Raw genomic sequence first — 144179 nt, forward strand, 5'->3', positions numbered from 1 at the left:
GGTTTGGAACACTGGTGGTGCAGTGATAGAGAGCTCAGCTGCTAACCAAAAGTTCAGCACTTCAAATCCACTAGCTGCTCTTTGGAAACTCTATGGGGCAGTTCTATTCTGTCCTATAAGGTCACTATAAGTCAGAATTGGCTAGAGGGGAACAGATTTTTTTTTTTAATCAGGATTAATAAATTAGTTCAAGAATATTGCAGGAACAATTACCAATATATAAAAATCAATTGTTTTTTTTAGTATACTAGCAAGGAACAATCTAAATGTGAAATGAATAAAACACTTCCATTTACAATGTCATCAAAAGGAATGCAAAATTTTGGAATATATTTAACAAGATATGTTCATTCTGCTCACTCTGAAAACTACAAACCATTGTTGAAAGAAGTTAATAAAAGACTTAAATAAATTAAAAGACATCCCATGTTGATGGATCAAATCTCTTAAAGACTCTAATTTTTCCTAAATTGATTTACAGATTCAACAAAATTCCTATCAAGATCTCAGCTGTCTTTTCTGTAAAAGTCTTAAAAAGTGATTCTAAAATTCATATGGAAATGCAAGGGATCCAGAACAGCTAAAACAATCTTGAAAAAGAAGAAAAGCTAGAGAACTTGAAATTTTTTTCAAAGCTAACTACAAAGTCACAGTAATCAAGACACTTTAATAGTGTTTTCTTCTTAATATTTAGATCTTCTTTAATTTATTTCAACCAAGCTTTGTAGAAACAGTATATAAGTCTTGCACTTCTTTTATTTATTTTTTTATATTTAATAGTTGTGATATTATTGTAAAAGAAATTATTTTTTTTAATATCATTTTGGTATTGTTCATTGTCACTGCATAGAGAAATACAATTATTGTTTTTTGTATATTGATATTTTGTCCTGCAATCTTGTGAATGTGTTTACAAGTTATAATTTTTTTTAGTGGATTTCTTTTGTTTATATACCAAACCAAACCAAACCCACTGCCGTCAAGTCTATTCTTACTCATAGCGACCCTATAGGACAGAGTAGAACTGCCCCCATAGAGTTTCCAAGGAGCGCCTGGTGGATTTGAACTGCCAACCTCTTGGTTAGCAGCTGTAGCTCTTAACCACTATGCCACCAGGGTTTCGTGTTTATATATACAAGATGATATTATCTGCAATAAAGATTGTTTTACTTCTTCCTTTACCTCTGGGTGTCTATTTATTTTCTTACCTAATTACCTGGCTAGATCCACCAATACAATTTTGCACAGAAGCAGTGAGACCAAAAATCCTTTTGTTATTCTAGATCTTGGGGGAAAGTTTTCAATCTTTCAACATATTCATAGAACAGCTGGAAATTACAGTCTGAAATGAAGATTCCCCAGCAATAAAAACATCTTAGTGTCTAGTCACCAATCGCAAGTGGTAACTACGACTAAAAATAAGAAGATGCAACCCTGTATGGCAAGGTACCCTAAGGTGGAAATGTGAGGGAAAGTAATGAATGACCAAAAAAATAAGCATGATAGCCTAGCAAAACAGACATATAAAAGTAACCATGACAGTACACCCCGATCAACTTGGCACCCAAACTCATCTCCTTAATCCATACTTAATCTCCAAATAAAGACAATAACAAAACGGAAGTACATTGAATTTATGTTAATGGTGGTAGAATATTTTGCAAAAGGATAGTGATAATGGTGGCACAACAAGGAAAATGTAATCGATGTCATTGAGTTGTAAATGTGGAAGTTGTTGTACTGCTGTTGTTATTGTTAGGTGCCCTGGAATTGGTTCCAACTCATAGCAACCCTATGTACAACAAAACGAAACACTGCCCGGTTATGCTCCATCCTCACAATCATTGCTAAGTTTGAGCCCATGGTTGCAGCCACTGTGTTATTCCATCTTGTTGAGGGTCTTCCTCTTTTTCACTGACCCGCTACTTTACCAAGCATGATGTCTTCCTCTAGGGAAGGGTCCCTCCTGATAACCTGTCCAAAGTATATGAGACAAAGTCTCACCATTCTTGCTTCTAAGAAGCACCCTGGTTGTACCTTTTCCAAAACAGATTTGTTCGTTCTTCTGGCAGTCTATGCTATAGTCAATATTCTTTGCCAATACCATAGTCAAAAGGTATCAATTCTCCTTTTGTCTTCCTTATTCATCGTCCAGCTGTTGTATGCACATGAGGTGATCGAAAGTATCATGGCTTGGGTTAGACTCACTTTAGTTCTCAAAGTGACATCTTTGATTTTCAACACTTTAAAGAGGTCTTTTGCAGAAGATTTGCCCAATGCAATATTTTGCTTGATTTCTTGACTACTGCTTCCACAAACTGCTGCATTGATTGTGGATCCAAGTAAAATCAAATTCTTGAGATCTTCATTCTTTTCTCCTTTTATCATGATATTGCTTACCGGTACAGTCGTGAGGATTTTTGGTTTATGTTGAGGTGTAATCCATACTAAAGTCTGTGGTCTTTGATCTTATTCCCTAAATGTTTCAAGTCCTCTTTACTTTCTGTAAGTAAGGTTGTGTCATCTCACATTGAAGGTTGTTAATGAGTTTTCCTCCAAGCCTAACACCACATTCTTCTTCATAAAGTCTGTCTTCTCAAATTATTTGCCCAGCATACAGATTGAGTTAGTATGGTGAAATGATATAGCCCTGACACACATCTTTCTGATTTTAAACCACATAGTATCCCCTTTTTTCTGTTCAAAAGACTGCCTCTTGATTGATGTACAGGTTCCGCATGAGCACAATTAAGTGTTCCAGAATTCCATTCTTCTCAATGTTGTATTAGTGTGCACATTTTCACCACAATAAATATGATATAAATATATAGTGTACAATCAAAACCATAATAACCCCTTTCCCAGAGAGGATGGTAAGTCCCTTAAAAAAAAAAAAGTCCTTAGGTGATGTTTACTCTTATCCTTGATACTCTTTAATTTAAATACTGTGATGTAAAGCCTATGTATCCTATGTTATATGATAAGTAAGGGAATATGAGAGGGAGGTGTCATGGGTTGAATTGCGTCCCCCCAAAAATGTGTGTATCAACGTGGTTAGGCCATGTGTGGTTGTCATCCATTCTGTCAGTTTAATTTTATGTTAAAAGGATTAGGGTGGGATTGTAACCCCAGCCTTACCCAGGTCACCTCCCTGATCCAAGGTAAAGGGACTTTCCCTGGGGTGTGGCCTGTGCCACCTTTTATCTTTCAAGAGATAAAAGGAAAGGGAAACAAGCAGAGAGTTGGGGACCTTATACCACCAAGAAAGCAGCACCAGGAGCAGAGTGTGTCCTTTGAATACAAGAATCTCCTCAACCATGGAAAGATTGAGAGCAAGGACCTTCTTCCAGAGCCAACAGAGAGAAAAAACTTCCCCCTGGAGCTGACACCTTGAATTTAGACTTTTAGCCTTCTTTACCTTGAGGAAATAAATTTCTCTTTGTTAAAGGCATCCAGTTGTGGTATTTCTGTTATGGCAGCACTAGGTGACCAAGATAGGGGGAAAACAAAGATATCTGATACACACACAAAGACATAAACATATAACAAAATAAGAAAGAAACATGCAAATACTCCTGACGATTAAAGTTCTTATTTCTTTAACTGGCCATGTGCTCATAGCTGGTATTTATAGCTGCCTTCTACTACCCATTCTATATTCTCGTTGCCTTCATCTAAGACCTCAGCTAGCGATGGTTCTTCGGCCGACGGAGTGACCCAAACCTTCGTTCCTAAAGACTCTGGAATATTAGTAGTATCTGTATTGCAAGGCACCTGCTTCAGCGAAGGCCATTGCAGATTCCTCAGGAAAATCTGGGTTAATCTCTGTAATAATCTTTCCATTAAATATAATGCACCATATTATGGTATATTCACACAATGGAATACTACACATCAATAAAGAACAGTGATGACTCAGTGAAACATTTCATAACATAGAGGAACCTGGAAGGCATTATGTTGAGTGAAATTAGTCAGTTGCAAAAGGACAAATATTGTATAAGATCATTATTATAAGATCTTGAGAAATAGTTTAAACTGAGAACACATTCTTTTGTGGTTATGAGGGGGAGGGGGAGAGAGGGTGGGAGAGGATTTTTACTGATTAGATAGTAGATAAGAAGTACTTTAGGTGAAGGGAAGGACAACACTCAATACAGGGGAGGTCAGCACAACTGGACTAAACCAAAAGCAAAGAAGTTTCCTGAATAAAATGAATGCTTCGAAGGTCAGCAAAGCAGGGGCAGGGGTTTGGGGACTATGGCTTCAGGGGACATCTAAGTCAATTGGAAAAATATATTAAGAAACCATTCTGCATCCCACTTTGGAGTGTGGCCTCTGGGGTCTTAAACGCTAACAAGTGGCCATCTAAGATGCATCAACGAGTCTCAATCCACCTGGGTCAAAGGACAATGAAGAACACCAAGCTCACAAGGTAATTATGAGCCCAAGTGACAGAAAGAGCTACATGAACTAGAGACTACATCATCCTGAGACCAGAACTAGATGGTGCCCGGCTACAACCAATGACTGCCCTGACAGGGAACACAACAGAGAACCCCTGAGGGAGCAGGAGAACAATGGGATACAGACCCCCAAATTCTCATAAAAAGACCAGACTTAACGGTCTGACTGAGTCTAGAAGGACCCCGGCGGTCATGGTCCCCAAACCTTCTGTTGGCCCAGGACAGCAACCATTCCCAAAGCCAACTTATCAGACATGGATTGGACTGGACAACGGGTTGGAGAGAGATGCTGATGAGGAATGAGCTACTTGCCTTAGATGGACACATGAGGCTATGTTGGCATCTCCTGTCTGGAGGGGAGATGGGAGGGTGGGGGGTTAGAAACTGGCAAAATGGTCACGAAAGGAGAGATTGGAAGGAGGGAGCGGGCTGACTCATTAGGGGGAGAGTAAATGTGAGTATGTAGTAAGGTGTGTATAAGTTTATATGTGAGAGACTGACGTGATTTGTAAACTTTCACTTAAAGCACAATAAAAATTATTTAAAAAAAATAATACACCGTATTAATATGGTAAGGGAAAAAAATAACACATGATCATCTCAATAGATGCAAAAAAAGCATTCTACAGAATCCAACTCCCTTTCTTGGTAAAGACACTCAAAAATCTAGGATGAGAAATGGTCTCCCTTAACCTGATAAAGAGCATCTGTGAAAAACCCACAAGCAAAGTTGTGTTTCTATTGAAAGTATGGAGATCAGATTTATTTGGGATAATGAGAAAAGGCATCTGGGAAGGAATGTTTTTTGAGATGGGATTCGACGGATAGTAAAAAGTGTGAAAGGTTATGATACTTTGCAGGTCAATGAAATGACATAATCAAAGATGTGAAAGCAGAAGGGTCAGTAAGGTGATAAGGAAACAATGTCAATCATTTTGATCAGTTTTAGGGTAAGAGTAGGATAAACAGGAAAGAAAATGATATGGATGAAGAAAGAAGTTTCTGATATTTAGCAGAAAGTTTGTATTTAACTGAATAATTCATGGCAGCCATCTAACCGTTTTTAACACAACAGACACAACAATGTGGCAGCAGTAAGTGGGAAGAATCAGAATAGAGAAGGACTTGGTGGGTAAACCCAGTTAAGGAGCCTCTGGTGGGATCAGATGGGAAGTATCAAAATGTTAAATAAGATGTCAACAGAAGAGATGCGACTAATGTACACTTATATTATTTTTGGAGAAAACATTAGAACCTATATAATTGTGTATATTTCCTAGATATAAGTATTGATAACTAAGAGAAAAAATTATTTTTATTTGGAGATGGCATAATCATCTGAGAGTGAAAGAAAGCAAGCAAGGGAGAGTAACACTGAGAGAGAAACAGTTAAAAAATTTTTGAAGCACTATATTTTTAAGAAAATATGGAATAAGGCATATATATGTCTTTCTCCAATCACTGAAATAAAATTATTTTAAAGATAATATAAAATATAATAAATAATCTGAAATCCTATCCCCCTGAGGAAATTACTTTCAATTTTGCAGGCATGAATTTTTATATTTCATTTTATTAAATAGATTGTATATATTAATTATAGAAAACACAGAAACCAAAATGAAACACAAAAAATGCATAATCTCAGCTATTGTAAAACTTGGAGCAATATGTGCAAAATTGAGGTTGTTGGGATGATTATCAACATCTCGTGCTAAGTTAAAACAATACTTCTTACACTGACCCTCTTCTACTGCTTTTTGCTGTTCCCTGCACACTTAGCCCTCCCCCACCCCAAAACACACATATTCATTCCACAAAGTTCTTTACCATTTCCAGAGAGAGTGAGGATTACAGGTATTGTTTACTGTCTTGATAGACAATAAGTGATACATCTCGATGATACTTAACTGATCTAGAGTTTTTCTTGTATCTTTGATGGGAAACAGAGTCTGGGTCATTGGCAATTAGAGTCCAGGAGAAAGGTACTGGATAGCTGAAGCAATAGGAAATAAGGGTCAGCGAAGACTCGTTTATGTTGCCAAGACCAGCACGTGAAGTCAACTCTTCAGAAAGTCAATCAAACCACAGGCAAATCATGCTGACTTCTCTTATTGTGATGCAGACTACGAAGAGGAATATAATTATTAGAATCGTCATGTGTTAATTAACTCATTTCAGTTTCCAGGGATTTTGACAAAAATAAAATTGTGACTGTTTCCATGACAGGAACAGTGCCTCTTTCATCTCTGTAATCTACCCCATCCCACCCTTACGTACACATAGCACATATCTAACACAAAGAAGACATTCAATAGGGTATAAAAGAATAAAAACATCACAGAGGTCTTCGCTTTCATTGCATCTCACCTGTACTCTGTTGCAGGTGTTATTAGCACCCTTTTATGGATAAAAAAAGTGAGAGTGAATGAAGTCCAGTAAATTGTCAGTATCATACAACCAATGGTTTCTAAAATATACTTTAATATTATCAAGGTTTACCTTGTGGTGTATTATTGACCAGGAGGACCATAATACACCATACAGATGCTAATGGTTTGAAAAATGAATCCATGAATTTAAATTTTACTTAGGGGATACTGATCATGAGAGAAAGAGAAAAGTCAATAAATTAGCTTTGAGAGAGAATAAACGTTGGAGGGTAGTAACGCTTACTGTCATACGCACCAACGTCACAAAAAAACTCTTAAGAGATGACAAAAGAAAAAAATAAGCCCTGCGTAAAGTTCAAAAAAAAAAAAAGAAGACATATACTCCTATAAAAGAAATCAATTTGTTAAGTCAAAATTAAAAAAAAAAAAAAGGGAATATATTTCAAATCTACCAGCTAAGCTGACTGGCATACAATGAAGGGTCCTGATCAAAGCTGAAATCCCAATATAGAAAAATTCCTTGTATTACAGAATAAGCCAACATCATGGAGGATGAATTGGGTAAAGAACACTCTCTCTGGGGCTTTGTAAAGCAGCATGGGAACCTCCTTAATATGTAGGTCCTTGGGCCACATGGCCTTGCAGGTGGTGGGAAAGATATATCATTCAGGAACTGGGATGAACCATGGTCAACAGGAAATATCTAATGTTAAATATAACCATGGGGATCTAAAGAAAGCTATGTGATAAAAAAGAAAAAAAAATTTTTACTAAGCTCGCTGAGATTTGTAATTTGGTCACAATCTGGATCATAAATGTAGGGTTTAAAATAATATCTGTTGAGTCTAGGTTACCTAAATATAGTAAAAGCATCGTGAGAAGGCCATCATAGTTTTCTGTTTCTATATATATTAAAATAAAAATTATATTTATGTATATGGCTTGAATAAATGATCTTCACACCAAGACCCTATGATATGACTCTAGTATTAAAGGAGAGATCTCATAAATTTGGGAGTATGGGTTAAAGCAAATATGCTCGTATCATGGGGGCCTGAAATTCATAGTTTATACCTAATTACTGTATGAACATAGAATATGTGCATAGAACGGGGGAAAGAGAGCCATGCCTGGATACAATCCTCCTCTGTTGTGCCAAAGTGATGCAATGACTCCAACACTGCTCTCTTCCAAACTTTGAATTTAGGCATCAGTGAGCGTGTGTTTTCAGCATCTTCATTTTGAAGAAAATATTTCTTTGCTCTATTTACAGGGTTATTAAAGTCTTCTGGTGTAAGATATAATTTTACAGTCTTCACCATTTCACTCTTCAGCAAAGCCAGTCCAATTTGGTCTGTATGAACCTTCCTTTCCTCCTCAAATCTCTGAGGGCCATAGTAATTCACAAAACCTTTAGTATTAACTTTTTCTATTGCCTCCAAAATTTTCTCTTTCAGATATGCAGAATCATTTTTTTTTTCTGACTATAGTATCAAAGTGATTTCCTTTGACCTAACCAAGTTTAAGGAATTCATCTACAGTTAGAATATTAAACATATTCATTCTTTTTAATTTCTTTTTCAAAAATTTTTAACCTCTCTGGGGTCACTTTTCTAACAACCATTGTTTGATAAGTGATGGCTTTCTTGTCTTTAAGGTCTACATAACTGAAATCTGAAAGAATCTGTTGATTCCTTTAGTTTGATAGCTAAAACACCAACTGCCTCAAACACTTCCAGATTCTCCTTTCAAAGGGTAAAAGTTGTATATGTAACTTTTCTTTCCTGGCATTCAAGAAGAGACCTTTTCTTTGTTTGTGTACTTTTCCTGAAACTGTACTGTTATCACTACATTTGGATTATTGGCACTGTAATTCAGTTCCGAAAAATATTTGGTTTCCAAAATTCTTGTTGACAAAATGATGGATGGATTTTCTGTGGCCTTTGTTTGCATCGGGTTTAAAGGTAAATTTGGAATTTTCTTTGTTTGCACCCAAATACTTAAAAAAGTCAAATGCTTCTTTTTCAGATTATTAATAATATCGTGAAGAATGGGAATTCCAGAATACTTAATCATGCTTATGAGGAACATGTACATAGATCAAGAGGCAGTCATCAGAACAGAACAAGGGGATACTGCGTGGTTTAAAGTCAGAGCATCAGGGTTGTATCCTTTTTCACCATATTGATTCAATCTGTATGCTGAGCAAATAATCTGAGAAGCTGGACTCTATCAAGAAGACTGGGGCATCAGTATTGTAGGGAGACTCACTAACAACCTATGTTATACAGATGACACAACCTTGCTTGCTGAAAGTGAAGAGAACTTGAAGCACTTAATAATGAAGACCAAAGACCACAGCCTTCAGTATAGATTTCACCTCAACATAAAGAAAATAAAAATCCTCACAACTGGACCAATAAGCAGCACCATGATAAATGGCAAAAAGATTAAAGACATCAAAGCTTTCATTTTACTTAGATCCACAATCAACACCCACGGAAGCAGGAGTCAAAAAATCAAATGATGCATTGCATTGGGTAAATCTGCTGCAAAAGACCTCTGTAAAGTGTTAAAAAGCAAAAATGTTACTTTGAAGACTAAGGTGCCCCTGATCCAAGTCATGGTATTTTCAATTGCCTCATATGCATGCAAAAACTGGACAAAGAATAAGGAAGAAGGAAGAAGAATTGACACCTTTGAGTTGTGGTGTTGGTGAAGAATATTAAATATACCATGGATGGCCAAAAAAACTAACAAATCTGTCTTGGGAGAAGTACAGCCAGAATGTTTCTTAGAAATGAGGATGGTGAGACTTTGTCTCACATACTTTGGACATGTTATCAGGACGGGTAAGTTCCTGAAGAAGGACATCATGCTTGATAAAGTGGAGGGTCAGAGAAAAAGGGGAAGACCTACAACGAGATGGATTGTCACAGTGGCTGCAACAATGGGCTAAAGCATAACGGCGATCACGGGGCGGCCAAGGACTGGGCAGTGTTTCGTTCTTTTGTATATATGGTCTCTATGAGCGGAAACCCTGGTGGCGTAGTGGTTAAGTGCTACAGCTGCTAACCAAAGGGCCGGCAGTTCAAATCCTCCAGGTGCTCCTTGGAAATTCTATGGGGCAGTTCTATTCTGTCCTATAGGGTCGCTATGAGTCGGAATTGACTTGACGGTACTGGGTTAGGTTTGGTTTGGTTATGAGTGGGAACCAACTCGAGGACACCTAACAACAACAAGAACAACCTAATTAACGATAACATAAGACAATATATTCAATATGAAATGTCATAGTCATTGTTGCGATTAAAATAAATATTAATCTCTCTTTGATGGAATGCCTTTGTAGCTGGAGAACAGCCATTTCGAGCCTATATGCAAATGATATAAATGATGTGCATATGTCTATCTTACCTCTGGGAGCCAGCGGTAAAATACAGAATCTGTCTTTCAGATTATGTATTCCTTTTCTTGTTTATTCATTCTATTGTAGAGTATTAGTAAGCTGATGCTTAAATATGTTAAAGTTACTTATCACCAGTAAGTGTGAAGAAGAGTCAAGACTCCAAGACCCTTGGTCTTAATGATTGTATGCTGCCTGACCATTTGAAAAACACTTTATGTTAGGTAATATTTGGAATGGGAACACTGGGTGTTGTCCATATTGGACATTAAGCAATTAATGGCCTAGGGGAAAATATCATAATGTTTCACACAGTAAATATTTCTTAAATACATTTGAGTGAATCATTAAGCATGAGGTAGGTTAAAATATCCTAAAGATCCATTACATGAGTAAAGATACAGGTAGAAAGAAAGAAGGTCATACTTGAGGATTACGAGAAAAAACACAGTAACAGAAACCAAAGTATTGAAAATTTAAACGGTTATTTCCACTCCATGAAGGTACAGCTCTTTCTTTGATTAATTTTTAAATATTGGAATCATATAGTCTGAGGATTTTTCAAAAGGTAATATATTTGGCTAATCATGGGTCTCTGAAATTAGTATCTCAAAAGTTGAGAAAATAACAAGATAACAGGATTTTTTTCAAAATCATTTGGGTGTCTCTCATCACTAGTAATATATAATGATGTCTTGATCCTTCTTCACATATGTCTAAAAGGAAGTAAAATCCCATAAAGTTTTAATTAACACTACTACACCTTCTCGAAGTCCTTGGATGAAAAGTATTAACAAGGTATGAAATACTATAATTAATATTCTTAGAACTGTAGATTTTAATTTGCCTTTCAAAAGTTAAGTAAGATTTGAGAATATGTGATAACACACATCCAGTGTGATGGTAATTACTAGACACAAAGATAAAGTCCTATTGGTTACATTAGCTCTGAATTTAATTACCAATGGCATTTATAAATAATTACAAAAATCACAGAATGTCTTTTGTTGTTGAATGTCTAACAAAATACCATTTATGTGTCTGTCTCAGGGCTCTTTTTAATTAATATTGAAATGAGAACAAGTAAATGTCCATTTGGAATCCTATTACATCCCCAACAAAGAAAAATTAAAAGAATGGCTGGAATGAATATATTATTAAATAATGAAATTTTGCCCAACTATTCTGAATGGCTATGCAACTATTCTGAATGGCTATGCAAAGGCAGAGCTTTATAGCTTTATATATTTTTGTTTCTTCATATTTAAATACTTATTGGAAGTTGCTAGAGAGCACTGTGCTGGATACTGAAAAAGGATCCCACCCACCTACTGCAATAGAGTGGGTTCTGACTCATAGTGACCACATAAGGTTTCTGAGGCTGTAAATCTCTACAGAAGCAGACTGCCACATTTTCTCCCAAAGAGCCTTTAGTGGTTTCAAACTGCCAACCTTTTGGTTAATAGCTGACCCTTTTAACCACTGAGCCACCAGGGCTTCTTGAAAGGGATACATATATTTAAATGAAACTGTCCTTATCTTACATTTTAGTGGTCTAGGGAGTTCATTATATAAAACCTATGGCAAATCCTAGTTAATAATTCAATGAATATATGACACACAATATTTCTATACCATAATTATAAATTCCTAAAATTTTATATATCCAAGATTCAATCTAGTCCCTTTAAACAGGAGAATATAAAAGCAGGCATTTCTCTGTCTAACATAGAAACGATCATTGCCATTTTTCCTAACGTAGTCAAAGAAGACTTGTTTGAGGGTTAGCTCATAATTTATAGAATTTGGAACCAGGTATCCCGATCTGGAATGCAAGCTTCAACACTTGGTTGGTCCTGTAACATTAAGATACTTAATTTCTTTTTTAATGTTCCCATTTGTAAAATGAGGATAATAATAGAGTATGCTGCATAAAGTTATTGTGGATATTAAATGAGTTTGATCATGAAAAACAATAGTGACTTTTGCAATGCAAGGGCCCAGCAAATAATTATATTAATTAATAATTATCTATTATTTTGAGTTTTTTTATGAAAAACATATTTTCTGTGATACTAGATGAAATACCTAAGTAGTCAGTGATACACCATTCTTAAAAGATATTTGAAAAAGAAACATAAACAATAAGGAATCTTCATGCAAAAGGAATTCAATTTTCAGCACAAAAGGGTTAGTTCATAAACATTAAAAAGAAAGGCAGACTTTAAAATGTAAAACTTGTGATGGTTCTCCCTCAGGCAACCAAGCTGGCACAGTACCAATTCCTGGACAATAAATTTGGTATTTGAAGAGAAGTATTCTCCATGAGAAGGGACTTATACTATGCTTGCTTTGAAGGGGGATATCATCCAAAAATAAATTCACATTGTTTTGGACACTCCAAACTGAGAGAATAAAATGAACTGAGACCCCTAATCAAGTGTGAAAGTCATTAGCTTGTAGTTAGGGATGGACTGGAAAGAGAGCAACTGGGATGAAAGTAGGAAATCAAAGACTAGAAGGGTTGGTTAAGGTTGGATTGTAAAGAGCCGTATTACACTTGATTTTATACTTGCTGAGGAGCTGATATTGCTTTCCAGTTTGAGGAATTATATGGTGTAGATTGGTGATTTAGAAAGTAGACAGCTGGCAGAGTAAATAGGGTAATTGTAGTTAAGCAAGAGATGGGGTGGAGGAGGAAGGCCAGGTCAGGTGCTGTGCCCTAGGCCAAATGATTGATGATACAGACATATTCTAAGATTATGACAATTGGAATGAAAGAGAAAAGTGTAAATTCAAGAGGCATGTATTATTGCCATGGGTTAGCAAACATTTCCCCCCCTCCAAGAAATCTTATTTCTTCCTAATTCTCCCAAGAATTCTAAGAAGTTCTAATTCTTTCAAGAAGCCCTATAACTTTTTATGTATTCTAGAGTATCAAAAAGAGAATGTTCATACATGTTTTTGAGGTAGGGATTTGGAGCATGCTATACTTAGATTTCTTTTTTTATATATATATACTTAGATTTCAGTGTGTTTAGTCTCTATTCATGAAAATCACTCTTGTTGAATAATGTCCTAGTAATCTGGTGCAAATTTGTCACTTTGAGGAGTAAGATGCACCCGACCCAAGCCTTGGTATTTTCTATCAACTGATATGCATATGAAAGCTGGACAATAAGTAAGGAAAACTGAAAAAGAATTGCTGACTTTGAATTATGGTGGTGGTGAAGAATATTGAATATACCATTGCCTTAGTTATCTAGTGCTGCTATAACAGAAATGCCACATGTAAATGGCTTTGACAAAAACAAACTTATTTTCTCACAATCTAGTAGGCTAGAAGTCTCAATTCAGGGTGTCAGCTCCAGGGAAAGTCTTTCTCGTTTGGCTCTGGAGAAAGGTCCTTGCCATCAGTTTTCCCCTGGACTAGGAACTTTTCTGCACAGGAACTCCAGGTCTAAAGGATGTGTTCTGCTCCTCACGCTGCTTTCTTGGTGGTATGAGGTCCCCAAGTCTCTGATCACTTCCCTTTCCTTTTATCTCTTGTATGATAAAAAGTGGTTCAGGGATGTGACCTGAGCAAGGGTGAAATATCCCACCCTAATCCTCTTTAATCTAACCTATTTTTTTTTTTTTTTTAATCTTGGCTCATGAACCACAGAGACAGATTAGGATTTACAACACAATACTGGGAATCAATGGCCTAACCAAGTCGACACATATTTTTGGTGAAGACAATTCAATCCATGACAACCATGAACTGCCAGAAGAACTAACAAACCTGTCTTAGGAGAAAAGAAGTGCAGACAGAATGTTCCTTAGAAGCAAGGATGACAAGACTTCATTTTCACATACTTTGGACATGTTATTAGAAGGCACCAATCTCTGGAGGAGGACATCATACCTGGTAAAGTAGAGGGTCAGAAAGAAAGAGGAAGACCTTTGATGAGATGGATTGACGCAGCGGCTGTAACAGTAGTTTCAAGCATAAAAAGAATTGTGAGGATGGTGCGAGAGTGGGCCATGTTTCATTCTGCTGTACCTAGGGTCACTATGAGTCAGAACTGACTCAATGGCACCTAACAACAAAAAGAAGTCTGGTGCCAAGAAGCTTTGGTGGTGCAGTTGTTCAGCACTTGGCTGCTCACTGAGAGGCTGGTGGTTTGAATCCACTAGCTGCTTGTGGGAGAAAGATGTGGCAGTCTGTTTATGTAAAGATTTACAGCCTTGGAAACCCTGTGGGGCAGTTCTACTGCGTTCTATAGGATCACTATGAGTCAGAATCAATGGTTTTAACTCTGAAGTCTGGTGGCAGATAAGAGATCCTTTCCCAGCATGTTACTGTAGTAACAGAAGCCTTCTTTTGGAGGGAAGTCCTAGCTGACTAGCAGATCACCTTGGAGATTTAGAAGCTCTCTAGCCCAAGGAAGCAAGAAATATATATATGTTGCAATTGTTTATTTTGTATTACAAAGATAAATACCTAACATGGGAAGATTTGTCATTACACTTTGCATATATGCGATGCCCATGGTGAGATCAGGTCTACATTATTTTAAGGTTTGTAGACAAGATACTTCTATTTTCTGAAAGAAGAGAGAATCTCTTCTCTCACTTGTTCTTTTTGCAATGCTGGCATCTCTGATTATTTATGGAGCTAGGTTATGTACTCTTCTGGTTTTCAGAAGCCTAACTGAAGGCCTAGAGAAATTGGGGTTGGGGTGGTATATAAAATGGAAGCTCATTTTTACAGTAATCATATTTGATATATGATATTTCTTCCTGAAACTTAAGTGCATTTCCTCTAAATTATCCTGTTGTTGTTGTTAGGTGCCATCAAGGCAGTTCGGACTCATAGTGACCCTATGTACAACAGAATGAAACACTGCCCAATCCTGTGCCATTCTCAGATTGTGGCTTTGCCTAAGCCCATTTTTGCAGCCACTGTATCAATCCATCTCATTGAGGGTCTTCCCTTTTTCACTGACCCTCTACTTTACCAAGCGTGATATCTGTTATGGATTGAATTGTGTTCCCCAAAAATGTGTATTAGTTTTGCTGGTCCATGATTCCAGTATTATGTGATTGTCTACCATTTTGTCATTTGACGTGATTTTCCTATGTGTTATAAATCCTACCTCTGTGATATTAATGAAGTGGTATTAGAGATAGTTACGTTAATGAGGCAGGACTCAATCTACAAGATTAGATTGTGTTTTAAACCAATCTCTTTTGAAATATAAAAGACAGAAGCAAGCAGAGAGACATGGAGACCTCATACCACAAAGAAACAAGAGCCAGGAGAATACCATGTCCTTTGGACCCAGGGTCCCTGTGCTGAGAAGCTTCTCTACCTGGGAAGATTAATGACAAGGACCTTCCCCCAGAGCCCACAGACAGAGAAAGCTTTCCCCTGGAGCTGGCACCCTGAATTCAGACTTGTAGCCTCCTAGACTGTGAGAGAATAAATTCTCTGTGTTAAAGCCATCTTCTTATGGTATTTCTGTTGCAGCAGCACTAGATAACTAAGACAATGTTCTTCTCCCAGGACTGGTTTCTCTTCATAATATGTCCAAAGTACATCGGATGAAGCCTTGTCATCCTTACTTACAAGGAGCACTCTAGCTGTACTTCTTTCAAGACAGATTTGTTCATCCTTCTGGCAGTCTATGGTATATTCAATATCATTTGTACATGCCGTAATTAAACCTGTGCCTACCTTGTTTCCTGTAAGCCTGTGCTTACTTTGCTTACTGGTTGATCCTCCCCTGGCTTTGAATATTGACCTTTTAGATTCTGATGTTTTACCTTTTCCATTTTCTACTTAACCACCATTTCTTCCTTTGCAGTTGTAAGTCCAGGTAACACTGATGCATTTGCTGCCATTGATTTTTTACTCATTCTGTTCCACTTCAGCAGTACATTGAGGAAAGAACTTGGAGTTGGTAGACAGATTTAAATGAAAATCTCACTTCTGCCACTTGCTATCTGCGTAATCTCTTGCAAGTATCTTAAATTCTCCGAGCTTTTGTTTCATTCACAGTACAATATACAACAGTATCTAGCTCATAGTATTTTTGAAAAAATTAAATGTGATATTTATGGAAAGAATCTATAGTTGTTCCCTAAACTAGTGGATACCCAAAATTAGTAATGCTTGTATTATATGAGTGGTGAAATGATTTCTGGAGAAAGACAAGATGATCTTCATAAAGATAAACCCATAAAACCTGTGGCCATCGAGTCAATTCCAACTCGTAGTGACCCTATGGAACAGAGTAGGACAACTCCATAGAGTTTCCAAAGAGTGGCTGATGGATTTGAACTGCCGACTGTTTGGTTAGCAGCCGTAGCTTGCTGTAGCTCTTGACCACTTCGCCACCAAGGCTCAGTTTTTAGGAAAAATCTGCTAAAAAGAAAATTTTGCTTTAGGAAATATCCAAAGCAATGACATGAGCTGTACATGAATTTGAATAGAGAAGTAATCTAATATGTAGCTGTATTCATAGTTTGTAATATTGTTGGAACAATATTATACTTCAAGACCAAATTTAAACATGTATAGAATTAAAAGTAAACATATTTTATTTGAGGATTATGTGCAACATAAAAATTACAGGTATTATATCAAGTGGTAGAACTTCTCAGACTTCCTTTTCAGTCATCATTTAGCAAGTATTTATTGAGCACCCCCCACTTGCTCAAACTTTTTTTGGAAGCTTGGGGCAACAATTAACAAAAAAAGACAAAGATCCTTGTCCTCAGTGAGTTTAAATTCTAGCTGACCAACTTAGTTGAATTTATGATCAGGGTTTATGTTGTGATTACATATAATCTCAAGGCAATAAAATACAAACAAAAATGGAAAGCTGACCTTAAGTGAAAGAAAGTGGAATCCCAGGTACTAATATGAAGAGAGACACAAAGCCACCTACAGAAACTCACGAGTTTGAGGGCAATTTGGATGGCCCGTTACTATCCATTCAGAGACAGAAACTGTGACCTTGAGACCAAAAGAGACATGGAGGAGGTCTTTGTGGGAAAAAGTCCCCTGAAAAATCTGGGACACACAGAGATGGTCCTTTTCACTGCACCTACTTCGTAAGCAAAGCTATAAATCCTTTTGTTTTTGACTGACAGAATAATGTACCCAACAAACCATAGCCTACTTACAATGCACCAGGGATAACTTAAAACACCCTCTATTGTGTCTTTTGTATAAATCTTCATTTAAATGGCCAGTTTCTTGTGGGTTGAAACCATGACATTGTTTTCTTCAAATCCACTGCATTTTATTTTCTATTCATATATGGTTTATGACAAAATTTATCTTTAAAACAAGATTGTCTATTTTAAAATAATTGTCCAAAAATTCTCACATTTTGTGATATGTGAAGAAGTAAAAAGCAGCTATAGTGGAAGTAGGTACCGTATTCATTAGGCAAATATTTACTTCTTACTGATTTTTCCTTGTCAAGTTGTCTAAGCACCTAAAAATACTGGGATGGTGGAAGATTGAATGGAGAGTGCTAAACTGAATGGATAGTACATATAAATCTATTGCTTTTCAAGTAATGACTTTGGGTATGTTTGTTATCTTTATAAAATTCTTTATTGCTAAAGAAAAAAAAAGTGTATATTAATTAATAAACATAAAAGTGCAAGTATATAAAATGTCCCTGTTTGTTCAACCCTGTATAACCAAAATAGCTGAGTTCCTGACATAATCGGCAGGTGGTTTTCTCAATGAATGACTCAATGCATACTACATAAATTTTTATTTCCTTGTACAGCACTGAAAGAATGTTATAAACTCTTCTGTTAGCAGAGAAACAGAAACAAGAAATAGATCAAATTACTGTTTCTGTAGGTACCACCTTGGCTGCCCTTTCCCTTCTCTGCCACAGCAGACCAGGAAATCATGCAATGCTGCGTCAGAAGTGAAATCAGCCAGCTGCCACTGAGCAATTTAAACATGGTCTGTTTTTTGCATGTCGCTATGGGATAATGGGGATAGAGTCAATGTGATGAATCAGACATGTCTTGGATAAGATTCAAATACTATGTGACTTTGAAATACAAACTTTAATAGCTAAAGTTATGCAGGAGGCAAGGATGGCTATTGTCTTCAGTCCAAGAACCACATATACTTTTTATTCATACATGGAGTCTTCTTAACACATCACATGTCAAAAATTTGGATCTGTAACAGCCTTAAGGTATATGTTGCTTTAATTGATCTATCTTAATTAAGCACTGATTATTAAAAAAATAATAATAATATAACATTGCACTCAGATGCTGCAACCAAACAGCATGTACTAATAAGGTTTGGCTTAACTGAATCCAAAGAGCAGTATCTTAATATTCATTGTATAATGTAATATAAATACATCTTCATTTTATACTGCTTGGTACAATGTGGGAGCCCTGGTTAAGCATTCAGCTGCTAACCAAAAAGTCAGCAGTTCAAATCCACCAGTTGCTTTTTGGAAACCCTATAGGGCAGTTCTACTCATAGTGTCACTATGAATCTGAATTGACTCAACCATGGGTTTTTGGTTTGGTACAATGTATTTTGAATCTACAGGCCATTGTTCACCATATAGTCCCCTAGAACCAAATGCCACTGAATGATGCACAATATACACTGGATCTTACTGGCTTTCTAACTTCAGGTCTTTGCACATTTCATTATAATATTTCATTCTGTCTTTTCGAGCTGCCCTTTGAAGTCTGTTCAGCTCCTTTATGCGATTACTTCTTTCTTTTGCTTTAGCTACTCTATGTCCAAGAGCAAGTTTCAGAGCCTTTTCTGATTCATTTTAGTCTTTATATATATATATAACTGCACATGTAATATATAAGTGTATGAGTATTATGTACGTCTATATGTATATCTCCATGTCTGTATCTATACCTATCTCTAACTATACACACAAAATAAAAACATGTAATGCATCCTTTGAATTAAAAATTTGCTTATATATATCAGTACCTATGTTAATGAAGGAAGAAGTCCAAGCTTCACTGAAGCTATTGGCAAAAAACAGGCTCCAGCAATTGACAGAATACTAACTGAGGTATTTCAACAAACAGAGGCAACCATGGAATTGCTCACTTATCTATGTCAAGAAATTTGGACAACAGCTACCTGGTCAAATGACTAGAAGAGATTCTTATTTGGGTCCATTCCAAAATAAGGTAATCCAACAGAATATGGAAGTTATCAAATAATATTAATATCACATGTGACTAAAATTTTGCTGAAGATAATTCAAAAACTCTTGCAGCAATATATCAACACCCAACTGCCAGAAATCCAAGCTGGACTCAGAAGAGGACTTGGAACAAAGGATGTCATTGCTGATGTCAGATGGACCTTGGCTGAAAGCAGAGAATACAAGATAAATGTTTACCTGTGTTTTATTAACTATGCAAAGGCATTCCTTTGTGTGCATCATAACACATTATGGATAACATTGCAAAGAATGGATATTACAGAACATTTAATTGTATTCATGTGGAACCTTTACCTAGATCAAGAGAGAGTTGCTCTAAAAGAATAAGGATATACTGAGTGATTTAAAATCAGAAAAGGTGTGTGTCAGGGTTGCACACTTTCACCAAGCTTATTCAATCTGTGTGCTGAGCAAATAATCCAAAAAGGTGGATTATATAAAGAAGAAGGGGGCTTCGGGTTTGAAGAAAAACCCAAGAACAACCTGCAATATGCAGAAGACACAACCTTGCTTGCTGAAAGCAAGAAGAACTTGATGCACTTACTGAGGAAGATCAAAGACTACAGCCTTCAGTATGGATTACATCTCAACATAAAGGAAAGCAAACAAACAAAAGCCCTCACAACTGGACCAATAAGCAACATCATGATAAATGAAGGAAAGCCTGAAGTTGTCAAGGATTTCGTTTTACTTGGCCCCACAATCAACACCCATGGAAGCAGCAGGCAAGAAATCAAAGGATATAATTGTAAAAAAAAAATTGAAAAAAGAAGTCAAAGGACAAATTGCATTGGCTAAACCTTCTGTAAAAGACTTTTTTAGTGTTTTAAAAGCCAGGATGTCACTTTAAGGGCTAAGGAGCACCTGACCCTAAACATGATATTTTCAATCACCCTGTATGCATCTGAAAGCTGGACAATGAGCGTAGAAGACTGAAGAAGAATCGATGCCTTTGAATTACGGTGATAGCAAAGAATAGTGAATATGCCATGGACTGCCAAAGAAAGAACAAATCTGCCTTGGAAGAAGTACAGCCAGAAAGCTTCTTAGAAGCAAGGATGATGAGATTTTGTCTCATGTTACTTTGGAAATGTTATCAGGAAGGACTAGCCTCTGGAGAAAGACCATGCTTGGAAAAGTAGAGGGCCTGCAAAAAACAGGAAGACCCTCAAGGAGATGGATTTGACACAATGTCTGTAACAATGAACTCAAACTTAGTAACAATTGTGAGGATGTTGCAGGACTGGGCAGTGTTTTGTTCTGTTATACATACGGTCACTGTAAGTGGGAACCAAATGGATGACACCTAACAACAACAACAGTTATATATATCTATACATATGTAGAGACCTATCTATCTATCTGTGTAAGTATCTTATAAGGTATTATTATGTGAACAATATTTGAAGATACACTGTGGAAGCTAAAAGAGAAATTTTAGGATGGTGGGAGATTTAGTCTGGGGAAGATGGCAGCTTATTTCCTTGTTGAATCCTTAGGGCAAAGAATACTATTTGGGGCCAATCATCCATATTCCTAATTCCTAGCTTTCCAACAAATGGAAATCAACACATGGCAAAATTTCTTTTTACTTTTATTTCTTTACATGAATGAAATGATGTTCCCACAAATACCTGGGTGAAATGTCAGTCACTGGCTTTGAAAAAGCTATGGGAAATGGAAATTTGAAGACTTTGAGTGACAGTATCTCTGCTATTAAAGTAGCCATATGGGTCCTAGCAAGTCACTTATCATAATTATTCTGTGCTTCTGGAAAATCTGTTAGATTCCTTCCAGATATAATTTAACACTAATTTATTAATTCATGTATTCATTTGTCTATCTTTTAAAAACATATTTTGTGTTAGGTACTGGCTGCTGTCTGTTACTTATCTATAACTTTCTAGTCCTGTGAGTCTGTGTAAATCGTCTCACTTCTTTACATCTTAGGTTCTTTAGCTATAAAGTGGATATATCAATGCATGCCTTCCCAGATAGACTTGGTATGAGGGTCAGAAGTGATATAATTTTCTAGAAAGTATAAAGTACCACAAAAATACAATGAATATTCACAGCTTGGATAGTAACCTTGGAGAGATTAGACTTCTGGCACAAAGTCATTTTTACTTTTGTAGTTCTCCAGGCAAGTGATAATTCATAAGGCTATTTACCTACTAAATAATCAAATATGAAAGAAACTGAAGGTTTATTTGATGATCTAGAGATTAAATTGCTAATATCAGGATAGTAAACTGAGACTTACTTCTTTAAACACATGTTGAGAACTATTCTGAAGTGTTATAATGCCCTTGTAATATTTTGAGTTATTTAAGATATTTGAAGATAATTGATGTCCAGATACAACATTTTTAGGAAGTATAAAATAGGGTAGACATGTCATGTAAATATGATGGAGAGAGGTGAACAGTTTTTTCCTAAACTGTAGTTTTTGTCCATTTTGAGATGAGCACAGTGTTCCTTTGTAGCTTTATGGTTGAATTTTATGGGCCTTACACATAACATATAAGAGGTTTCTTGGACTCAAACATTCCCTGGAATGGAAGCTCCTGAAGGCCAAAGGAATTGTTATCACAGATAGTCCCTATGATCTTGCTCATTAATAATAACTACTAAGTTTATTGCTTATTCATAGGGTTTTCACTAGCCAATTTTTTCAGAAGTAGACTGCCAGGTCATTCTTTCTAGTCTGTCTTAGTCTGGAAACTCAGCTGAAATCTGATTACAAGAGTGACACTGCTGATATTTGAATTACCGGTGGCAAAAAAAAAGCCAAACCCACTGCCGTCAAGTTGATTCTGACTCAGAGCAACCCTATAGGACAGAGTAGAACTGCCCCATAGAGTTAACAAGGAGCACCTGGCAGATTTGAACTGCTGACTTCTTGGTTAGCAGCCATAACACTTAACCACTAAGCTTCCAATATTGCAGCAACAAGCAAGCATCCACAGTATGACAAACTGACAGACACGTGGTGGACTATATGAAGAAGAATGTGATATGCAGATGACACAACCTTGCTTGCTGAAAGTAAAGAGGATTTGAAGCACTTATTGATGAAGATCAAAGACCACAGTCTTCAGTACGGATTACAATTCAACAAAAAGAAAACATATAAAAATCCTCACAACTGGACCAATAAGCAACATCATGATAAATGGAGAAAGGGTTGAAATTGTCAAGGATTTCGTTTTGCTTGGATCCACAATCAACACCCATGGAAACAGCAGTCAAGAAATGAAACGACCATTGCATTGGGCAAATCTGTTGTAAAAAATCTTTTCAAAGTGTTAAAAAGCAAAGGTGTCATTTTAAGGACTAAGGTGCACCTGGCCCAAGCCATGGTGTTTTCAGTTTCCTCATATGCATGTGGAAGCGGGACAATGAATAGGGAAGACAGAAGAAGAAGAATTGATGCCTTTGCATTATGGTGTTCGTGAAGAATATGGGACATGCCATAGACTTCCAGAAGAATGAACAAGTCCAAGTCTGTCTTGGAAGAAGTATAGCCAGAATGCTCCTTAGAAAAAAACATTTTTTTTAATCAATATAGGGATTTTTAAATTAATAAACTGTTAAAAACATGTGAGAAAATAAATGGAAACCTGAATCATGGCATATTCACATAATGATATACTACTCAGTAAGTAAAACAATGATCTACTTAAATATACAACAAAATGAATAGATCTCAGAAACAGCATGCTGAATGAAAGAAGTTAGACCCAAAAGAGTGTACACTGAATGAATGCATTAATATGAATATTCTAAGGTACATCTAAGATACAAAACTAAGATATATTAGTAGAATCATAAAAATGGTTATCTCTGAGGGACTGGCATGAACAAATGCACAATAACATGAGCAACTATGGAGAGCTTCGATTTGTCCAGTAGTTCAAGAAGCATATCACACACAGTACATATCAGTACCATGGCCCAAGAAGTGTATCACAAACTGTTTTCCCCCTAAAAATGACTAATTTACTTGAATACTTCTGAATACCAGTAATTCTACCTTCCCAATAACACAAAGGAAATAATAAACGTACTTACAAGACTTACCTCGCTGTACAGAAGCCAAAAGACAAAAAAGTTTCACAAAATCACTCCTCTGAGAAACATCCCGTCATAGTAATGGCTCTCAACACTCAAATGTGGCGCAGACCAACTTCCTTGTTTTTTAGGCGGTTGCAACTGTACCCACCATGACACCAGAATGTACTAAGCTGGCTCAAACACCTGCCAGTAAACCTCCAGGGGTGGAAATATAACTGGAAGGTATCCTTTCTCAAGTCTCGCCATGGATGTCTCTTGTTCTCTTTCTAAACTCACTGAAACTTTATGTTGAAAATATTTATTAGCTCTTCCACTATCTCATCTCCCTCACACCATCACCATAAACTCTACCAAGTTTTCCCACTCTTTACATTTCCAATTTATCTTAAGAATTTTACAGGTTTTCACATGTACGTGATTATCAAATTAGCTTATCAGTTTGTTTAAGGACCCAAAATGGAAACGGAAGTATTATAGTAAAAACTCCTTATGTATATAATTGAAATTAGAAAACTTTTAATCTATCATTTCCAGAAAAAATGTTATAAGCAGTTGATAAGAAAAATTTAATTTTTTAGATCTGTATCTCCAGCTAGCAATCAACTGCAATTAAGTTAATGAACTGAATTTGGTTTTTGTTCTCAATATCCATTTCTCTTTTTAATAAGTAGGCTTATGTGAAATCTTCATCTGGAAAAAATGTTGCTAATGGTAATATTTCAGAAAAGCTACAATGCCTTTAGTTTTTGGTAACCTAATGCATACTGGAAACCCTGGTGGAGTAGTGGTTAAGTGCTATGGCTGCTAACCAAAAGGTTGACAGTTCAAATCCACCAGGCACTTCTTGGAAACCTTGTGGGGCAGCTCTACTCTGTCCTATAGGGTCGCTATGAGCCGGAACGGACTTGATGGCAACTGGTTTGGTTTTTTTGGTTTTAATACATACTAGAGAACATGAGCTGGATCCTCTCTTGAGTGGGCTCAAGATTTTTTTCCCCTATAATGTTTAAACAAACAAAACAAAAGCTTTGTTTCAGATGAAGTGAATAAATTGCTCTCTTCCAGGCTACAAGAGCAGTTAAAGAGTGAGAGGAAAAAATTGGCCTGGAACATAGTTCCACGCATCTCAGAGACTGAAAAGTAAAGGGACCTGAGTTTGAAGGTGCAACATAGTTCTTGGAAGAAAGTTTTGAACTCTGAAAAAGTGGCCTGACAATTATTGAGAAATATCACATTTCTGAAAAATGGATAGAAATCCATTGATAATGGAGGAAATGAATTAAAATTATGTGGGATAATAAAATGTCTTGCATACGAATACTAAGATATCTTTGAAATGAATGTGCCTATATACTGTAATTGAGCCTGCAAAATAACTTTGAATAACATATATCAAGCACACCCTTTTACTGATAGGGACATTGATACACAGCAAGTTTAAGAGACTTATTTAATGTCACTGTTTCAAGTAATCAAAAGAGCTGAGATCAGCCCTAGATCACATAACCTCAAAAACTAGATCAATTTACATTTCTCCAAAAGGAAGGAATTGACACAATATTTCAGAAGAAAAATGCAGCAGATAAGTAATCACTTCTAAGTAGGTTAGTTGAGAAGACACCATATTTAAAACTGTAAAATAATTTTAATTAAAATTATTTTCTCTGTCCATTTCAGCATATACCATAGTTCTGGCCCCATAGTGCCATTTTTTAACTGTGATATATGGGTTACCTGGTTGAACGCAGGGAACACTGATATCACAAAAATCTTTAACAATATATAAAATGAGTTTTTACATATCACAAATACATCTATGACTACATCTGACTATTTTCAGGTTCAGTAAATTTCTTACTTCTAGTTGGTAATAAGACACACTCTCTTCATGGATGTGAGCTCATGTGGGCATCTACAAAATCAGTTTTCACCCGGAAAGATATAAGGACTGCCCAGCAAAGAAAACAAGGTAGGGAGAGAATAACATTTATTTATAAGCAGAGACATTTATTTATAAACAGAGATTAAAATGTCACCTGTCAGGATGCTGTTGAGGAAATCCCTATGCCTTACAAGTGGATGAACTAGAAAACCTTTCAAAGTCCTTCCAATTTGGAGATTCTAAGTTTCTTGAAACTTTTGGGTTAAAGAGTAGATACTGAGATACCAGATTCTCCCTGACTTTCCCTGACTCAGCTCTTTTCTATGACGTGAGAAATCTCTCTTCAAAGATATTTCCCTGTCATACTCCGGGTTAAAAAAAAAAAAAAAGAAAAAACAACTGGAGGTGTTGGCCAATAGTACAAGACTTCTGTACTGAATAATTAGATTTTGCTCTTGCTTTTCTGAATTTAAATTCCCTTTGATAAGCTATGGGTTTTGTGAAGAGTTGTTTCTTTTTAGTATTTGCTCTACTAACCAATGTCTTTTGTGGTAGCATTTTGTTTAATTCCTTTCAGAGGTAACTGGCATCTTTTTTTTTTTTTTTTCTTTTTACTAGTAGATTAGAGAACAATTATGTTAAGAAGTGAAATAAATCAAATAATCCCAGAAATATGAATTTAAAATGATAGATCGTCGAAATATTTTGCCAAAAGGGAAAAAAAAAATTCAAAGGAGAACAATAACTTGCTCTTTTATTCTGAAATTGCAGTAGGGCATGACTATTAAGATGAAGCATATTGAAAATAAAGCACTTTGAAAAAATTGTTTCGTGAGTGAGTATGCTTTTTTCACTGTCACTTCTTTTCATTTTATGTTCATAATAAAATTTAAGATTTAATATGCAAGTCCACACTGTAGCTTATCTATATTTTAACTAGGGATAAAAGGCTTTTTGTGATTGTAATGAATCCCCGAGTCAAATGTCCACAATTGCCAAATACAAATTAAAAAAAAGAAGTCATACTTTCTAACTTGAAAATTTAGAAGCTAGCATAGGTCTTAGTGTTGATGATTCATTTTGCTCAGAACTTTAAAAGATGCTTCAGGGGTTAAAAAAAAAAAAAGGTAATTGTAAAGTAGCATTTTTGTTCCAAAAGAAAAAATAAAAATAAATGTTTGCCAATTGATACCTGTGTACACGTGCCATAGATATAAACGTGCCATAGACAATTTTTGCAAGGAGGTGTTCTTTATCAAAGCTCCGATGACAGCTCCTCCTCAACTGCTCCAATCAAGGGCATTTTTTTAAGCCTATACATTAAATAAAAGCAATCCTGGTACTGCAGTGGTCAAGCGCTTGGCTGCTAATCCAAAGTTCCCAAAAACTCAGAGTTTGGAACCCACCAGCCTTTCCACAGGAGAAAAATGTGGCAGTCTGCTTCCCTAAAGATTTACAGCTTTGGAAACCCTGTAGTGCAGTTCTATCCAGTCCTATAAGGTCGCCATGAGACGAAATCAACTTGAAGGGAATGAGTTTGATTTTGCATATATTAAGTAAGGAGTCCTGGTGGTGCAACAGTTAAGTGCTCGGTTCTAATTGAAAGGCTGGTGGTTCCAACCCATCCAGCTGCTATGCAGGAGAAAGAACTGGACATGGGGTCACTACAGGTTGGAAACGGCACAAAGGCACCCAACAACAACAACAAATACATTAACTGTTAGACTGTGGAAACCCTGGTGGCGTAGTGGTTAAATCCTAGGGCTGCTAACCAAAGGGTTGGCCAGGCAGTCTTGGAAACTCTATGGGGCAGTTCTACTCTGTCCTACAGGGTCGCTATGAGTCGGAATCGACTCGAAGTCACTGGGTTTGGGTTTTGGTTTTTTGTTTTGGTTTGTTAGACTGTGTACCCTGTCTTAGCTACCTAGTTCTGCTATAACAACTACAACAAAATACCTCAAGTGGGTGGCTTTAAAAAATAGAAAATGATTTCTCTCAGTTCCGGAGGCTAGAAGTCTGAATTCAGGAAAACGATTTAGCGGAAGGTACTTCTATGTCCATTTCAGTTTGTAGTCACTGGCAATCCTTGTAGTTCTGTCTTCACATGACACCCTCCCTTCCCCCGCCTTTCCTGTGTGGCTCTGTGTCTATTCTGGTCTTTTATAATTCAGAAGTGATTAGGCTTAGGATCTACCTTACAGTAGTATGGCCTCATTAATGTACAAAAAGAAACCCCCTATATCCAAAGACATCACTGTAAGGACTAAGTTGTGCCTGACCCAAGCCATCGTATTTTCCATCACCTCATATGCATATGAGAGCTGGACAATGAATAAGAAAGACTGAAGGAACACTGATGCCTTTGAATTCCAGTGTTGGAAAAGAATACTGAATATATCATGGACTGCCAGAACAATGAACAAATCTGTCTTGGAAGAAGTACAGCCAGAATTCTCCTGAGAAGCAAAGATGGAGAGGTTTCGTCTTGTTTGTTTGGACATGTTACCAAGAGGGACTAGTCCCTGGAGAAGGATGTCATGCTTGGTAAAGTAGACGGTCAGCGAGAAAGAGGAAGACCCTCAACAAGATGGACTGACATAGAGTCTGCAACAATGGGCTCCAGCATAGAAAGGATTGTGAGGATGGCGCAGGACAGGACAGGGTTTCATTTTATTGTACATAGAGTTGCTATGAGTTATAACCAACTTGATGGCACCTAACAACAACAGTCTTTCTCTTTTCTGAATATTTAGAAAAATCCCAAAATTTATAGAGGAATATTAGTGTCTGTTTTAACTTTTATTATTTTAGAGAAGTTTTAGAATTACATAAAAATTGCGCAGATAATATGGAGTTCCCATATGACCCCCTCCCTTATGAATACTGTTTCTCCAAACATTAACATCTTGCATTTCTGTGGTACCTTTGTGACAGTTGATGAACTGAGAGTGATATATTATTATTAACTGTAATGTAAAACCATAGTTTACATTAGGGTTCACAATTTGTATTGTGTAATTCTGTGGGTTTTAACAAATGCATCATGTCATGTATTCACCATTACATCAGGCAGAATGGTTTCATTGCCCTAAAAATACCCTATGCTCCATTGATTAATCCCTCCTCTAAACACATGGTAAGCACAGATCTTTTTACTAGCTCTGTTGTTTTGCCTTTTCCAGAATGTCATATAGATGAAATTATATGTATGGCATATAGATTTTTTGGACTGACTTCTTTCACTTAGAAATATGCAGTTAAGTTTCCTCCATGTTTTTTTTTTTTTTTTTTTTGCGGCTTGATAGCTCATTTCTTTTTATCTCTGAAAAATACTCCCTTGTATGGATGTACCACGGTTGTTTGTTTATGCACTCATTTAGTGAAAGTCATATTGGTTGCTTATGATATTTTGGCAATTATGAATAAAGCTTCTATAAATATTCTCATGCAGGTTTTTATGTTGAAATATGTTTTTGACTTATCTGGATAAATATCTAGATGCACAGTTTCTAGATTGTATGGTAAGCTTATGTTTAGCTTTCTCAGACTATTCCAAAGTAGCTGTACCAGTTTGCATTCCCACCACCCATGAACGAGAGTTCCTGTTCCTCCACATTCACTTCAGCATTTGGTGTTGTCAGTGTTTTGGATTTTAGCCATTTTAATAGATATGTAGTGATATATATATTTTTTTCTTTTCCCAAATTTTATGTGGTATTATTCTATATGTTCATATGCCATCTGTATATCTTCTTAAGTTAGGTTTCTATTCATATCTCCCTAAATGATTATAATGAAATATACTGTGGCCAACTGGCGTCTCTTTGCTAAGGTCTATTACTTTTCCTCTGTTTCCTAACCACAAAATATACTCTGAATCTTGGGTATAGTTCTTTAAAAAGAAATACTGTTAATTACAAGTGTGTGTGAGAGAGAGAAAGAGAGAGATTAAGTTTGGATAACAGATTTTTCCCTCCAAATTCATATAGAAAGTATCATATAAGCACCGTATATTTATATGGAAAATAGGTACTAGTTACAAGTGGACATCATAGTTTTTTTTGTTTTTTTTTTTTTTATGTCTCACCACGTGTATATTTCCTACAATGTACATTTGGTAGTTATAACTTTGAGTGCATTTTCAAATTTATATATTGATGTTTGATACTATATAGATTCACCCATTGCTATGCAAAGTAGAAAATACACTAGGAAAGAATGTTATAGAATGGAGTCTAGAGTCTTAGAGTGAATAAAACTCTGTCACTGAACAATCCTATGATTTAGGAAATTTTTTTGACCTCTCTTGACCTTGTTTTTCTCATTCAGGAGACAGGGACAAAACTGCCTGCCCGACATGCCTAACAGGAATATTCTGAGGCTCAAATGATAAGAAAAAAAGAGAAATGTTTTGACAGCTTAAAAGCTTGTTTAAAATATAAAGAATTATATAAGGTAATTACATATAGAATTGTGTAAATCTTTTTTTGGAGGGTACCTACCCTTTGAAACAAGTTCATTTAACTGGAGACAAAATGAAAATAACAAATGACTAGAACACTAAAAACAGGTAAAACATGTGGATGTGCCAAGTATAAATTGATCAGAAGCAGATGTTCAAAATTAGATTAAATTACACCAGGGTTTAAAAATTAAGGGGCAATTGTTTGGCATCACTCCCTTTTACAAGGATCAAAGCATTTGGAAAATAACTTGACACCTTTTTGATCTCCATGCTAGGAAATGTCTGTGAGAATGAACCCTCTTTTAACAGCAGACAACAATGGGACACCATGTCAAACAGGCCTGAAATGGCTTCTAAATAATGGATGCAGTATTGCAATAGAAAAACCAATAGAATCGTGTGTCACTTTGGGGCCTGCCAGGTACAAACAAATCTGGTGTGTCTGGTTCTATCACCACGTATGCCACCATCATAGGATTAGCATTTAGACCCAATGGCACAGGTATATACTATAATACCTGTTAACAGGATAACTGTAGTTAAATCTACACACTTTTCTGACCCTTCCAGACATAACTTGAAAATTGTATTCCACCAAGATAATCTTTAAAAAACATAAATATCCCTACTGGGGTTTGCTACTCAGGTAGGTTGATTTTATAATTAAATAGTTCTGTGGCTCTGAGCAAGTATTTAAAAATTTAGGCTTTAATTTACCTACCAGTGGAGCCCTGGTGTCATAGTGGTTAAAGCACTCAACTGCTAATCAGTGGTTTGAACCGACCAGCCACTCCACGGGAGAAAGTAGGCTTAACAACATCTTCGCTGTTTAACTCGTAAAAAATTTTTGTTAAGGATCAAAAGACAAGGTACTAAAAAGTATTACAAAAGTATAACAAGCATTTCTTCACTTATCTATAGTTTGCAAATGCTTTGAGGGCAGGAATCTCACTTTATTCAGTATTCCATTTCAGGTGTTGCTGTTGTTGTTAGGTGCCCTCGAGTCAGTTCTCACTCATAGCAACCTTATGTACAACAGAGCAAAACACTCCTTGGTCCTGCATCATTCTCATGACTGTTGGTGTGCTTGAGGCCATTGTCGCAGCCACTGTGTCAATCCATCTCGTTGAAGGTCATCTTCTTTTTTGCTGACCCTTTGCTTTACCAAGCATGATGTCTACTCCAGGGACTGATCCCTCCTGATAACATGTTCAAAGTATATGAGACATAGTCTTGCCATTATTGCTTTGAAGGAGCATTCTGGTTGTGCTTCTTCCAAGACAGATTTGTTTACTATTTTGGTAGTCCATGGTATATTCAATATTCTTCCCCAACACCATAATTCAAAAGCGCCATTTCTTCTTCAGTCTTCCTTATTCATTGTCCAGCTTTCTCGTGCATATGAGGCAATTAAAACATCATGGCTTGGGTCAGGCACACCTTAGTCTTCAAGGTGACATCTTTGCTAATACAGTAAATGTCACATGTAGACCTTCAAAAATCTGGCTAAATGAAACTAGGAATAAATGATAGTAACTATGACATCATATAATTCAGATTAATTGAGTCATATTCCTATTGGAAAACAAACAAAATACGTCAGAATTAAATCTTTCTTTTTCTACTCCACTGCTAACCTCTGGATACAAGTAACCCAAAATGCCTTGTTGGCTGCCCCAGTATATTTTCAACAGTACACGTTGTATCCCCTGGTAAGAGTGTGACCCCTTTAGTGACCAGCACCTCAGACCTTGCAGACTAGGCCACCTACACAATTTTCAAGACCCAGTGCAAAATGAAAATGCAGAAGCCTTTTGTTCAAAAAGGCCTGATGACAATAGAAAAATTACAAACAGGTTTCAGTAATATTTAACGTGAGTATTCATCTCATGGAAACCTTGGTGGTGAAGTGTTGAAGTGCTACGGCTGTTAACCAAGAGCTTGGCGGTTTGAATCTGCCATGCGCTCCTTGGAAACTCTATGGGGCAGTTTTACTCTGTCCTACAGGGTCGCTATGAGTCAGAATCGACTCGACAGCAGTGGGTTTGGTTTTGGTTTTTTTCATCTCATTATGCTATATGAATTTAGATATACTAACCAAAACAAATAAACATGATTAAGCAAGCAGTGAAACATTTAAGCTATTAAAAGGGCAAATGTTTAAAGTTTGACAATAAAAGTCTTAAGAAGCCAAAAAAAAAAAAAAAAAAAAACCACTGCCCTGGAGTCGATTCCGACTCATAGGAACCCTAGAGGACAGAGTAGAACTGCCCCATAGAGTTTCCAAGGAGTGCCTGGCCGATTTGAACTACCGACCTCTTGGTTAGCAGCCATAGCACTTAACCACTACACCACCAGGGTTTCCAAAAGTCTTAAGAAGGACAGTTTAAAAACTATTCATTCCCTATTTCCCGTGCAAGGAGATTCAGCTCAGGGAATTATATTGATCCAAAGGTTAAATTTTCTATTCAAGAAGTTTTTGGCCCAAGACTTATCTGGGATACACATGTGAATAAAGTTCTTTCTGCTTTACTGGTATTAGAATTAGTGGCTCTGAATGCAGGGACGCTTACAACCACTTTAGCGTTAGCCTCTTTCCATCACGCCATTAGAAGAAGGCGAGTTTTGCTGGCACTAATTTGACTCAAGATCCAGAAGGATCCTGAACGAGCTCTACCAGCATGGTCAAAGTCTCTGATAGTCATGCCCCCATGTTAGTGACTTCTAGGACTCTGGGAAGATGTGGCGTGTTCTGCTGAATCAGCTTCTCTCTTTAGTGATTCCTGATATACACTGTATCACAACCAATTTTTATGCCCCTGAAGTTCTTTGGGAAGGAGGTAGCCTGATTTTAATGCATGTAGCCATAAGGTAGGGGTCTTTTGAAATGCCCGAAACTCAAAAATCCTCAGCTGGAGTCTCATATTTGTGTACATTGATCTTTGTCTTAGGTAAGGTCTCCTAGATGTTTGAATTTTCTAAATTTTGACTGGTTTGGTTTATTTCTGTGAGAAAAAAAACCCTCATTATGTTTCCCAGTTACTATGTTCTTGTGGCAACGTACTTATCATGTGAGAATAAGCTATTCATTTCAGTCATAGTGGGCCATTTTCTCCCTAATGCCATTCATTGTTTCCAGGTGTTAATGGTTCCCTGTTTTTCTAGCTTCTGAACAGTAAGTAATGTTTTTACAATAGGGAATAACGCATTGCAGTGGTACTTTTCCAGAGACTTGAACTCCTATAATTATTCTTACCCTGCATTCAATCTTAGAGCCCAATCACTGCCTCCAGTGTAGCAGGTAGAATGCGCTGCTGTGAGCAGTTCTGCAGTATTCCAGGGCAGCTCTTTCTGCTTCTTAGCCGTTAGTACTGCTTTTGTTACGATGAAGAATACAACGTAGTGGTAATTTTCCTGAGATATAAATTCCTTTACTTTTATTTATTTGGCCTGTCAGTACTGCTTTTGCAGTAACGAAGAATGCATTGTAGTGGTAATTTTCCTGAGAGAAAAAAATTCCTTGGCTGTATTTATTTGGGCTGTAAGTACTGCTTTTGCAGTAAGGAAGAATGCGTTGTTTTGAAAAGTTTCATGAAAACTAATAAAAATTTGTGAAGCGGGAGACTAGAATAAAATGTATGTGCAGTCGTTGTCAGGTGCCTTCATGTTTTACCTCATGTTTTATAAATTTTCAAGACATAAAATTTTTAAGAAAGGTTTTATCATTGGCTGATATCAGCAGGATTTACGGTGTTCAGGGTCTTCTGGGATATATGGGATCCCAGATAATGGATATCAAAATCTATAAATCATAACAAAAATTCTGAACTGGTCCCTTAATCAGCATGCTTTCTATTAGTGAAAACAGATGATATCAACCAAAAATTCAAAGGAGAAAATAATTGAGTCTGGTTTATACATGCTTTGGCCATCTCTATTTCATTAATTTCACTGTATTCATGGCCAAACAAGTCGAGTATTTAATATAATCTGAGAGAGAATGAGAAAAGTGAACATATGATTGTGTATGTGTGTGTGTGTTTGTCAGTGTGAATGCATGCACACACGCGCACACACACACATACACACACATTCAAATAAATATGTGATTTTCCCTGACCTTCCTTCCCTTACAGGATAGAAAGCAGGATAAAGAGCTGATTTCCAAATAAACTTACCAATGTCTCCTTTAGAAAAACACACTCACAAAGACAAACTCTGCCCAGATGCTCAATAGTGAAGTTGGTTAATTAATTAATTATTATACCAATGAGGGGTCCCGTGCAAGGTGTTTTGAAATGATTGGAACAAAGACTCAGGCAAAATATCTCAATTGCCAAGAAAATTTAAATATTTTTTTAAATATTCAAGCTTATTAAGATGATTTTTTACTAAATTAAATATAGGATTACATTTCGTATCTTCTCACATCAGTAAAACTTAAAAAAAAATTTCTTTCATTTATTTAAAGGGTTCTAAAGAGTCCTGATAAATCAGAATTTTTTTTTCTTACTTCACCTCATGGGAGAGTAGATGATTATAATTCTCTTGAAAATCAATGTCACACAAAGTATCAAAGACATTGAAGTGCCACACATATTTTTGTTTCCCCCACATATGACATTTAGTCATCTATCCAAGAACTAATCCAAAGTAAAATATTCTAAAACATGTAACTTGTAGAATTATAAGTTCCCAAATGACCAAGACTAATGAAGTTACCAATATGAAAAAAGAGAACATTATAAAGGCATTTCTATACTATATCTATAGAACATACAATGAAAAAACATTAAACAGAGCAAAATTTTAAAACAGAACATTATTCACACTCTGTAAAATTATGCATAGCTCATTAGCAATTAGAAGACAATATTTCAAAATGTTAAAAGTGTTTGCTATTGAGCGATGAGGTTACTAGCGTTTTTTTAAGATTTAAAATGTGCATGATGGAAATAAATAGAACCACAAAATGGAGGAAAGTCATCTAAGATGCATCAATTGGTCTCAACCCACCTGGAGCAAAGGAAAATGAAGAACACCAAGGTCACACGACAACTAAGAGCCCAAGAGACAGAAAGGGCCACATGAACTAGAGACTTACATCATCCTGAGACCAGAAGAACTAGATGGTGCCCGGCCACAATCGATGACTACCCTGACAGGGAGCACAACAGAGAACCCGTGAGGGAGCAGGAGATCAGTGGGATGCAGACCCCAAATTCTCATAAAAAGACCATACTTAATGGTCTGACTGAGACTAGAGGAATCCCGGCGGCCATGGTTCCCCAGACCTTCTGTCGGCACAGGACAGGAACCATCCCCGAAGACAACTCATCAGACATGAAAGGGACTGGTCAGCGGGGGGGAGAGAGATGCTGATGAAGAGTGAGCTAATTATATCAGGTGGACACTTGAGATTGTGTTGGCAACTCTTGTCTGGAGGGGGGATGGGAGGATAGAGAGAGAGGGAAGCTGGCAAAATTGTCAAGAAAGGAGAGACTGAAAGGGCTGACTCAAGAGGGGGAGAGCAGGTGGGAGTACGGAGTAAGATGTATGTAAACTTATATGTGACAGACTGATTGGATTTGTAAACGTTCACTTGAAGCTTAATAAAAGTTAATAAAAAAAAAAAAAAATGGAGGAAAGTCTTGCCGGGAACGCATCAACTCTGGTTGAAAAGAAGGATACAAAGTAACTCAGATTTGTGCAGCTAACAGTCACTATAAGCACACTTTGTTCTTCAGTTGTTGTTGTTAGTTGCTGTGGAGTTGATTCCAACTCATAGCGACCCTATGTGTGCAGAGTATAGCCCCTCTATAGGGTTTTCAAGGCTGTGACCTTTCGGAAGCAGATGACCAGGACTGTCTTCTGAGGCCCCTCTGGGTGGGTTAGAAACTTTTAGCTAGTAGTTGAGCACTTGCTATAGTTATTACAACTAGTAGACTTCCCCAAGCACACATTCATTGCTCAAGAGCATGATCAAAGAACAAAAACTTGTAGATGTTATTCTTCTCACCACAAAATTCAGACACTTCCGCACTAAGCTTTGTTCCTCCAAGCTACCTATACTGAAAAGAATCAGGTAAATAGAAAATTGAACATATCCAGAGGAAAAACAGCTTGAATTAGTGTCTTCCACTACTCATCTCAGATTGAGACTGCTGAAAATTCATACCAAAGATACCCTGTGGGCTCATTTCCAAAAGAATGTAGGCAACTTGTTGTGATCATATACCCTTTAATTCTACTTCATAAGACTTGCTAGCTACTGCCATGACAACATATATATTAATTAATATAATAAATGCCAGAATCTTAGATTAACACGGGTTATATGGGCTACGAAAATCAGATCTCTTCCTTTCAGTAACCATACATTTTAGCAGTTGCCTAGAATAGACGCTAGCCTTCCTGACAGCCATTCCCTTCACCGTAAAGGATAAGGAAGTAAAGTTTGTGGAGTCCCTGAGTGGTGCAAACGGTTAAGCGTTTGGCTGCTAACTGAAATCCAGAGATGTTTTGAAAGAAAGTCCTAAGAATCTGCTTCCAAAAAATCACAGCTGTGAAACTTCTCTGGAGAGGAGCTGTGCTCTGAAACATGGGGTGGCAGTGCTGATTCCTTGGTAATTGGTAAGCAATGTTCTGACTCGTTCATGGATATATGATCCAGTTTTATCAATGAAATGTAACAGAACCTCTGGAGGGCCAAATCCTTGCATAAAATTTTCTCCCTGACCCTTCCAAAAGAAAACCATATGTATATAAATTTATGTATATATATATGGTTTATATATACGGAAACACTGGTGGTGTAGTGGTTAAGAGCTACAGCCGCTAAGCAAAAGGCTGACAGTTTGAATCTACCAGGCACTCCTTGGAAACTCTATGGGGCAGTTCTACTCTGTCCTACAGGGTTGCTATGAGTCGGGGTCAACTTGACAGCAGTGGGTTTGAGACAGGGAAGAGATCGGGATGGCTGGATTAAATAAGGGCTACGTTTCAAGGCCCTGTGTGCTTGACCAGCTATAATTAAATAGCCTCTAACTCAGTATTTTTGGAATTTAAACCTAAGTGTAGACCACCACATAACTTTTACTGTTGGCGTCCCCAAAGACTACTTGTGATTAACAAGCTAGGTGCTTAGACAAGATAAGAGGCTACATTTCAAGGCCCTGTGTGCTTGATCAGCTATAAATTACTGATAATCCTCCTGAGTTGTTTTTCAAGGTCTCACCAGGTGCAGAGTCTGCACAGTAAAGATCAACGTGGCCTATGAATGACTTTCCATATGAGACAAACATGAGCAGGGACCCCCTTGCTGGGGCTCAAACCAAGATCCAGAGGCATCATGCATGCACAACATCCCAGAATAAGTCCTGTTTGACATCCTGGCAATCTTTGTGACAGACTCCATGTTAGTTCCAGTGACCTCTGCCAGGAAATCCATCTTGAATTCTAACTGCATTTGCATTTGATTTTCATAATCCCTCCCTTTCTCCTGGAAATCCCCACTTATCTAATGAATAAAGATAATGCCTTTTTCCCTCCTAAAAACTTTTATAAGCCCTAGGAAATCCTTTGTTCAGTGAGAGACTGGGGGCTAGCGTAGGTGGTAACCCCTCTCCCTCCCTCCCTCACGAGCCTTTTACTTTCTTTCTGTCTCTAATAAACCTTTGTGTGGAATCTCTGAGCCTCTCCTGGTTATTCTTGGTTAGGAGAAGGTAAGAACCTAGGCAGGGCTTAGTCCCGAGCTGGGAAGCTTTGCCCTACGACAAGTTTTTTTTTTAATGAGAGTATAATTTCCCATTGTTGTTGTTAGGTGCCACCCAGTCAGTTCCAACATATACCAACCCCACGTACAACAGAACAAAACATTGCCTGGTCCTGCACCATGTTCACAATCATTGTTATATTTGAGCCCATTGATTCAACGACTGTGTCAATCCATATCTTTGTGGGTCTTCTTCTTTTTCACTGACTCTGCTTTACCAGGCACGATGTCCTTCTCCAGGGACTGGTCCCTTCTAATGACACATCCAAAGTATGTGAGATGAATTCTAGCCATCTTTGCTTCCGAGGAGCACTCTGCCTGTGTATCTTCCAAGGCAGACTTGTTCATTCTTCTGGCTGTTCCTGGTGTATTCCATGCTCTTCACCAACATCATAAAGATGTCAATTCTTCTAAGGTCTTCCTTATTCATTGTCCAGCTTTTGCATGCATATGAGGTGACTGAAAATATCATGGCTTGGGTCAGGTGTCTGAATCTACCAACCTCTTTTTGGAAATCCTACAGGGCAGTTCTATTCTGTCCTATAGGGTCACTATGTAAGTTGGAATCAACTCAATGGCAATGGGTTTGGCTTTTGGTTTTGGTGTGGGTCAGGCACATTTTAGACCTCAAAGTCACATCTTTGCTTTTTAATACCTTAAAGAGGTCTTCTGAAGCAGATTTGCCCAATGCAATATGTTGTTTAAATTCCAGACTGCCGCTTCCACAGTAAAGCAGTAAAGCAAAATCCATGACAACTTCAATCTTTTCTGCATTTATCATGATGTTGTTTATTGATCCAGTTGTGAGGATTTTTCTTTTCTTTATGTTGAAGTATAATCCGTACTAAAGACTGTGGTCTTTGATCTTTGTCACTTAGTGCTTCAAGTCCCCTTTACTTTCAGCAAGCAAAGTTGTGTCATCGGCATATCATAGGTTGTTAATAAGTCTTCACCAATTGTGATGCCACATTCTTCTTCATATAATCCAGCTTCTTGGATTATTTGCTCAGCATACAGATTGAATAAGTATAGTGAAAGGATGCAACCCTGATGCACACCTTTCTTGATTTTAAACTACACAGGATCCCCTTGCTCTTTTTGAACAACTGTCTCTTGACTTACGCACAGATTCTGCATGAGCACAATTAAGTGTTCTGGAATTCCCATTTTTCACAATGTTAGTCATAATTTATTATGATCCACACAGTTGTATGCCTTTGCATAGTCAATAAAACACAGGTAAACATCTCTGGTATTTTCTGCTTTCAACTATGATCCATCTGGTATTAGCAATGATATCCCTAGTTCCATGTCCTCTTCTGAATCTGACTTGAATTTCTCACAGCTCCCTGTCAATATACTGCAATAATCACTTTTGAATGATATTCAGAAAATTTTACTTGTGTGTGATATTAATGACATTGTTTGATAATTTCTGCATTCTGTTGGATCACCTTTCTTCAAAATGGGCACAAATGTGTACCTCTTCCAGTCATCTGGCCAGGGAACTATCTTTCAAATTTCTTGGCATATATGAGTGACACTTCCAGGGCTGCATCCATTTGTTTAAGCATCTAAGTTGGTATTCTGTCAATTCCTGGAGGCTTCTTTTTCACCAATGTCTCCAGTGCAGCTTGGACTTCTTCCTTCGATGCCATTGATTTTTAATCATATGCTGCCTCCTGAAATGGTTGATCTTTGACCAATTCTTTCTGGTACAGTGACTCTGTGTATTCCTTCCACCTGCTTTTGATGCTTCCTGCATCATTCAATATTTTGCCCATGGAATGCTTCAAAATTGCAGGTCAAGGCTTGAGTTTTTTCTTTAGTTCTTCGGCTTGAGAAATGCTGACTGTGTTCTTCTCTTTTGGTTTTCTAACTTTGAGTCTTTGCATATTTCATTATAATACTTTCTTTTGTCTTCTTGAGCTACTCTTTGAAATCTTCTGTTCAGCTCTTTTCTTTCATCATTTCTTCCATTATTGGTTACAAATGTTTAATAGTCATATCAATAATAAGATAAACAAATATAAAAATAGGTAAAGAAAGTGTGGGTAATAAATAAGAATCTAGTGGGGCATGTTAGTAATAGAAAAAGTAAGTAAAGAGTATGTGTACTGAAGATTTTTAGGAAGAAATGGGTGGACAAATTAAGTACCACACCAAATATTCATGGGTCACTGGAGGCATCAAATAACTACTTACAAAGCACCCAATATTAATGAGGTTGCAACTATTCTGCTTTAGATTCGCACCCACTGGTGACACCTATTTTTCCCAGATATCCTCTGCTTGGGACACCTGCATATAAAAGTTGTAGGTAGAAGATTATTTTTTATGGGGTATAGGCCGGGCATACTTGCCCTTGTGTCTCTACTATAAAGAATGTGTTGTCTTCAGGTACCTTTTGTCTGCTGAATCCTTTATACAATCCCATCTTCTCTTACAACCTCATCTTATACAACCTTGCCATCACTGGAGATATCTGATACAACAGATATCTGAGTGGGGGATATGAATATTATAAAACATAAGATTCAGATAGCATGACCCTTCTATTCCACTTGTAATCTATCCAAACCAAAACCAAACCCATTGCCACTGAGTCAATTCTAACTCATACCAAGCCTATCCAGGCTGTGTTAAATTATACTGACTCACCATATGTTTTACTTTCAGCAAACTGTATGATTTGAGCATTTTATAATGTGCCATGAAACTAAAAGGCTTATATATAATGACTTGCTTTGAAAATCACAAAATCTTTCGATAGTCCTAATGTAGGTAATGGAACTTGATAAGTTACTAACCTGTATTTACCAACCAGTATATTTTAAAGAGATAAAGACTCCAGAATTATTTGATTTCCTAAAATCTTTCCCTAACTTGTCTTCTGTAAATATCTATTTTGAAGTTTTTCTTCCTAAGATTCAAAAACCTTAACTGATTCTCTGTCCATATAATGCTGTCCACATAACACCTAACACCTAGGAGATATGGATATCCTATAGGTAGTGTTTTCCTTAAAGGCATATTATAAATCACATTCCTAACCTCACTCAAGTTGAAATCCGTTACTGACGAGCTAGATACTGTATTGCAAATAAAATACTCCATTTATTTATCGCAATCATTACTTGAGAATCTAAAATCAGCTAGAATTAGGTTGAACATATGAGTGAAGATGCCCTGATTTCAAGAATTGCCTCATGTAATAGCAAATGTCTTCTGTTCCAGTTTCTTTTTTTATCACATATAGCAAATGGAACTGAGAAATAATTTCAATTTTCTTGGGGCAATATTTTTTGATAAAAAGATCTTAATGCAATTGAGGGTGCATGCTGATAATGAATAAAATAAATAAAAACAGTGTGTCCAGAATCACATTTTTCCTGGAGTAAGATTTCAGTAGGTATTATTTGAACAAAACAAGTGAACTGTCCCATCAAACCATGCAAAATGTAAAAGTGCTGCTTAGAAGAGATAAGTCATCCTCTACTCTTCCCATTGGGGAAGTTGTAGAATTTCCCATTCACTAAAGAAAATGTAGGTTTATGTCTCTTTTGGCCTACACATGCCAGTAATAAAATTTATCTACATTCCTATGATAGCAACATTATACTCAAATTTCTTTTGTTTCATAATTTATTAAACATTTCTATTTCTACTACATAAGGCTTAATGTGCCATGAGTCTTCTGTATCTTGTCAGTTTTTAACAGTACTCTCTGGTCACATTAAATGTACCTGTGTCTGGTCTTCCCTGCTTAAATTGGTGGGGATAGCCTAGGTTTTGACTGGGTTGCCTTGACTAAAAAAAAAAAAAAAAAAAAGAAGAAGAAGAAGAAATAAGAAAAACTACTTAACAATTTTATATGATGATACTCACTGATACAGATAATTATTTCATTATCTTGGAGCCCTGGTTAAGAGCTTGGCTGCTAAAGAAAAGGCCAGCAGTTCAAATCCACCAGCCCTTCCTTGGAAACCCTGTGGGGCAGTTCTACTCTGTCCTATAGGGTTGCTATGAGTTGGAATTGACTCCACGGCAAGGAGTGGTTTCCCTTCTCTGAGGATAATAATAACCAAGACAATGCCTAATTTTAACACCTCACTTAGAATATGCTTTTAATGTAAGCCCTTCATGAGTCAGTATTTCTCAGTATTATGTTAATATAATGAAAAGTTACAAGGGGGCTTAAAAACACTTTGAGATACGTGTGGCTTTAATTAGGATTATGCTTATAGTACTCTAAGCTATGACCAAACAAGACTTACACACATATTGTGAAAATCAATTCTACATCTTAACCTAGTTATGCAAAAAAGAGAATTAAGACATCACCAGTGTAGTGAAAACAGAGAATCTGCTGATATTAAATTTGAACTGAATAATATTTAATTAACTTAGATATTGGAGATTCAAGAAACATAGGGGAAGGAATAAAAACATTTACTTAAAATAGCAATCTTTCTTCTGGTGTTAAATCTACTTCTACCAGGCTTGGAATTTTTTTCTTTTTCATTTTTCTTTTAGCTGCAAGAGCAGACACATGGACTAGTTCCTTAAATCATTTGTATTTTCAAACATACAGATAAAATATTTTCTACCCACACAAAAGTATATTTGGCAGTCAGCAAAAGAAGAGCCAAACCAAACTGGAAGTGAAAGAGCCAACTTTTATTGCTGCTTTGGGAATTGGATACCATATATTCTTGGCAAGAATAGAATGCTAATACATTTTTAGAAGATGGGTATTGTTTAAAGGGCTTTTAAAGTATTCTATTTTTTTCTCAAGAAGTTTGGACCTTCTGGCATGGCAAATAATTCAATTTAAATACCAAATCTATCCCCGCTTTTATATTATGCCCTCATCACTAGTGGCACAGTGGTTAAGAGCTATGGCTGCTAACCAAAATGTAGGCAGTTTAAATCTACCAGCTGCTCCTTGGGAACCCTGTGAAGCAGTTCTATTCTGTCCTATAGGGTCTTTATGAGTTGGAATCTACTTGATGGCAATGGGTTTGGTTTTTTGTTTTGTTTTTATATTACACCCACATTTTCACTTATTGTTCCTCTCTTCTTCTGTTATTTTTTATTTTATTTCTATCTTAGCAAAAATACAGGTAAATTTTGAAATTTAAGATCAATTTAGAGTTTGACATATGTCCAAGGAGAAGGATGTAAGGGATTGTGAGGAGGTGAGGAAAGCTGTTAGAATATCATGTTGTTGATTTGCTGTTTGCCCATTAGTAGAACAGCATTTGTAAAGAAGGTCATCACAAATATAAAAAAATTAATAGAGATTTCCTAGTAAATAAAACTGATTGAAAACACTGATAATGCTACAAATGAACTACACGTGATAACCACATAATTCCAATTTTTTCAGGGCATTCCAGTTTCAAATATTATGACAAATGGACTTGAAAATGACTAACGTTTCCAGGATTTTACAGATTCTGATTCATCAAACTAGGAAGAACATATCACATAAATAGGTTGTGTTTAACATGTAAGAGAAAAAAAGTGGTGATTGAATACAATAACTGATCATATTGAGGAAATAAACACAAGCTACTCGTGTGATTTTTTTTTTACTCATGTGATTATAGACCTTTATCACCAGGTCTAAGTTGACCATGTACAGAAGAAAGTTCTCCTTGTATGAGATGTCTAACCTTCTCATTAAATATTATTATCAAGGGATGTGCTTGACCATCCCACTGTTTAGACAGTGAGTACACAGTGACCTAATCATACATTGTAATCAGAACATTTCTAACCATGTCACATAATATAGTTTGCAGAGTGTGAGGCATGGGCAGGAAAGTACTCTAATTTGTAAATTGTTGTCCAATGGGAGAGCAACCCTAATTAAATATGTGAAAATATTTAAAGTGAATCACCACTGTGTGATTTTAATGTTGAATAACTCCGTTCCTCAGATAAATCCCTATTATGACCATTTGCATTCCTATCTACTCTCTATTTCCCAGACTTGATAAGGGAGTCAGGGGATCAAAAAAAAGGAGACCGTGGCTATGGTTTTTCTGGAGGAAACAACTGAACTCTAGGATGATGATGCAGGAATTGCTGTTTTACAAACTAGTAACTGTTTGCCCTTTGCATAAACAGGACTCCACTTCTTTTGAATACGCTTAGTTAAAATGAAATACAGAATACAATGCCTAGAGCAACAAAGAAGCAACGTTGTGTTTTTGTGATGGGATGCTTGCAATCCCATGCTAAAAGATTTACACTTCTGCTAAGGAGTCTACTCTGATTCTTCTCTCAAAAAATAAAACAAATGCATCCAACCAACAAAAAACTGGGCCCAGAAATGGTACTCTACAGTGATTCAATAAAATGAGATTGAGAATCTCTGTCTTTTTAAATTATTTTAATCTCTGGGATGTTTCTTGGTTTACACGACTATTATTAAATTTGTGCTACCAGTGTCAGCACAAGGACCATTACTGTCCTGTTTCTCTAACTGTGTGATTTGATTTGCATTGCCTCCTTGCTCTACCAATCTGTTGTCTAGGACTCTTTGACAGTCAGGACAGTCTTGAAGATAAGAAATGAATTCCAGTTTTTTCAAACCATCTCTAAATTTTGTTGTTGTTTTGAATATACATAGCATGTTCATTGCTGTCAGTGGAGACTGGAGGATTATCAAACACATGTGAGCAAGCACGTGATATCATATCCTCCAACTCTACTTTTTGACACAGCATTGGATGCTACATGTTTTAACTGTTAAAAAAAAAATAAAAACCTTATTTAATCATCTTGTGTGGCGATATCTCTAAATGATTTCCTACATGTAATATCAAGAATACAATTTACTACTTTCCCCATAACTTGTATTTATTATTAAACAAATTAACTATTAAATCCCAATTAAGAGATACTTGAGCAGTACTTCTCAAAAGTGGCAAAGTTAACAAAAACAAGGCAAGTTTGAGACATTGTCATGATCAAGACGTACATAAAGAGACATGAAGACTAAAGTAATAAAATATCCTGGGTGGGGTAATGGAATAGAAAAAGGACATTAAGCAAAAACTATGGGAATATGAATAAAGAATGGACTTTAGTTAATAGCAATGTATTAATATTGGTTCATTAGTGTGACGTGTGCCATACAAATACGAGGTGTTAATAGTAGAGAAACTGGGTGTAAGATATATGGCAACTCTGCACTATCCTCATAATTTTTCCCTAAATCTCTAACTTTCAAAATAAAAGTTTATTTAACTTATGCAAAATAAAAAGGAATAGGCAAAAGTAAAATCAGATTTCATGTTTGAGAATTTGGAATGGTTTTTCTTATTTAAAACTTCTTTCAATGATAGAACGATATTTATACAGTAGATGCAAAAACATATTTTGGACAAAATAAATTACTGTATAATTCAGTCATTCATTAGAACAGATTATAGTATTTAGAATTCTAACATTAAGTGACCATGAACAGCTAGTTATCTTGAATACCTATGCCATATTTTTAAAACTTTTTTTTTTTTTTTTTTGCATTTCCCTTCGCTGTCACTCACCACTTCTCTATATTGTCTGAAAAGCATATTCCAGACTTCAACTTTTTTATTTGCTACTTCTAATCTTCGGTGCCCTGGTAACCAGATCTCATCTCAGTGTTTAGTAAGTTAATAAAGAGTAAACACATTCTGAGTAAAGGCTCTCTTTTTGTAAAGGGTATGGATTTAAACCCAACTGATATTTTGGCTGTTCCTTTAAGCTTCTTAGTAATATTTCGTATAAAGTCATAACCTGTGAATGACTAAGATATTACTATAGATGGCTTTTAAGGGATTGTAATGTTTTTTAGGTTACTATGTCTAAATGCAGTTGTAAAGATTGCTGCCTGACACTCACAAAGATTTCACCATTAAAAAGCAAAGATAATAGTAATAAAATACATAATAGAAATTCTCCATAAGCTAATTTATTCAGTTGTAAAGATTACTTCCTGACACTCACAAAGATTTCACCATTAAAAAGGAAAGATAGTAGTAATAAAATACATAATAGAAATTCTCCATAAGCTAATTTATTCCATTTAGGGCAGTTTTAGTCTAAAATTATCCTTACCTTTTGGTATTAAAATAACATTTATTTCATGAAATAATAGGGAGGATAACACTATGATTAGCTTCTGTTCCTTTTACTATTCTGCCATGGCAAATTAAAAAAATGGCAATCCCATGTTAATTAAAATGGAATTTTTTAATTTTATTTTTCATGAGTTATAAATGTAGGTCATTGATTTATATGACAAATCTTTGTAATTTTACCTCATACATAATTGTCTGATATTTAGAAGATATTACTAACTGTAATTAGTTGAATTGATGAATTGAGTTTATCACTGAATTCCTTTGAAGTGAAAGAGGAGCCCTTCTTCCCTGGAAATGTTAAACTTCAAAACCATTCTATAAGTAAATAGGTATATAAAGCAAATGATTCAGTTACAATGAGCATACTGTAGTGCATTTCAACATTATTCAGCAATAATATACTATTAAAAAAAGAAAAGAAAAACTTAGCCATCCAATGAATTCTGACTCATAGTGGCCCCATCGGGCAGAGTAGAACTGCTCCTTGGAGTTTCCAAGGAGCAGCTGGTTGATTTAAGCTGCTGACCTTCTTTCTGGTAAACAGCTGTAACTCTTAGCCACTGTACCACTTTTTTGTCTAGGCACTAATAAATAAAAATGCTGAGATAATAAATACATACACCAAGGTATTGTGAAAAAGAGAACACAGAAATCATTCCTAAAACAAGAGTCTAAAAAATGCAGGGAAAGCCACATTAATTCCTTTAAATGTAATGTTAGTTGCTATACTATCACTGAAAGAGCTGGAAGAGTTTCATTGTTATAAATGTGATCATGACAATAAATTAAAAAATAAATAAATAAGTATTCTATGGGGCAGTTCTACTCTGCCTTATAGGGTCGCCATGAGTTGGAATTGACTCGACGGCACTGGGTTTGGTTTGGTTTTTGGTTAATATTTTATATCTCACATTTGGAAAGTCTCATTTGTAAATGAAGCATAAAGGCTTAGTATTAAAATATGTATATATTTACCTTATGTCATGTAAGGAGTCCCTGGGTCATGCTAATAGTTTGTGCTAGGCTAGTATCCAAAAAAGAGGTTGGCAATTCTAACCTACCCAGCAGCTGCACTGTGGGAAAAAAGGCTTGGTGATCTACTTCCCCAAAGATTACAGCCAAGAAATCCTATGGAGCTCAGAACTCAGCTTTATTCTCTAACACATGAGGTAACCAAGATTCTGAATCAACCTGATGGCAATGGGTTTGGTTTTTGGTTTACCAGGGGAGAGAAATAAACTAGCAGGTGTGATTTTACAGGATGCATGAAGAATTAGTATCTATGAAAATAGTTAAGTTTGGGTTACTACTACTGTCATTTATATACTACAGAAAGATAATGAGCAGCCCAGGGTGAGTAACAGACAATTAAGAGCAAGGTGTGAGATCCAGAGGTCCTCTTTGGTAAACTCTCATTATCTACTGTAGGAGGAAGGGAAACATTGAAGAAGGAGCACAAGACTTAATTGTCAGAGCCCCAGGCAGGACTTCAAGGACAGTTAAGTCATGAACTAGGATAAAGGATAGATCTATTCTGACAAGGTCAGGACCCAGGTTGTGAAAACTGAAATCCACAGGCTGGAGACATCTGGGCGGATGCCTCTGAATATTTTTACTTCCCTGAACTGTCTGAACCTTCTGAACTGGAACACATGGCTCATCCCTCCCTAGTAAGTGGAAGCAACTACCTCCCCCATGATGGAAGGAAGTGCAGACTCCTCTCTCCACATGCAACATCTGCTGTCCTTTTTGCCCTCCTGTTTAATAAACCTATAACCAAGGGAAAGCCACAGCATAAGCCAGGCTGACTTATACGGGGCATGATGAGTGAGGAAAAAGAATAATACTCCAAAGAAGCTGAAAAACCTAACCAGCATGTATAACTTTCTATCTTCCACCAATACCCCACAATATTGACTGCCATACCTGTACAAACACATTTGCATTATCAGACAATTTAGAATGCTGAGATAAAAACAAATGGCTCTATAGTCTCAACATCTAAGTTGCTTATCACAATCACACTAGTTTATTTCTCACTCATGCTACACATCTACCAAGTGAGAGACGCCACTCTGCTTCATGAATTCTTTCCTGTGGAACTCAGACTTGGTTCTGTTTACAGAGAATATGGAGGGAGGATGAAGCAGTTCTTAAGGCTTCTTGGAAGCAACACACATCACTTTTGTTCACATTTCTTTGGTCTCATGGCCAAGTCTGCTATCCACCCTTTACCCATTGCTTTTGAGTCAATTGCGACCCATTGAGACCATATAGGACAGAGTAGAACCTGGGTTTCCAAAGCTGGAATCTTTACCAAAGCAGACTGCCACATGTTTCTCCTGTGGAGAACTGGTAGGTTCGAACCTCTGTCCTTTCGGTTAACAACCGAGTGCTTAACCACTGTGCCACCAGGGCTTCTCTTCGCATACACAGAACAGGTAAGTATTTTAGATGGGGCATGGAATATTTTGAACAGCAATACACTCTGCCACATCTACTTCTTTGTTCATGGTTGAATGGTATTCTATAGTACATATTTGCTTTAAATTGTTTACCAATTTTCACATTGATGGATATCTTTGTGGTCTATAATGTTTCACCATTACAAACAATGTTGGATTGAACGCATATCAACACATGTTCACACTTGTTCACATATTAATTTTTAGATTAGGTTTAACAAATACAACAAATATAGAATTATTGTTTCAGATCTGAAAATCTGATCAATCTGTTTATATCCCAGCTGCTTTCTTACATTGCCTCTTTCCTGTTTTTGTAAATTGCCTCACTCTTCAAAAAGGCCCCTGAGAGAATCTGTTCTAAAACATTCATTGTTGCGATGGTAAGCTAGAGTTCAGAGCCACGTTTACTTTTGGTTATTAAAAATTAAACATTTTCCTGTCAAGTAAGGGCTACTCTGCCGTGGGGAGAGGAAGAAGTGCTGTCATGTTCTGTCTGACACTGCTTTGTGTCTTTATGTCTTTTCTCCTTACAGACCCAATTTACGTAAGGCATCAATTCTTTATAAAATTGGCGACAACACTGGTTCTAATAGTCAAGTTCTAATCAACACTAGGGTATCTTCTATTTCCCCGTGTCCATCTCTGGTCCTGGAACACAGCTGATGTTCTCCTGCTCAAATAGAATAATGCCGTCTATTTCAGCTCATGGAAAAATAAATAAATAAATACAAATTTAGGTAACATTTTCTCAATACAGAAAATAGTTACATTTCTAGAAAGTTTATGTTAAGAAATCTTTGTATTTTAGCATGAATATTGTAAAAACTGTAACCCCAAAATATTATTTCTCTGCTTTCTTAATCTCCTTTAGTTCACCCTTAGTAGAGCAAGTAGTTTTGAAAACATTCCTTTGTTCGTGCTTTCTGGCAACTACTCTAAAAATACTGCTATCAGCTAAGAGGATAGGAGACATTTATCAGGGACAATCACTATGCCTATTTTCTTATTCTTTTAAAAATAAAGACCAGATAGCTATTGTGCACATAGAGACCAGTTAAATTTGGTAATTTCCTTACCTTTCTTTCTGCTACCCAAAATATTCCTTCTGTGCCTCTCTACAATCTTTTATTCTTCTGACAGTTCTACTAGAGAAATAACTTGAGAGAAAAAGCTTCCACTTACCCCAATTTTTTCTACTGGATTGTGTGGGTCCTTTTTATTTCATTTTATCATTTCTTTTTGATTCCTCGACACTTAATCCTTAGACAATATGCTAAGATGCAAAATTAGAACAGAAGCTATTTTGGGACTTAAAAAGTAATCTGTGAGTCACTCAGAGCACAATAAACCAATGGAGTACTAACAGGATAAAGAAAATTAGCTGGAGAACAGAGAAAAAATCCAGAGTCTAGGGAAACATACTGAATTCCAGATAAGGAAGCACAGTAATCCAGCTTTTACAGAGCACCTATTTTGTACCAGTTGCTGTCCTATATAATGAGGACACTTAATCAAACTGCGCATATCCAGACCTCTCAAAAAACAAAACTCTGAAAATGTTATTTAATTTTTAAAGTGCAGAAATTATGTATAATTTATATGTATATATAAAGAAATCTTTCTATATAAAGAAACATATATATATGTACTTTAATCACTGTGCAGCCCTCCGAGATAGGTTGTCTGCATTTGATACACGAGGAGACCAAGATTCAGGAAATTTTTTACCCCAGGTCAAACACCTGGCAAAAGGAAATATCAGGCTGTCTGCGTTGCACCCTAGTGCCTGTTCTAAGTCAGTTTGCAAGTATCTCGAAGGGTACAGAAGAAGTAGCATGGGACACAGATCTAGTATAGTGCACAGGAAGCCTAGCCTCCTTATTCCCCTCAAGTACAGTGCACAGCCAGGACATTTTCATGCAAGAAACTTACCTTTCAAAAATTAGAGCTTTGCAATGTACACTTGACAAATAAAAAATATGAACAGAAAATTATATTTATTGGGAAACTCAGTTTCAGACATAATTAAAAGAGAACAAACTTGGAAATCAGAAACGTCTGTGGTTAAATACCAGCTCAGCCCGTCATTAGCCAAACAATCTTGAGGAAGTCACTTATCCCCGCTGACCTTCAGTTTCCACATATATAAAACGGTGAGTCAATCAGTATGCCACGGGATTGTCTTGAAAACTGTAAGACAGTGTATGTAAATCCCTAAGTGTAACATTAGTTACAGTCCAAGTAATTACTCATGTAATAACTTCCTCTAAGGAGCCCACATTTCAGCTTGACAGCTCAGTACATGCTTTCCTTTTCGGCTTGAAATATATTCTTTCTTTTTCATCCTAAGCTTCCTTAGTGTTTTAAGATGAAGGCTTAAGTTTTTCTTACTCCCGATATTTTTTATCTTTGGGGAAAAAAAAAAAATCAAAGTAGGAACAGATAACCGAAACCAAACCCAGTGCCATCGAGTCGATTCCGACTCATAGCAACCCTATAGGACAGAGTAGAACTGCCCCATACAGTTTCCAAGGAGCACCTGGCCGGTTCGAACTGCCAACCCTGTGGTTAGCAGCTGTAGCACATAACAACTGCACCACCAGGGTTTCAGGAACAGATAGAGGTTTGGAATCTGAGGTCCTTTCAAGCTTTGTTGTTACTTATTCACTCATCTGTTAAACATTTAACAAGTATCTCCTATTTGAACTTGTACTATGCAATCCCAAACATTGTATTCAATGTGCATAGAAGAAATTGAATAAACGTAAGCTCTGAAATTCAGGAGATTATTGTCTAGTCGGGCAAGGGAATTACAATATAGGATCGTAATTATTTGACTTAGCAGTGAATCAGGTACTCTGAAAGAGTGGAGGCACTCATCCAAACAAGCACGCCAAGGGGAACCATGTAGAGGATAGGATATATCTATATTACGAAACACCTTGACACATGTGATAAGGGAAGGAAGAAGAAGAAAACTGAGGCACTTAAGGGTTAATATCTATAGATAGGTATTATGGGTTAACTTGTGTCCCCCCAAAATTATGTACTGTAAGTCTCCATCCTTATGCCTGTGGATGTAATCTCATTTGGGAATGCGGATTTTTTGTTTGTTTGTTATGTTGAAAAGGCCATGTTAGTGTAAACCATTCACTTTCTGAGATATAAAAGAACAGATCAGTCACAGACCAAAGCAAGGACAAACAGGGAGAGATTGATGCCATGTGGCAATCACCAAGGAACCAAGGGACAAAAGCTGAAAAGAGACAGGGACCTTCTCCTGGAGACTACAGAGAGAGAAAGCCTTGCCCTAAATCCAGTGCCCTGAATTCATTCTTCTAGCCTCCTAACTGTGAGAAAATAAATTTCTGCTTGCTAAACCTACCCACTTGTGGTAATTCTGTTGTAGCAGCACTAAGAAACTTAGAATTTGATATCAAGAAATGGGCGTACTGCTATAACAGATACCTAACATGTGGAAGTGGTTTTGCCATTGGATAATGGGTAGAATCTGGAGCAATTTCTATGTGCTTAACAGTAAGAACCTAGATTGCCTTGAAGAGACTTTTGGTAGACTCATGGATGTCCATGGCAATTCTGATGAGGGCCCAGAAGGAAGTGAGGAGATCTATAGAGAAACTCTCTATCATCTTAGAGAACACATATGGCACTATTAAAGGAATGTTATTAGAAATATAGATGTTAAATGTGCTTCTGGTGATGCTTTAAAAGGAAATGATAAATGTGATTGGACAGTGAAGGAAGGGTGATGCTTTTTATGCAGTGGCAAAGAACTTGTCTGAATGATGTTGAAATGTGGAACGTAGAATTTGTAAGTGATGAACTTGGATATTTGACTAAGGAGGTTTCTAAGCTAACTCGATGACAAATAACAATGACAAACCACCTCATTTCAATCACAGAAACTTTCATTTGTCTGTTTTATAGATCTGAATTCTGAGACAGATATTCTATCAACAGCATGATTTCAAGTTGGTGATATTTAGACAAAGTCTTTATGGAACATCCATGTGTTATTTCAGTATATTCACTTCCAAAAAATTATATAATTAATTATCTACACATACAAGTTCAGTTTTGTCAAAAATAAATAAAAATGTACCAGCAGACTTACCAAGGACCATTTGCCTCAGCCCTGTCTTTCGGGTGGTAAGTTGTTTCAGTACTGAATAATGTCAGTGAAAAATCAAACAGAGATACAGTATACAAGAAGCTCATTACCAACTATACAAGATTCTTGTACTGGAAGAGAGAGAATGAAATAGCATCCCTTGAAAGTTTTATCATGTAACTGTAGCATGTATAATGAGAGGGAGAAACAGGATTATGTTGTTTTGGGTAGATAATTGTTTTAAACAGGTTACACAGGGAGGATGATGGGGGTCTGTCTTTTTTTTTTTTTTTGGCAAGTTGGAGGGTCCTCTCCAGCTCAAAGGCAATCAAGAGGTTACTCAAATCCCAAGAAAATGGATTATACTTTCTCTCTAACATTAGTGTATATTTATAAACACAAAGGTATGAAACATAAAGGCAACCAAATAGGGAGCAGACAGATAAAGAAATTTCAAAAGCATTAAGATGGAAAGGGAAGTCATTCTTAGATTAATAAGCAAACAATTTGCAAAGAGGTCCACATTTGTGCCCATTCCTAAGAAAGGTGATCCAACAGAATGTGGAAATTCTGTTATGTGGAAAATCATTAATATCATACAAGTAAAATTTTTCTGAAGATCATTCAAAAGCAGTTGTAGCAGTACATTCACAGGGAACTGCCAGAAGTCAAGCCAGGCTCAGAACAGAACTTGGAACAAGGGATGTCATTGCTGATGTCAGATGGATTTTGCCTGAAAGCAAAGAATACCAGAAAGATGTTTACTTGTGTCAGTTTTATTGGCTATGTAAAGGCATTTGACAGTGTGGGTCATAAGAAATTATGGATAACATTACAAAGAATGGGAATTCCAGAAAGCTTAATTGTGCTCATGAGGAAACTGTACATAGAACAAGAAGCAATCCTTTGAACAGAACAAGGGGATACTGCGTGTTTTAAAGTCAGGAAAGGTGTGTGTCAGGGTTGTACCCTTTCACCTTACCTATTCAGTTTGTATGTTAAGCAAATAATCTGAGAAGCTGGACTATATGAAGGAGAATGAGGTATCAGGATTGGGGGAAGACTCATTGACAACCAGTGATATGCAGATGACACAAACTTGATTGCTGAAAGTGAAGAGGACTTGAAGCATCTAGTGATGAAGATCAAGGATCACAGCCTTCAGTATAGATTACACCTCAACATAAAGAGAAAACAAAAGTCCTCACAACTGGACCGATAACCAACATCAGGATAAAGGAAGAAAAGATTTTATTTTACTTGGATCCACAATCAACGTCCATGGAAGCAACAGTCAAGAAATGAGACAATGTATTTATTGCATTGGGGAAATCTGGGGCAAAAGGCCTCTTTAAAGTGTTGAAAAGCTAGGATATTATTTTGAGGATTAAGTCTGCTCCTGACCCAACCCATGGTATTTTAAATTGCCTCATTTGCATGGGAAAGCTGGACAATGAGTAAAGAAGACCATAGAAGAATTGGTGCCTTTGAATTATGGTGTTGGTGAAGAAAATTGAATATCCCATCGACTTAGCAGAAGAACAAACAAATATGTCTTGGAAGAAGTGCATCCAGAATGCTCCTTAGAAGCAAGGATGGCAAGACTTCATCTCAAGTACTTTGGACATGTTATCAGGAAGGACCAGTCCCTGGAGAAGGACATTATGCTTGGTAATGTGTAGGATAGTCGAAAAAGGGGAAGGCCAATGAGATGGGTTGATACATTGGCTGCAACAATGGGCTAAAGCATAACAAAGATTGTGAGGATGGCTCAGGGCCGGGCAGTGTTTTGCTCTGTTTTACACAGGGTCATTATGATTCAGAACTCGAGGACACCTAACAAGAACAGTTTGCAAAGCCTATCAGAGATAAAACTTCTTGAGCATGATAATTACATTTTGTTAATGTAGGAGAAAGGAATTTTTAGGAGACAGAGTCTAGAGTACCTGGTTTGCGGTGCTTGGTACCTGCAACTTATACCCAAATAGTTCAGCAAAAGAGAAAAAAAAAAATACAAGATACAAATTGTTAATATTGATGAACTTAGGTGAAGTGTTCATTGTAATGTTCTTTAACATTTCATTGTGTTTTAAATGTGTCAAAATAAGAAATTGGGAGCAAAATATAAGAATATTCCCCTTCAACACAAACTATAGGAATGGCTTTCGGACTTCTCAGTTCTTGACCAGTTCCTGATATTCCTTTGTTTGTCATTCATAAAGTGAGAGACAACATTTCTATGCAGTATTTCTCCAACCTGGCATACATTAGAATTGCCAGTAAAATCCGTTTAAATTCTCTAGTCCTGGGCTCCCACATCCTGAGGTTCTGATGCATTAGTGTCAGACCAGGGTTTAGTAGGGCACTTGGGAGAGGGTCAGGAAAGAGCTGCATTTGTAGTATGCAGCTGAGTATATATGCAGTATCCTCAGTCAGATTTCAAAGCTATTGATTTAAACTTTGAATACCTGGTGTTGCTCAAACCTGGCTGATCATAAACTCACCTGAGAAAGTTTTTTTCAAAACTATCGATTTTTCAGCAAAGACCTAGTCACTGAGACTCTCTGGAATGAGGCCCAGGGTTTGTATCTTCAAAATTCCAAAGAAACAACCAACCAGGCAAACAAAGTCAATCTCCATGGAGTTCTGATTTGGGACTCAATGATAGGTGAAAATACTTGTGTGCCCGTGAACATTCCTGGTAGCTCGCTGTCAAACAAAGAGTGCTATATTTTTCAGAACAGTTATATATCTCAAAGGGTAACATTAAAATGCATTTTCAGTCCAAAGTCAACTTTCATCTAGAAAAATTAGTGTGAATAGTTGCTTTAGGCAGTAACTTCAACTTCTCTTTCATAGCTACTGTATTTATCATTGCTGTGATTACTATGATAACATTCCTCTAAAGCTTTGAAAATGGAACAAACAAATATGAGGGACTTTACACTGGCAAGGTACATATAAATGGAGCAGATATTGTAATAAAAGAGAAAATTAGTTTTTTTCTTTCTAAAATAGTTGAAGAAAAAGAAAAAAAAACTTTTTCTAGGACCGCAGCTTCTAACTAGATAAGTATGCCACTTTTCAAAGTGAGAGTTCCATTAAGTTATACCAAACACTGACTCATAATTCATTTCCTTGAATTATGTCCTATATTCCATCTGTACCAGAACTTTCTGAGTATTTGTTAGAAGTGACGATCACTGCCTGGCAATGAGGTATGTATGAGAGGGAATATTGTTGTTGTTGCATGCTATCGAGTTGATTTTCTACTCAAAGTGACCCCGTGTGACACAGTAGAACTACCCATAGGTTTTCTAGGCTGTAATCTTTACAACAGCAGGCGGCCAGTTCTTTCTTCAGCCAAGTGGCTGGGTGGGTTTGGACTTCCAACCTTTTGGTTACCAGCCGAGTGCTTAACCATTACAGCACCTGGGCTCCTTCATGTGGAGGAATAATGTGCTAAATGACAGGGGTGGGAATTCACAGGGTTAATGGGAAGAACAGCAAATCCCTACCCTGTAAAGGGTGGGAGTAGCAGAAGATAGGACTAGATATTTAAATTGAGTCCAATCATATGGGATATGAATTGCCTGTATAACAAATTCTCATATTAATATGGAGGAGGGTAGATAAAAGGTTTTGAATGTTTTCAATCCAGCCACTCCTCATCACACTCTGAAGAAGAGGAGCTACACCCAGGAGAAGGATGTACTCCTGCTCTCTCTGTTCTCAAAGATGTGCATTCTAGCTACTCTCCAAAGACTAACACAGCTTTTACACCTCTTTCAACACTTTTGTTCAATTTCTCCTCTTTGCGTGTATCCCCCTTCGTCTGACCATCTGTCTGGAATCTCCTACCCACCCTCATGATCTACTTCAAAAACCACCTACTTTTTTGGTTTTCCCTGAAACTTCACCACTCTACATTTCTTCTAAACACATAATAGAAAGTTTATTCATCTCTGTCTTTGTAGGATTATATCCTTTCTTGACTTTCTTAACAACAGTTAAGAGCATGTAGCTGAAATTCCTCATTTGTAAAATGGAGTTTTTAATAGCACATTTGTCATACAAGTCTTGGGAGAATTAATTGAAATAACCTATATTAAGTGTATAAAGTGTCAGAACAGTGTGCGGTATGCAGCTTGTGTTCTGCAAATACTAGCTGTTTACTGAAACTAAATGGCACTTAGTGCCTTGAACTAAAGTCCCTGGTCCATCTATCTTGCTAACTAAACAGCAATTTTTTAAAGGAATGGTATATATCTGAGCGTGAATGGAGAAAGCACCTAGAGTAGTAATTTCTGTGCAGTTCTTACTCAGTAAATGCTAGGTTTGATGGAAATGTTGAAGTAAAAAATATAGAACAGTGTTTTGTAATCCAGTATAAATTAGTGATATGGGGAAATGGGCATGAAAACATAACCTTTTGTTTCATATTTCAAAAACATGCTTCATTAGAATGGATTGGAAATTTTAATAATTCACTCTTCGTATACTGTTGTATTTGAAAAAATACATCAACTCCCAAGGAGACTTTTTCCATGAACCAATGAAATTTCTAGGTTCTAAAAGTGCATGCTTTATCTTTTGATGTATTTTCTTCTGAGCCTTTATATTTTCATGGTAGCATTGAATCTGATATCTACTCTGATAAGAAGACTTAACATATAAATTGAAGGCCCAAGAAATTTAACAAATGAATGAGAATATTTATTTTCACAAACTGGCACTAATTTAATATAAATTCTGCTGAATGCCTGGGCCAAGGGGAATTTAAGTTGCTATCACATAAAGTGTATAGTTAAATTTAACTCCACTAGCAAAAATATTTCTTTAAATACATTTGGGTTTAAATAAGAGAAAGTACATTGAAAGTATGTGTATTAGCGAATCTTTATCCTGACGTTTTATGTTGCTAGAGGCACAACACATAACTGAAGAACATCAAACACGTGTATTGCAAGAGCTACAGATACTTTCAAGTGGATATGGATTTCAGTAGTCATATACTCATCAGCTTTGATAAGCCCCATCTATATGCAACCTTCCTCCCTCATTCCCTCCCTCCCTCCCTCCCTTTTTTCCTTCCTTTTTTCCTTCCTTCCTTTTTTCCTTCCTTCCTTTTTTCCTTCCTTCCTTCCTTCCTTCCTTCCTTCCTTCCTTCCTTCCTTCCTTCCTTCCTTCCTTCCTTCCTTCCTCCCTCCCTCCCTCCCTCCCTCCCTCCCTCCTCCCTCCCTTCTTCCCTCCCTCCCTTCCTTCCTTCCCTTCTTTCCTTCTTCCCTTCCTCCCCCACTTTCCTTCCTTTATTTTCTTGACTTCAATCACACCAACCTAAATGGTTCTCTGAAAACAGCTATACCATAGAGGGTGGCATTGATTTAGTAGATGTGAGCAGTGCTCAAACTATACTACGTTTGTTACATCTTTAGGCACAGCTTTTGCTAGATATATTGTGATTGTTCTTCTACCCCCTTTATAATATTCACAGGTGTAATCACAAGGATGAGAATTATAATCACTATATATTTAAGAATAAAATAAACATTTTTGAGTGTATATTATGTACTGTGTAATGTTTTAATCATTGTGTAATTAGTAGTCATTTCATCCTCATGCTAACCCAAACGGAGAGCATTATTATTATCCCCATTTTATGGATAAGGAACCTGAGATAGAGAGAGTTTATATAAATTGCCCAAATATACATGATTAGTAAGTGACAAAGCCAGAACTGGAACTCCTGAACCTGCTCACTTAACCACCAGATTGTACTAGGAATTCATTTTTTTTTATTTCAGTTACTCTTGGACTGATAATTCAACTATATTATAAATGTTTATCTAAAGGGAAAAGCTAATTCACTCTGAACAGTTTAACCAGTGGCAATTATGGGCACCCATCATTCATTCAATATATATTTAGTGAGCATGCTGGATTTGAGATTATAGACTTGAATGAGACAGACCAGGAGAACCGGTATCCGTTAGCTTAAGATGGGAGTGAGGGGAGGACAAAAAGGAAGAAACAAAAAGAGACAATGTTCTTTCCATGCTAGAAAGAGAGTAAAAGAAGTAATATGATAGAAAGCTCTTTGGCAGAAGTGTTGCCTTAAAGAGAGCAGTAGAAAGATATCTTCAAGAAGGTAACATTTGATTTGAGGCTTTGATTATAAAACTCTGTTTATGAGATGTTGTCTAGAGAAAGAACGCTCCAGGAGAAATAAAGGCAAGTAAAGGGTTTGCTTGGTTGATGTTTACAACCAGCATTGGAGACCTTGCACTACACCCAAGTCTCAGGATCATTTTCAGGAGATTTGGTTTAATTTGGAAACCCTGGTGGTGTAGTGGTTAAGTGCTATGATTGCTAACCAAAAAAAAGGTTGGCAGTCTGAATCCACCAGGAACTCCTTGGAAACTCTATGGGGCAGTTCTACTTTGTCCCATAGGGTTGCTATGAGTTAGAATCGACTTGACAGCAATAGGCTCGTTGTTTTGTTTTGTTTTTTTTCCAAGTTAGTCGTGCTTCTTCTCCCAATGCCATGAAACAACTCCTAACAAGCATAAATGGAAGGTCACCCTCTTATAATCCCATATTAATTAGAATCCAGATATTAAAAAGCTCTGTAATTTTTTTTTGTAATTGTATAAGGACCCCTAGTGGTGCAGTGGTTAACCACTTGGCTGCTAACCAAAAGTTAGGCAGCCCAAACCCACCAGCCACTCTGGAGGAAAAAGATGTGGCAGTCTGCTTTCAAAAGATTTACAGCCTTGGAAACTCTACGGGGCAGTACTGCCCTGTCTGAAAGGGTCACTATGAGTCAGAATTGACTCAAAGAAAGCGAGTTTTGGGTGGGTTATGAGTGTATATTTTTTTTTATGAGTGTATAGATCAAACTCTCCTTGAAAACCAACTTAGATGATTCCTAAGTAATCAATAAAAAAAAAAAATAAATAAATAAAGGGTATTTATTTATCTTTTTAATATTTGCTTTTTTTTTGCTTATAAAACAATGCTTTATCTATCATATGCAGTTACACAATCTATGCATATATAAATATTTAAAATCATTTTGCATTAAAAATACTGACATCTGCAATTTTAATATCACTTTCTCTGCTCTACATTTTTTTGTATTTATCAACTTCTAACATACAATATAATTTGTGTATTTTTGTCAATATTGATTATGGATTTCTTCTTTAGAACATAAACTTCACAAATGCAGAGACTGTTATATTTTGCTTATTGAAGTAGAATCCTGAGAGATGCCTGGTACATTAAAAAAAAAAAAAAAAAACCAGCAAAAAAACCAAACCTATTGCCATCGAGTAGATTCCAACTCCTAGCAACCCTATAGGACAGAGTAGAACTGCCCCATAGGGTTTCCAAGTAGCGGCTGGTGGATTCGACCTGCCAAAATTTTGGTTAGCAGCTGTAGCAATTAGCCACTACACCACCAGGTTTTCTGCCTGGCACAGTAGGTATTTGATAAATATTGAATAAATTAATGTGTTAATAAATTAATGAATTTAAAGAGGTTTAAATTTTATTTATCTACTGCAAATTTGAAATAAAATATTTAAAAAAAGATATTACGTATATAAATTTGTAAAGATTAAACTAAAGTGGAAAAAAAAGTTTTTTGTTTTTTTTTTAACTAAAGCAGGATTAATTTGGAAATGTATCTGGGTTGTTAATATCATTATTCAGACTCAGAGAAAGGTTGTTAATTCATTTCTATGACCCCAGACAAGCCCCTCAGCTCTCTGTATTTGAGGTTCTTCATCTACAAAAAAAGACTATTTGGCCAGAATCTTCTCTAAGAGCAGTGAACAAACGGATTCTTTTCCAAACCAAGGAAGTTTTCAGGGCTCCCAGTTCTTAGGCCAGATATTAAAACTGAATAAAAGGGAGAAAAATACATTATATTATTTAATAAAATAACTTTTATAAATATTTATAAATTTACAAATATTTAATAAAATATGTATGCCGTTACTGTCGTTAACTGCCGTCAAGTCAGCTCCAACTCATAGCAACCCTATGTACAGTAGAATGAAACACTGCCCAGTCCTGTGCCGTCCTCACAATCATTGTTATGCTTGAGCCCATTGTTGCAGCCACTGTGTCAATTCACCTTGTTCAGGGTCTTCTTTTTCGCTGACCCTCTACTTTACCAAGCATAGTGCCCTTCTCCAGGAACTAATCCCTCCTGATAACATGTCCAAAGTATGTGAGACATAGTCTCACCATTCTTGCTTCTAAGGAGCCTTCCAGCTGCCCTTCTTCCAAGACAGATTTGTTCGTTCTTTTGACAGTTCATGGTATAGTCTGTATTCTTCGCCAACACCATAATTTGAAGGTGCCAGTTCTTCTTCAGTGTTCCTTATGTATTGTCCAGCTTTATCATTACCACAAATTCAATTTCCTGTGATAGCTGAGGAACCTTGAAAAGAGGACATATAAAAAGAACTATGTGTCCCGACATTAGAGACAGGTGTTTGTATCTGAAGGGAAGTCACAGAGATTGTGAAACTGCCCTAATTACCAAATTGACTCCACTAATAAAAACACAAGCTGGGATTTTGAAGGACAAGCTCTTGGAATTATGCTATTTTACACTAACGAGAATATGTGGTATGGCAAAGCATGTTTTGGCCTATTCAGAAAAGTCGATCCTCAAATACAAACAACTCAGCATTATGTGAGGCTTTATTTTTCTTTCTGCCTCTATAAAATTGAATGCTTATTACTCAAGAAGTCATTACTTTGTGAAATATTTGTGTCAGAATTGAAAATGCCATCCCCTAAAGATGATGCAGTAAGTGTTATGCAGAAAGAAAGTGTCCACGGCCAAGGTAAATTTGGTGAAAGTGACATTGGGCAACATTTTTCCTTTATTGAAAAGCTTCTCAGAGCTTTTCACACATGCATGGCAATTAATATGCAGTGTGCCTGGAAGTTCTGTGAGTAAGAAATGTCTTCTCACAGATGAGTTTGCACTGTGGAAAATGTGAGGAGAGTAAAAAGCCACAGGACTTGGAATCTGACAGATGTGGGTTGAAATTCTGTTTCTGTCCTCTACAACCTTGTGTGAAGTATTTAACTTCTCTGTGCCTTCATTTTCTTACCTATAAATAAAAGATATGAATATGTATCTTGCAGTCCTTTGTCATCATTTTTTTAATCTCACATACAGATGCCTCAACAATAAAAATATTGTTAATATTCTGAATCAACTTCAAAAAGAGACTTTTTAAACTTTACTAAAAAGCTGTGCCTGGTTATGCAGCCTAAGATGAACTTATTTAATTTAACCAAATTTTTTCCTCTCTCTGCCCTTCTTGACTTTTGTCACAGTATAGGCCCAAAATCGATGGCCTCCATTTTCATCAAATCATTATCACTTCTCTGAAGAAGACTCAGAAATCCACACCTGGAACTTTATCAAGTCACAAGGACAAGTGTCATATTTCTAGCAGCCTATACTTCTTCCTGGCTGTATTGCAGAGCAAGGCTTCCCAGCTTGGGACCAAGTCCTTTTTAGGTTCTTGCCTTCCTTGACCAAGAGTGACCAGGAGAGGCTCAGAGGTTCCACACGAACAAAGGATTATTAGTGACAGGAAAAAAAAGCAAAGGCTCACGAGGGAGGGACGGAGAGGGACTTCTGCCCACACTAGCCTCCAGTCTCTGAATGGATGTTTCCCTGGAGTTTGTAAAGGGGTTTTAGACAGGAACATGTTTTATTCATTGCTTTGGGGGAGAAAAAGTGGGACTGAGAAACAGAGGGGTTAAGAAATTAGGTGCGTGCAAAACATCTGGAATCCAAGGTGGAGTCAGTTTGGACAATGTCACATCACCACTGCACAGTCTTGGTGACCACTTGACAAGACTGTAAGGTTGTACCCATTCTCACAGCACATGCCCGGGGATCAGCTGATTCTGGTCACCTTTGGAAAACAGCTTGTAGGAAAGATATGTAGAACTTCATGTGTCAGAGTCCAGGAAGTGGATTATCTGGTAACACCACTGCCTAGGGTAAAAAAAAAAAGAGTCCTGAAAAACAATTTACGAGAGAGATTCGTAGGTTGCCACTCCTATGGTGGGGTCCTGAAAAACAACTTGAGAGAGATATGTAAGACTTTGTGTGTCACAGGCTGCATGTGTGGGTTGTCTTGTAACATCACCCATGGGGTAGATTTCCAGATCAATGGGCCAGTTATTCTGATCTGAAGGCTGTCCAGCCTTCTGTCCCTGTCTCAGTTGTTTAGCTAATGTCTCTAAATCATTGAAACTTTTTTATTTGTAGTATATTTCAGAAACTACTATACATTGCAGTTATCTGGAATAACATAACTCTCCTGCTATTCATTAATTTATTTAACAAATATTTAATGAGCATTGTGTTCATCTCTGAGAACTGTTGTTTATACATGCACGTGTATTTTATTCTTACCAGAATCTTGGAAGCACATCACAAAACTAGCTCAACTTTTAAAAAGTTTATTTCTTGATCTACACACATATCCTACCAACCTGTCTACCTTCAGTTACTGATACATAAGGAAGGACTGAGAGGATAAGAAACTATGGTTTCCCATATCTTTCCTTTCTTTCTGTGTCATCAGTGTAAACGGATGACTAATAAGAGATAAGTAAAGTAAGAAAGGAAGTGATCAGTTTCCTCAGTCATTTGTGTTTCTTGGAAGTCATTGCCTCCTTTCTGCATAGGAAACAAGTCTGGTTCAGAAGAAAAGTGTCAGCATCACCTCTGGGAGCTGTCAGACCTCTTTCCTTCCTGCTCACTCAATCATAAATATAGCATGCTTACCTTGTACACCCTTTGAGTCTCTCTGAGCTTCCACACATATGGTGGGTCCCACACCTGGTTCATTGTCTCCTCAGACTTCACTTACAAAACTCAAGACAAAGATAAAATTATTATGAGTTTATTTACAGTGAAAGTAGAGAGTTAAACTAAATATGAGCTCTTCTAAGTGTAAAGCTCTGTGCAACTAACTGTGCAGCTCCCATACCCCTAAAGTGAATCTTGCTCTCATCCTTACCTTGTATGGTCTATTCTCCTCAGTACAGTGTGAATGAATCCTTTAAAATTTAAGCAGATCATGGGGTAACCTTTAATGGCCTTCCAAAATTCTAAGAATATTTTATCTGCCTTTTTTTTTTTTTTAAAGCACTAACACATGTAAGAATGGCTGGCTGGTATTAAAGATTTAATATACTCAACCACTGCACTACCAGGGCTCCTAAATAAATATTTTATGGGTGACTATTTAAGAGAAGAAGCCCTGGTGGTGCAGTGGTTAAGAGCTCGGCTGCTAATCTAAAGGTTGGCAGTTTGGCAGTTCAAATCCACCAGCCACTCCTTGGAAAACCTGTGCTACAGTTCTACTCTGTCCTACAGGGTCGCTCTGAGTCAGAATACGACTCTGCAGCAGTGGTTTTTTTGTTTGTTTTTTCTTTTTTTATTTAAGAAAATTATAAATCCAGGTTAACATAACAGATAAGGTTAAATGTATCATACTAGCTGGGTTTATTTAGCTTCTGTATTGGTCAGAATTTGTGAATGCAAATGATAGAATCCCAATTTAAATTGTCTTAAGGAAATAATAAAATTGTTCGTCCATGTCACTATAAAGTCCTGGACTAATTATCGCCAATATTAGTTAGTTTAAAGGACTCAAATGATATAACTAGAATACTGTCTCTTTCTCTTGACTCTGTTCTTTTATGCTGGCTTACTTATCAGGCAAGCTTTACCCAAAGAACGCCCATGTTGGTTGTGGGTACATCTAAATTTTCCTCCTACCACCTTTTCGTTCTGTTAACTGAGTGCTTTTCTGTCTCAATATTTTGAGCAGAACTACCAGACTTAACTCTCATTGGCCCTAATTAAATCACATGCCCATACCTGAACAAATAACTTAGACTCTGTAGACCAGGCCTAGATATGGTTCTAATCTCTTGTTACCACTATCCATTCATCAGTTTGTCCCTGTAGTGTTTTGCATGCTGCCATGATTCTGGAAGCTATGCCACTGACATGTTAAATATAAGTAGGGTTACTCATGGTGAACAGGTTTCAGTAGAGCTTCCAGACTTAGACAGACTAGGAAGAAAGATTGGAGATCTACTTCTGAAATTAGGCATTAAAAACATTACGGTACAAGACAGAACACTGTTCAACTCACTTGATTTGGGTAGGTCAAGAGGAGGAATCAACTGCTGGAGTAGGATGTCCCATTTGGTGCAGTAGAGGACCAAAGAGGTTGTGGGGGATATTTGGTGAGATGGACTGGCACAATTATCTGTAACATTAGACTCAAACATGCTGGTGATTTTAAGTATGACTTAGGACCAGGCAATGTTTTGTTCTGTTCTACTTAAGACCACCATGAGTTGGAGTCAAACAACAAAAGTCTTTTGTTAGAAATGGCCAGCTATATTTAGCCCACCATAAATAGTAAAGTTTTCCTAAAAGAGAAATTTGGGTGCTTTTACCGGAAGTGTGGTGGATGTTAGGCAGAGAACATCTTCCAGCATATTAAGTGAAGCCAAATTGTTGTTTATGTTGCTTATATAGCATAACACATACTAAATTAAATTGGAAAAATTGTTGAACAAAGTTTTTATGAATACATTTCTGTAAATAACCTTGTTGATGTTGTTGTTGTTAGGTGCCGTCAAGCCAGTTCTGACTCACAGCAACCTTACGTACAACAGAACAAAACACTTTCCAGTCCTGTTCCATCCTCACAATCATTGTTATACTTGAACCCATTATTGCCGCCACTATGTCAATCCATCTCATTGAGGCACTTCCTCTTTTTCACTGACCCTCTACTTTACCAAGCATGATGTACTTCTCCAGGGACTCACCCCTCCTTAGAAATGTATAATTTTTATAGAATTATTACATTCCTATGGTAGAAAAAATAGTAATCTCCTTGAATTTGAGATACCTACAATTCAGGGAGATAGGCCAACCATACCTCTAGGTTACAAAGCATCTCTCCATAAATACTGTGGGAGGGCTAAGATAAGTAGATACTCAGTAAGCAAGAACATGTGGCCTATTTCTCTAGATTTTTCCACTGGATGAATCTGGGTTTATTAAAGAGTTGACAATCAGTGCAGTACAGAACAGGAAGTTAAAGCCCTATTACTACAAAAGATCCATCACCTCATTAGTCCTGAAAAACTGTGCTAAATATATTGGACTTTGAGTTTGGCAAGTAATATTTATTATATATTTTCAATGAATCCAGCCATAGTTCATTCATTTAATCTTCATAACTAAGAATTAACTATAGTTATCAACAACAATTTACAGTTGAAAAGCCCATATTTTAGAGAGGTTAATGCAAGTAACCCAACCCATCCAAAGTAAGGTCAAATAAAGATCATTGCAAAGGTGAATACATGGGTTTTTTCTTTGCTTCCAGGATTATGACAAAGGTTTCCCTAATCCTATTCCATCATTGCTGTCTTGAATCAGACAGGCTTCCTGGTTTGCAAGAGCATCAGTGGCAGAAACTTCAACAGTCTGCTCCTCTATTGAAAGATCAATGACAGGTTATCTTATTTCCCCCTTAGGACTTTCCTGGGTCAACATTTAAAGTTAGGATAAAACTTTTTTTTTTCTATTTTTTTTGTTGTTGTTGAGAATATATACAACTATACATACACCAATTCAACCATTTATGCATGTTCATTTCAGTGACATTGATTACATCCTTCAAATTGTAAAACCATTCTCACCCCCCTTTTTCTGAGTTGTTCTTCCTCTATTGATATAAACTCACTGCCCAGTAAAGTTCCTATCTAATCTTTCAAGTTGCTCTTGTCACTTTGATTCCATATAGATAGTTCTTTAAAAAAGTGTAATGCTCAAGGTAGACATTTTTTAATAGTTAAGGTAAACTATTGTTTGGTTTTGAGAAGACTTCAGTGGATAGTTTCAGTTTAAGTTTTAAAGATTACCTCAGGGCAATACTTTCAACGGTTCATTCCGCCAGTCTCCATGGATCCAGAAAGTCTGGAATCCATGAGTGCTTGAAATTCTGTTCTGCATTTTACCCCTTTTGATTAAGATTCTTCTATAGAATCATTGATCAAATGTTTAGTAATGGTAGCCAGGCACCATCCAATTCTTCTGATCTCATGGCAAAGAAGGCAGTTGTTCATGGAGGCAATTAGTGACACATTTCATATCCTCCTCCTATTCCTGACTCTCCTTTCTCTGTTGCTCCAGGCAATTGGAGTTTAATTATTGTGCCTTGGCTTAAAAAATTTTAAGATCTCAGACACTATGCAAAGAACTAGGATGTAGAACAAGAAGCACTAACACGTTATTAGGCCAATTAACTAGCATGTCCCATGAAACCATAACCCTAAACCTTCAAATCAAGGAACCAAATCCCATGAGGTTTTTGATTGTACATAAACAGCTTCAGCTACACTTTTTCTTATGTTTTTGTTGTAAATATATCACATAAGTTCTGCCAATTCAACTTTTTACAGGTGCACAAATTACTGACAGCAATTACAATAATTAGCTGTGCAATTCTACCTTTAGCCCTATGTGATTTTTCCATCACCATTAGGATAAATTTTTACTGGGGGTTAATATCTTATTCTTGTGCTTCTTTTAGATTTTTTTTTCTTTTTCCATTACAGATGCCTAGTGTGACCATGATGATCCACTCTACGACTCTTTCCCCATATACTCAAGGAAAAATGTAGACAACGTGGCATTAATATTTTCTACTATGTGTTTAAAAATAGATATTATTCTAATTGAAAGGAAAAATTGCTAACGGTAGATTTATTGTTGTTGTTATTAGATGCTATTGAGTTTGTTCTGACTCATAGCAACCCTATATACAACAAAATGTAACACTGCCCAGTACTATGCTATCCTCAACATCATTGTTATGCTTGAGTCCATTGATACAGCCGCTGTGTCAAACCATCTTGTTGAGGGTCTTCCTCTTTTTGGCTGACACTCTACCAATCATGATGTTATTCTCCAGGGACTGATCCCTCCTGATAAAATGTCCAAAGTATGTGAGAGGTAGTATCACCACCCTTGCTTCTAAGGAGGATTCTGGTTGTACTTCTTCTAAGACAGATTTGTTCATTCTTCTTACAGTCCATGGTATAGTCAATATTCTTTGTCAACACCACAATTCAAAGGCATCAATTCTTCTTCAGTCTTCCTTATTCATTGTCCAGCTTTCCCATGCATATGAGGGGACTGAAAACACCATGGTTTTGGTCAGCTGCTCCCTAGTCTTCAAGGTGACATCTGCTTTTCAACACTTTAAAGAGGTCTTTTGCAGGAGATTTGCCCAATGCAATGTGTCATCTGATTTCTTGACTGCTGCTTTCCTGGGCGTTGATTGTGGATTAAAATAAAATGAAATCTTTGACAATGTCAATCTTTTCTCCTTTTATTATGATGTTGCTTATTGCTACAGTTGTGGATTTTTGTTTTCTTTATGCTGAAGTGTAATCCATACTTAAGGCTGTGGCCTTTGATCTTCATCAGTAAGTGTTTGAAGTCCTCTTCACTTTCAGCAATCAAAGTTATGTCTGTCATCTGCATAACACAGGTTGTTAACACATTTTCCTCCAATCTTGATGTTCTGTTTTCCTTCATAGACTCCAGCTTCTTACAGATGACATTGTGAAGAATGGGAATTCCAGAACACTTAACTGTGTTCATGAGGAACGTGTACACAGATCAAGAGGCGGTTGTTCCAACGGAACAAGGGGATATTGTGTGGTTTAGTTAGGAAAATTGTGCACCAGGGTTGTATCTTTTCACCATACCTTTTGTTGTAGTAGAATTGGGAATCATAAAAAAAGTCAGTAGAGAAGTTATGTGGATGATATTAGGCCACATCTAATATAAGAATCCTGATGAGCCTGCTCAGTGGTACTTAGTGTGGTCGATAGTTTTTAAGCAGAGAAAGGTTTTTCTGCTAAAAATGCTTCCATCTACCATAATGCCTTATATAGTAAATCTACTTCAAAATTGCAGCTCAAGCCATATTGCAACTCACATGGTTGCATTTTACCCAAGTAAATACCATCCAGTGACTTGAGACTTTAGTTCTTATGAGACTTTAGGTTAGTGAATCTTACTCCATGGAACATTATCTGTACAGCTCTTCAAGCAATGATCTTGAGTCTTAAGCATTCATATACCTGATATTTTAACTCAAAACAAGTGTTAGAGTTGAGCTTTATAGTTAGAAGTTTTGCATTCCAGGCCCAGGTGGCATGGTGATTAAGAGCTATGGCTGCTAACCAGAAGGTTGGCAGTTTGATTCTGCCAGCCACTCCTTCAAAACCCTAGGGGTTAGTTCAACTCTGACCTATATGGGTTTGGTTGTTTGGTTAGTGGAAAAAAAAAAGAAGCCATTGCAGTGAGTTGATTCCAATTCATAGCAACTGTATAGGACAGAGTAGAACTGCGCTCTAGGGTTTCCAAGGAGCAGCTGGTCGATTCAAACTGCTGACTTTTTGGTTAGCCACCAAGCTCTTAACCACTGTGCCACCGTGGCTCCCTTTCTAGTGGAATCATTTGTAAATCACATAGTCTCCCTGAATCTGTTTTTTGGTCTGAAAAATAAGGATCATTATCACAACAATCCCTTAGGATTGTTACAAATTATTGTTAAGAATATGTGAATGTGCTGTGAATACTCTAAAGACCTGCAAAAATATTAGATGCATTTTCCTAAATAGGGATTACATAGTCTTAACAAAATCATATATCTCAGTTTTTGAGTACAGAGTTTGGTATTGTGATTTAGGGGTCCTCTAGGATCTGGAGTAAAACTGCTTTAATAAGGTCTAGTAACATTTACAGCTTGACAGTGAGTAAGCTTCTATTTATTTTATAAAGGAAAATAATAATAACCCAGCACACACAGGCTTATTGTGTGGATCAGGTGAAACAATATGTATAGAACACTTAGCAAACTGCCTGGAAATAGTAAACAGTTCATGAATATTAGATGACGATGATGATGGTAATGATGATGATGCTGTGTAATAATGACTACAATAATGATGACATAATTCTTTCCTTCCTCCTAGTTTACTGAGGGGCACTTATCCAAGTTCTGTGATTAACAATTATTATTCTGTTTATTATACGGCACTACAACTGGCAGTCATAATCCATTAAAACCCAAAAATTCCATTGCCATTGAGTCAATTCCAACTCATAATGACCATATAGGACAGAGTAGAAATGCCCCATACTGTTTTCAAAAAGCAGCTGGTAGATCCGAACTGCCGACTTTTGGTTACTAGTCAAGCTCTTAACCACTGTGCCATCACGTCTCCGTACAACCATTAGCTACATGCAAATATAATTGAGATGAGAAAAACTTTCTTAAGATTCTGCCAGCTTTTATCTTTGAGTCATAATTAATTAACCCAATCAAGATATTAATAGGTACCCCTTCTTTGCTAAGCCAAAATACAAACTGCAAAGTCTCAGACTTATAACAAGGACTAAGTATCTGTGAACTCAATAGTTTAGGATGCATTGAGTCTGAATTAATAAAGTGACAATTAAGTATTCATCAGCCAAGACTTTATCTGTGTTGAACCAAGATATATAATTAGATTTTTATGAGACTACGCTTTGTTTTTACACAATTAGGTCACTTCTCCTTCCTTCAAGACTGACTTACCAGCAGAGCTGACCTAAATTTCATTTCCTAATTAGTAAGTTTAGAGAATTAAATTTATATTAAAAGGTTCACTACTTTATTCACAGAAGACAAATAGGTTTCAATTCATTACTCAAACACAAATAGGACTGGCGGTTAGTATTACCGTACTGAAATAAGTTTTAAGTCTCAGAGAAACAGAGTGCCATGATGGAAGAGTGATGTCTACCAAGGAAAGTGAAAATTACAAGTGGAACCATGTAATCAAAGATCTGTCATCACTGATTTTACAGCACTGAATGAATAAATGAAAGTTTAGAGCATCTCATAAAATATGGGAGAAATAACTTCTTGATATCATCCATAGACATTATTAACAAATAGGTTTTATTTCACAGTTTTTATCAACATTAAATTTATTTCCTGAAGAAGAACAGAAAGATGTAGCGGTATTCATTTGACTTTGTTTGGCAAATGGTACTATCATAGAGAAATTCTAGCAGTGATCTTTACTTCGGGAAAGTTATTTAAAAAAAAAAGCTTCTAAATTCAGGAAGATGCCTAAAAAAAGAAAAAATATCAGAGATTAAAATACAAAGAATATATCAGGCAGTAATATAATCTTCTGCAATTCATATTTGAGATATTATGGTTCAATGTAGCAGCTACAGATTGCTGCTCAGCCTAATTTCTTCTTAGCAAAACAGTGCACCCATCTTCCAGCTACTGTGAATGTAGGCTACTAACATTTGTGACTCTTCCCTGTTTCAGAAAATTGCCCACTTCTAAAAGGAAATTGTCGATACCTGTGTTATGAATTTAATTGTGTCCCCCAGAATTTATGTTGGAATCTTAACCTGTATATCTGTGGATATAATCCCTTTTGGGAATAGGGCTATATTTTTATGTTAATTAGGTCATATCAGTGTAGGGTGGGTCCTAAAACTAATCACTTCTGAGTTATAAAAGGAGCAGATTAGACATAGAAGAAAGCACATACTGGGGAAGAAAGATGCTGAGTGAATATCTCTCTACAAGCCAAAGAACTAATGAACTCCCAGTCTACAGTCAAGGAAGAAATTGACATGGCTGAGACCCTGATTTGTACTCTTTGCCTCCAGAACTATGAGAAAATAAATTTCTGTTCTTTAAAGCCACTCACTTGTTGTATTCGTGTTACAGCAGTGTGGCTAATAAAGGCACTCAGAAAGCAGCCAAGAGTCAATAACTGACTGAAAGAAAAAGAGGTAGAACACTTCACTTGAAGATTGGACTATATTTTTTGTGAAATTCAAGCTAAAGAACTCACCATGGGATCAGACGGGACCAGATTCTAGATGAGATATTTGCTTAACTTTGTCCCTTTTTTTTTTTTTCTGCTTCCCTTATTCTTTTTTCTCCAGACAGCACTCTTTCAAAAAAATCACCTTCGCCCAAATCACTGATTCAAATGCTGATATAGAAGACCTGACCAAAGATATTGCCTATTTTTAAAATAAAGTGAAGATGAAAAATACTATATTCTAGGTTAGGCATCATAGAATCTGGGAAAATGAATTTAGCAAAGAAATACATGAAAATTGAAAAAATGTTTATGAGACTATAATCATTAGTCCTCGCCTCTGTCTGTAATGCAAAGAAAACAAAATCGAATACAATTGTAAATGTTCGAAAACAAAGTGTTGCGGGGAAAGACTTTTAGTGCCATTTTATGGATTAATGCATATGAATACAAAAATAACCCAGGCAAAAAAGAGCTTCGGAAGTCAGTAGGTCAAAAGGATGAGAAATGAGTCCAGGATTCATGATGGTGGTAAAATTGGAATTCCTTAGCTTAAACCATTCAATTAAAAAAATATATATATTGCTGTTGAGTCTATTCCGACTCCTAGTGACCCTACAGGACAGGGTACAACTGCCCCATAGAATTTCCAGGGAGTGCCTGATGGATTCAAACTGCTGACTCTTTGGTTAGCAGCCATAGCACTTAACCACTACTCCACCAGGGTTTCCAATAGCTCTTACTAAAAAAAAGAAAAAAAGAAAATCCAGCCTTAAGGCCCCTAATGATTTGTCCTTTCCTACCTCTCCAGATTCCTCTCTTGTAATTCTTCTACATGCAGCCTATGAAAAGATAAGGGGAATTATTTATTTTCTGTGCCCTGTACACACCACCTTTATTTGTATTCTTGTGCCTTATTTATCACATGCTTCTCCTCCTGTGAATACCTTGTCATTTTCTCTGCAGGATAGAGTGAAAAAGATTATAAATAATGATTAGAACCTAGGGACCTGTGAGACAATATCAAAATTTCTAACATATATGTCATTGGAGTTCAAGAAGAAGAAATGAGAGAGAATGGGGAAATAATATATGTGCAAAAACATTGTGGCTCAGAATTTCCCAAATATGGAGAAAGGTATAGATTTACAGATGCTGGAAAACTAGCAAACTCTACAAAGAATAATTACAAAGCAAACCACGCCTAAATAAATCATAGACAAACTGTTGAAAACCAAAGATGATAAAAATAATCTTGAAAAGCAACAGAAAATAATGATGCAATACATAGAGGGTACAACAATTCACATGATTGTGGACCTCTTTGGGACAAATGGAGGGCAGGAGACTGCAGAATGATACTTTTAAAGTGTTGAAAATAACACTAAACCTAGAATTCTCTACCAAGTGAAAATGTTCTTTAAGAAGCAAGGTGAAATAAAGGAATTTGCATATTAGAGGAAACTAAGACAATTCATTGACTATGGTTCTGCTTTACTAATGTGTTCATTATGATGTGTTTCCAAAGTGATGCTTTTCTTTTAATATGTATGATCTCATTTAACTTCTCAACAAATCTATATAGTGAGCACTTATACTTCCTAGACGACAAAAAAAAAAAAAAATTAAAAAAAAGTGAAGTTTAGAGAAGAGGAAGTTCACATAGAGTGATTTGCAGCGCTCAGGTATGAATCCAGGTCTGTCTGGCTCCAAAGGAAGGATATTTTCTTAACAGTGAGGCAGAAGAACATTAAGAAGGAGAGAGAGAATCCATGGAGCCCTTCAGAAAGTATTTTGATTTCTTTTCAGAAGGAGCTGAGTGACTGGTTCCTTAAATGAGAAGGTCCAGCCCAATTAAACAACATAAAATGAGATTGTATACCTCCTTGGTGAGTCTCTCATTGGCTTCTCACTTTAGAATTTGTTCCTAGAGATTTCATTAAATGTGGAGAAGTAGTTTCCAGCATTTAAACTTTGTGACTTGGCCTCAGTAAACAGATCACTAGCTTGGAGACTTACTCAACAATATAAATGGTAACTATATACGTGGACCTTGCCAGAAGCAGTACACAGGAATCAAATCAACTACGTTTGTGGAAAGAGACTATGGAAAACCTCGATATCATCAATCCAAACAAGGCCAGGGACACACTGTGGAGCAGACCATCAATTGCTCATATGCAAGTTCAAGACGAAGTTGAAGAAAATTAGAACAAGTCCACAAGAGCCAAAGTATGACCTTGAATATATCCCCACCTGAATTTGAAGACCATCTCAAGAATAGATTTGATGCATTGAACACTAATAACTTTTAAGACCAGACGAGTTGTGGAATGACATCAAGGATATCATGCATGAAGAAAGCAATAGAACATTAAGAAGGCAAGAAAGAAAGAAAAGACCAAAATGAGTGTCAGAAGAGATTCTAAAAGTTGCTCTTAAACACAGAGTAGCTAAAATGAAAGGAAGAAATTATGAAGTAAAAGAGCTGAACAGAAGATTTCAAAGGGCAGCTCCAAAAGACAAAGTAAAATATTATAATGAAATGTGCAAAGACCTGGAGATTGAAAACCAAAATGGAAGAACACGCTTGGCATTTCTCAAGCTGCTGAAAGAACTGAAGAGAAAATTCAAACCTGTAGTTTCAGTGTGGGAGGATTCTATGGGGAAAAATACCAAAAGACTCAGCATCAAAAGAAGATGGAAGGAATACACAAAGTCAATGTACCAAAAAGAATCGGTTGGTGTTCAACCACTTCAGTAGGTAGCACATGATCAAGAATCTATGGTACTGAAGGATGAGGTCCAAGCTGCGCTGAAGCCATTGGTGAAAAACAAGTCTTCAGGAAATGATGGAATACCAATTGAGATGTTTCAACAAATGGATGTGGTGCTGGAAGTGCTTGCTCCTCTATGCTAAGAAATTTGGAAGACAGCTACCAGGCAAACCAACTGAAAGAGATTCATATTTGTAACCATTCCAAAGAAAGATCATCCAACAATATGTGGAAATTATTTAACAATATCATTAATATCCCACACAAGTAAAATTTTGCTGAAGTTCATTCAAAAATGGTTGCAGCAGTATATCAACACAGAACTGCCAGAAATTCAAGACAGATTCAGTAGAGGACATGGGACAAAGGATATCATTGCTGATATCAGATGGATCCTGGCTGAAAGCAGATAATACCAGAAAGATGCGTTTTATTGACTATGCAAAGCATTCAACTGTGTAGATCGTAAAAAATTATGAATAGCATTGCAAAGAATGATGGGAATTTCAAAACACTTAATTGTGCTCATAAGGAACCTGACATAGACAAAGAGGCAGTCGTTTGAATAAAACAAGAGAATACTGCATGGTTTAAAGTCAGGAAAGGTGCGTGTCAGGGTTATATCTTTTCACCATACATATTCAGTCTGTATGCTCAGCAAATAATCCTAGAAGCTAGACTATATGAAGAAGAATGGGACATCAGGATTAGAGGAAGACTCATTAAGAAACTGCAATATGCAGATGGCACAACTTTGCTTGCTGAAAGTGAAGAGTCCTTGAAGCACTTGATGAAGCCTTCAGTATGTATTACACCTCAACCTAAAGAAAACAGAATTTTCACAACTGGACCAATAAGCCACATCATGATAAATGGAGAAAATATTGAAATTGTAAAGAATTTCATTTTACTTGATTCTAATGTCAACACTTATGTAAGCAGCAGTCAAGAAATCAAAAGACCCAAAGCACTGGGAAAATCTTACGCAAAAGATGTCTTTAAAGTGTTAAAAAGCAAAGATGTCACTTTGAGGACTAAGGTGCACCTGACTCAAGCCAGGAAACCCTGTGGCATAGTGGTTAAGAGCTATGTCTGCTAACCAAAATGTCAGCAGTTTGAATCCACCAGGCACTCCTTGGAAACTCTATGAGGCAGTTCTACTCTGTCCTATAGAGTTGCTGTGAGTCAGCATAGACTTCATGGCAATGGGTTTGCTTTTCTTGGACTCAAGCCATGGTGTTTTCAATCACTTTATATGCATGTGAAAGCTGGACAATAAATAAGGAAGACTGAAGGTTTGATGCCTTGGAATCATGGTGTTGGCAAAGAATATTGAATATACCATGGATTACCAGAAGAAAGAACAAATCTGTCTTAAAAAAAGTACAGCCAGAATGCTCATTAGAAGCAAGGACGGTGAGACTTCGTCTCACATACTTTGGACATGTTATCAGAGAGACCAGTCCTCGGAGAAAGACATCATGACTGATAAAGTAGAGAGTCTGTGAAAAAGGGTAAGACTCTCAAAAAGATGGGTTTACACAGTGGCTGCAACAATGGGCTGAAGCATAACGGCAATTGTGAGGATGACACAGGACCAGGCAGTGTTTCATTCTGTTGTATACAGTATTCCTGTGAGTCGAAACCAGCTTGCTGGCACCTAAAAACGAGGATATCTCTGATCTGGCCTCAGTAAACAGATTACTGAGGTGGAAAGGACACTAGCTTGGAGACAAAGGATTGGCTATGGACACAAATCCTAAAAGTAAATAAGACTAAGTTTTAAAACAGCATTAAGATATCACCACACAGATATTAAAACAAACAAACAAAAAAAACCCATTGCCATGGAATAAATTTTGATTCACAGCAACTTTAACAGGATAGAGTAGAACTGCCCCACAGGATCTCCAAGGAGCACCTGGTGGATTCAAACTGCTGACCTTTTGGTTAACAGCCGTAGCACTTAACCACTACACCACCAGGGTTTCCATACACTTGTATTAGGAAAGCTAAAATTTAAAACACTGGCAACAATAAATATTGGTAAGGTTATGGAGTAACAAGAGCTCTTTTTCATTGCTGGTGGGAATGCTAAATGGTACAGCTACTTAGACAACGTGGCAGTTTCTTACAAAGTTAAATATAGTCTTACCATAAAATATTGCACTGCTACGTACTTACTCAATTGAGTTCAAAACTCATGTCCGCGCCAAATCCTGCACACATATGTTTACAGCTGCTTTATTCATGATTTCCACATCCCTACCTAATGCTAATATTTTGAATACTCAAAATTGTAAGTTTTGCTCTTTTTTTTTTAGCACTTTATTCTGAAAAGAAAGAAGTCTTCAGTGTGGTAAAAGATAAGATTTTGTATAAAACTCATATAACTTTCAATCTACCTGTTAGTAGAAGTTTTCAAGGGGAAATTATCCAGAAGGAATGTAGAAAATGGGAGAATGCATTCCACCAGAAACTTTAGACACATGGGAAGCATGTCTCTATTTAAAAGAGTGGCCTAACATTCTTTAATATGATCACGTAGCTGATAGCAGCCAGTTAGTGATGAATTAGTTTTCTCTAAGGTTCAACTAACAGTCTATTCAAAGCAATCTAGGTTTTTTTCTGTCATGATCTGCAAAATTCTTCTAGCCTCTGCCCATTGCCCAATTTCAAGGTCATTTCCACATTTTTAGGTATTTGTTATAGCAACACCTCTCTCTTGTTATCAAAACCCACATTAATTTTCTACTGCTGCTGTAGCAAATTATCACAATCTTAATGGCTTAGAAAACAGATCCATTACCTTACAATTCTGTAGGTTAGAAGTCTAACGTGGCTTTCACTAGGCTAAAACCAAGGTTTTGGCAGGGCTGTGTTCCTTTCTGGAAGCTCTAAGGGAAAAGCCATTGCCTTGTCTTTTTCTCCTACTACAGACTGTCCATACCCCTTGGCTTATGACCCTCTTCCTCCATCCTCAAAAGTTCAAGCATTTTGCACATCAAATCATTTCAACCTCCTGTGCTTCCTCCCTCTTCCACTTTCAAGGACCATTTTGATTACATTGCAAATGTCCAGATTATCCAAGATGTTGTTGTTGGGTGACATAGAGTCGATTTGGACTCATGCTGATCTCATGTAACAGAATAGAACTGCCTTAATGAGGTTTCCAAGGCTGTAATCATCATAGGAGCAGACCACCAAGTCTTTCTCTCACAGAGCAGCTAGGTGATAATTGGGATGTGGACATCTTTTGGGATACATTTTTCTTCCTAACATAAATGTACAAGGTGGGGCAATAGGTTTTGGCCATTTCTGCCCAAGGCATGCTTTATACTAGAACTCCCCACTGAGTTGGCTGTAATTTTCTCTGAATCGCACTTTGACATGAGGATTGTGTTGTCTGATCTTTGCTCCTTCCGCCTATACTTTCACAGCTGTCAGACCGGGATCACTTTAAGAAGTCTTTTCCTGCCCACTCCTCTCTTCCCTATCTTTCAAGGTGTTTCCACCAATAAATCCTCTGTACTTCTAAATCTATGCTAGTATCTACTTCATGAAGGACTCAGATTGGCCCAGAGTCTTGAAAAGATACAAAAAAAAAAAAAAAAAAAAACCATGGGGGAGTTTAAAGATATTAGTCCATGGCTTAAGTAATGCTTGGTAAATTTACTTATTTAAACTTATTTATTTATATATTAGCAGTCATCACTTTATAAGAAGGATTTATGCACTAAAATACTTGTATAACTTGATCAGCCTTTATCAAGTTAAAGAGTAAGTAGTAACTGATAGAAAGAGCTTTGGTGTAACGGTTGTTGAGTGCTTCAACTGCTAACTGAAAGGTCAGAGTTTGAACCCACCAGTGTGACCCTGTAGGAGAAAGATGTGGCAGTCTGCTTCCATAAAGATTACAGCCTTAGAAACTCTATGGGGTAGTTCTACTCTGTCCTATAAGGTCGCTATGAGTCCACATCTACCCCATGGCACATGATAAGAATAACAAGTAACTGACAGGTCCTACTAGTAACAAACAGAATGGATTTGTCTCAAAGACACACGATGGAGTAAAAATGAATGTACTTTTCCTAAAATCCATCATTCTTATTACTAGAGGCAATATGTTAACTAATTACACAACCTCATAAACAACCAGATCTGACTAATCTGTATTGTTTCTTCCATCTGACGTTGAAAAGGATCAAGAAATAATAATCAGAAACTAAAAAATGTATTTATTTCCAAGAATCACCAAGGAATTTTTCAAAAAGACAGATTTAGCTTTCCTGATTTTGAAAAAGAAATAAATTTGACCATCGTACACCACTTCAAGTTGGCTACTGACCCAACTGACCATCTCCAGGTACACTCTCTGCTTTTGGATTATGTTTGGTTCTGTTTTCGTTTGTCTGGTGAGCAGAGTCATGTTCCTTCTTTCTCTGCCTAACTAGCAAGCTATTTATAATAAAGTGGCACCAGGATGAGACCCTATTAAAATTGCATGCACTTGGGAGCTTAGAGTTTGAGAAGCACAGCGCAATGGCTGCACTTAAAGAGTGTTTATTCCCTGGTGACTTTGCCCTTTCTCTTTTCAAGTGTGTAGGAGTCTGACTGTCACTAATGGGACAAGGTCAAGTAGGTTAGGAGCACCTTTACAAACAGTATCTATTTGGTGATAAGAAACTCCTGAAATGGTCAGTTAAATTGATGGAGTTTTTTTTTTTTTTTAAGTTTGGACTCCTTTAGGAGACTTTTTGGCTCAAATTCATTCAGCCTGAGAAGAACTGCAAAGCTATTTTCTAATCATAGACATTTCACACGTGAACTTCAAGCATTGTCTGACCTTGTCAAGAATATAACAACTAGAGTATAAAATGTGAAAAGAATCTGCTGATGCCACTACAATCAAATTTGTTCTCCTGTTAGCATAAAACAGTGCCAAAAATCTATGTATTAAATTACTTAACTTTGTGTCACCTGTTAAGAAACACCTGATAAGACTAGTTATGTTAATACTTCTATAATTACTACTGCTAAGAATAAACCGCTATGTGTGACTAGTACTTCACAGTGTATAAAACAAATTCTAATCAATTAATGAACACAGTATCCTTTTGGGTCACAATATTCTCATGGTACATTTAAAAATTTAGCTGTCCCCATGAGTTAGCTTTCTTGAAAGAGGTCACATAGCTTTTAAGAGCAGAGTCAGCACTGGAACCTGGCTGTCCCAAATCTAAGGTCAGTAGCCTTTAAACTACACAGACATCTTCCTGGTTTAATTACTAACAGAACTATGAGGAAAATTACAAATAAAGATGTAGATCAAGCTGGAATGAGATCAAGAGACCCAAATCCCATTAGCCACTCATTTTCTCACCTTCCCAATATAAACCACAATCTAAGGTACCCTTGTATTGGCAAAGGGAACTCTTACAGGAAAATATATGTATATATTTTTAAAAAAAGATTACAGGATATTATATGGGGTCTAACACATTTTAGACAGTATGAAAACAAAATCTAGTGAAGTGAAAAGTGAAGAAATGGAATCAAAGTTACTTTTGACCATTCCGTTCTAGCTGTTAGGGCTCCTGTCTGATTATGGTGCTGTTGCCGGATTCTGCCAAAGTAAGCTAACACTATTTATCTTAATCTCTTTCTTATGAATTACTGGACAGTGCACTTGTATGCATACAGAACACCATAAGTATTTTATCAATACATTAAACAAGATTTACTGATGGTTTCTTAGTTTTTTATATTTTATTAACCGTGCCTCAATTTGTTCAGTATGCTTTGGTTCTTTTCTCTGTAATTTAAGTACCTCCACATTGGCTCGTTGTGAAGGTTAAGTGAGCTGTAACTATAACTTACACAGAATAATTGCTTAAAAATATTTATTAGTATTATGCCTGCACATAATGATGAGAAACTTAGTTATGATAATTGGAAGGGAATTTTATTTGTTAATCCTGGGTGCTTCATTGAGGTACGTGGATTCTAGTTAACATATTAACATTTAGTTTAGAATTAAAAAAAAAAAAAAGCCTACTATTTCTAAACAACATAAATTAAGCCATAGTTAAGAAATTGTTATGAGCTTTCTAGGACCTTTCTTTATTTCTCAAGAGTCATAAGTAAGAGCTTTTATGATTAGACTAATATAGGTTATAAAAAAACAGGAAAAAGAAATCCCCAGTAATGTGGGGAGTGATTTATTTCTTAGCCATTCACACTTTTAGAACTAAACTATATATGTGCACATAGTCAAACAAAATACTCCTTTTCTGTATGGTTTTTCAACTACTCAACATCTAGCTTAAGGTTTTACTACGTGCAATGCTCCAAAATGCCAAAACCATAGCACAGCTCTTCCTTAAAGGAAAATAAATTACTTGCTAACCTGGAGCTAGATAGTTGTGATAGAAAATAGTCTTATTAGTTTGTCCTTGTACACATTTCTCTTCACAATCTCTGAAACAGATTTGTAGCAGAAATATAAAAAGTATTTTCATTTTTCCAAAGATATTTATGCTGATGTACTTTATGCATACCCTAGGCTTTTTCTTTGGGAACATTTGTTCATATTAAAGCAAAAACTAAATTTTCCTCTTACCACCAAAACAGAGAAACAAATTTGAATAATATTTTTTATAAAATAGCAAAAATGGAGATCAAAAAGAGAATAAAAGTGCTTACTTGGGAACATAGACCAAGTGAGATACTAAGAAATTGCTTTAGGTTGGTACTACAAAACATTATCCCAGTGGCTCCAGCCCCATTCTTTTAGCACACAGGTCCATCTCCATGGTACATGATGGGCCTTCGTCCTGAGTCCCCCTCACTTGAAGCCTTCCTTACTTAGTACCTGATAGACAAAGCACAGACAAAAGAATAAGTAAGGTTATAGAATGTTTGGGGAAAATTATTAATATACTTGATCTAATGAAATATAAATATAAAAAAATAACTATAGAAATTCCAAATTTGACATTAGAGAATATGTGTTTTAATTATTCATAGAATTGCTATATACCCTGACCATCTACTAAGTTAAAGAAATTTGGACCCACTTCAAAGCATTGTTATCACACAATGCCAATTTTCTGAACTCAGTAAATTTAGCAGAAAAAAATAACAAAAAGAATTAGATAAATAAATGTGATTAAAATTTAAAAATGTTCTAGCAACTTATGATTCAGTAAATCACAGTAGAAATAAAATCTCAATGATATGAGAAATACTAAATAGCTGTTTACTTATCTATATTATCTTTTCTCAGAAATAAAAGGGAGACTTTGAATCTCTGGATTGTGTAATTTTATTTTATTATTTATTTATTTTATTTTATTCAATATTTGTTTATTTCAGAAAAGTCCTCTATTTTATTTTTAAATTTTTGTGTTTTATATAGACTTTTTGTTTCAATCATTTTGCCCTTTTCTTAAAGGATATTAATTATGGCAATTTATGTTATTGAATATTTATAATTTGATAAATATATTTCTTAAATATGTTCTCCACTCAGTTTCGTTAAGACTATCCTCAGTGTCCCTGACTAGGTAGTAGTATTGTCTGTTCAATGCTGGCTCCTCCAACATGACTTTTATTTCCATTATGGCTTTGTTTATCTATTTTACCTCTTTTCTAATCTCTGCAAACTCATTTTTCTTCTATCTCATGAGCAAGCATGCTTGTGCATATTTTCTTGTTTTATAGATTTTTCCACATTCTTACAGAATTGCATGTCATAATTTTCAACAATTGTTGTGACACAATTATTTGTATGCAGTTGCTGCATATTGTTTCTTTATCTTTTGGTTGTCTCTCATAGTCTACTTTTTTTTTTCCCCAGTAGAGTCTTGATAGAGAAAATATTACTGCTCCCATCTGGTTATTAGTTGTTATTATTTATTAAAGGATATTTTTAGTTATGTGACACGGAAGTGACCCAGCTCAGAATTTTTATCTTTACTTTTGAACCAGTTCTCACCAGCATTTTGCTTTAGAGTTATGCATTCACTCTGGACCTCAAAACATCCCTTTTGTTCACTTGGCTTTCCTTCTGGTTTCCTCCCTTGATGAAGCATGATTTTCACAACACTGGGGAAACTCTTCTTTCCAGATTATGGTTGGGGATCACACCTGTTTTCCAGTTCCATCTAAAATGGTTTATTTTGTGTGCGTGTATGTGTGTTTTCTATTGTTATCATAGAGAAGTTCAGAGCTGAAATGGCTTTGCATATCATCTTGAATGATATCCCAAACTCTTACATTGCACTTCTGCAGAATAAAATACTGGCTTGTTTTTCTCCATGAAATTTTCACTGTAAATAAGGAGAGAAAGAAATAATGGGAGAAAATATTGCACAGATTTTAAGAGATTGTTTAAATTCTTTAAATGTACTAGAATTTCCACAAAAAGTTGTTGAAATAGTATACCTTTAGCTATTAGTGTTTGCTGGAAACCACTTTGTGACACAGATATTTTGCATTATAAAACTATCTCATAAAGTGGAAATTTTACCTCTATTATATAACTGGCAGAATCAGTATATAATATTAGTGATCTAGATTCAGCCCTTGCTAGAGACAGACCCCTAAACATTTAAAAACCTTCTCTAAAACTCTAGATACCTTGCTTGCTATGCATATATCAAAAAAGTTAACAGAATACCCCTTATACATTTTTTTTCATTTACTTGTGTAAGAATGCAGTATGTCTTTCACTTATAATAGTAAAAATTACACAGATATTTCCATTTTGTTCCTGAATTTTATACTCACTTATAAGCATGTTAAACTTTCTAAACTCTTATAATGATAACATGAAACAACAAATAAAATTATCTACTACTAGCCACCAATTTTGTCATTTAAAAATTTATCTTTATAAATGTATATGTTATGTTTCTGAAGAAGAAATGTATTCAGTAAAGATTTGCCCTATTCTTAAGGTACAGAAAAAAAACAATAAGCAATTTAGAACCCTAAATACACATGGTGCAAATGAAGTCCTAATGTTCATTTACTATTATGCCTTTAAACCTAAAAATTTGTCTTCTTCTTTCTAACTATGTAATTGCAAGATGCTTAATTTTTGTGAACCTCGTATTCCTTAATAACAGAGGTGAGTATGCATAAGGATATGGTGAACATTTCATGAGAATATGCTTGTAAATATTTAGTTCATTGACAGTCATACAGAAATGACTCAGTAAATAGTAAATAACAAGAAACAGAGAGAGCAGGAGGACACATTGGGAGAAAGGAATTATGATTTTGCCTATCCTGCATTATTTAGTCAATTCCTATTTTATTCTTCAGAACTCATTTTGGATACTCAGTCCTTTGTGAAGTCCTGCTCAAGCATGCTGAACAAGAGCCATCTTCAATAATTAATCTCTTCTCCATACTCTCTAAGCATTTCATAATTTACTGAATTTTTTTTGTCTGTGTTTTTCACATTATCCTGTAACTGTATGTATGCATCTTTCTTTTATCTCACAGACTTTGAATTCCAGGAGGACTAGACAATGTTATTAAACAATGTTTGATCTAGATCTGTGCCTAATATATCTTAAATGCTTAGCAAGTATAGAGATGGTCCCTTCCTTTCGCCCTGAAGAGTTTCACTTAATTAACATGAAAATTACTTTAAGCATAATAATTGTCAGAAAAGTGACATTTACTCACAGACTAGTGCGTGGGCTTTGGACTTGGAATATATAGAATGTCAAGTTAGAGTTCCACTAAATTCTTCTTGAAAATTGTCAGACTAAGAACAATTATGGAATAACTGTGAAAAAAAGGATAATAAGGACATAACTTCAAAGATGTGAAATATTCCTTCTCTCCTATTGCCTACCTTCACATCGCACATCCCACCCCTCAATGTCACTTATGGGCCTTTGCTTTTCCCAAGGCCACGTGGTTGCCTTCATTTTTGATACTATCCTCATGTATATCTCACAACATTCTCTCTCTCTTTTTCTTTTTTTGATCTACCAATTAAAGTCACCAACAACTGACATTTATATAGTTATATTGCTAAGTTATTATCGTATTTAATGAACATACATATCTTTAGCTTATAAGTAGAATGAGGAAAGACATATGTTATTTCCATCACAGTCTATTGAATCAAAATTGTTGACTTCTTTCAAGAGATTATTTTCATGTTCAACACCATTTAGTTTGTGACTCATACGGTCAGCCATTAGAGATTTGGAGGGAAAAAAACAAATGTACAGGGCACAGACTTCCTTACGATCAACCTGGCGACAAACTTTAAAAACACTTGATAGCAACTTCAAAAACTTATTTCTAATACATAAAAGTACTGTGATGGGAGTTCAGAAAAGGAAGAGCTAATGGTATGCTGAAACACTTCAAACCATGGATTTTGAGCTGGATTCAGAGATGACTGAAAAAGAATGAGGGCATTTTAAATTTTGATTCAAAAAACATGGAAGAATTGATATATGTTTTTGTACAAAAAAGAAACAAATTGATCAAACTAGATACTTGAGCATCAACTTTTGTCACTCCCTCTTCCTCAACAACAATAACTGTTGTTGTTGTTAGGTGTCCTCCAGTTGGTTCCCACTCATAGCAACTGAACAAAACACTGCCCTGTTCTGTACCAACCTTATAATCGGTCATTTTTTTTTTTTTATGTTTGAGCCCATTGTTACAACCACTGTGTCAATCCATCCTGTTGTGTGTCTTCCTCTTTTTTGCCGGCCCTCTACCAAGCTTGATGTCCTTCTCCAGGGACTAGTCCCTCCGGTTAAAATGACCAATGTATATGAGATGAAGTCTCACCATTCTTGCTTTTAAGGAGCATTCTGGCTGTACTTCAAGACAGATTTGCTCATTATCCTGGTAGCCCATGGTATATTTAATATTCTTCATCAAGACCATAATTCAAAAACATCAATTCTTCTTCTTCATTCTTCCTTATTCATTGTCCGGCTTTTGCATGCATGTGAGGTGATTGAAATTACCATGGCTTGGATCAGGCACACCTTAGTCCTCAAAATGACATCTTTTCTTTTTAACACTTTAAAGAGTCTTTTGCAGCAGATTTACCCAGTGCAATACATTATTTGATTTCTTGACTGCTGCTTCCAAGGGTCTTTCCCTCTTATGGGTAACCAAAACCTCTTTTGTCCATTTACACCAAATCTGTACACTTCTTACATGTCTCCTGCTAACACACTTGCACCAGCCTTCATCCTTTCTGAACTGGGCTTCTGATATATTCTCCTAATTAATATACTATATTTATTTTTGCTCTCTCCAATCCACTGGCCTCATTGGTACTACAGTGATATTAAAACACAAACCTTATTTTCACTCTACCCTATTCTTGTCTCCATTTATTTCTCCTTTGCCTGAGGCAATAGTTTACATTCCATTTACAATCCAATTCTTACTTACCGCTGTGTAACTCCTATTTAGAATTTAGTTCTTATTTTAAATGTGTATTTTTCAGGAGAACAAACTCTAATTTCTTAAATCCACTAAATATAGGTATCAGTTTTTCAATATTGTTGTTTTGTCAGCATTGGAAAGTTAAGAGGTGATAATAACCCCAAATTCTAAGACCTGGTACAAAAAAAAAAAAAAATTAACTTAGGTTTATATTTCTCACTCACATCACATGTCCATTGTGCCTTGAGGAGGTTGAGGGAGAGTTTTGGTTCAGATGACCACTGAGACAACCAGGCCAATACAGTCTGTAGCATCTAATAGATATAAAATCTGGAACAAATATCTCTCTAGGTCACCTTGACAGGAAAAGAGAGAGCCTGTAGAATGTTCAAGTCATATTCCTGCCTCAGAATACATGTGAAACATTCCCGTTTTGCTTCTATTCCTTGGCCAGAAAAAGTCCCACATTTCGCTCAAATCCAAACCAACTGGAAGGTTCAGTCTTTCAGGTGCCTAGTAGTGGGAAGACCTGGATATTGTTAAGCATTACTAATGTATTTCAAAAACTGATATTTCAGATACAAGCAGGGTCACCACAGTGGACAGGTTTCAGCAGAGCTTCCAGAGCAAAACAGACCAGGAAGAAGGACCTGGCACTCTACTTCTAAAAATAATGGCCAGATAAAACCTTATGAATAGCAGTGGAACATTGTTTGATATAGTGCCAGAAGATAAGCCCCTCAGGTTAGAAGGCACTCAAAATATGCCTGAGGAAGAGCTGCCTCCTCAAAGTAGAGTTGAACCTTAACGAAACAGATGGAGTAAAGCCTTTGGGACTTTTGTTTGCTGATGTGACACAACTCAAAATGAGAAGAAACAGCTGCAAACATCCATTAATACTCAGAACCTGGAATATATGAAGTATGAATCTAGAAAAATTGGAAGTCATCAGAAGTGAAGTGGAACACATAAAGATCAACACCTTAGGGAATAGTGAGCTGAAGTGGGCTGGTATTCACCATTTTGAATCAAATATTCTTATGGTCCACTATTCCAGGAATGAAAAATTAAAGAGGCATGACATTTTATTCATCTTCAAAAGGAATATTTCAATATCTCTCTTAAAGTACAATGCTGTCAGTGATAGGATAATATCCATAGGCCTACAAGGAAGACCAGTTAATATGGCTATTATTCAAATTTACACAACAATCACTAATGACAAAGATGAGGAAACTGAAGATTTTTACCAACTTCTGCAGTCTGAAATTGATGAAACATGCAATCAAGATGCATTGAAAATTACTGATGATTGGAATGTGAAAGTTGGAAACAAAGAAAAAGTATCTGTTGTTGGAAAATATCTGCTGTGTTGACAGAAGTGACACTGGAGAGAGCATGATAGAATTTTGTAAGGCCAATGACTTCTTCACTGCAATTATCTTTTTTTAACAACGTAAATGGTGACTATACATGTGGACCTCACTGGATGGAAAACACATAAATCAAATCAATTATATCTGTGGAAAGAGACAATGGAGAAGCTCAATATTATCAGTCAAAACAAGGCCAGGGGCCAACTGAGGAACAGATCATCAATTGCTCAGATAAAATTCAAGTTGAAGCTGAAGAAAATTAAAAGAAGTCCACAAGAACCAAAACATGACCATGAGTATATCCCACCTGAATTTAGAGACCATCTCAAGGATAGATTTAACACATTGAACACTAGTAACTGAAGAACAGAAGAGTTGTGGGATGACTTCAAGGACATCATACATGAAGAAAGCAAAAGGTCATTAAAAAGACAGAAAAGAAAGACCAAAATGGATGTCAGAAGAGACTCTGAACTTTCTCATGAACGTAAAGTAACTAACACAAATAGACCAAATGATGAAGTGAAAGAGCTGATCAGAAGATTTCAAAGGGCAATAGAGAAGACAAAATAAGATATTATAATGAAATGTGAAAAGACCTAGAGTTAGAAAACCAAAAGGGAAGAACACGCTCAGCATTTCTCAAGCTAAAGAACTGAAGGAAAAAATTCAAGCCTCAAGTTGCAGTCCTGAAGAATTCTATGGGCAAATATTGAGCAACATAGGGAACATCCAAAGAAGATGAATGGATATACAGAGTCAATGTACCAAAAAGAATTGGCTGATGTTCAGCCATTTCACAAGGTAGCATATGACCAAGAACATAAAGTGCTGAAGGAAGAAGTTCAAGCTGCGCTGAAGGGAATGGCGAAAAACAAGCCTCCAGGAACTGATGGAATACCAACTGAGATGTTTTAACAAATGGATGCAGCATTGGAGGTGCTCACTTGTCTATTCCAAGAAACTTGAAAGACAGCTACCTGGCCACCTGACTGGGAGAGATCTGTATTTATGATCATTCCAAAGAAAGGTGATCCAACAAAATGTGAAAATTATCTAACAATATCGTTAATAACATTTACACAAGTAAAATGTTGCTCAAGGTCTTTCAAAAATGGTTGGAGCAGTACATTGACAGGGAACTGCCAGAAATTGAAGCTAGATTCAGAGGAGGACTGGGAACGAGGGATATCATTGCTGATGTCGGATGGACCTTGTCTGAAAGCAGAGAATATCAGAAAGATGTTTACTTATGTTTTATTGACTCTGAAAAGGCACTCTGTGGGTCATAAGAAATTATCGATAACATTGCAAAGAACGAGAATCCCAGAACATTTAATTGTGGTCATAAGGAACCTATACATAGACCAAGAGGCAGTTGTTTGAACAAAACAAGAGGATACTGCATGATTTAAAATCAGGAAAGGTGTTTATCAGGATTGTATCCTTTTGCCACCATATTTATTCAGTCTGTATGCTAAGAAAATAATCCTAGAAGCTGAGCTATGTGAAGAATAATGTGGAGTCAGGATTGGTGGAAGACTCATTAACAACCTGCAGTATGCAGATGACACAATCTTGCTTGCAGAATGTGAAGAGGACTTGAAGCATTTACTGATGAAGTTCGAAGACTATAGCCTTCAACATAAAGAAAACAAAATCTTCACTACTGGACCAATAAGCAACATCATGATAAATGGAGAAAAGATTGACGTCAAGAATGTCATTTTATTTGGATCCATAATCAATGCCCATAGAAGCAGCAGTTAAGAAATCAAATGATGCATTCCATTGGGCAAAACTGCTGCAAAAGACTTCTTTAAAGTGTTAAAAAGCAAAGATGTCACCTTGAAGACTAAGGTGTGCCTGACCCAAGCCATGGTGTTTTCAATTGCCTAATAGGTGTGTGAAAGCTGGACAATGAATAAGGAAGAACAAATATGGTGTTGCTGAAGGCTTTTGAATATACCATGGGCTATTGGAAAAAGCCTGTCTTGGAAGAAGTATAGCCAGAGTGCTCCTTGGAGGCAAGGATGGTGAGACTTTGTCTCACATACTTTGGACATGTTATCTGGAAGGTTCAGTCCCTGGAGAAATCCATCATGCTTGGTAAGGTAGAGGATCAGCGAAAAAGAAGAAGACCCTCCCCGAGATAAACTGACACAGTGGCTGCAAAAATGGGCTGAAACATACACAGAGATTGTGAGGGTGGCACAGGGCTAGGGAGTGTTTTGTTCTGTTGTACATAGGTTGTTATAAGTCAGAGCTGACTCGACATCACCTAAAAACTGCAGTAATGTCTACTTGCCTGCCTTCTGTATTAGATTGTAAATTGTACAGATGCAGGCACCTGGGGAGTTTTACACACCTCTAAACCTGGCAATGTGCCTTGCACAGTAATTCCTTAAGTCACAGGCATGTGTTAAATGACTAAGGCAATGTAATGTTAAAATTAATAGCACTGATTTTTGGTTCCAAAAATACCAAGTATGTCATTTACTAGCTGAGTGACCGTGACCAAATTACTTAATCTTTCTTTGCCTCAGTTTTCATCTATATGGTAAAGATTATATAATACCTACACACAAATGTTCTTACCAAAAAAAAATTGGGTTTAAAATGTACCTGAAACATTATAGATATATGTATATTAGCCATTATTAATATTTTTATTGAAGTATCATTTGCAAGTATACAGATTGATGTATTTTCAAAAATTGAACGTGTCCAAGTATCTACAGCCCACATTATCACTGCTATTTGTTTCTTTAAAAACAGTAATTTACATAGACTATTAGAACTGGCACGGGCCTAATGTTCTTATACCACAAATTAGGGGACTAAAGCCAAAACAAGTGAATCGCTACTCTGATGACCACTCTGTCAATGGTCACGTCAAAACTTACACCTTGGTGCCTTTTTTCCTTTCTTCGGGTTTCCTTTTCGGTGTGTCTGAAGGTCAAAGAGCTCTTCTGCATTTCATGTTTTACGTACATTAGTGCCTTAAATGATATATTATCTCTGAAAACTCACAAATCTATTTGTACATTTTTAATGCAGAAAGTTATTTAAAACTACAATATTACCAAGAAATATAATGAAATTTTGATATACATCATAAATACAATAATTTAGTCAATTGATAGTATGATGTTGTTCGTTAGCCTTATGTTTTTGATCAAAGACATGCAATCATTTTGAAATAGATTTTTGTTCATCATGGGTTAAGGACTTTGTAAAACTCCAACTTGCCTCAAAAAGTTTCATTATGTTCTTGTTTTCTTCGTGAAATCTCTTTTCTGTAGATGATACAGCAAAACAGACACCTAGCATCTCATACCAGGCATGCCTTAGTTTTAAATCAAACTTAAAAATGTTATCATCAAATATTGGTCTCTGTTAATAGCTTTTTATTTTGTACACACTTAAAAGGCATCCGATAACTCTTAAATTTTATCATAGACAAAGCCCTCTAATGGACAAACACTTCAGTGAGAATTATTTGGATTATTTCCTTGAAGAGATAATTTAAATCCTTCATCTAATACTAATCATGGCCATTCAAGAAACCCAACACCCAAGCTGTTTTATTGAGAGTGATTATATGAAAAGAAAAATTGGCAGCATTTTTTGTCATAGTTTTTAGTGTACTTTTATGTTATACCACATGAGAAATCCAGAAACAAACAAATTAATAAAATGTGAAATCTTAAATTGGCAGTTTAGAAATTTACAAAATACTGGAGCCAATATATAAGATTATAATTTAATAGCAAGAAATAACTCGTTATTTTAGTAACATCATCAGATTTGATTTGGTGATTTACTTACCTCAATCATAAATGGCATAAGATAAACTGACGTGATGATATTCAAGCAGCTTACAGGAAGAAAAAAAAGGTAATGCAGTTGAAGAATTGTAATTTTTTCTAAAAGATTTTTACGTTTAAAAAAATCCTTTAAAGGAATAAATATTAAAAGCAGATGACATAAAATCAACATTTAACTCTGTCTTTAACCAAGACTTCTTGGGGGCATGGTTTGGCTCATTTAATCCAGCTGTCATATTACCTGGAAATGTGACTATACAGTAAGCTGTTGATATAGTTTTGTAGTTTTTATCAGTGTACTTGACATTTTTTTAAGTGAAAATAAATAACAAGTTATGCTAATAAGAAAAATGTCAAAGATAAAGTTTTCTTAGTAGTACTGTATGGAAGCCAGAAAAGGACATTGAACATGCCTAAATAATGAGAAACCACGAAAAAAATTTGGGAAGTTTTCAGAGGAAATAATGAGTGCTAGGGCCTAAGGCAGGGCCAGGCTTGCACATTAGGAAGGAAAAGAAAGCCAATAAGGTTGAATTCAGGAGCAAGAGGGGAAATGTCGGTAGATAAGAGTCGACAGATAGGCAGGTGTCATATCATTTATGGGTTATAGGCCAATATAAAGAACAGGATTACAGTCTAATTGGAAGTCATCACAAGGCTTAAAAAATTCTCATGACATGAACAATTTCAATCACTCTGAGTGCTAAGCGGAAGAATGTCCATTTCTAAAACTTTGAATTGTGCCCTCATAAAAAAAATTATAAATTATAAATAAAATATATTATAAAATATAAATAAAGTTATTGTACATTACCGTAAACCAACATGATCACATGCTAGATTTTGGGGGGGGGGATAATATGCTAAAGAGAATTTATTTTACTTAAATTACATTTTTTTTTGATCTATCATGGGCCTGACAGAATGGTTATTACAGAATGGTGTCAAACACTAGCTCCCCAACAGAGCAACACAAACTGCAGATAAGACAAAGCTGGATTTATTACTTACAGGGAGAACATCACCTCAAAAGAGCTTTGGTAGTGTCTTGGGGTGGAAAGATAACATTTAAATTTATTTAGAATTTAAAGTTTGATTTAGGGCAGGTCTTTCAATACAGAGGGTGGGGTATGGGATGGGAGGTAGGTGGTTGTATACAAGAGGTGGGGAATGGGGTAAGGCTAGATTCAGCCTGGGTAAGGATCATGATATAACAGTGCTGAAGCCTCATAGGCAAAGAACAGAAGAAACAACCATAAAGTTGCACAAGATGGGTATATTATTCATTACAGAAAGTCAGAACACATATCTTGGGGAACCATGGGACCTCTCACTTTGAGGGTATTAGAAGTGATTTATTGTAGAATGTGGGCTTGTGTTAGGTGATTTGGGGCAGGGTCCAAGGAAAAGGGGATTTTCTCTGGATTGGATGCTTTAATGAAGTGGCAGGAGGATAATTGTATGATTATATTAATAATCTTATCTAGGAAAAGAGAAGACTAGATACAGTACATTGTGCAAATCTGCTGCAGAAGACCTCTTAAAAAATTTAAAAAGGAAAGATGTCACATGGAAGACTAAGATGCACTTGACCAAAGCCAGTCTTTTCAATCTTTCAATCACTTTGTATGCGTGCAAAAGTTCGGTAATGAAAAAGGAAGAAAAATTGATGCATTCGAATTGCAGTGTTGACATAGAACATTGAATAACCCATGTACTGACAAAACAACAAACAAGTCTTAGAAAAAAGACAACCAGAATGTCCCTTAGAAGTGAGGATGGTGAGACTTCTACTTACTTACTCCGAACACATGATAAGGAAACACAATCACTATAGAAAAAGACATCATGTTTGATAAAGTAGGGGGTCAATAAAAATGAGGTAAACCCTCAGTGAGATGGATCGACACAAAAGGCACAATGGACTCATGGGCCAATGATCATGTGGGTGACGGTAAGTAAGTCAGAATCCTGTCGATGGCAACTAACAACAAAGCTAAAATTGTAATTGGTAAAGAAACAGTGGTTATTCATTTTAGCTGAGAGAGAAAAATGTATCGTAATTTGTGGTTTGGACAGTTTACATGATTTTGTCTACTTTTAGACATGTTAGAAATCAGTCTTGTTTCATCTTAATCCATCATGGTCACAGAGTTCCCTTGTATGAAATCAATGTTTGATTGATTGACTATGTTCAGTAAGAAAATAACAAGGGCTTGCTGGTAGTACCAGTCCAGGTCCTAGATATCAGTGGGTCCTTTTCAGTTTCTCAACAGATAAGACTGGTGGCAGCATCAAGGTAAGGATTCTGAGGTGAGAATTTCAGAAGAGTCTTAATGCAGAAACTGTCCGTTGATGCTTTCTACTGAAGAACTGATGAGTCTGTTGGGAAATTCCCATAATAAGCAATCAAGCCCTTTGTCTAAGCAGAAGTCTGCTAGAATAGTAAAGTTATGGTAATGAAGACAATGGAATAGTAAAATCAAGCTAATTTCAACGGAGAGCAGTGTGTGTTGGTGGGGGTAGGTAGTTTCCATTCTTAGTATCTGCTGATAGATGATTTCGGTTCTCAAAGAAAAATCAGTAAATATTAGATCAAGGAATAAATATCCATTGAACTACCTTGTGGAATAGTTTTTATTTACAAATCAGAAAACTGGCTCTCAAGGAGACTATGTAACTGACAGTATGCACAATGGGAGAGATGAAGTGAGGTGGTAGAAATAGCCAGAGCATGTCCAAAGTGCTTTCATCCTCTAAGATGCTGGGAATGGCAGACTTCCCAGACAGCCTTATAAATTAAGGTTTTCCTTTTGTTTGTTTTCTTTTGCTTTTTTTTAAACACCATTTGATGTTAATCAAAATCAATTCCTAATTACTTCCTTTAAATAGAAAAGTAATTAATTGAAGAAACAGTAAAGAATAATTACACTTTATCTTTTACTTCCAATTACAGTTTCCCAGAGGCAGGATGCTAAAGAATTGATATCTAGGGATGCGTAACCTAAGTTTTTCACTTAGCCAAGAGCCATGCAAACCACTGCAACTTAAATAATAGTAATAACAATAAAAGGTTATATTGTCTATTTCCAGCCAAGTCAACTTCTAGCTAAAATTATAGTTATCAGAATTAGGTTCTATGCTTAATGAAGAAAGGTCCCTGGGAGGCACAAAATGTTTGCGCTCTGCTACTAACCTAAAGTTGGGCAGTCCAAACCCTCCCAGTGGCACCATGGGAGTCAGCTTCCATGAAGATGACAGCCAAGAAAACCTTCTGGAGCAGGTCTACTCTGGGACACACGGGGTTGCCAGAGTCAGAATCCAGTCAATGGCAATGGGTGTGGTTTTGGTTTATGCTTAACGACTAGGCATATTCAACTTGTTAGTCAAGCAACTAAATCCTCTAAGTTTTCTGGGGAACCTTCTGAAATGTAGACACTTCTTGTAAGAGTTATGATTCCATCAGATGCAAATCACTTATTGTTCAGTCAGTGTAGTCTGTCAATAGCCTCCTTGCTCAAATTGAACTGGGTAGAGCAGCACAGGGAATACAAGTGTGGACTTTAAAGTCAGACACACAATTCCAGCACCATTTTCTACCTGTGGGAAATCGGCTCGTTATGTGCTCCCTCTGATCATAATTTTCCCATAGGTAGGATGGGGATAATAATATGCCTGTTGCCGATGAGTTGATTCCTATTCATAGCAACCCTATAGGACAGAGTTTGACTGCTAACCCAAAGATCAACAGTTTGAATCCACCAGTCTCCCTGGAAACTCTGTGGGGCAGTTCTACTGTGTTCTATAGGGTCGCTGTGAGTTAAAATTCAACTCGATGGCAACGGGTTTGGTTTCGTTTTGGTATCTTAAAGTGTACAGATATTTTAGCCCAAATATTTTCACAGGCTCAACCATTTTTCCCCCACTCCTTAGAGTAGTTTTTCAACAAATGTTCTACAAATATAAACGTGTTAGCTATATTTATGATACTTTACGTGTTTTATAAAATTTAGCTGCTGCAATATTGCAGTCATTATCAATTCTATTTCAGTCCAAAAAACCAAATTAATCCAGTTAAAAATAAGTGTCATCAAAATATTGTTTTCTCGAGTCAAAATATTTGTGCAATAATACAGTTTCAAAATTAAATCTTGTACACTGAGCTCTTACCATTTAATTTGGTCGATTCCTTCTTCGATTTGGAAGGGATTATATTTTCATATATTTTTTTGCAAGCTTTGTTTTAATTACTGAAATTTATTAAAGCTTCAAAAGCAACATTTTTAGTGCACTATGGGTTTAATATTTTGTCAAAGATTTCTAGCTGATTGTGAAGAAAATGCAACTAAATTAATATGACTCATTTCTAAAGTAAGTTCAATACTATTGTCAGTCACTTGTCTTGATATATGAAGTAATTTTTAAAATCAAAGTGATAAAAAAAAAACTGCCAACTTCAATGTTAACTTTTTTACAACGAATCTGTCCCCAGAATTTATAATTCACTTATTTAAAACAGCTGACACTCATTATTTTGCATCTTTGACGTATATCGCTTCTGTTTACAAAGTAGAATATATCAGTTGATTTGGATAAAATTTTGTATTTACTGTGCTCAATAAATAAATTCAAGAATATTTCTCTATGGTTGGTTTGCCAAAATAGCAAGGATATCACTTTTAACACTACCCCCTGCTGTACCTGAATTCAAGTGTTTTTTTTTCAAGTCATTGTAATTTTTTTTTATCTTTAACGTTGAGCTTTTAATTAAATTTGCAGTAGCGTCCACCATAATGTCAGATGTTTGACCTTTGATAAATAAACTTTTCCAAATATCATTTTCCAAAAAAAAAAAAAACAACTTTATTGGAATTAATTAGAATGGTTTTTGATTTAAAATGTATGATGATGACGACATACACTATTCATCATTTAAATGTTTGCAAAATTCTTCGTCTAATGATGTAGTTGTGTTAACAACTATCATCACATTTTCATAAAAATATACATACACACCACACACACAGATGCCACAAGTTTGGAATAAAATGCAGGGTATTAATTTTTAACCAGTGTGTTATTTAAATCAAAGTTCTGCTTCAAAAATTGATACATAACGGCAACTTCTTCAGTTCCTGTCTTAAATTATCATCTTTGACCATAGTCTTCTGACCGATGCTTCTTTAACAGATTTTTGCCCTCTATTTTACATGAAATCAATGGCATAATTATGACCCCTATGGTTGATGTTCAACCTATACAAATATTTTATTGTTGCATTCTTATGATAAAATTTCTTGTAAAATGGAAAACCAGAACTTAATTTTCCATTAAATATGTACTTTTTGTCATAATTGCTACTGAATGGGTTAATTGTAAAGTAAAAGTACAAAAATAAAATATGTGATTGCAAATTTACCATGCAAATATCGCAAAATCTCTAGCAAGTAAGTCTATACCAGCACTTCTTAGGCTTTAACGTACATGTGAATCAGCACGGGGCATTGATGAAGTGCATGTTTTGATTCAGTAGGTCTGGTCTGCGGCCTGATATTTTGCTTTTGTAACTGGCTCTAAGATAAAGCCCGTGTTACTAGTCTGAAAACAGCTTGTTGAGTAGCAAGTGTCTAGATGACTCTGACTACTCTTTGGTAGGCTTGCTAAAAGTTTTGTCCCACACGTATTTTACAAATGCTTTATATAATTTCACATACTTGTGGTGACTGCTGGGTACCTCTTGCAGCCTTTGACTTTTACGCACCAAGCAGCTTGCAGGTGCAGTAAGATAAAATACCCCTCACTTCCAACCATTTCTGTTTGGGAAGAGTTATGTATCTCTAGCCTCTTGATTTGAACATACTTTTTTTTTTTTAATGACAGAGAACCCTCCTTGATAGAGATTTTTTAAGTTATTTTGATCTGAAAATGTTTGGTAATGAAGAGATGTGTTCATGATGTTATTCTTCTAGTTTCAATCCTGTGTTAATATGAGAAATGTGTTCATTGCACATGGGTTCACACTATTTATTGAGACTCTTACAGAAGCTGCAAGTACTAAATGAGAGTCTACCATGTCCAATCAATTTTAATGCAATTTTGAATGACAATAGTTTACTAAGACACGAAAAATCCAGAAAAAAAAATGAAAAACAGCATAAGAAGTGCAGTCACTAAACATAAATTAGAGCAAACCCAGATAAACTGGGATATATAGCCACATAAAATATAAGCTTTGGCTTTTGTTACAAGACAGAGTCTAGCTCTTTATCCCACAATTTTTTTCTCTGGAACCACTCATACTTTTCTTAAGCAACACCCTCAAGACAGACTTACAATTAACAATCTCTGAAAATTGCTGACTGGATAGGTAACTACTGAGTTGAGTTTCAGTATCAAATTTTTAAGAAGCTAGCTCTGTGACCTACAGCTTATAATTTAACTTCTCTGAACCTCCATTTCTTCATTTGTGAAACGAAAAAAGTCACAGGTCTTTCTGAGAAATTTAAATTTTCAAGTATTTTTTTCTTTAAACAAAGTTCAATGAAAAAAGAAAATTGATTATCTCATAATTTGAACATTATGAAATCTATTCACGAACTCATTCATTTATTCATTTTCTTTAAAAATATTATTGTACCAAATGCTGTGTTAAGTTGTTTGAAAATTTATAAGGAAGCTATTACACAGACATAAAGATAATTTGCTCTATTCTTCATGATCTCAACCCACTGAAGAAACTTGTGTTCATGACAGGTTGAGAGAATTTCTGGTTGTTGGGATCTTTAATTATTTATTGTCACTACAACTTTTTTTAGGATACATTCCAATTTGTATTGCTTCAGAATACAAGTACATTCGATGGGAAATATGAGCAAGATTCTGGAGGCCACAGATTAAGCAATGAAATGAAGTTAAGCCTCACTCTTTCCAAGTTGTTTATTTCTGTTTTTAGCATAAGTGCTGCCTGTGTAGTTGGGAACACTCTCTTTCCCTCGTTCTTTTTGTCTTTATAATTTTACACAGCAACGGAGAAACCATCTGCATCTTCAGTGTGGTCAAGATGCCAATAAGATTCACAGACATTAAGAATAAACAATAATGGAGTTTTGAAGAAAATTTTCAGGATAATCTGTTTTTCTAAACTTGAAATGTGTTGTCTAGCTCTTTATTTTTCCAGATATGCCATTCTGTTTAAACTCAGTCTAAGTTATCTCTAAACTAAGCTCATCTCACTTTTTAACTCATCTAGTCCCTTGGACCTGGTTAGATTTCTATGATTATTAAATCTTATTAATTAAAACATAATGCATACAAATAGCACATAACTGGTAAAAAATCGCTAAATAAATACTCATAAAACATAAATCTCCATAATACATACTTTAAACATAGTCACTGCAATGCTAGCTTGCATATTTTACAATACTTAATATTCCTCTATTTATATTTTATCCCCTAAAGTTTTGTCCTGGCTCATTGGAATCTTCCATCAACCTCCAATAATTTTTGGAGAAGGGATACGTTCCCTCTGCCTTTCAGCACCACCGTAAGATTTTTAACTTAATAAACATACACAAACAAAAAAAAACATAAAACATACAAGCAAGCAAATATCATCTTTATTGCATATGTACCCTTTTTGACGCTTTAAGATTGAAATAAAGCTTTATTATAAGATCTTTCAAAACTCAGTTTTCTCATGTCTAGAATGGGAAGATTAATAGTTTCCAATCTCAGTTGTTCAAGAGAATTAGTTAAGAGATGTTAAAAAAAATACATATTCCATAACTCACCTCACATATTTCATTCCACCTCATACGAAATGGACCAGAAATTCTGGGAATGAGGCTGGAGATGTTACAGATTTCAGTGTGTCTCTGTTGAATCTTCATTTGTGAAATACTGAGTGACTTTCTGTTATTTAGGATTCCCTAATCCCCAGCTCTGGACTGTTCATCCTGGTCTGTCTGTTTGTAGTATTGTGATGGCTTGCGTGTTGCTATGATGCTGGAAGCTGTGCCAACAGTATTTCAAATACCAGCAGGGTAACCCACGGTGGACAAGTTTTAGTGGAGTTTCCAGGCTAAGGCAGATTAGGAAGAAAGGCCTGTTGATCTACTTCCAAAAATTAGCCAGTGAAAACTTTATGGATCACAACAGAATATTGTCCTATGTAGTGCTGGAAAATGAGACTCCCTAGGTTGGAAGACACTCATAATACTCAGTGGCCATAACAATGGAATTGATCATGCAGATGGTGCAGTACTGGGCAACATTTTGTTCTATTGTACTCAGTGAGTTTGAGCAGACTTGACAGCAGCTAACAATAATAGCAACATATCCTGGGTAGCTCTTGGAATTCACATTGAAATTTGAATGTACCTTAGAGATCAGAAAATCTAAATTTCTAATTGTACTCTACTAAAAAACTTTGAAGAAATTAGATAATTTGGCTAAACTCTCACAATAAGTTAATAAAAGAAAAGATTAAGAACGTAAGCAGCCTGAGTCCAGGGGTCATTCGAATTTGTTGTATTTATAAACAGAAAATTCAGAGACAGATCTTGTGAAAATGGTGCTGTTGCATCTGACCTCATCTAACTTCACAAGGGGGAGGAAAGAGAACCAAAATCATCAGCCCAACACTGATCCCTATGAAGTGGAGGTCAAATATGCCTCCACCCTCTAACCATTTTACCAATTCTGACAACAACTGTCCCTCTCAGGGCACTCTTTACTCTGCTAGATTCGATAATTCATTGCAATGGCCACAAAGAACTCACAGACTACAGTTACAATTATGGGTTTATCAGGGAAGTAACAAGTTACAATTCAGGATCAGGAATGACTCAGTGTATAGTTCTGCAATCAGGACAGCTGCTTCGCAGCCACGCCTTCAGGAAGGCCTCTCCCTGACCCTGGGCTCCTTGGCCCTCCTTGGGCAAGTGTTACACAGCTCTTTAGCTCTGAAAACAAGTGCCTGGAGGCAACCCACTCCCCCCAGCAAGCTTCCTGCCTGAAGGCACTCAGCTCTTTCTCCAAGGGGAGGCACGCCTACTGTAGCTGCCTTGCTCCTTTGTCCAGGAAGCCCACCATGCCATCTTGAGCCAGTCTCCTGGGTCTGCTGCTGTTGGTTCTCTTCTGCACTTGCTGCTGCTTCTTGCTGTCTCATGCTGTCTCATGTGTTACAGTTCTCTCTGTCCACTGTGTCTAGGAGGTTTTCAGTGTAAGGACCCCAAGTCCAAAGGTCATGCTCCACTCCTGGCCCTTCTTCTGATGGTAGTGAGGTCTCCCTCTTGCCTCTAGGATTGACTCCCTTTAAGCATAAAAACCCATAGAGATGGTAAAACTGACCATTCCCCTCATTAGGCTTCTATACACCTTATTTCCATGATCTCTCCCCCACAAAGGTTCCATGAACCTTATTTGCATTATTAGCAGGCTGTCCAATCCCCATAGCAGGTGACAAGCACCTTATCTTCCTTCACAGCCTCACCCAATCATTTCGTGGGAATCACCAAGACCATGGCTAAAAAGGCCACACAAAGTAACTCACTGCACCACAGATCTAAAAATAAATTTCTTTGCCATTAAACTTTATCTGTAGTGAGTTTTTTTCTTCATTAATCTTACTTTTGATCCAAATCTAAAAATTGGTCATTTTATTCCTTCTAGAGAATTTTTCAAAAATTTCCTTGTATAATTCTTCACACTTATAAGATCCACATATTGAATAAAAGTTACTCAGGATTTCATAGTCAATCAAATTGATTCTATATCCAAACACCTTTCCTTCAAATCCAACCTTTACTTAGGAAACAATGATCTTATTAAAATACGTAGCCCATATAACACTGGGTATCTTCAAATGAGCTTATAGAAATTTATGAAAATCAGTTTTATACATATGGGTGTTTAAAATTTCTATTTCCAGTGAAAACATTTATGTTTGCCAGTTTAACAAAATTTAAGTAGAATATAAAGGAAAAGTTACTTATTTGGATGCACCAGTACCATGAGGCATTTAGTATACTGAACGTCTAATCTACCAGGGTAAATAGCCCAAAATAATTCATTTTATCAAACCACACCTCCACTTCTCACATTTCATAACTTTTATTGTTAAACAAAGGCACTCATTCTGAAGACCTAGAAATGATTATTTGAGTGTTTCTTAGAATGTATCTTAGTATCAAGCCATCAGCTATTGATAAGAAAGTCACCGGATTGTGTCATGACTTTATTTTGGGAGAACTAGAAAACTTCGTAAAATGTAATCAGAAAGACAAAATTTGGAGGAAACAGTAGCTTTACCCTAAGTGGGACAAAAAAAAAAAAAAAAAAACTGTTGCAAGGTCCCAAACTATTTATTAGACCAAACTCTTCATTTCATCATTGGAGTGCCCTACAGTATTGCATCAGCCTCAAGGCTCGTTAGGTTATGGAGAAAGGTAAATCCTGAAGTTCTCACACTCTGAACTTACACATCATTTTTTATTTAAGTGTCCACACTGCATATCTCAGTGAATCTTATATGCACATTAGACGAAAGCATATTACCAAAAACGAACAGTACTTTGATTTCATTTTAATGGCCTGAAGATGAGCTTCTTGCAGAACCACAGCCTATTAAGAGAGATCTTACACTGGCATAAGAAGTCATCGTAAAATAATGGCTTGTTGCAAAGACAAAAGTTTCATTGGCCTCATTTCTGATTCAGAAAATCAGAAGGATTCACAGAATGAGGAAAATAGTGAGCATTCTGAAATCATTAGGATATGGATTCAATCCTGACTTGCAGTCGAGAGTTGTGTTTCTCTAGGGAATTAATTTTACTTCCTTGAGTCTCAATTTTTGTTTTTAAATTTTTATTGTGCTTTAAGTGAAAGTTTACAAATCAAGTCAGTCTCTCATGCAAAAACTTATATACGCCTTGCCATATACTCCTAGCTGTTCTCCTCCTAATGAGACAGCATGCTCCTTCCCCCCATTCTCTCTTTTCCTGTCTGTTTGACCGGCTTCTGAACCCCTCTGCCCTCTCATCTCCCCTCCAGGCAGGAGATCCCCACATAGTCGCATGTGTCTACTTGATCCAAGAAGTTCACTCTTCAATAGTATCATTTTCCATAGTCCAGTCCAATTCCTGTCTGAAGAGTTGGCTTAGGGATTGGTTCCTGTCTTGGGTTAACAGAAGGTCTGGGGACCATGACCTCTGGGGTCCTTCTAGTCTCAGTCAGACCATTAAATCTGCTTGTTTTACGAGAATTTGGGGTCTGCGTCCCACTGCTCTCCTGCTCCCTCAGGGGTTCTCTGTTGTGTTCCCTGTCAGGGCAGTCATCGGTTGTAGCTGTACACCATCTAGTTCTTCTGGTCTCAGGCTAATGTAGTCTCTGGTTTATGTGCCCCTTTCTGGCTCTTGGGCTCATAATTACCTTGTGTTTTTGGTGTTCTTCATTCTCCTTTGATCCAGGTGGGTTGAGACCAGTTGATGCATCTTAGATGGCTGCTTGCTAGTGTTTAAGACTCCAGACATACTCCACAAAGTGGGATGCAGAATGTTTTCTTGATAGATTTTATTATGCCAATTGACCTAGATGTCTTTTGAAACCATGGTCCCCAAACCCTCACTGCTGCTACGCTGGCCTCCTAAGCATTCAGTTTATTCAGGAAACTGCTTTTTGGTTAAATCCAGTCATGCTAACCTCTCGTGTATTGTGTTGTCTTTCCCTTCACCTAAAACAGTTCTTATCTACTATCTAATTAGTGACAACCCCTTTCCCTCTCTCTCTCCCTCCGCATTTTCATAACCATCAAAGAATATTTTCTTCTCTGTTTAAAGTATTTTTTGAGTTCTTATAATAGTGGTCTAATACATTATTTGTCCTTTTGAAACTGACTAATTTCACTCAGCATAGTGCCTTCCAGGTTCCTCTATCTTATGAAATATTTCACGGGTTCATCATTGATCTTTATTGATATGTAAGATTCCATTTTATGAATATACCATAATTTATTTATCCATCTATCTCTTGATGGATATGTTGGTTGCTTCCATTTTTTGCTATTGTAAACAGTGCTGCAGTGAACATGGATGTGCATATATCTGTTCGTGTAAAGGCTCTTATTTCTCTAGGATATATTCCAAGTAGTGGAATGGCTGGGTCATATGGTAGTTTTTTTCCAGTTTTTTTAAGGAAGCGCCAAATAGATTTCCAAAATGGTTGTACCATTTTACATTCCCACCAGCAGTGTATAAGCGTTCCAGTCTCTCCACAACCTCTCCAACTTTATAGTTTTGTATTTTTTGGATTAATGCCAGCCTTTTTGGAGTGAGATGGAATCTCATTGTAGTTTTGATTTGCATTTCTCTAATGGCTAATGATCGTGAGCATTTCCACATGTATCTCTTAGCTACCTGAATGTCTTCTTTACAGAAGTGTCTGTTCATATCCTTTGTACATTTTTTAATTGGGTTATTTGTCTTTTTTTAGTTGAGTTTTTGCATATCATGTAGATTTTAGAGATCAGGAGCTGATTGGAAATGTCATAGCTAAAAACTTTTTCCCAGTCTGTAGGTAGTCTTTCTACTCTTTTGGTGAGATCTTTGGATGAGAATAGGTGTTTGATTTCTAGGGGCTCCCAGTTATCTAGTTTCTCTTCTCGTGTTTGTGCATTGCTACTGATGCTTTGTATACTGTTTATGGCTCCTAGCATTGTCCCTACTTTTTCTTCTACGATCTTTATCATTTTAGATTTTATATTTGGTCTTTGATCCATTTTGAGTTACTTTTTGTGCATGGTGTGAGGTATGGGTCTTGTTTCATTTTTTTTGCAGATGGATATCCAGTTATGCCAGCACCATTTGTTAAAGAGACTGTCTTTTCCCCATTTAACAGATTTTGGGCCATTGTCAAATATCAGCTGCTCATATGTGGATGGATTTATGTCTGGATTCTCAATTCTGTTCCATTGGTCTATATATCTGTTGTTGTACCAGTACCAGGCTGTTTTGACTACTGTGGTGGTATAACAGGTTCTAAAATCAGGTAGAGTGAGGCTTCTCACTTTTTTTCTTATTTTTCAGTAATGCTTGACTTGTCCGGGACCTCTTTCCCTTCCAAATGAAGTTGGTGATTTGTTTCTCCATCCCCTTAAAAAATGTCATTGGAGTTTGGATCAGAATTGCATTGTATCTATAGATCGCTTTTAGTAGAATAGACTTTTTTACAATGTTAGGCCTTCCTATCCATGAGCAAGGTATGTTTTTCCACTTATGTAGGTCTCTTTTGGTTTCTTGCCATAGAGTCTAGTAGTTTTCTTTGTATAGGTCTTTTATATCTTTGGTAAGATTTATTCCTAAGTATTTTATCTTTTGGGGGGCTACTGTAAATGGTATTGATTTTGTGATTTCCTCTTTGATGTTCTTTTTGTTGGTGTAGAGGAATCCAACTGATTTTTGTATGTTTATCTTGTATACTGATCCTCTGCTGAACTCTTCTATTAGTTTGTTTTCTTGAGGATTCTTTAGGATTTTCTGAGTATAAAATCATGTCATCTCCAAATAGAAAAACTTTTACTTCTTCCTTACCAATCTGTATGCCCTTTATTTCTTTATCTAGCCTAATTGTTCTGGCTAGAACCTCCAGCACAATGGTGAGTAAGAGTGGTCATAAAGGGCATCCTTGTCTGGTTCCCCATCTCAATGGGAATGTTTTCAGGCTCTCTCCATTTAGGGTGATGTCGGCTGTTCGCTTTTTATAAATTCCCTTTATTATGTTGAAGAATTTTCCTTCTACTCCTATTTTGCCGGAAGTTTTTATCACGAATGGGTGTTGAACTTTGTCAAATGCTTTTTCTGCATCAATTGATAAAATCATGTGATTCTTCTCTTTTGTTTTACTTATATGATGGATGACGTTAATTGTTTTTCTAGTGTTGAACCATCCCTGCATACCTGGTATGAATCCCACTTGGTCGTGGTGAATTTTTTTTTTTTTTTTTTTGATATGTTTTTGAATTCTATTGGCTAGAATTTTTTTCAGGATTTTTGCAATTAAGTTCATGAGGGATATAAGTCTGTAATTTTTTTTTTTTTTCTTTACCTGTTTTTGGTATCAGGGATATGCTGGCTTCATAGAATGAGTTTGGGAGTATTTGGTCCTTTTTTATGCTCTGAAATACCTTTAGTAGTAGTGATGTGAACTCTTCTCCAAAAGTTTGATAGAACTCTGCAGTGAAGCTGTCCAGGCCAGGGCTTTTTTTTTTTTTTTGGTGGGCGGGGGTAGATTTTTTATTACCTTTTCAATTTCTTCTTTCATTCTGGGTTTATTTAGTTGTTCTACCTCTATTTGTGTTAGTTTAGGTAGGTAGTGTTTTTCTAGAAATTCATCCATTTCTTCTAGGTTTTCAAATTTGTTAGAATACAATTTTTTGTAGTACTCTGTTATGATTGTTTCATTTTCAGTTGAGTTTGTTGTAATATCGCCCATCTCATTCCTTATTTGGGTTATTTACTTCCTCTTCTGTTTTTCTTTTGTGAGTTTAGCAAAGGATTTATCAATTTTGTTATTTTTTCAAAGAGCCAGCTTTTGGTCTTCTTAACTCTTTTGATTGTTTTTTTTCTGTTCTCTGTTTCATTTAATTCTACTCTAATTTTTATCATTTGTTTTCTTCTGGTGCCTGAGAGTTTCTTTTGTTGCTCTTCCTATTTGTTCAAGTTGTAGGCATAATTCTTTGATTTTGGCCCTGTCTTCTTGCATGTGTGCATTTATTGATATAAATTGACCTTTGAGCACTGCTTTCACTGAGTCCCAAAGGCTCTGATAGGAAGTGTTTTCATTCTCATTGGATTGTATGAATTTCTTTATTCCATCCTTCATGTCTTCTATAGCCCAGGCGTTTTTTAGCAGGGTATTGTTCAGTTTCCAAGTGTTTAATTTCTTTTCCTTGCTTTTTCTGTTATTGATTTCTACTTCTATGGCCTAATGGTCAGAGAAGATACTTGGTAATATTCTGATGTTTTGGATTCTGCTTAGGCTTGCTTTATGACCTAATATGTGGTCTATTCTGGAGAATGTTTCACGTGCAGTAGAAAAGAAAGTATACTTGGCTGCTGTTATGTGGAGTGTTCTGTATATGTCTAAGAGGTCAGGTTGGTTGATTGTGGCATTTAGATCTTCTGTGTCTTTACTGAGCTTCTTTCTATATGTTCTGTCCTTCACTAAAGTGGTGTGTTGAAGTTTCCTACTATAATTGTGGAGCTGTCTGTCTCACTTTTCAATGTTGTTAGAGTTTGTTTTACATATCTTGCAGCCCTGCTGTTGGTTACATAAATTTTTAATATGATTATATTCTTCTGGTATATAGTCCCTTTAATCATTACGTAGTGTCCTTCCTTATCCTTTGTGGTGGATTTAACTTTATAGTCTAATTTGTGAGAAATTAATATTGCCACTTCTGCTCTTTTTGATTGTTGCTTCCTTGACATAAGTTTTTACATTCTTTGAGTGTTTGTGTCTCTAAGGCTATAACGTGTGCATTTTGTAGGCAGCATATAGACTGTTTTTTTATCCATTCTGCTACTCTCTGTCTCTTTATTGGGGCATTTAGTCCATTTACATTTAGGGTAATTATGGATAGGTATGAGTTTTTGTTTTTTTTTATGAGTTTAGTGCTGCCATTTTGATGTATTTTTTTTGTGTGTTGTTGACAGTTTCTTTTTCCCACTTAAATTCTTATGTTGAGTAGTTTATCTTTATATATTGTCTTTTCCTCTTATTCGTTAGTGTTGATTTTGTTCCTGCTGAGTCTCTATTTTTTTCTTGTATTTTATTTTGATGACTAGGATTGTTAGTCTCTTTTGTGGTTACCTTAATATTTCCCCCTATTTTTCTAAGTTTAAACCTAACTTTTATTTCTTTATATTGCCTTGTCTTCTTCTCCATATAAAAGACCTATGACTACACTCCTTAGTCCCTCTTTATTGCTTTAAAGTTGTCTTCTTTTATGTAATAGCATCACCTTTTCCCTGTTTTGAGCATGTTTTTTTTTTTTGTAATTGTGATTTATTTTTGTGATTTCCCTATCTGCATTAACATCTGTTTGTTCTGCCCTGTGTTCTAGTCTTGGGTTGATGTCTGATATTATTGATTTTCTAACCAAAGAACTCCCTTTAGTATTTCTTGTAGTTTTGGTTTGTTTGTTTGTTTGAGTTCCCTAAACCTCTGTTTATCTGGGAATGTCCTAATTTTTCACTTTCATATTTGAGAGACAGTTTTGCTGGATATATAGTTCTTGGCTGGTAGTTTTTTTCCTTCAATGCTTTATATAAGTCATCTCATTGCCTTCTTGTCTGCATGGTTTATCCCAAGTAGTCCAACCTTATTCTTATTGACTCTCCTTTGTAGGTAACTTTCCATTTATCCCTAGCTGCTCTTAAAATTCTCTCTTTATCTTTGGTTTTACCAAGTTTGATCATAATATGTAAAATCTACCTTATGTGGTGCTCGATTAGCGCCTTGGATAGATATCTTCTCATCTTTCATGATATCAGGGAAGTTTTTTGCCAATAAATCTTCAACAATTCTCTCTGTATTTTCTATTATCCCTCCCTGTTCTGGTACTCCAATCACTTATAGGTTATTTCTCTCGATAGAGTCCCACATGATTCTTAGGGTTTCTTCATTGCTTTTAATTCTTTTATCTGATTTTTCTTCAGATATATTTGTGCCAAGTGCTTTATCTTCAAGCTCACCAGTTTTGCCTTCTACTTGCTCAATTCTTCTTCTCTAACCTTCTATTGAGTTGTCTAATTCTGTAATTTTATTGTTAATCTTCTGAATTTCTGATTGCTGTCTCTCTAAGGATTCTTGCAGTTTATTAAATTTTTCATTATGCTCTTGAATAACCTTCTCAATTTCTTCAAATGCTTTATCTGTGTGTTCCTTGGCTTCCTCTGCATATTGCCTGGTCTCCTTCCTAATCTTGTTACTGATGTCCTGAAGTTTTCTGTATATTAATCTTTCATATTCCACATCCAGCATTTCCAAGAAAGCACCTTCATCCAGAAGATTCCCTGATTCTTTGTTTTGAGAGCTTGCTGAAGCGATTATTGTCTGCTTCTTCATGTGTTTTGATATTGACTGTTTTCTCCGAGCCATCTATAAGTTATTGTACTAGTTTATTTTATGTTTGCTTACTGTGTTTAGCTTCTTGCTTTGTTTTGTTTTGGTATGCCCAAATAGGTCACTCGAGTGACCTAGCTTGATTATTTTTGCCTTTGAAGCTCTGGCATCCTGTCACCAGAAGGCTAGAGCTGTTATCAGATGCATCAGCCTAGGCGTCCATTCACTTTTCTTGTGTGGATTCAGCTCAGGTGTCCAGGTAGTTTGCTATCAAGTGTGTGGTACAAGCTCTGTCCTTCAGTCTTAGAGGGGCAGGGGTGATTAGTGTAGGTACTGCTATCTGCTGGGGATGACAACCATCCCCTGAGTGTCTGTGAGGAAAGCACATCCCTGTTCCCTAGAGTGCATAGGTGGGTCAGTTCTGCAGACATACCATGGGCACTGAATGCCTTTGGTTGTAAGGACTGCGAGGTACCAGTTATCCTTGGACCCCCATCATGGGTTCTGGGTGACCTAAATGGATCCACCAATCCTTAGGCCCCTGATGTAGGTAAGTGAGAACCCCGTTTAATAGGCAAAGCAGTGTCAAGCATCAAACACCCACCTCTCCACTGCACTGCTGAAACAGTTGCAGTCTGTTAACAAGGGCTTATTCTACTGAAATAGGCCCACAGAGGTCCATGCAGGGGGGAGAGGTATTCAAAGTCCACGGACTGCTTATGCCTGGACAGGAGCTGCTTCTGTCCTGAACTCCCCAGGTTAGTGGAGCTGGGAAATTATCTTTTCCCCCTCTCGTGAATTTATTCCTTCTCCAAGGCTGGGAGAATGGCTCAGGACACCCTGCAGGTCCTATCTCAAGCCCAGGGAAATCAACAGCCATTGAACTCAGCTTGGGGGTGGGGGAGGGTGGTAAAATATACCCAACTACTTAGCTTTTGCAGTGAGTGCCATTTTTCTCTGATTTGCTCTGAGGAAACTGTAGCCATATGCTACTACCAGCCCACCACAGTCTCTCCCAGGAATTGTGCCTGGGGTATCCCAGCAATTCAGGTCCAGCAACTCCTCTCTGCTTCTGAACTGTCTCTCCCTCTCCTTGCCACTCAGTTTTCTAACTTTGCCTCTGATGTTCAAGGCTCCTAGCTTATCATAAATATAATCATTTCCCTTGTTTTTTGGGGTCTTTGTTGTAAGAGGGATCACCAGAAACATATGGCTACTCCACCACTTTGGCCCCGCCCTGAGCCTCAGTTTTTTAATGTGTTAAAATGGGAACAATGATACCTCTTTTCAGAATGGTTTGAAGTTCAAATGTGATAAAATATTGAAAGCACATAGTATAGTGTCCAGGCCATAACCTTCCATTTATTCAACACACGCATTTTAAATATTTATAATTTGCCAAGTACAGCTCTAGGCATAATTAAAAACAAAACAGTTGCAGTTGAGTTGAGATGAGTTGAGTTGCCAGCTCATGGCACCCATTTGCTCCATAGGGTTTCCAATGGCGAATTTTTCAGATCTCCAGGCCTTTCTTCTGAGGAGTTTCAGAACTTAAACCTCCAACCTCCAGCCAAGGATGTTCACTCTTTGCAACACCCTGGAACTCCTAGCTAGCACGTTGGTTTAATTCAGACAAAGCTTTTAGCTCCGTAGAGTGTGTACATGTGGGGAAGATGACCATTAGACAAGGGAATCTTTAACAAAACATCAGTAGTGATAAAACCTTTAAAGAAAAAGAAGCTGTGTAAGGAGTTAGCATGTTAAATGGGTCAAAGAAGGGCTGTTAGGAAGTGTTTCCTGAGCAGAGACTAGTAGTAAGTGAAGAAATGAGCTTTGCGAATGTCTGGGTAAAGAGATCTCCAGATAAAGTCCGTGGAAAATGAATGTGATAGATACATTTGAAGGTCAGAGTGCTTGGAAAGGGTGGAGCAAGGGGGAAATCATGTAGAGCCTTTGTATAAGAGAACTGTGAATTTGTTTCTTATAGGTTTGATGGGAAGATAATTAATTTGAGTAGGAAAATCACGTAATCTGAATTATGTATTGAAAGATCCCTATGACTACTGTGTATAAATAGGCTTTAGAGGTTAACAGCAAAAAAAGCCGGGAGACTAATTAGCAGGCTAGCGTAGTCAAGGTAAGAAATAATGGTACATTAGGTGAGGTGTTAGCAATGGTTGTGGTGAGATTGATTCAGTGACGTTATCTATTTTGAAATTGTAGCTGACAAAATGTGTTAATAGAATCTCTACAGAGTGTGAAAGAATGTAAAAGAGTTACTTTAAGGTTACACCAGCTATCATTATTTGAGCATTTACGATATGCCAGAACATTAACTCTAAGTGGTGAATATAGTAATTATTATCACCCAATTACAGAAGTAAGATTCCAAAGCCCATGAATTTAACCCTGTAATAGACTGCCTCTAAGCAAAACTAACATTACTAGCTAGTACATAGCATTCTTAAAAATATTATGTAAAAGGCAGTAATAACACAGCTCAATTTCCTCTTACAGGTACTTAGTCACTCTTCAACAATGTATTCCTCAATTTTTATTTTATTAATCAAAATTAAATCAGCAAGTCTAACTCTACTATTGTTTTACTTTATCAAACATGAATTTCAATAGAATCAATATAGCTAAATACTTTTATTAATAAAATGGACTATTGTGCATCTACAAATGCCAGGTATTAAATTATTTGATTGACATATGCTATCAAAATTTATTCTCATAGCAATTTATTTTATCTCTTTACTTTCATGTAGGCTAATATATATTCTGTTACCAAATTCTGGCCTAATAAGTTTTTTTCCTATGGATTTCCCCTACTACCACAATAGAAAATAATAATAATGATGATAATAAAATTAAGAAGGTGCTGAAAGTTGGGAGGCAGCATGACAGCCCATTTTTCAAATACTTGAAATGATGTAATGTAGAGAAGAGGTTATATTCTATACAATTTTACAGGGCTTTTCTGAGACAAAAAATTTTAAATTGTAGTGCTCGAGCTAGAATGAACATTTTCATTTTTTAATGACAACAAGTATCATACAAATAATTTTATAATCCTTTCTGTTTTCTTTTCCTCATCACACAATTAATGTCAACACCAACCTCATCTTATACCTTAAAAAAACTTGATCAATTCCTTTTAGTATTTGGTTTTAAGCCTTCTGGACATTAAATTTCTTTAACAATTTTAAAGTATCTTTGTGAAAATCCTTACAACAGTTTGTAGTTATTATACTTGACTCACTGGAGTTTTGTACTTTCTGCCTTATTTAAACAATGTAAGAAACACAACAAGGAAATAAACCAGTAAATAAAAACCTACAAATCTCAGAGCGAAAAAAAAAAAAAAAACCTCCAGTTTGATGAGGAGAAAATTTTGACTCACTGTCACAGAGAGGAATGGCTTATAAAGGCAATAGTTTATTCTTTTTCTCCTTCTTCCTTTTCCCCTTCCCCTCCTTCCTCCTCCTCTTCCTCCTCTCTTTCTGCTTTTTTATATTGAGAAGTGATCTTGTAAACCAGAACATCTCAGTTCAACTGCCGTCATTCAGAACCCCATCACATCTTACATGCACATTATTATTTTTATATTGCTGTTCCTGCCTTCATTAATCTGCCACATGATGTTCAATTAAATAATCTCTTTTCAGTTTTGATGCATTTTTTAAGTTTCAGAAATCAAAAGCTATTTTTAAATGGTTCAAAGACAAAAATAAAAATTGCCTATATTCCTAACTTCCACAATTAACAATCTTTAAAATTTTGATTTATGTGCTTCCAACTTATTTTAAAGCATCCTTTGAAAATAAATATCATTTAGTAATATATGAATGTAATGTCTTTTGTTTCAAATAATAGGTAAGCCCAGATGAAGCCAAAAATCCATTTAGAATTTTACTGGCTCGGTATTGTTTCTTCGCCCCTGAATTTTTCACAGGAAAAATAGATCTCTATAACCTTTACTTGGATAGTGTTTCCATCAAATTGCATCCTTCATACCCTGATGGAGTCTCAGTTTAATGTATTCCACTAAACTCCCATAGACCTAAAATTTGCCTGAATTTTTCACATCTGAACACACTCTCATATAGATGATACGACAGTCCTTTTTTTGCTCATAAAATCCTGCTCATTTTAGAGCCCTGAACCTCTGAGAAGCCTTCTTATATTCTTTTATTCAGAGCTGATTCTCCTTCTTTCAAGCTGACCTCATGATACTTCCTCTATCATAGAAGTTATCACAGTATGCTGGAGTTGTTAGTTTTTGTGTGGCTTCCCCAGGTGGATGACGAAAAACCTGGTAGCAGAGGCTTTTGTATGTTCATGTCTGCAGCTCCTGAACCCAGCATGATACTGGGCCTCAGCTAGGGCTCAATACATTTAATGGGATAAAAAGTTAGGTAATGAGTGTCAAAGGATAAGGGATGAGGTTAACAAGGTTTCCAACTTGGTATTCATTAACATCTATTTGCTAAGATATTTTTTAGATAAAATAGTAAGGAGTGGGGATTAAAAAGGTGAGAAGATTTTTTTCAGATATCTGTAATATTTAACTAATTCAGTAGCCATCCTGGACTAAAATATTTGTTCAAGAGATGAGGTTTTGTTTTTAGCTTTGTGAAATATTCTATTTGACAGAATGAAATTTTAGAACTAAGAATAAAAATGCATATTCACTTCATAAAGCTATTATTATCCCCTGAAGGAAGAAGAGATATTACATCAATTGTTGATTTCTATGAACAATGTTGCAGTTGACAACTCAAAAATAACCCCTGGGAATCCTGAGGAAATCATGCAAAGAGCATTTTTGTTTGGTTATTGTTTTCAGCTTCATGTAGCTCAGACAGAATATTTCTGTTTCCTAAAAGTCCAAGAAAATTTATGGAAGGCAATTGATGAGTATTTAATTTACATGGTGAAATTAATCTGCAAAAATTGGAAGCAACCATGTTTCTAGGAATGTAGTGATTTAGCCTAGGGAAATAATGCAGAAAATGCTAACTATCAGCAGTACTATATTAAATCAAGTTGCACAAAGAAGATTGATAACAAACCAGTAGAAAGAAGTACTATTAGTTATTTTATGCTGACAACTCTTCAGTAATAATTAACCTGTACTCATTAATCTAGTAGATAATAGACTGAAGGAAAGGAATGGGTTGATATAAACAAAGTAGGGTAACAGGGATTTGTTTAGGCAGGTAAAAACACAGTTGTATGTAGGGCCAGATTAAGGCGTGTGAGAGACCTGAACACTGATAATCTGTGGTGCCCCCTCCTCTGCTTACTCACATATTCAAATGGGACACGCGAGTTATATATATCCACGTGCATATATGTGTGCATGTGTGTCATATCTATCCATAATGTAACTTCTTTTAAAAGCAACAATAATATTAGAGATTGATTGCAAAAGTGGTGTATGCCATTTTCGCAGAATGAGATGAACTGTATTATATAATTTTAGTGGGTGTGGGCTACTAAGATTTTTACTATGTACCACATTTTCTAAAAAAAAATCCACATATTCTACAACAAAGAAGCAAGTCAGTGAGCTTAGTTATTAGTCATTTCAACAATCAATGAAAAATTCTGTTGATATTCCACAATGAGGAATTGGCTTTCACTAGTTTTGCTTTAAATGCCTCATACTTCAATGTTGAAGTCTGTTTAAAATAAATGTTATAATTATAAATGAACAAATGAAAAGATGCCATAAAAGAAAGTTTAATGATCAGAAAACAAATATTACAGCAAATTACTATATATTATTTTTAGATAGATCCTTTATCTTTAACAGGTTATAATTAAAAACATTTCTTTGTAGTCTTAACTCTTACAAATTCTTCAATGATCACACTTAAGCTGCTGAAAAAAATATCTACTTCCATATATAATAAGAATAATGAATAGAATGTTCCTTGAATCATTGCTTTATGCTGAGGGTTTTTGAGTATCATGAGGAATGAAAATGAGTGTTCTGTTGGGAGTTTGTAATCATTAAAGTTAGGAATATTCATAAAGCAATTTCAACATTGGAAAATATGCATTGTACTCTATCTTCTATGACGGAATCATATATGCCTGTGTGAGTAAAATTTGTCTTTCCTGAATATGTAAACTTAGTTCTCATGTATGAATGAAATTGTCACACTTTTCCATAAAAGTTTGTATTTAAGTCATCAGGATAAGCATGCATTAATGTCTTGAATGCTTTCATGCATTTTTCATCAGGTATTTCCACATTGTTTAAGAAGGAAATCTATTTGAAAGAACATACACTTTCATCCTTCTTTGCATGCAAGATTCAAGTGCTTCAATGATGGCAGAATATATGGTTACATGAAATTGATCTCAGTCACTCAATGATACTTCTGGAGCACTTCCATCATTTACTTGTTTCTTTCTAATGCATCACTATGGTGATCGACTTGATAATTAGTATTTGTTTTCTGTGCTTTCAAAATTTTCAAAATCTTCTCTTAAATTATGTAAATATCCTGTTAATGATTGGTAGAGACCCATGCATGTCTTTACATGTATTTCCGAATCTTGGAGAGCTTGACCTGTCTGATGATTATGCTGCAATATATTATTCCACATAGCCAATATAAATACGTATTCTAGTGTTTGCATTTCCTTGGCAATATTTTCAGCTTCTCTTTTGCTATCACCTTTTTGTGTCTGATCTTCAGAGATTTTTTCTAAGACTTCTAGAATCTGAGTGTAGGTTTCCAAAATTGCACTCATCGCTACAACATGCACTTCCCAAGGTGTATTAGAAAGACATTTTAATACTCTGAATCATTGCCAAGATATGTTTTAAGAACTGCCCATCTGTGAGTGGAAACAGCAAAAGTTTTGTACAGCAACTGAACATAAAAAAAAAAAAAAAAACTGCTCCTGGACAACAACCTACTGTGCTGCGTCCTATAAGATTAAGTGAATGCATAGAACATGGTATGAAAATGTCATATTCATTACATTTTAAACTTTTCTGCCACATGCCTTTATAATGCCCTGATGTATTGGCAGCATTGTTACAGGACTGGCCTCTGCACTTAGAAAAGTAAATTTTGCAAACTTCACATAAATAATGAAGTACTCGATTTGCAATTTCTTCACCAGTAGGACTTTTTAAGCAAGTAAATGTGATAAGTCACTGGATAGGTTTTCCATCTGTTGGAGACACATATCTTAAAACAATACTCAGCTGATTTGCATGAGAAAGATCAGGGGTAGAATCTGCATACAAATTGAAATATCAAGCCATACTTATTTCACTGAAAATAATTGATTGAACTTTATCACTTATTAAATTTATTAATTTTTCCTTTTTTTATTGTGCTTTAAGTGAAAGTTTACAGTTCACATCAGTTTCTCGTACAAAAACTTATAGATACATGCTTATGTTCTCCCTATAATGTGACATCACACTCTTCGCCCTATATTTCCCGTGTCCATTCAACCAGTTCCTGTCCTCCTCTGCTTTCTCATCTCGCTCCAGACAGGAGCTGCCCACTTAGTCTCATGTGTCTACTTGAGCTAAGAAGCACACTCCTCACCAATATCATTTTATGTCTTATAGTCCAGTCTAATCTTTGAAGAGTTGACTTCGGGAATGGTTTTAGTTAAATTTATTAATTTTTCATACCTTGTTTTAGATGGATAAGATGGGTTGTCTTTTCCTGTGTTTCTGTATTTTGAGATGTGACCTGCTAGAAATGATCAAACTGGGCAGAAAGTTTAAGTAAACTCCAAAAATTTCTATTTTGGGGGGCCTAGATAGTCCACTTTCAGCAATTGTTATAATGACAGCAACAACATGTTACAAAACTGCTTTCCAATACTGATCATCATTATTTGTATTTCTAGTTCATGAGTTAAGCCAAAGCCCTGTCTTCCGTTTAAATATGACAAGATACAATCTCTGTGAATTGAACTGTTTTCATGTTTATCAGTCATATTTGAGTTGCACCAGTCACTAAAATCCATGCATAGAAAATTGAAAATTAGATGACTTAGGACTCAATAGTTTGCAAAGCAATATACAGAGCCAACTGATGGAGAATACAGTAGCCATTCCCTCTTATAATTTTAACTAGTAGTTTTGCACCCTAGAAATATATTCTGGGTACAGAACCTTGTTTTGTTTACCATTCAGAAATTTGACAGGAATATTCAAATGGTCCACTGTGATGTTGATAATCACTTGGCCTAAGCCCTCTTTTGATCCAATAATTTACATCATTTAATGAAAAATTATTCCACAAAGCAGAATCTGTATTTCTGTTATTTATGGGGTCTGCATATGTGACAATTTCAGATTCTAAAATAATTTCACTATCTACACCATTATTATTATTATTTTTACTACAACGAGGGACGTATGCAGAATTTGGAACAAATTCTGTTATATTCTTACTGCTTTTAGTAATTTCAGCACTAGCAGTATTAGTACAATAATTTGTACCCATTAAACTCAAACGTTCAACGGAAGAAGTCTCCTCTGATTCATACATTTTCAAAAGGGAGTTACTTTTGGAATTGTCTTTAGGGATTCACAAATCCTTTTCTTTTTATCTTCTTCAACCTTTCGTTTTTGTATTCCACTTACACGTTTACCTTTTCATTTTACCTAGATATAAAATTGTCACTTTTTAAATTTGGTTCTATCATAGCAAATACATTTGAATAATTGAAAGTAAATAAAATTTATAAAATAAAATTTACATTTGAATTTGGGATAACACCAAAAATTTATACATGAAAATTAGTAGGTAAAAAAAAAATTGATTTGGAACATGTAACTTTCTTCTTCAGAATCTGAGATAATCCAAAGAAATAGTGCTTACAAGACAGTTGGAAATGTTTTCACTCATTTGTCATATAATGTTTGTTTGTGGGCCCTTTGTAGATCTCCACAAGTGTGTTTTTCATCTGAAATAATACCTAAAAAATTGGGCACTCATTTTCCATCCTTCGATGCTGTGTCTTCACAGTTCATTGGACTGCTGCTAGGGGCAAAAGTAATCATAAAAAGTATGAAACAAATACATGGAAGTACTCAATCTGAAGATGCATTTCGACTAGTTTCTACAGGACCAGATATGTCACAGGTTGCCTGATTACAGTGCCACTGGCACATTCTTACCTGATGGATGAACTGAATGTGAGGTTATACCTGATCAGTCCAAAATGAAAAGGAAAATATAATTGTTATTGTATACAAAACTTATAAAATGATATCAGTCTCATTTAGTGTTCTGCCAGTTCCCTTCCACAGTGGTGTTAGCTTTTCCTCGTGTCCTTTCTGCTTGGCATCTATGGGTCTTTGTTTTATACAACTGGTGCTGCTGTTTTGTTGATGCCCTAAGCACGTGCTTACCTTGCTTACTGGGTAATCTGTCCCTGGTTGTATGGAGAAACTGGTTTAGGTATATTTGGACAGTATGGAACTACTCCACCAATAGTAAAGTGACCCTGAAGGATATCACCTTACCAGGATTGTGATTCTTAACCTCAACCAAGCGAGAAGTTTCCTTGTAGAGTTTTATGGCTATCATACTTCTTAGATCATCAGCACACTAAGTGACACAAGTACTTTTTGAACTTGCCTTGTGGGCTTGTTTTGATTAAAAGTTCTACAGCATTTTAAAATGTGTTACAGCCTTCCAGCTACCTCCTCAGTGAATATGGATTAATGTAGAAGATAAAGTTCAAGCATAAATGTCTAAGCCAAATAGGAAAACTTTGATGTAATAAGGCCCAAAGATGAAATTGTTTAATCTCTCTTAAATGAACAGTATTAATAAAAAATGAAATCTATTAAATTCAATGGCATAAAAGTAGCGATATGTATTAGTCTGCCTTTCCTGCATAACAAATAAAGACAAGTTTCTCAGAGACCAACTATGCATATTTATTTCTTGCTCACCAGTCTCCAGAGTTTAGGTTGAACTCAGGTCTTTTTAATATGGCTCATGTTGGGACCACGCTGAAAGCAGCTAAGGGTTATTCTTCCCATGGAAGATTGCAACACCAAAGCCAAGCACATTTCAGGTTCCTGTTTCTGTGAGTTCCACTAGCATTCCATTGGATAAAGTAACTCACATGACCAAGCTCAACATTAATGGGGTAGTAAAATAAACTCTGCCCGTAATGTGGAGGTGGGGGGAGGCAGTGAATATTTGTTGAACATTAATCAGAATTATCACATACATTTAGTAAATTGCTTTAAAATAATAAACCAACTTTGTTCAAAGCCAAATGAAGACCCACTACATGCTACAATATGGATGGACTTTTGAAAATATTATGCTAATTGAAATAAATCACACATGATAGGACAAATACTGTGTATTGCATGATCACCTTTTTATGAAATATGTACTTCATATAAAATATCTGCATTGTGGTAAAATATGTATAGCAAAATATTTGCCATTTCAACCATTTTTGTGTGTACAATTCAATGACATTAATTGCATTCATCATCTTATACAACCATCACCAATATCCATTTATAATTTTTTTAATTACCCTGAAAAGAAACTCAGTATACCTTAAGCAATAATATTTCATATATAATTTAATATATGTATTTCATATATAATTTAAACAACTTTGATTCTTATTCCTTATTTTGGATTCACTATTCATAAACTGTGTGGTCATTAGCAAGTTACTTCAACTTTCTACTTCTATTTCCAAATTTGTAAATGATATAATACTTAATGAAGTTATTATAAGTATCATTTATGATGATAAATGTAAACTTTCAGAACAATGCATGACACATAATAATTTAATAAATATGTTAACATTATCTTAGATAGTTTACATTTACCTAAAATGACATTTTTCAGCGAGGGAAACTTACCACCAATTTTTCATTCTTTCCACAGTAGGCAACATGGTTTAATGGAATGAATATTTTATTTTTGTGTCAAAATCCAGCACCATCGAGTCGACTCCGACTCATAGCGACCCTATAGGACAGAGTAATAATTTTTTTAAATCCATTTTAGATGACATCTTTCCTTTCACAAATTAGATTTAGATGAAAATAAGATGCTTTCTTGAAGAACAAAAGGCTACTTATGTTTCTTTTAAATTGTGCTTTCTATCCAAATAAGTAATAGATGGATGTAGGACAGTAGATTTTGAGTAAAGAAAGATAATTTGTATATTTATTGTGAAAATAAAAAATGATTCAGAGTTAGGTGCAGAAATACAGCAATGCCTGTATAACATGGTCATATAATTTCTAGAGCTAGGATTTCGTATATGTCATTTAATTAATATTCAGTCACCACCACAAAATTAGCAAACGGCAGATTTGTGACACTTTTAAGGTCAAATGAACTAGGTGTTTGCAGAAATGGATTATGTCTCCTGTGATTCTCAGGTCAATATGCTCATCTTTGCATCTTACTCTTTCTCCTTAAATTATAGAATTTGTAAGGCTTGTTAATAAGTTTGTCTGTGATGAGAGCACTCTGGTAATTTCTTCCAAAACTAACTTACCAGACATATTACTAGAGAAGGAGAACAGTTTATGAATTTAGCCATCCTGTGGTAGTTCTAAGAGTTTTATTCTTTCTATATCTATAAAGCTAAACTTCCCTTCCATTTCCCCTCTCCACACCATGGCCCCAGACCCAATAACTGTATAGTTTTTAGCTCAAAACCAGTCTATTTAGTTATTAAGAAGAAATAGAACATTACTTATTTCATGTCACTCTTGATTATTCATAATGAATACCAGTTTTAGCAATAATTTACAAGAAAAGTTAATTGTTTAAATATGGCTCACAATATGGGAGCCATATATTCCCTTGTCTTTTGCAGCTTCTGTTCAAATCAACTTCAGTAAATGACACTAAGAGAATAATTCATGGCAATTACACTATCCTAGCTTCAAGAAAATGACAAAATTCTTTAGTTGTCTATCAAATTTCATGTTCATGGAAGATGTTTCTAATATTATTTCCCGTAGTCATATTGTGAAAATGTATTTTCAGCGCAAAGGCTCTTTAGAGAAGAAGTACTGACAAATGATCTCTTTGTTTTCTCACAGCATCATAAGTCACAGACTGCTCATGGTATTGGGTAACTGACAAGGTTTGAACACTATTTTAATACAGCTTTTTTGAGTCTATAGCAAACAAAATACAATATTTGCGATTTACCTGGGGCTATTGCTAAAGATATAATTTGATAGTGTTTCCTTGCCATTTTATGTTTCTTATTCCTTGAAACCTTAGAACTATGTCAATAACGATTGCTGTTTACCTAAGTCACAGAAAATAGTGTGTTTATAGCAAATCAGGTACCTTGCAATTTGGAACAGACGGGCTAAGCCTAACAATTGTTCACTGGACTAGAAGGAATTGACCCTCAAGCTGGAATTTCAATTAATTAGTTTTGCTTCTGTTACATTTGAATAAATGCATTGACTTATACAGTGATATTTTTATGACTTATGAAAATTTATGCATAACCTGTCTGTAGTAATTTTTTTTTTTAATTGGTGCTAATACATTTTCTGATGAACAGCAGTTGCTTGGACAATTTTCACCTGTCCTCAGTGCAGGAAGTAAGTCCTAAAGGTACAAGTTGAGCCCAGCAGCGGATACCTTCCATTTGCCTTTCTGTATACACCGTCTACCGTCTTCTCCTCTGCTCTGTGCCCAAGGTGGGCTGTATTAACTGTTCCCAGCCTTCTGGCTTCTGTTTGGTTTGACCAATGGAGACCAATAGCAATAGATAAAAGGAAGAGAAAAGAATAGATTAGGGGATTTATTTCCAAGGCTTCATTTTTTTATAGGGTCAACAGGGGAAGCTGCATTCCTATAGTCAGAGGCCACAATCCCTTTCCACACACATCTGAATTCCCAAGCAGGTACCTACTCCTTCCATCACCCATAGGCTTGATAATGGTGCCCTTGCTGATACTGGCCCTGAGATACTGACTATCTCTTGTGTTTTACCTTTATCCTTCCCACATTTTTGAAAATAGACCTTTTATTATAAGCTGTAAGTTACCCAGTTTTGCCTTAAGATATCAAGGGGCCCTGGTGGTGCAGTGGTGAACAGCTCGGCTGCTAACTGAAAGGTCTATGGTTGGAACCCACAGCCACTCTGTGGGACAAAGATGTGACAGTCTGTTTCCATAAAGATTACATACTAGGAAACCCTATGGGGCAGTTGTTCTCTGTCTTATAGGCTGTCTATGAATTTGAATTGATTCAATGGCAAGGATTTTTTTGTTTTTTTGGTGTGCTATCTGTTTTTTGCCACAACTGTGACTAATATATCCATTTCTATTTTTTTTTTTTTTTTGGTTGTTCTTTATTTGTTGAAGCCCAAAAGAGAGTTCTTCTTCTTACTCTCTCTCAGACACTGCTCCATCTCCTATATACCCTATCTTGATATACACAGCTATCATATTTGGGAGAGAATCTGAATTTTGAGAGCCATTATAGATATCTACCTCTCTCTTGTCTCTTGTATCCAACATCTATTTGTGTTTATAGAATATACTTTTGCCAGAATGGTTCCTAACCTTGAAATGTCCTTTTCCTTTGTGTCTTTCTGGAAAATTCTTATTTTTCCCAAATCAGATAAAACCTCTTTCAGTGATTTACCCTTAAACTGTTCTCCCAACCCAATTTCAAATAATTAATCCTTCTTGCCTCGGGAACTTATTCTTACCTCTAATCTTACTCTTATCACATCATGCTAAATTTTGTTTATTTGCATCATAAATACACCTACTCTTAATAAGCATTAGCTAGGTTGCCCAAACCAGACCCATAGCTCCTTGAGGCAGGCCCATTTGTTACGCATTTTTCTTTCCCAGAAGATTAGCGCAGGGCTTGATACAGCCTAAGTGCTCAATGAATACTTGCTAAATCAGATTAAGGTAAAAATAATATTTGGCTTGTTGTTTCCTTGCCATAATTCAGCTGTCAGGATGTATAGGCTCATTTCCCTGCCCTTTACTCCTAATCCATGGCTGGGAATAAAAAGCAGAGGGTATTTTTTAGTAAGTCAAGAGTGGGAAAAAAACAAGGGATCGAAGATTGCCTGATACGCACCAAATTGACAAAATCCAAGCCCTGTAAACAGTACGCTGCCTATCCTGAGAATGGCATCTCCATTGTCGTTCTGAATCAGTCAGGTCTTACCTATTACTTACCATGTTACTTACCATGTTACTTCAAATGTAGAAGCGTTACCAATTGCCAATCTGACACAATGGCTCCTTGTCTTTTCCCGAGTAAGAATACAAGCAAAAGACAAAATTTATCTTCAGCAAGTTTTATTTTGCTTGAGTCAAGTAAAAGGAGTCAGTGGGGATCTAAGCCTCTCCAAAAGACTGACTCAAAAAGGGAAGAAAGGCTAGGGCTTATATGGGTTTGGTGGAGACAATAGGGTAATGAATACTTAGTGGGCTTCTTTCAAGGGGTGGGTACTTCTCAGGATGGTGGTGCATGTTAATTAGGTTGCACATGCACCTGGAATCCAAGATGGAACCTGCTGATATTCAAGGTAGAGTCTTCTCGGCAGCCCTTGGCAGCACTTATTATGGGATATAGCACAAGCGCACTGACCTTTGGCACTACATCACCATCTATGGAGGGCTAAGGAAGGTTAAACAGCAGTCACGCTTTGTTCTTCTGCACATGCAGGAGCCTGTAAAGAGGGAATGGACTAGAAAAAATGCTAAGAAGGAGATAGTAGTTCATGGGTTGTTTCAGCCTTATCTCATGTTGACAGGGTGTGGTTCTTGTTTACCCAACTTCTAGATGGTAATCTTTTAAGAGTTCTTTTGTTCCACCAGCACAGTCAATTCTATCTGTCTCAGAAGTAATTATTGAGTAAGGGGTCCACAACAGCATTGGCAATACCTTGACAGGTGATTTTATTCGGTTCTGCTTTTCTTATAAATTTACTCAAATATTGGGGGGGCGGAGCCAAGATGGCGGACTAGGCAGACACTACCTCGGATCCCTCTTACAACAAAGACTCGGAAAAACAAGTGAATCGATCACATACATAACAATCTACGAACCCTGAACAATAAACACAGATTTAGAGACGGAGAATGAACTAATACGGGGAAGCAGCGACTGTTTCCAGAGCCTGGAGCCACTGTACCAGTCAGGTACGGCACAAGCACAGAGAGCTGCTTCTTCACCCCCCTGAACTAACCCCGGGAGGGGGACCAGCTGGTTCCACGGGCGGCATGGGACGCAGCCGGTAGGAGAAGTCCCCGGGAGGCAGTGACTGGTCTTGGAGCAGAAAGAGCAGCGTCCGAGCCGGGGAACCATCCTGCAGGGATTTCGACTGGATGCAGGTATGGCATAAACACAGAGGGTTGCTCCAACCCCCTGAACTAACCCCGGGAAGAGGCCCAGCCGGGTCGTGCGGGCGGTGTGGGACGCAGCCGGTAGGAGAAGTCCCTGGGAGGCAGCGACTGGTATTGGAGCGGGGAGAACAGCCGGGACACTCGGTCACGGCACAAGCACGGGGAGCTGCTCCACCCATCTGAACTAACCCCGGGAGGAGGCCCAACTGGTTCTCAGGGGCGGCATGGCCACGTGGCTGGAGGGACGAGAAGTCCCCGGGAGGCAGCGACTGATTTTGCAGTCGAGAGTGCACCGTCCCAGTAGGGGAGCCTTGACGCTGGGCGTGGGGCTGGAAGCGGAGGATCTGACTGTGACCCCAGCGGGCCAGACCCCCCGGGGGCAATCTCCACACAGCCAGCACACACAGGTGACGCGCCCGCGGGAATCTCAGATATAATAGTCATTACAAGCAAGAAAAGCAACTCTGGCTATATTCTGAGGTGCTACTCTCCTATCTCTCTGCTCCCTCCCCCACCCTCCCCAGGCGGCTTCATTAACATCTGAATAGCCTGAGCCAGAGGGAGAACTCTGATAGGGATCTGACTGCATTTTATTTTTAGAGGATTTTCTGGAAAAACTAGTTTCCCAGTGATGGCTCGGAGACAACAATCCATAGCAAACCACTTAAAGAAGCAGACCATGACAGCTTCTACAACCCCCCAAACAAAAGAATCAAAATCTTTCCCAAATGAAGATACAATCTTGGAATTATCAGATACAGAATATAAAAAAATAATTTACAGAATGCTTAATGATATCACAAATGAAATTAGGATAACTGCAGAAAAAGCCAAGGAACACACCGATAAAACTGTTGAAGAACTCAAAAAGATTATTCAAGAACATAGTGAAAAAACTAATAAGTTGCAAGAATCTGTAGAGAGACAGCATGTAGAAATCCAAAAGATTAACAATAAAATAACAGAATTAGACAACGTACTAGGAAGTCAGAGGAGCAGACTCGAGCAATTAGAATGCAGACTGGGACATCTGGAGGACCAGGGAATCAACACCAACATAGCTGAAAAAAAATCAGATAAAAGAATTTAAAAAAATGAAGAAACCCTAAGAATTATGTGGGACTCTATCAAGAAGGATAACCTGCGAGTGATTGGAGTCCCAGAACAGGGAGGGGGGACAGAAAACACAGAGAAAATAGTTGAAGAACTCCTGACACAAAACTTCCCTGACATCATGAAAGACGAAAAGATATCTATCCAAGATGCTCATCGAACCCCATTTAAGATCGATCCATAAAGAAAAACACCAAGACATATTATCATCAAACTGGCCAAAACCAAAGACAAACAGAAAATTTTAAAAGCAGCCAGGGAGAAAAGAAAGGTTTCCTTCAAGGGAGAATCAAGAAGAATAAGTTCAGACTACTCAGCAGAAACCATGCAGGCAAGAAGGGAATGGGACGACATATACAGAACACTGAAGGAGAAAAACTGCCAGCCAAGGATCATATATCCAGCAAAACTCTCTCTGAAACATGAAGGCGAAATTAAGATATTTACAGACAAACACAAGTTTAGAGAATTTGCAAAAACCAAACCAAAGCTACAAGAAATACTAAAGGATATTGTTTGGTCAGAGAACCAATAATATCAGATATCAGCAGAACACAAGGTCACAAAACAGAACGTCCTGATATCAACTCAAATAGGGAAATCACAAAAACAAATTAAGATTAATTAAAAAAAAATAAATACACATAACAGGGAATCATGGAAGTCAATTGGTAAAAGATCACAATAATCAAAAAGGGGGACTAAATACAGGAGGCATTGAACTGCCATATGGAGAGTGATACAAGGCGATATAGAACAATACAAGTTAGGTTTTTACTTAGAAAAATAGGGGTAAATAATAAGGTAACCACAAAGAGGTATAACAACTCTATAACTCAAGATAAAAACCAAGAAAAACGTAACGACTCAACTAACATAAAGTCAAGCACTATGAAAATGAGGATCTCACAATTTACTAAGAAAAACGCCTCAGCACAAAAAAGTATGTGGAAAAATGAAATTGTCAACAACACACATAAAAAGGCATCAAAATGACAGCACTAAAAACTTATTTATCTATAATTACCCTGAATGTAAATGGACTAAATGCACCAATAAAGAGACAGAGAGTCACAGACTGGATAAAGAAACACGATCCATCTCTATGCTGCCTACAAGAGACACACCTTAGACTTAGAGACACAAACAAACTAAAACTGAAAGGATGGAAAAAAGTATATCAAGCAAACAATAAGCAAAAAAGAAGAGGAGTAGCAATATTAATTTCTGACAAAATAGACTTTAGACTTAAATCCACCACAAAGGATAAAGAAGGACACTATATAATGATAAAAGGGACAATTGATCAGGAAGACATAACCATATTAAATATTTACGCACCCAATGACAGGGCTGCAAGATACATAAATCAAATTTTAACAGACTTGAAAAGCGAGATAGATACCTCCACAATTATAGTAGGAGACTTCAACACACCACTTTCGGAGAAGGACAGGACATCCAGTAAGAAGCTCAACAGAGACACGGAAGATCTAATTACAACAATCAACCAACTTGACCTCATTGACTTATACAGAACTCTCCACCCAACTGCTGCAAAATATACTTTTTTTTCTAGCGCACATGGAACATTCTCTAGAATAGACCACATATTAGGTCATAAAACAAACCTTTGCAGAGTCCAAAACATCGAAATATTACAAAGCATCTTCTCAGACCACAAGGCAATAAAACTAGAGATCAATAACAGAAAAGCTAGGGAAAAGAAATCAAATACTTGGAAAATGAACAATACTCTCCTGAAAAAAGACTGGGTTATAGAAGACATCAAGGAGGGAATAAGGAAATTCATAGAAAGCAACGAGAATGAAAATACTTCCTATCAAAACCTCTGGGACACAGCAAAAGCAGTGCTCAGAGGCCAATTTATATCGATAAATGCACACATACAAAAAGAAGAAAGAGCCAAAATTAGAGAACTGTCCCGACAACTTGAACAAATAGAAAGTGAGCAACAAAAGAATCCATCAGGCACCAGAAGAAAACAAATAATAAAAATTAGAGCTGAACTAAATGAATTAGAGAAAAGAAAAACAATTGAAAGAATTGACAAAGCCAAAAGCTGGTTCTTTGAAAAAATTAACAAAATTGATAAACCATTGGCTAGACTGACTAAAGAAATACAGGAAAGGAAACAAATAACCCGAATAAGAAATGAGAAGGACCACATCACAACAGAACCAAATGAAATTAAAAGAATCATTTCAGATTATTATGAAAATTGTACTCTAACAAATTTGAAAACCTAGAAGAAATGGATGAATTCCTGGAAAACACTACCTACCTAAACTAACACATTCAGAAGTAGAACAACTAAATAGACCCATAACAAACAAAGAGATTGAAACGGTAATCAAAAAACTCCCAACAAAAAAAAGCCCTGGCCCGGACAGCTTCACTGCAGAGTTCTACCAAACTTTCAGAGAAGAGTTAACACCACTACTACTAAAGGTATTCCAAAGCATAGAAAATGACGGAATACTACCCAACTCATTCTATGAAGCCACCATCTCCCTGATACCAAAACCAGGTAAAGACATTACAATAAAAGAAAATTATAGACCTATATCCCTCATGAACATTGATGCAAAAATCCTCAACAAAATTCTAGCCAATAGAATTCAACAACACATCAAAAAAATAATTCACCCTGATCAAGTGGGATTTATACCAGGTATGCAAGGCTGGTTTAATATCAGAAAAACCATTAATGTAATCCATCACATAAATAAAACAAAAGACAAAAACCACATGATCTTATCAATTGATGCAGAAAAGGCATTTGACAAAGTCCAACACCCATTCATGATAAAAACTCTTACCAAAACAGGAATTGAAGGAAAATTCCTCAACATAATAAAGGGCATCTATGCAAAGCCAACAGCCAATATTACTCTAAATGGAGAGAACCTGAAAGCATTTCCCTTGAGAACGGGAACCAGACAAGGATGCCCTTTATCACCGCTCTTATTCAACATTGTGCTAGAAGTCCTAGCCAGGGCAATTAGGCTAGACAAAGAAATAAAGGGTATCCAGATTGGCAAGGAAGAAGTAAAATTATGACTATTTGCAGATGACATGATTATATACACAGAAAACCCTAAGGAATCCTCCAGAAAACTACTGAAACTAATAGAAGAGTTTGGCAGAGTCTCAGGTTATAAAATAAACATACAAAAATCACTTGGATTCCTCTACATCAACAAAAAGAACACCGAAGAGGAAATAACCAAATCAATACCATTCACAGTAGCCCCCAAGAAGATAAGATACTGAGGAATAAATCTTACCAAGGATGTAAAAGACCTATACAAAGAAAACTACAAAGCTCTACTACAAGAAACTAAAAAGGACCTACTTAAGTGGAAAAACATACCCTGCTCATGGATAGGAAGACTTAACATAGTAAAAATGTCTATTCTACCAAAAGCCATCTATACATTTAACGCACTTCCGATCCAAATTCCAATGTCATATTTTTTTTTTTTTATAATAACTTTTATTAAGCTTCAAGTGAACGTTTACAAATCCAATCAGTCTGTCACATATAAGTTTACATACATCTCACTCCCTACTCCCACTTACTCTCCCCGTCTTGAGTCAGCCCTTTCAGTCTCTCCTTTCTTGACAATTTTGCCGGCTTCCCTCTCTCTCTATCCTCCCATCCCCCCTCCAGGCAAGAGTTGCCAACACAATCTCAAGTGTCCACCTGATATAATTAGCTCACTCTTCATCAGCATCTCTCTCCCACCCGCTGACCAGTCCCTTTCATTTCTGATAAGTTGTCTTCGGGGATGGTTCCTGTCCTGTGTCAACTGAAGGTCTGGGGAGCATGGCCGCCGGGATTCCTCCAGTCTCAGTCAGACCATTAAGTTTGGTCTTGTTATGAGAATTTGGGGTCTGCATCCCACTGATCTCCTGCTCCCTCAGGGGTCCTCTGCTGAGCTCCCTGTCAGGGCAGTCATCGATTGTGGCCGGGCACCAACTAGTTCTTCTGGTCTCAGGATGATGTAGGTCTCTGGTTCATGTGGCCCTTTCTGTCTCTTGGGCTCTTAGTTGTCATGTGGGCTTGGTGTTCTTCATTTTCCTTTGCTCCAGGTGGGTTGAGACCAATTGCTGCATCTTAGATGGCTGCTTGTTAGCATTTAAGACCCCAGACGCCACATTTCAAAGTGGGATGCAGAATGATTTCATAATAGAATTATTTTGCCAATTGACTTAGAAGTCCCCGCAAACCATGTTCCCCAGACCCCCGCGCTTGCTCCGCTGACCTTTGAAGCATTCATTTTATCCCAGAAACTTCTTTGCTTTTGGTCCAGTCCAATTGAGCTGACCTTCCATGTATTGAGTGTTGTCTTTCCCTTCACCTAAAGCAGTTCTTATCTACTGATTAATCAATAAAAAACCCTCTCCCACCCTCCCTCCCTCCCCCGCTCGTAACCACAAAAGTATGTGTTCTTCTCAGGTTTACTATTTCTCAAGATCTTATAATAGTGGTCTTATACAATATTTGTCCTTTTGCCTCTGACTAATTTCGCTCAGCATAATGCCTTCCAGGTTCCTCCATGTTATGAAATGTTTCAGAGATTCGCCACTGTTCTTTATCGATGCGTAGTATTCCATTGTGTGAATATACCACAATTTATTTACCCATTCATCCGTTGATGGACACCTTGGTTGCTTCCAACTTTTTGCTATTGTAAACAGAGCTGCAATAAACATGGGTGTGCATATATCTGTTTGTATGAAGGCTCTTGTATCTCTAGGGTATATTCCTAGGAGTGGGATTTCTGGGTTGTATGGTAGTTCTATTTCTAACTGTTTAAGATAACGCCAGATAGATTTCCAAAGTGGTTGTACCATTTTACATTCCCACCAGCAGTGTATGAGAGTTCCAATCTCTCCGCAGCCTCTCCAACATTTATTATTTTGTGTTTTTTGGATTAATGCCAGCCTTGCTGGTGTGAGATGGAATCTCATCGTAGTTTTAATTTGCATTTCTCTAATGGCTAATGATCGAGAGCATTTTCTCATGTATCTGTTGGCTGCCTGAATATCTTCTTTAGAGAAATGTGTGTTCATATCCTTTGCCCACTTCTTGATTGGGTTGTTTGTCTTTTTGTGGTTGAGTTTTGACAGAATCATGTAGATTTTAGAGATCAGGCGCTGGTCGGAGATGTCATAGCTGAAAATTCTTTCCCAATCTGTAGGTGGTCTTTTTACTCTTTTGGTGAAGTCTTTAGATGAGCATAGGTGTTTGATTTTTAGGAGCTCCCAGTTATCGGGTTTCTCTTCATCATTTTTGGTAATGTTTTGTATTCTGTTTATACCTTGTATTAGGGCTCCTAGGGTTGTCCCAATTTTTTCTTCCATGATCTTTATCGTTTTAGTCTTTATGTTTAGGTCTTTGATCCACTTGGAGTTAGTTTTTGTGCATGGTGTGAGATATGGGTCCTGTTTCATTTTTTTGCAAGGGGATATCCAGTTATGCCAGCACCATTTGTTAAAAAGGCTATCTTTTCCCCAGTTAATTGACACTGGTCCTTTGTCAAATATCAGCTGCTCATACGTGGATGGATCTATGTCTGGGTTCTCAATTCTGTTCCATTGGTCTATGTGTCTGTTGTTGTACCAATACCAGGCTGTTTTGACTACTGTGGCTGTATAATAGTTTCTGAAGTCAGGTAAGGTGAGGCCTCCCACTTTCTTCTTCTTTTTCAGTAGTGCTTTGCTTATCCGGGGCTTCTTTCCGTTCCATATGAAATTGGTGATTTGTTTCTCTATCCCCTTAAAATATGACATTGGAATTTGGATCGGAAGTGCGTTAAATGTATAGATGGCTTTTGGTAGAATAGACATTTTTACTATGTTAAGTCTTCCTATCCATGAGCAAGGTATGTTTTTCCACTTAAGTATGTCCTTTTGAATTTCTTGTAGTAGAGCTTTGTAGTTTTCTTTGTATAGGTCTTTTACATCCTTGGTAAGATTTATTCCTAAGTATCTTATCTTCTTGGGGGCTATTGTGAATGGTATTGATTTGGTTATTTCCTCTTCGGTGTTCTTTTTGTTGATGTAGAGGAATCCAAGTGATTTTTGTATGTTTATTTTATAACCTGAGACTCTGCCAAACTCTTCTATTAGTTTCAGTAGTTTTCTGGAGGATTCCTTAGGGTTTTCTGTGTATATAATCATGTCATCTGCAAATAGTGATAACTTTACTTCTTCCTTGCCAATCCGGATACCTTTTATTTCTTTGTCTAGCCTGATTGCCCTGGCTAAGACTTCCAACACGATGTTGAATAAGAGCGATGATAAAGGGCATCCTTGTCTGGTTCCCGTTCTCAAGGGAAATGCTTTCAGGTTCTCTCCATTTAGAGTGACATTGGCTGTTGGCTTTGCATAGATGCCCTTTATTATGTTGAGGAATTTTCCCTCAATTCCTATTTTGGTAAGAGTTTTTATCATGAATGGGTGTTGGACTTTGTCAAATGCCTTTTCTGCATCAATTGATAAGATCATGTGGTTTTTGTCTTTTGTTTTATTTATGTGATGGATTACATTAATGGTTTTTCTGATATTAAACCAGCCTTGCATACCTGGTATAAATCCCACTTGATCAGGGTGAATTATTTTTTTGATGTGTTGTTGGATTCTATTGGCTAGAATTTTGTTGAGGATTTTTGCATCAATGTTCATGAGGGATATAGGTCTATAATTTTCTTTTTTTGTAATGTCTTTACCTGGTTTTGGTATCAGGGAGATAGTGGCTTCATAGAATGAGTTGGGTAGTATTCCGTCATTTTCTATGCTTTGGAATACCTTTAGTAGTAGTGGTGTTAACTCTTCTCTGAAAATTTGGTAGAACTCTGCAGTGAAGCCGTCCGGGCCAGGACTTTTTTTTGTTGGGAGTTTTTTGATTACCGTTTCAATCTCTTTTTTTGTTATGGGTCTATTTAGTTGTTCTACTTCTGAATGTGTTAGTTTAGGTAGGTAGTGTTTTTCCAGGAATTCATCCATTTCTTCTAGGTTTTCAAATTTGTTAGAGTACAATTTTTCATAATAATCTGAAATGATTCTTTTAATTTCATTTGGTTCTGTTGTGATGTGGTCCTTCTCATTTCTTATTCGGGTTATTTGTTTCCTTTCCTGTATTTCTTTAGTCAGTCTAGCCAATGGTTTATCAATTTTTTTAATTTTTTCAAAGAACCAGCTTTTGGCTTTGTTAATTCTTTCAATTGTTTTTCTGTTCTCTAATTCATTTAGTTCAGCTCTAATTTTTATTATTTGTTTTCTTCTGGTGCCTGATGGATTCTTTTGTTGCTCACTTTCTATTTGTTCAAGTTGTAGGGACAGTTCTCTGATTTTGGCTCTTTCTTCTTTTTGTATGTGTGCGTTTATTGATATAAATTGGCCTCTGAGCACTGCTTTTGCTGTGTCCCAGAGGTTTTGATAGGAAGTATTTTCATTCTCGTTGCTTTCTATGAATTTCCTTATTCCCTCCTTGATGTCTTCTATAACCCAGTCTTTTTTCAGGAGGGTATTGTTCATTTTCCAAGTATTTGATTTCTTTTCCCTCGTTTTTCTGGTATTGATCTCTAGTTTTATTGCCTTGTGATCTGAGAAGATGCTTTGTAATATTTCGATGTTTTGGACTCTGCAAAGGTTTGTTTTATGACCTAATATGTGGTCTATTCTAGAGAATGTTCCATGTGCGCTGGAAAAAAAAGTATATTTTGCAGCAGTTGGGTGGAGAGTTCTGTATAAGTCAATGAGGTCAAGTTGGTTGATTGTTGTAATTAGATCTTCCGTGTCTCTGTTGAGCTTCTTACTGGATGTCCTGTCCTTCTCCGAAAGTGGTGTGTTGAAGTCTCCTACTATAATTGTGGAGGTATCTATCTCGCTTTTCAGTTCTGTTAAAATTTGATTTATGTATCTTGCAGCCCTGTCATTGGGTGCGTAAATATTTAATATGGTTATGTCTTCCTGATCAATTGTCCCTTTTATCATTATATAGTGTCCTTCTTTATCCTTTGTGGTGGATTTAAGTCTAAAGTCTATTTTGTCAGAAATTAATATTGCTACTCCTCTTCTTTTTTGCTTATTGTTTGCTTGATATACTTTTTTCCATCCTTTCAGTTTTAGTTTGTTTGAGTCTCTAAGTCTAAGGTGTGTCTCTTGTAGGCAGCATAGAGATGGATCGTGTTTCTTTATCCAGTCTGTGACTCTCTGTCTCTTTATTGGTGCATTTAGTCCATTTACATTCAGGGTAATTATAGATAAATAAGTTTTTAGAGCTGTCATTTTGATGCCTTTTTATGTGTGTTGTTGACAATTTCATTTTTCCACATACTTTTTTGTGCTGAGGCGTTTTTCTTAGTAAATTGTGAGATCCTCATTTTCATAGTGTTTGACTTTATGTTAGTTGAGTCGTTACGTTTTTCTTGGTTTTTGTCTTGAGTTATAGAGTTGTTATACCTTTTTGTGGTTACCTCATTATATACCCCTATTTTTCTAAGTAAAAACCTAACTTGTTCCAATGTCATATTTTAAGGGGATAGAGAAACAAATCACCAATTTCATATGGAAGGGAAAGAAGCCCCGGATAAGCAAAACATTACTGAAAAAGAAGAAAGTGGGAGGCCTCACCTTACCTGACTTCAGAACCTACTATACAGCCACAGTAGTCAAAACAGCCTGGTATTGGTACAACAACAGACACATAGACCAATGGAACAGAATTGAGAACCCAGACATAGATCCATCCATGTATGAGCAGCTGATATTTGACAAAGGACCAGTGTCAATTAACTGGGGAAAAGATAGCCTTTTTAACAAATGGTGCTGGCATAACTGGATATCCATTTGCAAAAGAATGGAACAGGACCCATACCTCACACCATGCACAAAAACTAACTCCAAGTGGATCAAAGACCTAAACATAAAGACTAAAACGATAAAGATCATGGAAGAAAAAATTGGGACAACCCTAGGAGCCCTAATACAAGGTATAAACAGAATACAAAACATTACCAAAAATGATGAAGAGAAACCCGATAACTGGGAGTGCCTAAAAATCAAACACCTGTGCTCATCTAAAGACTTCTCCAAAAGAGTAAAAAGACCACCTACAGACTGAGAAAGAATTTTCAGCTATGACATCTCCGACCAGCGCCTGATCTCTAAAATCTACATGATTCTGTCAAAACTCAACCACAAAAAGACAAACAACCCAATCAAGAAGTGGGCAAAGGATATGAACACACATTTCACTAAAGAAGATATTCAGGCAGCCAACAGATACATGAGAAAATGCTCTCAATCATTAGCCATTAGAGAAATGCAAATTAAAACTACGATGAGATTCCATCTCACACCAGCAAGGCTGGCATTAGTCCAAAAAACACAAAATAATAAATGTTGGAGAGGCTGCGGAGAGATTGGAACTCTCATACACTGCTGGTGGGAATGTAAAATGGTGCAATCACTTTGGAAATCCATCTGGCGTTATCTTAAACAGTTAGAAATAGAACTACCATACAACCCAGAAATCCCACTCCTAGGAATATACCCTAGAGATACAAGAGCCTTCATACAAACAGATATATGCACACCCATGTTTATTGCAGCTCTGTTTACAATAGCAAAAAGTTGGAAGCAACCAAGGTGTCCATCTATGGATGAATGGGTAAGTAAATTGTGGTATATTCACACAATGGAATACTACGCATCGATAAAGAACAGTGACGAATCTCTGAAACATTTCATAACATGGAGGAACCTGGAAGGCATTATGCTGAGCGAAATTAGTCAGAGGCAAAAGGACAAATATTGTATAAGACCACTATTATAAGATCGTGAGAAATAGTAAACCTGAGAAGAACACACACTTTTGTGGTTACGAGGGGGGAAGGGAGGGAGGGTGGGAGAGGGTTTTTTATTGATTAATCAGTAGATAAGAACTGCTTTAGGTGAAGGGAAAGACAACACTCAATACACGGAAGGTCAGCTCAACTGGACTGGACCAAAAGCAAAGAAGTTTCCAGGATAAAATGAATGCTTCAAAGGTCAGCGGAGCAAGCGCGGGGGTCTGGGGAACATGGTTTGCGGGGACTTCTAAGTCAATTGGCAAAATAATTCTATTATGAAATCATTCTGCATCCCACTTTGAAATGTGGCGTCTGGGGTCTTAAATGCTAACAAGCGGCCATCTAAGATGCAGCATTTGGTCTCAACCCACCTGGAGCAAAGGAAAAGGAAGAACACCCAGGCCACACGACAACTAAGAGCCCAAGAGACAGAAAGGGCCACATGAACCAGAGACCTACATCATCCTGAGACCAGAAGAACTAGTTGGTACCCGGCCACAATCGATGACTGCCCTGACAGGGAGCACAGCAGAGGACCCCTGAGGGAGCAGGAGATCAGTGGGATACAGACCCCAAATTCTCATAAAAAGACCAAACTTAATGGTCTGACTGAGACTGGAGGAATCCCGGTGGCCATGCTCCCCAGACCTTCAGTTGACACAGGACAGGAACCATCCCCGAAGACAACTTATCAGACATGAAAGGGACTGGTCAGCGGGTGGGAGAGTGACGCTGATAAAGAGTGAGCTAATGATATCAGGTGGACACTCGAGATTGTGTTGGCAACTCTTGTCTGGAGGGGGGATGGGAGGATAGAGAGAGAGAGAAGCCGGCAAAATTGTCAAGAAAGGAGAGACTGAAAGGGCTGACTCAAGAGGGGGAGAGCAAGTGGGAGTAGGGAGTGAGATGTATGTAAACTTATATGTGACAGACTGATTGGATTTGTAAACGTTCACTTTAAGCTTAATAAAAGTTATTTAAAAAAAAATTTTACTCAAATATTGCAGGTTAAGGACATATATATTTTGACACCAGTATCATTTATTTTGGCAACATTGACTCTCCTTTGGTGATATGATCTGACAAGCTTTACTTATACAGAATGCTCATAAAGAATACAAAGCATTTTATAGATAGCTTTTCCAGACCTTTTGAGAATCTTAATGTAAATATTTCCAGTTTTAATCAGTACTCTATTTCTTCATATTTAGCCTCCTTATCTCAGTAGCAACTCCTTCCTCCTTTCAATTAACACTTGGAATTACTTTCACTTCTCTCTTTCTCTCATCCAATTATTTAAAAGAAGAAAAAAAGACTGTCTTCTGTGTCATCAAAATATATTCAGAGTATGATCATTTCTCTTCACTTCCATTGCTATCATCCTGCCCAACACATTTTCATCTTAACCTGTATTACTGTAATTGTTGTCTAACTGAGTTCGCTGCTCCTGTATAGACCTCTTTGGTTTATTCGACAGAAAAGCCCAAATGATCATCTTAAATTATAAATCAGAATTTTATTTTTCTTTCATCCAAAACTATTCAGTGTTTTCTTATCTCATTAAAAATAAAAGTTAAAATCTCCAAGGCTTACAAAATCTGGCTTCAACAACTCCCAACCCACTTCTACTGTTTTTCCTCATGTTAACTCAATTTTAGTGACATAGGTCTCCTTGACATTCCTCAAATATAGCGGACATGTTCCAATCCAAGTACCTTGTAATTTCCTACACCTAGATTTATCTTTCCACAAATACCTACTTGCATTGTTCTCATGTTTCCTTTTGGCTTTACTCAAATATCACCTTACTGTGTGTTATGGACAGCATTGTGCCCCCCAAAATTGTGCATCAACTCGGCTAGGCCATGATTTCCAATATTGTGTGATTGTCCACCATTTTGTCATCTGTAGTGATTTTCCTATGTGTTGTAAATCTTATCTCTATAATGTTATTGAGGCAGAATTAGGGGCAGTTATGTTAATGAGGAAAGACTCAATCCACAAGATTAGGTCATATCTTGAGTCATTCTCTTTTAAGGTAGAAAAGAGAGAAGCAAGCGGAGAGTACAGGGACCTCCAGTTTTACCACCAAGAATGAAGAACCAGGAGGGGAGAGTGTCCCTTAGACCTGGGATCCCTGGGCTGAGAAGTTCCTAGACAAAGGGAAGATTGATGACAAGGATGTTCCCCCAGAACTGAAAGAGAAAGAAAGCTTTCCCCTGGAGCTGGCACCCTCAATTTGGACTTTTAGGGTCCTAAATGGTGAGAGAATAAATTTCTCTTTGCTAAAGCCATCCACTTGTGGTGTTTCTGTTATAGCTGCACTAGATAACTAAGATATCCTGTAAGTAAGTCATTCCAGACTAACCTAATTAAAGATTCTGCCCTTTCTCTCCAAAACTCTCTATCTTCATTTTCTGATTTATTTTACTCTATAACATTTTTTTTTTTTTATAACACACATCCCCCATGGACCAAACCAAAAATACCAAACATTTGCCATTAAGTCAGTTCAGACTCATAGCAACCCTATGAAGCAGAATAAGTAAGTCTTTACAGAAGCAGACTGCTACATCTTTCTCTCACAAAGCAGCTGATGGTTTGAACCACCAACCTTTAGGTTACCAGCTCAGTGCTTAAACCATTGCACCATCAGTGTTCCTTCCCTATTGGGCACACTAGAGTTTATGCCTAATTTATTTTTTTAAATTATTGTCTCACTTCACTAAAGAGGACATTCAGGAAGCTAACAGATATATGAGGAAATGCTCACGATCATTAGCCATTATAGAAATGCAGATCAAAACTACAATGAGATTTCATCTCACTCCAACAAGGCTGGCATTAATCCAAAAAACACAAAATAATAAATGTTGGAGAGGCTGCGGAGAGATTGGAACTCTCATACACTGCTGGTGGGAATGTAAAATGGTACAACCACTTTGGAAATCCATCTGGCGTTATCTTAAACAGTTAGAAATAGAACTACCATACAACCCAGAAATCCCACTCCTAGGAATATACCCTAGAGATACAAGAGCCTTCATACAAACAGATATATGCACACCCATGTTTATTGTACCACTGTTTACAATAGAAAAAGATGGAAGCAACCAAGGTGCCCATCAATGGATGAATGGATAAATAAATTATGGTATATTCACACAATGGAATAGTAAGCATCGATAAAGAACAGTGAGGAAACTGTGAAACATAACATGGAGGAACCTGGAAGGCATTATGCTGAGTGAAATTAGTCAGTTGCAAAAGGACAGCTATTGTATAAGACCACTATTATAAGAACTTGAGAAATAGTTTAAACTGAGAAGAAAACATTCTTTTGCGGTTATGAGGGGGGAGGGAGGGAGGGTGGGAGAGGGACATTCACTAATTAGATAGTAGATAAGAACTACTTTAAGTGAAGGGAAAGGCAGTACACAATACAGGGGAGGTCAGCACGACTGGACTAAACCAAAAGCAAAGAAGTTTCCTGAATAAACTGAATGCTTTGAAGGCCAGCATAGCAGGGGCAGGGGTCTGGGGACCATGGTTTCAGGGGCCATCTAAGTCAATTGGCATAATAAAATCTATTAAGAAAAAATTCTGCATCCCACTTTGAAGAGTGGTGTCTGGGGTCTTAAATGCTAGCAAGCAGCCATCTAAGATGCATCAATTGGCCTCAACCCTCCTGGATCAAAGGAGAATGAAGAATACCAAGGACACAAGGCAATTACGAGCCCAAGAGACAGAAAAGGACACATGAACCAGAGGCTACATCATCCTGAGATCAGTAGAACTAGATGGTGCCCAGCTACAACCTATGACTGCCCTGACAGGGAACATAACAGGGAACCCCTGAGGGAGCAGGAGAGGAGTGGGATGCAGACCCCAAATTCTCAGAAGACCACACTTAATGGTCTGACTGAGACTAGAAGGACCCCGGTGGTCATGGCCCCCAGACCTTCTGTTGGCCCAGGACAAGAACCATTCCCGAAGCCAACTCTTCAGACATGGATTGGACTGGACAATGTGTTGAAGAGGGATGCTGGTGAGGAGTGAGCTTCTTGGATCGGGTGGACACTTGAGACTATGTTGTTATCCCCTGCCTGGAGGGGAGATGAGAGGGTGGAGGGGGTTAGAAGCTGGCAAAACGGGCAAGAAAAGAGAGTGGAGGGAGAGAGCGGGCTGTCTCATTAGTCTCATTAGGGGGAGAGTAATTGGGAGTGTGTAGCAAGGCATATGTGGGTTTTTGTGTGAGAGACTGACTTGATTTGTAAACTTTCACTTAAAGCAAAATAAAAATTATATATAAAAATATTATTGTCTCACTTCTCTAGAATTTTCCATTGTCATGTCCTGAGATCTAGTAAGAGAAGCAGAATCAAAAGTCTCTACCACAGATCTACAGAATCTATATCTGCATTTTAACAAGATCTCCAGCTGATTTGTGTGCACATTAAAATTTGAAAAGTACTGCTCTAGAAAACTCATGAGGGCTCAGATATTTACCTGTTTCTGTGAGTGCCTGGCGTATAGAATATGCCCAATAAATATTCATAAGATTTAGAGTATATGAATCCCTGACTCCCCAGCCTTACGAGGTTTTAGGGTTATTGAAGATCACACTCATCTTTAATAGAAAGGATAGACTGGGAGCATAGGAAATGGTGACACCAGGTGAGCTAGAGACATCAGAAGAATTAGTGGACCTTGAGCTCTGTTGATTTCGATGTGGGAAATGTTCTCAGGAGGTAGACTGAAAGCAAAACTCCGAGGTGTACCATTTCAAAGCAGGATCATATCGTTTCACAGTTGCTCCAATATTACTTAACTGAGATGTATTTAAAAAATTACAGAACATAAAAGCACTTAAGCTGAGAAAGTTATTAAAATATATGCCAAAAGAGAAACAAAGCTTTTTCATATCAGAACCTCTAAGCTCAAAAGCCATCCTGTGGAAAACCAATTTTGATTTGAGCCTTGAGATACATTTATTGCTTTCCATGCTTAAAGCTGAACCTAATCATCTCATACATAACCAAGCACGTACACACAAGAATTAATCATCTTAAGCCAAAATTAGAGTTGTTCAAATGGATTACACTCAAATGAAGGAATATACCCATAGGCTTGTTTTTCAAAGTGGCAAACTCTCCATTTTTATTTCAATTATTGAACCTTTCATTATTTGTAAAATATGATCGTTATGGATTGAGTTGTATCCCCGAAAGATATGTGTTGTAAATCCTAAACCCTCTATGGGGTCATTATGAGTCAGAATTGACTTGATGGTAACGGGTTTTGTTTTGTTTTTTATGCTTGTGGTGAGCTCTGGTGGCACAGTGGTTAACGGCTATAGCTGCTAACAAAAAGGTTGGCAGTTCCAACCCACCAGCCTTCCCTTGGACACTGGGGCAGTTCTACTCTCTCCTGCAGGTTTGCTATGAATCAGAATCAATTCAACGGCAAAGGGTTTGGTGTTTTGAGTTTTATACTTGTGACTATAATTCCATTTGTGAATGGGTTTTCTTTGTTATTTTAATAAGACAGTTAGTGTAAGGTGTGTCTAAAGTCAACCCCTTTGAGATATAAAAGAGATTAAACAAGCAAGCTAGAGAAGCAGAGTTGGGGAGAGATAGACACCATGCCATACGAAGATCACAAAGAGCCAGGGGATGATTTTCCCCCAGAACCGACAAAAACAGAAAGACTTCCCTTAAGCTTGCACCCTGATTTGGGCTTCCAGCCTCCGAAATTGTGAGGAAATAAATTTCTGTTTGCTAAAGCCACCCACTTGTGATGGTAACTAAGGATTATATCTACTATGTTATTAATTTGGGCCTATTGATGATGTGCTCATAATTCTCTGAAGACTTTAAGTTCTGATGTAGGTCTGATGAGATACTCTAGGGATTGCTGCCTCTTAGCACTGTGAATAAATTGCTGTCTTCCAGATTGGGTCACTGTTATGGGTTGAATTGTGGTCCCCCAAAATATGTGTCGTAAACCCTAAAGTCTATACTTGTTGATGGAATCCCATTTGGGAACAGGGTTTTCTTTGTTATGTTTATAATGTCATATCAGTGTTGGGTGTATTTTAAACCAATCACTTTTGAGATATAAAAAGAGCAGATTAAGCATAGAAGCTAGCAAGCACAAATTGAGACAGATTGACTACACATGGAAACCACCAAGGAACTCAGGAAGAAAAGCTGAAACAGGCAAGGATTTTCTCCCAGAAGAGCAAGTCTTTCTCTAGACCCAGAATCCTGCATCCAAACTCCTACTCTCCTAAACTGTGAGAGAATAAACCTCTGTAAAAACACCCACTTGTGGTGTTTCTGTTATAGTGGCACCAAGACAGTCACCATTTGGCCTGAAAATAGATACTCCTAATTAGCACTATCACCCTGTTGCAATGAGATTTTTAAAAGATTTTGTCACCTCTAATAAGAGTGATATCTTTCAAATTACAGACTTCACATTGATGAAAATTAAGTCATATTAATATTGGGGGAAGATAGATGTAGGGTCTGTTATTGAAGTCCAAAGTTTTCAATGTGTTGTTTGAAACATTTATAATTACATTTTTGACAGTACTCATGTCATGTAGACCAACGACATTGCTTGAAGGAGGAATAAAATAGAATAAAGAAAACCAAAACCCCTGTAGATTTGAGCAGAGAAGTTCAAGAAAATAAAAAGATAGAAGCAGAAATAACAAAAACAAAATATTTTTTTAAAGTAGTAGATGAGAGAGAATCACTGAGAAAAAATTCAACATCTTGAACAGTTAACAGAAATTGCAACCTACCTGAACTAGGTCAGGAGGTTAGAAATTGGAAGTGTAATCTGTGCCACATCTTTTGTAATTTGTAGAAATTTTATAATCAGTTGGGACCTCACTTTTCTCCCATCTAAAATGGAGATTATAATCTGTGCCACGGAAATCTCACTCATTTTAGGAGTGATGAAATCAATTATGCAAAACTAGGCAGCACTAGTTCATACAAGGTTTCAACCTTAGGGCTGGGGAAAATCACGGCAAAATAATTGTGTGTGTTTGACATCACAGAAAAACATAGCTTGAAGGAAGAATATAGGATGATCATTTATTCTGTCACTTCTGTTACACGGGTTAGAAAACTGAGGTCAACATATGTGCAATGCTTGCCCAGAGTTGTGTAACTAATTGGTATCAAAACCAGGGCAGATCCCAGGACTTTTGTTTTTTTAGATCTGCTTTGCTACCATCCCACCACCCTACACCCTTCCATCAGCTACTGGGGAAGAACCGCCTGTCATGGCACCTCTTCCCCTGATAAGGATGATTATCACGGTTTGAACACCAAAAGGCACCCCATGGATCCTCACTTGTTGCAGGAAGTGACCAGACCCAGCCTTGGCCACTGACATTGAATAATTCTTTCTATTTGAAATGTCCCTGAACTTCTCACTTGCCTCATTGCAGAGAACCAAGGATTGTCATTTTACCAGAACGCCAGTTAGAAAGTCTCCTTTGCTTCTAAAAGCCACATGTGAATGGAGAGCTTTTGTGTTTAAGTCTACTTTGAGCCATTATCTTTCCAAATATTTTTCTGCTCTATATTTCTCTTATCATCCAGCACTTTGGCTACATATTTGTTAGACTATTTGACATTTTACACTGATTTTAGACGTTCTCTTATAGGTTTTACACACTTTTCTTTTTTAACATTGTGTTTTGATTGGACAACTTCACTTTGAACTCTCTTCAAATTCAGTGATTTTTTTTTTCTTCTGTCATTTACTTACCTGTCATCTTCTCTGCCTCATACCTGGAAGAATAAAAAGAAAATAAAAACCAGTTGCCGTCAAGTAGATTCCAACTCATGGCAACCCCATGTATGTCAGTTTAGAACTGTGCTCCACAGGGTTTTCAATGGCTGATTTTTTGGAAGCAGATTGCCGGGGCTTTCTTCTGAGGTGTTACTTGGTGGACTCAAACTTCTAACCCTTCAGTTAACAGCTGAGTGCTTAAACATTTACACCACCCAGGGACTCAACCTAGTAGAATACCAGGAGCATAGCAAATGTTCAAAAACCTTATTGAGCTATTGAACATATGGGAGAAAAAAATGAATTCTAGACAACTTCTAAGAAGACAGTAAGAGTTAAAATTATTTTTATCATGTGAATTTCTCTAAAATTTCTGTAGAATTTGTAGATGATCCATATTGGTTATATGTATAGATTATATACATATAATCTATATAATATAATGTGATACAATATTTTATATTTATGTATATATGTGTGTGTGTATATATATATATACACACACATATGTGCTTTCATTGTCAGGTGGTATCACATCAGTTTCAACTCATAGCGACCCTATGTATAACAGAAAGAAACTCTGCCTGGTCAGGTGTCATCCTCGTGACTGTTGTTATGCTTGAGCCCGTTGTTGCAGCCACTTTATCAATCCATCTTGTAGAGGGTCTTTACTTTTAGGTATTTTGTGTTTCTTTGGGTTTTTCTTAATCTCTGATGTGAAATAAGAAGAATTATGTCTGGAAACCAGCAGATTCACTGAATTTTTTTTTTTTTAATTATTTCCCTGTATCTATGGCTTCCTACCATTTATATTCCTGAATGAATTCTTATACTCTTGAATGAATTTAAACCTATGAGGAATTTTGGTAGCAAAACAAAAGTCCTGGTTTTTAATCTCTGCATGCTAATGAACTAATGTTGATTAAATATTAAGGAACTAAAGTACTTAAAACCTATGAACTATGTAAGATAAAATTTCCAAAATAAAAAAAATCATTAGCCCCACAAAAACAAAGAATCAAAATCCAAAAAAAAAAAGAAGTTCTATTTTTCATATCCTAGTTCATGGTAACATCTTTCACTGAGCAACTTGATCTAGAAAATTTTATTCCTTTTGTCTTCTTTCTCTCTGTATCCATTCATCTGCAGGACTTGGTGCTTTAGCCTTGAAAACCTACTCTAAATCTGCTCAATTCTTATCATTCTAGCTTTACCACCTTTGTTCCAATTCCTATCAATCGCCACCTAATTCTATTCTTCACACTGTAGCAAGAGCAAAGCTTTAACATCGGAGATCATATCATGGCATCCTGCTCACATCATCCGAAGTCCCTATGAAGCTAGGTGTGATCAAACTGCTGCCTCTTTCTCTGACTTCAAATCTTATCACTCTTCCTTTTGCTCATTCTGTGTAGACATCTTGGCCATCTTGCTAGAACATCCCACGCTCATTTACAACACAGGGCCAAGACCTAAAACACCTACCCCATAGCTTTTCGTGATCTGCTGTTTCTCGTCAGTCAGGCCATGCTCAAATTTCACCTGTGAAATTTATGACCTATCTAAAACACCACCATTTTTCCCATCATCTTCCATCCTGTTTTGCTGCTTTATTTATTTCATAATATCTAATATTTTCCAAAGTTGTAATATTTATTTATGTGTTTTCCTATTTATCCTCCAGCTTCCTCAAAAAGATGTAAGTTCTGTGAAATTAAAAACTTTTGTCTTATTCACTTCTATATTCCCAGCAGCTAGGACAATGCTTGATGAGTTTTGACATCTAACGTTGTTATAGATAATTTACTTTGACTTCTTTCCTTGACAGGCATTAGAATATTTTAAGGCTTTTCTTCATTCTTTGAGACTTTGGTTGAGCATTAAATCTTCTCTGAACCTATTTCCTAATCTGTAAAAATGGGAAAAATTATCTGCTCTCTATATCTGTGTTA

The 144179-nt window shown here is 36.6% G+C and overlaps 1 pseudogene; it reads right to left on the reverse strand.

Moving 5' to 3' along the window:
* Positions 1-7735: 7735 nt before the first annotated feature.
* Positions 7736-108042, reverse strand: LOC100653750 (pseudouridylate synthase PUS7L-like; annotated as a pseudogene).
* Positions 108043-144179: the final 36137 nt, after the last annotated feature.

Source organism: Loxodonta africana, chromosome 7 (assembly GCF_030014295.1).
Source record: "Loxodonta africana isolate mLoxAfr1 chromosome 7, mLoxAfr1.hap2, whole genome shotgun sequence".
Classification (NCBI taxonomy): domain Eukaryota; kingdom Metazoa; phylum Chordata; class Mammalia; order Proboscidea; family Elephantidae; genus Loxodonta; species Loxodonta africana.